Here is a 111,647-nt window from a genome sequence, read left to right as displayed (position 1 = left end):
CCTTGTTTCGGGGAATCTGAAAAAAAAAACTATCTGACTTCATGTTTATAATTTACTGTCATAATTCAAGTCCACAGTACACTTACTTCCTTTTGAGACATGCTCAATAAAAACTGTGACCTTATAAAAATGTGATCAGCATGATTTTCTGTTGGAAAAAATTACCCATATAATTAATTTGCTACCAAGCAGACAGGTTACCTTCCATTTCCTTGTGAAAATCTAAGTACCTTTATCCCCTTTAGTAGTTTTGCCACTGTAAGTATGCTGTAACTTTAGAGCATAGTAAGTGTACATTAAACAACTTTGGAGAACCTTTATCGGATTTATGACTGTCTTTGGATAAGCTTTGAGAAAAATATTTCCTACATTTAAAATAACAAAACAAATGGTAAAAACACACTCTTGACCATAAAATATGTAAGAGTAGGTGTGCATTAATAGTGGAGCTTCTTTTTTGCTTTCTTGTGGGTCAATGAATTTTGATGTTTGAAATGATGTGAAGGGGAAATGAAGCTTGCCATTGCATTCGAAACCTGAGTTGGCTCAGCAATAACAAAAGCAAAAAAAAAGGGAAAGACAGAGAAATGTGAGACATTCCAGAAATGCGAGGGAGCTGTTTGCTTTGAGGACACCGCAAGTTGGACCAGGCCCTCAACTCTGCTCCTAAAGAGCTAAACAATACTCCTTGAGGAGACATCTTGGTTAGAGATTTTGAGGAATCTCCGCATTAGAAATGGGGCTGCACCTGATCTTTATGTAACTTGACTGGAATATTCAATTTAGAGGACAAATAAAATACAGCTAAAAGGGGCTTCACATCTGCACATGGAAACTATGCCAGAACTAGTGAGTTAATGCTTTTGGGTTGCTTAAGACCTAAAACCCTGCAGTTTAATTGCAGTCGGCTTTCACTCTGCCCTGCCCTCTTAATACATGCACCGCACTTTGAACCCTTTTCGGTCAGGAAGTGGAAATCTGGTCTCACTGTGCTCCCCGAATGAAGTAAAGCAAGGAAGTACTGCGTCTGTCTCAGTGGCTGTCACTTTAAGCTTGGCCCTCAGAAAATGACGGCATCAGCAGTTTTTGTTTGTCGGGGAGGTAGGGTGTAAGGAGAGCTCGTAAGACAGATTTAATTTCGCCCTGGCATCGGACCCAAGTATGCTGAGCAAAGAGATTAAGACGTGTGTTCCATTTTCCCTCCTCGGGAGCAGCAGCTCTGTTTCTCTCATTCTTTCTCGTTCTCTCTCTGGAAAGAACTGGGATCAGAGAGGCTGCCACCCGCCGTGTCAAAGTCAGACACTGCAGCAGCAGGCAGGAACTTTTTAATCAACTGAACACCTGCTCCATTTGGAGAGGGCTGCCAGGAAAGAGTCTTCGATGTGTCTGGCTTCTCTGACAAACACCTCTCACACCCTCTTCCCAGTGCGCACACACACACATGCTCTCTGTGGTTAAAGTGTGAGGACACACATTAGAGCACACAGACACCAGCTCAACGCCCTCTCCTTCAGGAAACTCGGCCTCATCCAAAATAAGTATTTTCTGGCAATTCTATCACTGTTATTAATATTTTCAAGACATCTATTCTTTGACTTTAAAAGCCATCGGCAGGACGATTAGAATTCCCTACCCATCCTAAATGGTTCCATTTTCTTTAATCAATAATTATCTTATTATTTAAAAAACAACCAATTATTGTACTTACTAATCTAACCACACAGACATTTTGGAAGTCGGGCTGTTCAGACCACTTTATTTCTTTATACACGTATATCGGGTGATCATCCCAGTTGACTGTATCACAGATGCAATGCATTCTCCATCAACCAATATGTTTCCTGTGAAAAAAAAACATAATGTTTGAAGAAGTTATTCTGGCTAAAATAATATTTACTTCTGCACTCCTATTAATGATAAAATATGAGCATAGTTCCTACTCAAGGAAAGTGATACTGGTGATGCATACTGGTCATGAAGATCCTATAGGATTCCAGAGCTCAGAAAAGTTAGGGCCTAAGAATGCTAGATGTGAATTCAGGCTTTTGGACTCAGACACTCAGAGAAAGCCAGCACAGTCTTGAGTAAAATCTTAACATCTTTGCGATCGTGCTGGACAATGGACAGGAATCCTAAGATCCTCTTTCAACAGTGTTCTCAGCCCACAGCCTGAGAAAACCAATTAGCTGGTCTGTGAACAAGTGCTTGTTTATTGACTGAAGGAACTTTATTATCCAGAGGAGTTCTGAATGGAAGACACCTGCTGTTCTTAAACAACTAGACAACTATTAGACAGCTATTAAGGATGGATAGAAAGACCTGAAAGCCTTTCTGATAGCTTCTGAACTTGGCAGGCCTTGCTTGATTTTTCTTGAGACAATGCAGTACATGGCTTGGTCTTCTTCACCTGTCGACCCACAGACCAACTAGAATGCCACTTCTGTATCAGGGTAAATTCACTGGTCTTAACCTTCACAATTCTTAAGAAAAGAATTTTAAAGAATTGAATTAATGTTATTTTGTTGTACATTAATTAGTCATGTTTTATATTCTGCAGCTTCTTTAGATACCACCTTTTGGCTGATTTACGAATCAGATGCAAGGATACTGTACATACTGATATCCAATACTGGTACACTTGGTCTGGACTAAGACAATCAGTTTCAAATGATGATGGAAGATTATTTGTGGATACACCTGACCTGCCCCCCCAGAATCAAGCTCTTGAGATCAATTTGCAGTATTGAGTTTCAATTTTACTGACAAGCTCTAAAAAAATTCCATTACCATTTTCATAGCCTTAAAGAACCTGGACAAACAGCAAATCACACATGCCTGCCTTTCTAAACTACACTGTTGTTTATGCTGTGGAAAATCCACAAAGCCTCCAGGCCCATTGTTTGTTGTTGCTACAGTATTTATCTAAATTTGTTATTAGGCATAGTTCTGGAGGTACGGTAATCATATAGTTAATAACATGAATAGTAGTGTGCACAGTAAATTCATGTGATGTGTGTTTTCCAGGACTTCTAACTAACTTCTTTATATTTAATGAAGAACTTTGAAAGATTCGTGTTAGCACAATATTTTTCCAAGCTACGTTTGGCAAGGCTGCACACTAGGTGCCCAATGTACATTCTGATAAAGTTGCTGGGAGCATCGAGGCTGAGGGCCAGAAAAGAGCACATATGTCTCAAGAGAAGTCACCTTATGAGTGACACTTCCTGTAAAGTGTTTAGTGTCAATGGTTTTCTTTAGGGAAACAGATAAGTGTTACAGCTCAGCCTCTATCAGCCTCCTCGGAAGTAATGCTCAAGACTATCACCAACAGCAGGAATGGTACTCTGGACTTTTATCTTACCCCAGCATTTTATCCCGACAGCTGAAGTGAGGAAATATCAGCTTTGTGCACAAGCTCCAATTTGCTTTAATTATGGAAACATATATTATCTGTTTAAGCATATACAGTAGTTAAGATTTTAGATCTCGTGAATTTGGTTATTTTTGCCCGTGGCTTTATTCATTTGTGGTATGCTTAATTTGTAAATTAGTCACTTTATGTTCATCTTAAAATGTAAAAAATACAACTTTTACTATTCACTGTTTTATCCTAAGTGCCTGGAATGGAAATTACTAAGGCTTCTGTAACTGAGTCATTATTTTATGGGGTTCACCTAAAGATAATCAGAATTCACAAGGTACACGTTGTTTGTAGGTAATTTTCCTACAAAAGTCCATATACATAAGCCAAGGGTTTCTTTGTAGTTATCTATGGATTTGCGCACAGATAGATTTGGCCATGACACATGTGGGTGGCACACAATAGCCTGTCCATGAGTGTGAGGTGGTTAGAATCTTACTGCAGATGGCAATTATGTGGAGGCATAGGGTTTCAGGACAGTGAAAGAAAGGGGTAGATATTTTTGTGCATTCCTCCAAGACAGGAATAGTTTCAATATAAACAGGAAGTGGGCTGATTTCCCAATCTTCCATTTCCAAATTTTTATTTCACAATTGTACTTGCTATATGCTCCATTTATTTACTGTTTTTCCTCCACTTCGCCTTAAACAACCATTATTTTGGTAATTGTGGTAAAGTGGATTAATTAACAATTTTGAAAAAAAAGTCGTGGCTCTATATCTAGACACAAATTAACCTTCTCCATATTGCACAGCTGTGATGTGAACCATAAACCAATGATAATACCACTGCCAAAAGTCAAATTCTAAGTAGCCAACAACAACAACAGTCTTGGATGAAACACTGCATATTTTTGAACTACTGTTAATTGACATGTCTTTATCTCAACTTTGGGTCTGGAGATCTGAGAAAGACCGATCGCTATCGACTAAGAAACTTTAAGGATTTTGAATACTTGAATCATGTCTCCTTTGAGTCTTAACAAAGAGGCCTACAATAAGTATTTACAAAATTTAGCAGCATCGACAAAAGTTACCTCACTGACTTTTCTAGAATCAACAGAGAAATACAAACCAGGGGTCACTAATGAAAACTAAGGGCAATGATATTTAAAACTGGAAACAGGGGGGTCTTCTTTCCACAGATCACTGTAGAAATCGGAAACATGCTACTCTGCCATTTTGTTCAGAATCTTACAATCAATTCTTTCAAGAAACAGTAGGACGAGAGCTTCAATCAGCTGCTAAAAACCAAACGAGCTGCAGGAGCCAACAGGTTTCCTCTGCTTTGTAAACCTTCTTATGTTTTTATGCAGTGAACTGACAGTGAGGATTTTCAGTGTCTTGGCTGTGTGTTACTGCATGAATTGAGTTCTAGGTTTATGATAGACTCCCTCCCATACTAGACTGGAAATTTCAGCAGTAGTTCTCGTAAGTTAAGAAACAGACTGAAAGAAAGTTATAAAAATAGATATTATATCGCACCCGTGCTGTGCTGTGTTTAATTCCAAAAACTCTCAGTAATGCTTAAAAAACTCCCTTGAGAATTAGCTCCATTGGGATTGGGGACAGGCAGCCTGCCAACCTCCAGCGTAAACATGCAATCATCCCACAACATGTATAATTATAATGGGGATATGAGAGAGAGAAAGAGAGAGAGGGGGAAAGACAGAAGAGGTGGGGGAGCACAAGTAGTTTCATGAAATGTTGTTTGGTGAGTATCTGGTTTATAATTGAGATTGTTTGTGTTAAGAGGGGCTGAATTAACAAGCACTGGCTGTTTTTATGTCAGATGGCCTCTTCCAGGAGGTCTGTTTCAAGCAGTGTCCGATAGCGGCCTAAGACATACAGACACATGCATGCACGCACACGCCTACGCACGCACAACCACACAAAAAACATTGGGTGGTTTAAGGGCTGGAACAGAGAGCTTGCACTAGCCCTGTTCTTTAATCCACCATCACAAGGAGCAAATTTCTCCTGCACTCAGTTAAAGGAGTTCTTTATGCGGTCTGCTAACTTGGAAGGGTTGTGGTTACCTACGATTCCAATTACCCTTACTGATGAGAAATTGATTACAGTTTCAATTAGAAAAAATTGTTTCCAGGGCTTTGGATCTGTAATCAAAATTAATTTGTTGTCATTGTGGGTATATGTAATTGTAATTGACCACAACCATAATACCTGGCTTCCACGTGCCACCTAATCAGTTTGAATCGAATAAACAACAGGTTCTTGTGCTCATGCTGCAAGCTCTCTTCAATTTTTGCTTCCTGTAGTTTTTGTCCTATTTTTCTGATTTTTTTTCCACACTTGAAATATTTCCGATTCACTTTTTTTCGATAAGCAACAGGATAAGCAGACTAAAACTGAATGGGTGGACATATCTGAGGGCAGAAGTGACCCACTAAACAGATTTTAATCTTGATGGAAAGATGTATAGGCAACTAACAGTCATATAACAACAGGATTGATACCATTTTAAACTGAGGTCCTGAATACTTGATCTTTAAATATATCATGGCACTTATTAAGAGTACGGTTAACACTGATGTTCTCATACAGTTTAGCCTTCCTAATGTTACATAAAGACTTCCTAAAGGGGTCCTCCAGAATGTTAAAAGCACTTTTGGATTCTTTGGAATGAATTTAAGATATAATTATTGCTGTAATTTTGTGGGACATTTGTGAGAATACATAGACGAAGGAACGGGACATCTTTCCTCCACAGATACTTTGATAATGTGAACTGTTGTTCCCGTGGTAGCATTTATCTGTTTTATGTCGTGTATGGAGCTGCTGCTTGGCTTAGGCCTAGAGCACAGGAAAAGCACACAGGCAGGCAATTCAGTAAACTGACGGCATGTTAAAGACTACAGTCATGCCAACTACAAAGGCTCTTTCACCACAAAATGCTCAATGTTTTAAAGACAATAAAACCATTGAAGTATGAAAGCTCTGGAAAAATGTCCAAACAATAACACACAAGTAAAGCACAATCTATGTCAACCACATTCCATTTAAGAATTACTAAATTACACCTGTAACAGCCAAGGATTTCAAGACTTTTATGTCTTTCCAAATCCTGAAAACTTAACCATCATTTTTGTGGTAACTGCTTTCATTTTTGAGAATTTCAATTATGCATCAGAAGGCAAAGGTTTTAGGCCAAATATATTAAATCAATCCACACAAAATATAGCTTCATGTTGCTATGCTGTAATTGCTGTATGGTCCATAGCATGCTTTGGGATTGTTCTTTTGCTTGTTTTATTTATGTTAATTTGTTCATTTTCATGTGAAACCAATCAAATTCCTATTGACACATAACAATATTATCACTCTCTGATGACCTTGTTTATTTTGAGATGGAGTGGTAGAGCATATTGACCATGACAAACAATGCCAAGTAAAAAAAAATAGGAAAGCCTTATTTAGGCAGACATAATTAAAAATAATCTAAAACCAGGGGCTTCCTCCTTTGTGTTGTTTGCAGCTTCAGAATCAGAAAAGCACAACTTTCCCAGAGTGACCAGACCATGACCTGGCCTAGGGGTCAGATTACTAGGGGGCAGACATGTTTATATTTTTCCTCAAAAAGAAAAACATCATTAGGACTTCAGCTCCACTTCTTTGCTTTTCCCTCCTGCCCCTGTCTTCCCACCTCTCCCTCCTCCTTACCCACGCCCCCCTGTTTGTTTCTTTATCTTGCCTTGGTGATGGTGGAGTAGCCTCTCAGTGTGTGACCAGAAATATGTTTGCCCAGTCTTTCTTATGTGAAACAAAGCTTTCGCTCTCTCCTTTTTCTTCCTCACTAGACAAGCCAAGCATTAAAGACATTCATATGTCAGCGATATGACATGATGCAGATGGTGGGCTTCCTTTTTAAACAGACATGGCCAGATTTAAATACCTACCCATGACCAAGTACTATACCATTTAAAGTATAGCAGGTCCCATTAACCAAACTGATAATATAGCCGAGCGTTGACACCATTTTTCTGTAGTGGAATCAATAGCTGAAGAAGCTGATATCCCCTAGTCACTCTCAGGCTGAAAATGACACAAACCAAATCATGAATAGAAGTTGTTATAAATATGAGACATTTTTTAAATGTAATTAAGTTCTGACAATTGCCTGTAGCAGCATTTTTAATTCTAAACTGTTTTTGTCCCTGAACATTAATGGTAGGTGCATTATCACCATTGATAAAAACTCTATCTGGTGACCTATGCTGATAGACATGATGGCATAACAGTTAGGGCTGAAGACTTTATTTTTCAACCAATCTGGGAGAAAAGATGTTCATACTTTTGAGTAAGAACGATCTAACAATTTCTAATAGCATTTCAATTATTTTTTACATTTTCTGGTACTACCATATTTCAGGCCAATACATAATTCTCATCTGCATGTTTTATATTTGAATCCAATGGAAATTCAATTCAATAAGGTAAAAGATTTTATGCTCAGCACCACAGAACCATGGTGTTTTTTTTCTTTTCTCTTTTTTTATTTTTTCATCTATTAGGTATTACCCTGCAGCTCATGTGCTAACACAGCTACCCACTCTAACCTCTTTGTAAACAAGGTTAAAAGAAGAGAATCTTTTTTAGTCTTGAACAGAGATGACTGCGAGTGGTATTTGAATCCTGAAAGGCATAGCCAAATTCAGTCCTATGGACCTCTTCCGAACCACCAGTGAAACACTAACCAGAGGACACAAGAGGACTACAGACCGGTACATTTAGACTGAGAGAATGAGACACCTCTTTACATAAAGCAATGTGGAAGTGTGGAACAGCCTATCCAGCCATGTTGTTGAAATTGTTACCTTCACTTTTTTTCAAGAAACAGTTGGATGAGCTCAGTCCTTATTCAGTTACTGTCTAAAAACAAGCAGGCTGGATGGTCCTACTGGCCTTCTTCTCTTTCAAAACGTTCTTCTGAGAATCTGATGCAGTGCTTTAACTAAATATTGTCGGATTGGGGAACAAGCTACTCAGTCATGATGTTCAAGCCAGTAAACTGAATCAATAAGCTACTAGCAAGTAAGCAGACTACACAGGCTAACTGGCTTCCTTTTTTAAAAATTACTCTTATGTTCCTTTTTAAAAGTTGCACTCATTACTATTCTTCTTGTTGAGGAAATTGTCAGCTGCTCATCGCAGGAATGCCTGGGAGAGGAATGGGACAATTTGCTGCCTGCATTACTTTACCTCTTCCATACAGTCTATTTTACATGCCAGGGAGCTCCAAAATCTGTCCATGATATCCAGTAAAGGAAGAAATGAAGCAGAGGGCGTGCTGGCCTGGAGAGCAGATGAAGAGCTCAGGTTAGGATCGCACTCAGCCCAGCCTTGTAAAAGATGTGCAACCAGCTACCCAGAGGACGAAGCACGCAATTAAGACTCACAAATAGCCAGCTCACTGGGCAGCAGCTGACTTTTATCATGTCAGAGAGTAACTAAACACATGAGTAATTAAATAAGAAGAAGAAAAAAGAGATTGTCGCCCAGACCACCGCAGAGAAAAGGGGCAGGCGATCAAGACGGACGACTTCCTATTCCACACTGATTATCACTCCCGGGGTCTGAACAACAGCCCTGTAAAACTCTCCTCATTAAGAAGACCTATTTTATAGGCACTTAATGAGCTTAGCCCCAAAATAAAAAGCCCTCTTTTTCTCCCAAAGGTCTCTGTCCCTCGCATTTCTGAAACCAAAAACGTACCCAACAGTTTTCCAGAAGTGTACCGGACAAGAATACATTTTCCCTGCTTATCCTGGGCAGTTCTGGTTTAGCTGTCTCTGTCCTACTTGCTGTGCTCAGATCTGTCCTTACCCTTTCCCCATTTCCCACCAAAGCAGGTGTTTCTGTTTGTATGTAATAGACCCATTCCCACACAGATGTGCAAGAAAACTGCACAGGGTGATTAAGAGATCCAAAGCAATTTTAGTAAACACTGGAAGCCAAGCCATCACCTGCAAATATGACAAAATGTGTAGGAAACTTGGATAGTGATCTATAATAAATAGGAAATTACAGGATTTGACTTCTCTCTGCAAACAGAACAAAAAAAGATAATGCAACTTTCCCCAACTCAATGCACAATAACAACATCAGGATACACTTATTTGATGAAGGCTGCATTTCCAGAATTAGCACATGCTATTTTCTTGCATTGACTCACATTTTAACAGCTGTCTTTCCCTACCACTGAAAAGCAAACCTCTGTTTTCTTCTATTCCAAATCAAAGTTCCACTGCACCACATACAAGACATTAGAAAGTTAAAATTTGGGGTTATAAATAAAAGTACGAGTCACAGCATTCTCTCATGCAATTCTCTCACAACATTGCATAAATACGGGATGACAAATACCAAGTGTTATGGACAATGGATGCTGTGGGTTAACGTGGGCGTAAATGAAATTAACAGGAAGTTACAAATTTCCCATCAATGGCAAGCATGCTCTATTATCCTTAAAATGTTTCAAACGCTTTTGTTCAAAGTGACTGCACACTAGAATCCCACTATGAAAATGCTCTCTGTGTGACTCTTTGTGGTTCCTGTTTGCTGTGTCTTACCTGCATGCTTAGACCTGCAAGCAACAGCCTTGTCTCAGCTGTATGCAGCTGTACTCAGCTCTGAACTACTAGAGCCTGACCTACTTGCTTTAGTTTCAGTATATACAGAAAAATGGTCTTCACACTCCATCCCATAATAAAAGTGTAAATTTGGGAAGACCTCTATTACAGATGGATCAAAATATTCATGAACAGATTGATGTGTTCTTTAACATGTATTATATCTCCATAATTCTTGTGTGATTCTCTCACTTTTTCAAATATAATTTATCCAACATTTGGAAGGAAGAATGTTCTTTTATTTAAAAAAAATAAATGCATAAATGCACGTTTATCAGCCTGTTTATACAGTATATGCACACAGATATTTTGGTCAAATCTAAGTCCAAAGGATAGACAAAAGGGAAATTAACAAGACATGAGTCTTTTTCTTTGGGCCCTTAGTACAACTGAAGAGCATTTTACAGAAATCACTATAAAGTCTTTCCTCTTGATACCCATTACTGTGGTTATATTCCTTGTTTCCCATGAAGAAGTTGATCGATGCTGAGGCCTGAGTCTGAGACAAAACGTTTTTTTGTTCTGCTTCAGCTCAGAAACCAACAGTTCAACTATATAAACACACCTAAGAGATTTAACAGTCCAAATGCCAATCCCATGGATTTAAGCTTAAGCATGATTTAGGCAGCTTTAACGCAAAGCTCACCTGCGTGTTTGTCATCTCTAACAAAAGAAGTCTTCTCAGCCCAAAGAAGGATAAAACAATGAACAAAGAGTATAAACTAAAACATAGGTTGTCTTGTTTGGAATTTTCAGGACTAGCTATGATGTTATTTAGGTGTAGCTATCTTTTTATTAGATTGATTTTTAAAATAAAGATGGTATTTTTTAGAAAGATACGAACACGAGATGATTTTCATTCAACTTTATTGGTTTTATCTAACAAGAACAGAGCAACCTCTAGCTGCGGACTCTATTCCAGAATGTAGGACCTTTTTTGTGGAGTTTGGATATTCTTATGTGTGTGCATTGGCATTGGGTTGGTGACGTGGACAATCACGGACTCCTAATAATCCCCAACTATGGCTTCATCGCTCTGTTCTCCTCCCCATTGATAGCTGATGTGTGGTGAGCGAACTGGCACATTTTGGCTGCCATCTCATCATCCAGGTGAGGTTCATAATAATGCCATGAGCTCCAGTTTCCTCTCCCCTTCCAAAGGCACATGAGCTACATTAATTGATCTCTCTAAATTCTTCCTCTGTGTGTGTCCTGAAATGGAGTAGTGGCTGGTACAGGGTGCTGTCCAATCTTGTATCCTGTGCTTTCGGGATAGGCTCCGGGTTGCTACGATCCTTTGCAGGAATGAGCAGATTTCATGTAAAGGAAGGATGAGTGGAAGAGAGCTGCTGGCAAGGAAACAACGACTGCACCTCAGTCAATGACTGCCATGTTTCAGTGAACAATATGTGCATAAAATATTCAAGATGGCCCCATGCTATTGGCAGCCTGTTACAGCAGCTCTGTGTCTTTTTGTTGTCTTTCGTTTCTTTCAGTTAGTGTTAGTGAGTCAGTGTTTTTCTTTCTTATCTTTGCCAGCGACCAGATTTGCGATCACAAAACACAATGGATGCTAGGGAGCTGAGATTTCTGCAGTTTCCCTCACGGAACCAATAAAGTATCTATCTAAAGCCGTCATATCATATTTCCTTCCCAAATGCCTATGTTTGATCATTTTATTGTTCATTATTCATAGTCTGATTATGGAAAAGATTTGATGGTGACAAAAAAACAAAGATAAAAACAAAAAAATACTGGAATGCATTACTCTCCTATCCTCAACTCTCCCATATATTTGGTGAATATTGGAGATATTTGGTGAAACACTTATTATTTTTTTGCTTATTATTTTTTTGAATTTCTGTATCCAACTGCTTTTGAATTGTGTATTCCCCTGTTCTTTTTATAAGTGGTTTAATTTCCCAGTACTGATTAAGAGCTTGTCTTTTAACCCATTTGTTTTGCAGGCTGACAGCCCATGACAGTTATTACACACTACTATGCCACTAAAGGCAACACTGTAGCATACTCTGTCAAGCCAGCATCAGGTAAGAAAAGAGGCCAGTTCAGCAAAGTCCTGGCACAGCAAACTGTGCCAGTTCTATACCAACCTGGTCCTACAGTATCAAGGAAATATAGTATCTCTGTCACCAAAAAGTCTAAGGCTTTTAATTTTCAGTACTTACTTGCACGCTATAAATCTTCTCACTGATGTCTTTTAGCGGTCAAATTGCATTTGGGAATAAGGGATTGAAAACATACTTTTCAAAACAGTGGTTGCTGTTTAATCTTCTATTTCTCTTTTCTCACACAAAAATAATAAGCGCACAGAACGACCTAGCCAGTTGATTCACATTTGTCCCTCATTTTTAGTGCCCTGGGATCAGATGAATTTTGAATGAGTTTCGTTTGTCACTGACAACCTAAACAGAAAGACAGACAAATAAATAAAGGCACAGATCAACTAGACACTGGCTGCTCTTCACCTGAGTGGTAGATTAGCATCTGCCATTGTTCCTCCTGGTCAGGAAGGGTTAATCCCAGGGAGTGTGGAGGGGTGGGCTGTGGAGGGGGGCAGCAGGGAGGCTGCACTGAGAATGCCAGGAATGTCCTGCCCTGTTTACAGCCTCTGTGGGCTCACACCTGCAGGTCAAGGGGCTATCACTACCCCCCCCCCCCCCCCCCACCTACCCCATCCCCCCTCATTACAAGGGGGTCAGGCTCGGGGGTGACCTAATTAAAAGCTCATTACATCACAGACAACCTCCATTAGCATGCCCAAGCCTAGCCGTTAATCCATTAGCACCAGTGAAGCCTTCACAAGTTTGGCATTCTGGCCCCTGTGGCCCCCAGGCCGCAGTGTGTGAGTCACCCACTTCACCCCTTGGCAGCTGGGCTACCTGATGAAAAGGCGCTCCGGCCACCGGCATTTCCGAAAACAAGACTGTCGGCCTCTGCCCCCTTTTCTTTTTTCTCAGGCAGCAGGCATCTTTAAAGGAAATAACCCAAGAATCCAGGAATTGCTCCTCTTTATTTAACCCTAGAAAATTACTAACCTGCCCTGTGGTACGGTGATTGTTCTCCTGCTGCCACGCCACATGAGAATTGCTCCTGGGGATGACGCAGCGTGTAACTAGCGTTTAGTCCCAGCGATTGCATTGTTTCACTCTTCAAGAACGTGTCCTGTCAAACGGGCTGTGGAGGGTTGGGACGCATACCCCGCAGGGGCTTGGACCCATCAGATGATTGCGCGCGACAGTCTGAGATGGAGCTGAATCACTCCTTTTATTAGCTGTTATGCACAAGTATTAGTGGAACACAGTGAGAAGCCTTGGGATTTCTGTGCTCATTAGCAGAACATTTTGCTGGCCTTTATCGTAGCAGGGGAAAAAAAATACCAGCATATGAAATGAATAAAATATACCTTTTCAGCAGTTTTCAAAAGCAAAGTTCCATATACGCTGTCCTGGTTTAATATATCTGTCGGACAACACTTTGTTCTCATTCAATTACAGTGCTTGGCCCAGAAAACTCCCCCCACATAGTTCATACCACTCCTCACTGTCACCTCATAGGCCTCTAATTAACTGGTTGGTTTGATCCGAAGTTTCAGAGTTTTCAGAGAATCTCTGGTGTACCATTAAGGCACGTGGTGGCTGAATAAAAGAAAAGTTAAAGCAGCCTTTGTTCGTTCATTTCGGGGTAGAACAGCACCTGTTCAAGAAGTGCTGGTCTCCAAAACAAATTCTTCCTTCCTTAGAGACCAGTAATATACATATATAAAACGAACCTGGAAATAATATTTCTGTGAGCAGTTCTGGCACGTTGTTCTTTGTCTGGCTTACAAAGGATCAGGGATATTTCTGTGGAAAGAAGGAAAATCCCAAACCTTTCTATATCAGAAGATGAAGTGTGGCCTTTTCTTATATTACTGTAATAACTAAATATTATGTCTGTCTTTCTTAGTAGAATCCTACCTGACTCTGTTGCTCATATTTTGCTGAAAGGGATCCTTCGTATTGTTACAGGACTATAGTGGTATTTAGTGTGTTTGAGCTCATTCTGTTGTGTGAAAGAGTTGTGTTGTAACTTCTGATGCAGAGCAGTTCTCCTACAAAAGTGAAGGCACAGCAGTCTGTGCCTTGTGAAGCATCATGGGATTTTTTGTTTCATTCAGAGACTATAGGTGGGATCCATTTATCCTTTCAATGACAAAGTTATTAATTACCAGTCCTTCCCTCTTTAAAAAAGCGTTAATAAATACTTCACAATCTTTTGTTAAAAACGTTTGATATAGATCACAGAGGTTTCTCTCCCATTTAAAGAGATCTATGGAATTACAAGTCAGTTACCTTGGCCTTTATCAATCTTGGTCTCCTAATAATCCCCATCTATGAACTGGCTCTATCACTCTGTTCACCTCCCCACTGAGAGCAGATGTGTGGTGAGAGTACTGTCGCAACATCCAGGTGGGTGCTGCACATTGGTGTTGGTAGAGGGTGAGGTTGCTTTGAGTGGAGCGTCCAGAAGAGCACTATATAGGTGTAAGGATTTAGTTATTAATTCCTTTTCTAGGGGAATGAAAGACTATAAGCCACACTGTTGTAAGCATTAACTCTTCCCAAGGAGTGTCAGGGGGCCTTACAGTGCCCAAGCTCAGTGAGTGATTCTATTGTTGAAGACTGAGAGGAAAAAAAGGGAAAGTGTATCCTGGAATGAAAAGCGGAGTAAAACAAAAGAAAGAAAAAAAAAACTTGCAGGCTTTGTCAATAGACTGGTCCTGCTTTATCAGCCATCACAGGCAACACTGCTCAGCCTGTTGGGATATTGGGCTACAGTAACTGTTTCCCCTGGGAGGTCTCACTGCCCAGGCTGACAACGGTACAGGAGAAAGTGGGTGGAAGGAGCAGCCGATTGTCACAACCTGTTGCAGCAGAGCGCAGAGAGACTTGGGCTGCTGCTTAAACCCCTGGAGCTGCTCTCAAAATGAATTTTACATTTTTTCTTCTGTCTTTGGGTTCCTGAGCAACAACTGTATATATAACAAATGAATATACTTCAAAACTAAAAAGATCATTTAGGCACTTGACTCTTGGCAACTTACAATTAAATGCATTCAAAATTTGCTATAAAAGCTTTTTCCTCTATTCTTTGTGAATCATTTCAATAGTTTCACGATTCCTGGGGTTTATAACTTATATATTTTTTTACTTTAGATTTTTTTTATTCTTGAGCATTACTGCAGCAAAAAAAAAACAACTTTCAAATTAAAATGTGTCTCTTAAGTTGTTAATTTAAAACGTTAATTATCAACTCATCAGAACTCATAAACAAATTAAAAATGTATTTTCTGTGATTAAATCCTTGTGATGAATTAAGACCTGCAAAGAATGTTGGTTTTTTCAGACAATGCAGTGTGTTAAAGTATCTTTCTATATTATTGTGACAAATGTTTTACAAAGACAGCAAAGATACATTTCCCTACCAATAAAGGAAAACACAGTGATACCAGGCCTGGGTACTTTTTGGATTTAAATGATCTAACACAGATGACAGATAGATAATTAATTGAAGGCTAAACAGATAAGCCCCCCTCCTCTTCTGTCCAGAAAGGTGGTGAAGACAATAGACGACATAGCTGTTTTATCACAACAATTAAAATTCAAAACAGGTATTTTGTTATGTAATTTCTGAACAAATGGAACGTTGAGTGAGAGCAAATCAAGCCATCACATTATTCACAGTTTCAGAAAATGGCAATTATTTTAGCAATCATAACTGTATGTGCTGTAGGACTGAGTGACAGGTTTGCTAGCCCCCAAAAACAATAAAAACCCAGGTCAGATCCCAAAATGATGTGGAATTAATTTAATTTTAGTTTTTATTGGACAACCAATCTGGAAAGGTGGCTGCTTTCGTCTGGCACTGTCTGCTGCACGTCTACACCTAGTTTAAATCATTTTAACAAAAAAATAAAAAACAGATTTCCTTCCTTTAACATGTGATGAATGTGATGACTGACATAAATATACTAAACACTCATGAGAAGATGTGGCACTCTGTGAGCAGAGACTTTAATAATCCAACTTTAACTTTAGGGCTGAATTCTGAAAATCTTCGGTCTTTACCATAGAAAGCACAGTCTATTTATTCTTTCATGAGTCAATGTGTGCAGTACCATCTCTTCCAGCAGCAACCTTAGCTTTCCCTGGCGGTCTCCCATCCAGGTACTGGCCAGGCTTACACCTGTTTAGCTTCAGTGGGTTATGGGTTGGGAGATGCAGTTTGGTACTGTGAATAAGTTTGTCCATTTTGGAAAAAAATATCAGTCCAAAGAAGATTAACCATCCTGAGGCTAAAGGGAATTACATATTCTGACAGGCTGAAGGAATCAGATCTTTTTAGTTATAAACAGAGAAGATTTTGAGAGGATTTGAGGATTAGATACAAATATTCAATATCCCCATGGGCACTGATAAAATTAATGCAGTAGACGTCAGAATAGACAGGGAAACAGGAACCAGAGGACACAAGTGGAAACTCAGTGAAAGTGCATTTAAAATTGACAACAGGAGCACATGTGGTTGTGGAAGTATGGAACAAGCTATCCAGCCATATTGCTGAAGCCTATATTACCGTAGATTCTCTCAAGAAATGAATGGAGGGGATCCTTAGAGCAATTAGCAATTAAAATAACTACAAAATTGGCTAGATTGGGGAGAATGTCATCCTCTAGTTTGTAACTATGGCTACTTTTTTATCCCTATTTTATAAGATTATGTAATATACTCTTGTAGTTATATATATATAGTTATTTTGTTAAATACAATCACAAAGATGAATGCAGATTAACTTATTTTCTATTGCCGTAAATACCTTACGTATGATTATTGGACACTCATTATCATAGAGGTTTGGGTGTGAATCTGGGCCACTGTATCAGTAGCCTTTAATTCCATTTAAGCTCTTAACTGCTCTGTTCTACTAATTGTTAGCTTCACTGGAGTGCCTCAATACCTTTTCTCCATTTCAGAGTGCTAAGATATATTGTTTTATCAAAGATATGTTGATAAGACAAGCTAATTAAGTTTCATTTCGTGTACAGAGGTATACCAAAGTAAAAGCAGAGTTACACGTAAATAGGCACAGTGAAGGTGTGATAGAGGTTCATAAGGCATATTTTGGGAACTTTGAGAAACTGTGACAAAGCAAAGTGCAGGCACTTGCACAAGCCTGGCAAATCCAAGGGGAAATTGCACAACTATTGTGCTAATTTACTGTGGGATACTTTGATGAAGGGAAAGCACACAGATGTTTATAATGACAGCAACATTCTGAACATTGCTCCCCTCTGTGTTTTGCTGGAAACTGCAGGGTATACATGGCTTGCTGCTTGTTAGCAGGCCTTCTTTGATAACGCTCCCTGGACTTTGAACATGTTTGCTGTGAATCGAATATTGTTCCCTGGCAGGGAAGAGAAGAGGAGAAAGGGAGCCCAGAAGGACTGGGGTTGGGGGTCTATGTATGTTGAGAAAGAAAGAGCCCAAATTGTCCACCTTTCATTAGTGTGGTGAGTGAAGGCTCTGCCACAACCTGGATTCCCAAGACTCTCAGATAACAAGTGACTTCCCACACTGTGCTTTTCTGTTCACTAATAAAACCAGAGAGAGAGAGCAAAAAACAGGGAGAGGAAGAGAGAGACCCCCTCAGCTCCCTGTTATCTCTCCAGCACTCATTCCTCATGGAAGCTGATGGCTTATTTTCACTGTGCTCAATGAATGACTGCCGACAAGGCATTTCTGATCTCTTTGATAAGGACCCCCACCCCCACAATTCTCTACCTTCACTCCAAAGTGACCAAGTTAAACTTACTCTGCAGCACTTCAGAAAATTGTTAATGAAAGACATAAAACAGAAGGTAAAAGAAAACCTTATCACAACACAAACAAATAAGAAAGGAAGATGAAGGGGTCACTAACCAGCCTCCCACAGATATCACACCCAAGCACAAATTTCCTGTCAACCTTTCCTGAAATGTCTTACAAGGGCAAATAGACACACAGCTTCCCCCTCATTTAGATGTTCATTATTGTGTTCAGAGTTTATAATCATTTTCAGTAACATTAATAATTCAAATATATTGTGTGGAATGTGGAAAGGTGAACCTTATGTTTTGGAGCTTCTAAGCTGTTATATTCCACTATTATAAGTCCACTCTACCGACGACGTGCCCAACCTTATTAGCAAGATGGTTTTATAGGGATCCTTAAATTAAAAATGATTGAATACCATGACCAAATAGTTTATCTTACTAGTCCAGTCCAAAAATTGTTAATTCGTTTAACAAGATCATTAAATAAAACAGGCGGCCTACAGGTCTACTTCATTGCCTAGTGCTGTTATCTAATCCAGTGATAATGATTTATACCATGAGGCGAAATAGTTAAGAACTGAACAGATGAAGATGCTGTGACAGGTATTAGATAGAAGTGAGGGGGGTGATTCAAGTTAGGACAACTGCTGCAAGTAAAACCATGTAAGTGAAGTGTTGGTGTCTCCAGAGGTTTTACTCCTAAATATACAAAACATGAGCCAAACCAGTGGAGTGGAAGACCCCTGTAAATACTGTGGACCAGTGCTCTTGACTTGTCTGCAAATGATTAAAAGGAGCCTTGCATGTTGGGCTAAGAAACAGATTCAGTGTAAAACACTAGTGGTTTACACAGAACTATTTTTAAAGTCAAAGTAGGTGATAGTTTTTCACAAGAAGCTTAAAAGCCTAGAAATGTTCAGATGTGCTAGTGCAATGCCAATCAACCAACTACAGAAATTTTACATCTCTCAGTTCAAGCTTCAAGCATGCCAAAGTACAACAACTAAATAACAATCTAGGTTTGTTCATGAAATGGAACTCAAAACAAAAGTTCAGGGAGAGGTCAAACCCTAATCTCACCCACTTCTAACTACCTACATATCAATATCACGCTTCTTGCTTAATTGCTTGCGCATTTCGTTTTCACATACATTCTCCCTGCCCTATCTTCACCCTTGCAGCTGCTCATCCCTTATTGAATACAGGGGAGGTCCAAAAAGCCCCATTCCTATGGACGAGTCACCCCAACAAAACTCACAATTTGAGTCGTGCCTCTCCTCCATCTTAATTAGAGTTTGAAAAAACTACTGAAGTACAGTGGGGCAAATGCATTCACCACGGTCATCTTAAATATTCTTACAGGTTTCTGTCTTTGCTGGTGTGCCTTAGTTCTCATGTCACAAAGAGGGAGGACAGGTGCTCTCCACTGCCGGTGATTTTCAGGATATCCATTTCTTCTGAGCACAGGAGGACTGTTTAACGCCATATAAAAAAGAAGGCTTGGAATCCAAGGTTGCCTTATTACTTCCTCTTACTACCCCCACAGAGGCAAGCACACTTACTCAAAGCCAGGTCTGGTTGTTGTAACTGGAGCACTGTACATGTTTGACTATGAAATAACCGTGCTAAAAAGAAAGATTTCATGAAAGCTGGTTCTCATTTAGCTTCTATTATAGCACACACACCACAGTTAGTAATATGAGCGCTTGCCCACGTAAAATAAGAGAGTTCATAGCAAAATACATGCAATAAACCTATCTTATTGAATGCTGCCTTTAATTTAACAATTATCCCATTAGTGATTATAAATAGTACTGCAGTTATAAAATGCTTTTTTTTAAAGAAAGTCATTGATGATCACTGGGGAAGGACAAACTGTTTCACAGATAGGTAAACACAAAACAGCCCCCCCTCCAGTGGCAGTGTGGAGCAGTGGTGGGGCTCTGGGTTCAAGTCCTGTGTAGGCTGTTACTCTTGTACTTACTATGAGCAAGGTATTCTGTCAAAGTGTTTCAGTAAACTTACACTTAGAAATGGGTTTCCGGGTCATTGCTGTAAATGTGAATTTGTTCTTAATTTAATCATTTGACAAATGAAAGGCAAAAAATCTCTTTGCAATAAACACTAAGAGGGAACATTTTATCAAACAGGATGTAAAGGATTTCTATTTGCTTTCCTGTAAGTGTTGCATGTCGAAGGCTGTGCAAGGTGTTTGGCTTTTAAATGGGATATTTTTATCTGTGTCTGTTGCCCAGGATCCTCACAATCAGAGTCCTTAGGGTTGGCACGCAGCTTTCAGTACTTAAGGTCCTGATAACTATCCGGTTGGCTTTGATGTGCAAGCTCCCACCTCCTCACTCCCCTCTCAGGAAATTGCATTCTGTTCGCTGCCGCAGCAGATAAATGAAGCAGGGTAGGACTGCACACTGTCACCAACTGACCTGGCCTATCTCACTGAGGCCCAGCAGCATGCCAAGCTGTGTGCACATTAAACTGCCACCATTCCCCCAGCCTTTTCACACACACACACACACACAGAGGAATGCATCACACACACTTGTTCCTTCTGTGCAAACAAGTACATTCAAAAGAAGCTAACAAAACATGTAAGGCGCCAAAAGTACAAAACATTAAGATAACTTTGCTGGGTCATGAGAACTTGTTTATAACCCTTGTTATATATCCATTCATCTATTTTCTAACTGCTTCATCCAATTCAGGGTCGCAGGAGAGCCAGAGCCTATCCCAGCAAGCAACAGGCGCAAGGCGGGATACAGCCTGGTCCGGACGCCAGTCCATCAAAGGTCACACACAGAGACACGCACACACTCACACCAGGGCCAGTTTTCCCAGAAGCCAATTAACCTACCACTATGTCTTTGTACTGTGGGAGGAAACTGGATCACCCAGAGATAACCTATGTGAACATGAGTTGAACATACAAACTCTATGGAGATAGCACCACAGTTATGGAATTGAACCATGACCTACTACTGGGAGATCGTGACAAGTAAAGGCATTAAATATTATATTTACAGGTTTATGTTAATCCCTTAAAGAATCACTCTAATGTATCTGTTTGCAGTGATTTACATGGAGAGATTTGTATTCTTCAGATCTTGAAATATGAAAAAGCGTCTGTAACAAATACAGCCTAAATATTTGTGCTTGCAGACGCAAAGGTTTTTTTTATCTCTAGCTACAGCACTATGCATTAAGTTAGTTTCATGATCATTTTCAATTAAGCAGACCTGAAGTCATCAGGCCGTTGGTTTTCATTGCATTTCAGTCTGTTCATTTCTTATTATTGAATCATGTTTCATTATACTAGAAACATCAAGTCTGAGACATATAGAAAGTGGCCGTCTCAAATGTTTCTTGTTAGTATGTATAGAATTCATACTGCATGTGTGTGCATGGTGTGCCATGATTTTTAGTGCTGTGCCAGCTGCTGCTATTTTTTACCATGATCATTTAGAAAGCATTTGTCTCGCCTGAGCAAGGAGACTCCCAGTCCCTAGCTGGATGCAATGCCCAGTGCTGTGTGAAGTACCACTATAATACTAGTCCCCTCTCCAACCTCCCCAAGAAAAAACACTTGAGCCAGAGTGTTTCAGTGCAGGAAATGTCCTGGCGAGAGCAGGTTTGGTTTCGGGTCAATGTGTACTGCTGGGACTAAGGAATGGAAAGGGGGGAGGTGCTGTAGCTGGTGGTGGGTGGGTGGAGGCGGGGGGGGGGGGGGTTGAGAGGGTGAAATTGTGTGTGTGTTGAGTGTGTGTGGGGGGGTGTTTAGTCCGGAGAGGAAACATTAGCAAAGCGAGGAGGAAAAGCTGCCAAATTAACTTCTCACCCTTTCAATCACACTCCTGAGGATTCCTGCTCCACTTATTCCTCACATTCTGGCTCAGTTTACATCCAGTGTGGAGACATCGCGCTGCCGTACCAGCCTAGAGGTCTGCTGATAGACAGCACTCAAGAATATAGTAACACAAACAGAGCCCTCACAGCCTATTGACATGCAGAGTGCCACACATCTGGAAAACAATGTGGTGGGCAATACAACACAAGCAAACACCATATTCAGCTTTGCAGACAACAACAAGCTCAGAATGACAAGACAACACCCTGAGACTCCATTAATTGGATTTCTAATGGTCTTTCACCTGCACTCCCCTTGTCTGTATGCAGTGGTCAGCAATTCCGTGCTACGTCTCATACGAAATATCTTACTCCCCTAGACAGTGTAGAACATGAAGTGTGCAACCAAGGGGAGGCCATTAGCTCTTTTGCTTTTGGGTAGCTAATCCATCTGAAGGTTTATTCCACTGGTTTTTGAAAGAAGCGATGCAATAGATGGCTGTTGCAGACTCCCCAAGCCCTTGGTGTAAGAAGAGTGCAAAGAAATGCAAACTGTCCATTTTAAATGTACATTTCTGCAACCATTGGGTTGACTTTGAATCCGGTCTCCTTATAGCCTTCTCTGTTCAAGGCTAAAAAAATAATTCTTCTAGCCTGTCAGTGTAGAACATTCCTTTGAGCCTGGGAATGTGTCTGGTTGCTCTTCTCTGGAGGAATTCCAAAGCAGTGATATTGGTAATGTTTTGTGGTGACAAAACCTAAACACAATATTCTAAATGACATCTAACTAGTGTGTTGTACAATTATAACTTAACCTAACATTCTTTATTTAGATTCTGCACTTTTAGCTCTATAGCCTAAGATTCTGTTTGTCATTTATAGTGGTTCCCCATTAGAAACTCTTAACGAACAAACAACGGCTAAGAATTCTGTTGAATGGACACATAGGTTTTTTAATCTAAAAAGATTTATAGGGTTTCTGCTTTATTATTCACGTTAAAAAGAAGCATACATCTGCCGAAGCCAAATGCTACTAAAATCCAAAGGATTATGTGTTAATGGTATATTTTTCAAGGTAGATTCCAAAACATGAAACCCTGCAGCAAAGCAGTCCCACTGGGTTACCTTTTCAATTTGTTTGTATTTGTGCATTTGCCTTTTTCGCCTTATATTAGATTAGGGGTTGTTACTCCTTCTCAGGTTCCTCACTCAAAAATAGATGATTAGAGTCATTCCCCAAGACAAATGTAACTTTTCTGGACGCTCTAAATCTGTTTAGGCACATTTAATAGTGTCAATTATTGTGGGGCCAGACAGGGGCTTTGAGTTTCTTTAGTCATGGCCCTTAATAACATTCAGAGCAATGAGAAGCAGATGCTGACCCGTTTGGTCTCTTTGAAAAAAGACATTTGAGTAGCTCTGCTTCTAATTTACGGGCCCTTTCCACATCTGGAATTCTTTATAATTAAAATGTAAACCCCAACGTTCTACTTCCACCTGTCAAACGTTGAGAAGATGAACACAGTAATAGGTTTCTCAAGCACAGTGGAGAGCTGTGCTTGGATGCAGAAAGGGCCTACGCGCTGATGGGGAGGCTTTGTGACTGTTTTTCCTAATAGCGACCGTGCTTAAGGCCTTTATTAGTACCAACAGAAATATTTAGAAATGGTTACCTGCGAGCAAGAGTGGTCCCACAGCTAGTGGCACATTTCCCATGTCAGGGTTTTAGTAACTGTCTGGTCGATAGTTTCACTGGGTCATCCCCATGTGTTTTCTGAAAGGCAGAAAACGCTGCCGCCAATTTTTTCCATATGGGTTCAAACATTTTAGGTGCCGTAGAAAGCACAGTAAAGGGATCCGCCTTAATTTTACAGGTCATGTCCGTTCTCCTCCCAAAGGGAAACAAAGAGTTCTAGGGATGAGGCTATTGTCCATGTTGCACCTGAAATTACATCACTTCATCTCAGTTCAACCAAAACCTTCTTCTTTCACACGTCTGAGGTTGTCAAAACAGGGACTCCTTGCTCGGATATGCTGCTGATGAGCCAGTCTATAGGTATGGCACAGTTATCATCTTGAAATTTCTGCCCTTTCATATTCTCAAATCCCTTATTTAAAGCCTGAGCTGCCATTTTAAGCCATTGAGGAAAGAAGTGGATTTGCAAGGCAGAATAATAAATGTGTTTCCTATAATGGGTCATCGAGGCAGATCAATGCGTTCTACAGGAGTTAATAGTTCCGTTTTTATTCGAACGCTCTTAAATGCAGCCTTCATTAAACCGCATTAAAATCCATCACCCAGCAGATTAAGTTTTTGGTCTTTTTTTTTTTTTACAATGCTTACGTTGATCACTGCACAAAAGCAGCTGTGAGAAAGCTCTTAAACTCCCCGAGGTTTTCAATGCAGCTCGTGCTGCTAATCCACCTCCAAACATGCCATGTGGACAGCATTCCTGCCATTTTCTGTGCTATTACCAGATCGTCATAATTAAGACTTCAGTATTACAGCATAACTGGAGAAGGGAGAGAGTGTTAATCTGTAGCAGCTTCCTGGAGCTACTGATCCAGCCCTCCCATTGTTGGGCCCTGGGTCCATTCATACTGACAAGAAACAGCATGATGAACGCATGACAAAACTTTGAAGAGCAGGTCAGAATAGCTGAGGAGACAGAGTTCACTGCTACACAGAAATAACAATTACACAGCAAAAAGCCATTATTTTGTGGTAAAGATGAAACACATTTACGAACGTTTTTTTTCTGTAAGTAAACGTTCAGTAAAAAAAAGTTTTACTTGCATAGCACACACATTTGTATGAGAATAATCACACAAACCTACTAATGGTTCCAAAGTAAATAAAACATAGACTAAATGAGTATGTGCCTGTGGACTAGTCTGTTAGGTCCAGTGACTTGGCAATGCCTTGTTTGTGTATCTTATCACTCTTCTCAGCAAGGGAGAATGGTTGCCTCCAGGTTTATTTATTTATTGTTTCTTTATATATGCCTTCTACAGCCAGTGGAACTTGTATCTAAACAGAGCGGCGTGGTGTTAGCTCAACTTGTTTTCATCTGCGTTCACTGTCTTTTGGATTTTCTTTAAATTTCTGAGGTAATAAGAGAGAACTAGGAGATTGTCTGAGGCTTGTGAGTTCTAAAGGATCTGTGTAGAACTAGTGATCCAAACTCAGAGCATTTGTTTTCTCAGAGTTTGTCACTTGGGTGTCTTCATTTGCAAGTCCTTGAGCTGCGTGACACATTGAAAGTGACAGTGACAAACTAAAAATAGGGAAGGCTCAGGAGCCCTGTGATTCCTAGACTGAAATGCCTCTTCCTACAGTCTGAGAAGGAGAACTGGGAAGGCAATTCAGGGTGCGGGAAAGCTCACCAGCAGATCAGACCCTGAGCAGAGTAAGCAGTAGGGGCAGAGCAGTGTTACAGTTAAAGGGGGCTGTGTGGATCACTGGTGGATAATGGTCTCATTAGCTAAAATGGAGCTTAAAAAGCTTGTGTTCTCTAAACAAACAGAGGTCTGCCGAGAAGATGAGCTTAACGGGGCAGAATGGGGAGAGAGATAATGAGACCGGGGGCACTACTCTCACCAGGGAGGTATTTACTTGCAGTCCACCACTCATACTGCCATTTGGAGTGCTTTTTCCATCCGGCTTTTAACTTACACAACAAAGGCAGTCTATTGGAAATCACACTACCATGCAATTATTGCATATGGACTCCAGTGCTGTCATGTGCTTTCTTACTTTACTGTGGTAAAAATTAACATTTGGTTCTCGTGGGAGAACCTTTTCCACAAGTAGTGAGGTGAATGCCTTTAAAACTAAATGTTGGTCAAATACAAAATTGTGAAAGGTGAAACAATATTTGCAACTTGCCTATTTTGTAGAAATGCTGCATTTTTTAGGTATGTTCAAAACCATATGAGCATCCCATTGCCACTTGCGTTTGATACAGAAGAGCAGATCCTCCAGTGTGTGGTGAGTGGAACTGGTTTCTCCAAGGCGCTTAACCTGAGGATGGAGCTCAATAACAAACTTTTGTTTTTAAATCCGTAACATTGAAGATAAAAGACAAAAAGCAATTAGCTGACTATTGAAACATCAGCAAGATTTATAGGAAAAAATTGGAAAGAGGCTGTTTTTCTGAGAAAAGAAGCCCCTTTTTTATTTTCATTGCACAATTCCTTTTTTGTTGTTGTTCTTCTTCTTTATTAATACCAATAGATTATTCAAAATCTGGGAATGCCTGACTGAAACACAAAAAATAAATGGAAACATTTAAAGCAGAGGTATTTTGTTCATCTCCAGCTGTTCCCAACTCATCACGCAGCTAGCTAACATGAAACACTCTCGTACTGTAATGTAGTATTTGCAATCTGTCATCCATTATGTACAAACGCCTCAGCCTTGGAGGGATAAAGGCAGGAACTGGAGTTCACTGGTTTTCTTAAATCTCTTCCCGTCAGACCGGCTTTTTTTAAGGAGGCTAGTGCCAGAAACCATAGAAGGACATTACTTAGGGTTACCATATAGCTGGAAGTTGCCCCAGACACTCTGGGATGGTTCAGGTTTTCTGAATTACATTATAAAGCTCAGAGGTTTCTCTTGTTCTCCAAGCATGGAGGCACTATGTGCGCTTCGCAGTCTCCTGGCAATTCTCCTGGTTAATTCGGCATCATTCTAAGAATGGCAATTATTTTTCACCTTTTAAATCCCTTGAGCTGGAATCATGAATTAATATTCAATCTAACCTACTGTTTAAAATCTTAAACGCCAAGACAACATAAAGAAAACACTTGCAACTATCCTTTGAGACATGCATGAGGAACTCTGCTGTCAGTGATAACCTTCAGTCCTCTGTGCCGCAGGTGCCCAAGGGTCGCTGGTATATGACAAGTGTTCAGACAATTGTGTGCTTTTGGTTGGAAGGTACAGTCAGCAATCCCATAAGGCCAGGCTGGGAATGATAAAGCTTTTGGAGTCCTCTTGATACAGATGTTTGCTGAATGACCACAAAGTTCTGCACTGCACCTCAGGTTTATTTTTTCTCCACACAGTTCACAATACAGTGGAGCCAGTAGGCATACAGGCTTTCGTACACCTGGGAAGACTGCTGTATGCCATGCCTGTGTCTGCAACCTCCTGAAACCAAGCAAGTTCAGGCCAGTGTCTCCCCCTGTCTGTGGAGAGAAAAAAGCCCAAGTTGTTCACCCAGAAGGAATTCTGCGAAGAACCCCAGACCACTTAATGGTATTAAAGCCATAGAGCAAGGTTCTCTAGTTTACCTTGTTTCTGTACTTTAGTATCTCTTCATAACTGAAATTCATTGTCAGAATTGGTTTTACTTGTTTATTTTCTACTTATATTTCTTTGTCTAGAAAACCATCAGCCCACAGGGGCAGCCTGTCATCTTCTTGCCATGTTGATATACTGAGGTATGGAAGAAGAAAAATTGAGGGATAAAGATACATATTTATAATTCCTGGAGTATTCTCAAGCAGCCTTGGAGAAGCAACTAAAAAAATTACATGTCGTTAGAAGGTTGTCTTAGTTCCACTTCTGCATTTCCACTTTTCTGTATTTTATAGCATCATAGCTTTCTACTGGATTGTAATGCCACCCATGCATGTAGTTTTAATGTATGGAACCAGTCCGTCAAACTGTCAGATGTTTAACTGTCACAGAAGCCAGGAACACTGCCAAGCAGCAACTGTGACTGATGTCCAACGCATTGCTGTTATTATATGTTGCTGGCTATTTCAGCCCCCATCCCCCTTACCTGCTGAAGGGGGACAAATACGGAGACAGGCTTCCCCCTCCTCTTCCTAAAGGCACTAGCCCTGGCTCCAGTGGGCTATTGGAAGTGTGAATGAAGAGTCTGCATAACAATAGGTTAGCAGACCTAGAGGGTGTCATTAGGCAGTGTGGCAGGCAATGCTGTGATGCCGTCAGCATCCAACGACTCACCTGGCACCTGCCTCTCAGACAGCCTTATCAAGGGAAATGAGGCCTTTGTATTGGAGAGCGAGAGCCAGTGGCAAGCAGGGTCTATATAGAGGCCACAGCAGTATGTCTCTTCATCATCTCCTTGCTGTCTACAGCCTCCATATTTCTCACAATCTGTCTCCCACTGGCCTCTACCCGCCACTCCTCCCCCAAACTCTTTTGTTTACCCTTTGCCTCCATTTCATTCCCTCACTGGCTCCGTTACAGCATGTTGTACTCTGGACATGGGCAGAAAACTGCAAAACAAACTGCTAAGGCGTTTCCTTAGCAAAACGTCTAAAAAATGAATACATTTCTTGACGTAACGTCTCTGATGTGTGTTCTGTTGAGCATTTGAAGAGTCTGAACTTGTAAATATCTGTAGCCTGGTCGGGCACATAGAAAATAACGTGTCATCTTAGAAAGACCAGCTTCTGGGCACTGGCCTGTGTTCCTTTAGCTGTCATATTGTATTTAAAGATGGAACACCAGCCTTCTCACATTATGGTTTCTCTGAGTCCCCAAGCAGCGCTGCCTGTCTCTTTATGTTTTGGTCACAATGGTTTTGGCCAGGCTGAGACATCAAGCACATTCCAAGGCTGGGTTCCAATTATCAGTAGTTGAAGGGAGAGCTATTTGATTTGGGAACAAAGCAAGAAATAACATAACTGTTCTTAGAAAGAGCTCTGACTGTAACAACGGACCCATTTCATAAGCCCAGCTGGGGGGGGGGGGGGGGGGGTGACCAGCTGGTTAAAAATATCTGTTTGGCCATTTACTGGAAGGGAACTTGCAATGGTTTTGTCTTGCAGTCATCCAGGTGGCAGGTCATTGCTGAAGTCATGAAAAACAGGGCAGTGTTGTGTATGTTCAGTTTTACAAGGAATGTGAATTTGTGGTGAGTTACAAAGAGTCAAAATATAAATAAATAACATAAGTGTTGTGCAAATCTTCTATATGAATACATCTTTTTATCTCTATAAGTGTTTATGAACAGCAGCCTTTTCAAATTTATGATGAGCAATAATAGGAGCATTAATCTAATAACTTCAAAGGGACATTTAAATCGTGATGATATTTGGTTTTACAATCTAATATGGGAAAAGACATTATTAATTGGTTTTAAATGGTCTTCTCTTGAGGTTTAATTGTGTAAGCAAATGTAGTAGTGTAAACAGCAACTTCATGTTAATTTGGTCTTGCCCATGACAAAAAAATCTATTACTGTTAATTTTACAAATCACCTAATTAATCTGCAATTGTGTACATGGGGCGTTAATTTGACATTTTTTAAGAGAGCTCAAATCCTTAAAGATGCAAAATCAAAAACCTTGAAAACAGGATGCATCCCCTCCCCACTACCTCCACCCTATTTTTACTCCACCCTTCTATAGGGATTCACACACAACCAAAAACAACAATTGTAAAATCTCCACACAGAGGAGGGAGATTTTGGAGAAGGGGCACAGCGACTCTTAAGGACTCTTCCACGGTCACACTTTCTTTGGAGACATCTGAGGTTGCTCGTGCTGTGAGCGGCCACCGCAGTTGTTGGTTGCTAATCGCCAGACGTCAGCATGTTTTAATACAGAGGGGTGGGGTGTGTTTAGAATTCTATTCCCACTCGGCAGTAAATTAAAACGCAGCAGGGTAATCTCTGTTTATACAAAATACAGCTGCGTGGGCCTCTCTCCCCACTATAGTCCTGCAGAGACTGTGGATCACCTGTACTGCCAGAGCTGTATACGAGCACAAACACTCTTCACCCATGTACTGTAGCTTCCTCCACCCCCACCTATACATACATACAAGGCTGGATCTCCATGACGGGGGAGGTTGTTGTGAACAAATTCCTTTTGAACTAGAGCAAAAGCATGCAATGTTTTCAACTCGCAAGTCAAAACCCAGGACTGTACTAAACAAACCTCAGTTCTGCCCTACCAGGATTGCTGAGTTGCATAGTTTCAGCAGCAGAGGTGTCCTGTTTCTGCTGTAGAGGTCTGTGCCCTCAGTTCCAGTCATATAAAGACTTTGAAGGCTAGTATAGTGGCTGGGTGAGTTGTGCTGCTATTTTCCAGTTTTGGGGCTCTGGGTCTGATTCTGTCCTTGGATACCTTTGGTGTGGAGTTTGCATGTTCTTTTCTTGTGAGGTTTTTCCCTGGGTACTCGGGTTTCCTCCCACAGTCCACAGTCCAAAGACATACTGGCTAGGTTTGATTGGCAGTACCCTCGGGGTTTCTTCCCAGTTCCATTAGCTGATTGAAAATGGCTTTAACTACTGTATTGTGGTCACACATGGCACACACAGTAGATTGACTATGAAGAACTAACATCTGGGACTGGTATTCATATGCGGTCTATCTATTTTTCAGGTAGGAAAGAAGCAGTAATGATCAGGATATTATATTTCATTGACATTTTGCAGACCCAAGGTAAGATTTCTTTTGAAAAAATAAATGCATTTTTTTTCTTTTGGAATTTAGTTTAGTTAAATTGTTGCAGTTAATGTTCCTGAAAAGCACATAAAACACATTCCAGTCTTCTACATGAGCTGGAAAGTAATGATTTGATGGACAACCCAAACTTTCAACAGGCTCAAATTCTGCAGAGAATAATTCTTTGATGTTTGCTGCATTTAGTTACTCAGCTGGTTCACAATTTGATCAATAGTTCCCTCTAGTGGTAAAATCTTATAGCTGTAACCATGCTGAGATCCTTTACTTGAGACCCCATCAAAATCAAGCAATCTATAGACTGAAATAGTGTTTTTTATCAAACTAAATAGTAAGGAAGAATTTGTCTTCATTCTTAGAAGTGTCCAGTCAGATCACTGTTTGTCATGAAGTTAATATCACAATGAAAGATGTCTGGTTTTTCTTCAACTCCAAATGCTAGGTTTCTTTCATAAGAAAAACTGCAGCAAATTATCAACTTACTTGAAGATAGTCACTAGCTCTGTTGTTGTAAAGCAGATTGCTATTATTTGCTTATTAATTAAATTCCTTAATGTGCGATTAAACACTTTCAAGTCTGCTAGGCATTGAATAAAGCCTACAAAATATAGCACAGTCTCTAGATAGAAAAATATAGCCCCTTCTTCTTGAGTATGTCCCTCTAAACCTCTAAGCCAAACAGGGCATCTATAAGTCCCTGATGTTCTTCATCAGACTTGAGTTCAGAAAAGTGACAGATTCCAGCAAAGAGCCTTCAGATTTAGTGGGGAATCCATGTTGTGGAATGGCACTGCAAAAGTACAGTGAAGTATAGTAAAAAATGAACCCAAGATAAAGCAATGAATTAGTTCTGGTGGGTAGCTGCATCAGCATGCGGAGTCTGTAGAGGAACAAGTAATAGGTTTATTCCATGCTGAAAAGAGAAGAGAGAAAACATTTCGGCTGTGAAGCCTTCTTCAGGTGAAGGCCGCTCAACTGGTCCCAGGCTTTCATCCAGCATCTTCTTGAAAGAAATCAGGGCGTCGACTTCAACAACATGGCTGGGTAGCTTGTTCTCTACTCCCCCAACCCTTTGGGTAAAGAAAGTTTAGACTGAGGAAGCCACATCTCACATTCACATGTTACTTCAACAGCAGAAGACATATTGTACACTATCACCCCCCCTTCCTGACTCCAAATCTGTACCAAACGAGGAGAAAATGGAATAAGCTCTCACCTGACTGACTTTCTCTGGGGATAGTGAACACTTTTCTGCCGGGCAGTCTTCCTGTAGCACAAAACCACAGAGTACAGATGGGTAGACCCACAGATATAGTTTTCATGTTTCATAATCATTCACAAACCCTCACAAGCCACTGTGGTTTTATAGGGCAGACTTGGGAGGTGTACAAAGTAAGGAGTTTGTCTTCTACAGTGCTCATCGTCAGGGGCTTGACCTCAGCCTTGTAAAACCTACTGCTTTTCAGGATGACTTAACCAGTGTTTCAACTGCAAATGTAGATCAACTATTATGGGACAATTTTGTTGTTGCGATCTATAAAAATACATAGATGGATGAATTATTACCTGGGGTTTCTTTAAAATAAATTATACACTTATAACTGGATATTCTCCACCCTTGGCCTGGGAGACTTTTAGTAATTCTTTCATGGTTCATACTGTAGGTATTATCAATATAAACCATTAACAAATAACTAGTTCAATCATGGAAGTGGAAGATGGGTGGATATCTAGATCAGCAGATGCTGGATCTCTGTTCTGACAGGGTTCGAGACCCCTGGCATACATCATGTGTTGTGTTTCTCATGTGCTGTTTTACTGCTACCTGTGCACTGTGACTTTACTGCAAATCTTTCACCTGTTTGCTTTATTTGCATGAAACAATTAGTTTAGACAACAATTGCTTTCCAGCTCTGAAATCTCCAGTGCACAGGCACAACCAGTCTCATGAATGGGCTTAAAATGACGTCTCTTTGTTGAGAAAGAAATGTTTTATAGTGTGACATCATTGGTCAATAAATGGTATGAGCATAAGTTGAGAATCTCGATGCAGAGACACCTTGACAATTCCTTAGCCAGCAGTTATCTGCTTTAATTCAAGACAAAAAGAAGAAATTGTCATGCACACAGCTTAGAGATCCCTTATGCTATAGCTAAAATGTGCTCTAATTAAGAGAGATCTGGTCAATTGTTGTGCCACAATTTCCTGCTTCTATTCCTCTGATTGCATGAACAAAATTCAACACAATAAATCGCACTCTCTAACACAAAAACAATTTCAAAATAAGTATATAGTACAGAAATGGCATCAGGTCTCGATATGAGATGCAATGGTGAAATCAATGAGATAAAGAATCAGGGCTATCACAGGTGACAGAAAGAACAGGAAAAACCTGTAGCATTTCAAGCCTCATATATCTAGAGTCAAATATATTAATAGACTTCAGTTGCAACAAATGGACACTACCGCCAGTGTACACTCATCATGAATCACTTGAGGAGTGAACGTGAGTAAACATAATGTTTTCCTTCACAACACTGATCCAATTAGTAGTTCCCAAAGGTCCATGAATACAGCTCAGCCTAGTGTCTCCTCTCTCCCCATCTTTCTCCTTCCACCCTCTCGCCTCTCTTCTGGTGTCTGTGGCTCATAGCCGCTCTCTGCAGGACAGGAGCACATGCTAGCTGGCCCACCCATTCCACCATTCCTGCCTGACGTGACAGGAAATGAATTCTTTTTCAGATAATTGAATGGGGCCTGCTGAGATCTGACCTGAAACTCATCTCAGAGGTAGAGCCGGGCTATAACTTTACCCTCGGGCACATTAAAATAATTAAAAATAACACCTGAAACGTTTTTGCTGCTTCATTTAGCACCTCCTCTCCTCATGAGCTGTCTGAGAAAGTGTTACACTTTACACCTTTATTTTAGTACATTCCAGTGAGGGAAAATAATTAGCTTTTTTTCCCACAGTAAATAGATCACTGTTAACAGATCAAGAGCCTTTGCTGCTTGGAGCCTCCAGAGTGAAAAACTAGCCACAGAATTCAGCAGAATGAACTCCTGGTCTAGTGCTGCCTGTTTGATTGAGAACAGAGGAAGTCACCTGGCATCAGATTCCCAGCAACCTGCCTGCCTTTCCAGTTCTCTAACAAGTGGGGAAGAAAACATATCACAAGAAAGAAAAAAGCAGAAAAGGTTACTCCACACTCCAAAGCCAAGTGTGCAGAGTCAGGTCCTTTCAAACCAAACCAAACAAATGCTACATATTCAGATGATGTACTACAGTTCAATTAAACAAACGAACAAGGTTCTATGTCTCTAATATATCAGGAAGCAGCTCAGTAAAAAAGTTTTTATACTTTAGAATAGATCACTAGGCCACACTGATGTGTTAGAGTCAGCCTGCTGGGGTTTTTTTCAAACGGTTTTTGTCTCCATCTACTGTACAAAAAAACATAACACTAGCACACCAGTATACAAGCTTTTCGTTTTAGTTTTTAAGGTATTTAGCTGGTAATCAGAAAGCTATGCAGAGAAAAATAGGAGACAATTATGTTAAAAAAGGCATGAGCAATTAATTAAGCAATTTAAAAAAAATATTGCAAAGCTCAAATATTCTTCCAGATTGCTTTTGAGGTAACAGGGCCATCTACTGGCGATTGCACATAAAGTTTGCACACAATACAGTATGTAGGAAAAAGGTAGTTTTACAGAAAACCCATAAAAGACCCATTTTACCTGTATAAAAGTACGTATCTTAAATCCTACAACATATATGTATATCATTGGTCACAGCTCTTTAGAGAGAAGTAGTTTTGCAAATCTGTGTGTTTCCGATCTTACATTGCGGCAGCATAGTTCTAAAAAGCAAAAGGGAAAAATAAAAAAAAAACTGCTTGCGAGATGCAGTGGAAGAAGCAGCGAGTGACCTCCGAGAAGCGAAGCTAACATTAATTACAACAGGCAGGTAACTGTTGAGAACGAAAGGGAGAGAGAGAGCAAGACAGGTATCAACGCTACCAGCACAGTGCTCAGTACAAATGATACATGAAGGGCAGAAAAAGAGCACAAGCGTCTTTCTACATTCCTGGATTTCACCCCCCTACTAATTAAAGCCACATTTCACGATCTATCAGGATACTCAAATAGCAAACCAGCAGGAAGGCACTCAGTACTAGTGGAAAACGGAAAGACAGTATATTACATTAAAGACAAAAAGGAACTTGGAAAGCCTTTCCATAAACTGTGGGTTTTTAGCTGGTTATTAAACTACTACTACGCTCGGTTTCAGTATTATGCTTAAAAATAATACCGGTTACTGTATATTTCTGTGCAGTGGTCCGATCGAGCATTAAATGTTCGATCAGAAGTAATCAACGCAATATGTAATGAATACAATTTTATACCAAAGCCTGTACATATACCTACAATTACTAAATGTAAGTCTAATGTAAAATGTAAAATATGGAGCAAAAACTGTTCCTGATCATTCTGCTCGAGAAAAAAAACGCGTGATATCAGAAAGTATACTCCTGCCTTCCTATTTATCCATAGATAAAGTTTAAAGTAATTTTAGTGCTAATTGTCCTTTGCTGTAATTTATTACGGACGGAAGTACTCAACAACAGTTGAGTCCCCCGACACGTCCTGCAGTGCTAAGCATTGTCCGGTGATGCAAAATGAGTGTATTTAGCATGGCAACCCTATAGCTCAACGTAACTGCAATTCTAGTATAAAAACACAAGTGTATGAAATTCCATTATAAGAATATAAAATTTAACTGCTTTGTTCAAAAACGTGTATTGTATTTATAACAATATACTACATTCTGTTATTAAAGATACAGAGTGTCATAATTTTATAGATTAGTCTATACATTCAACATAACCATAACCTATTCCGATAAAAAATTTAACTAAAAAGGGGTCAGATCTATTGGTGTTTTTTAATGCTAAAAGCAAGCAATTAAAATGAACTTCTTTTGGTAAATAAATGACTTGGTTATATAGATTTTAATCTATTAACAGCGTATGAAATTATGATTAATAATAGAATAGGTCCTCTCTTGCGTCCAGTCCCTCCAGTGGCCTCGACCCAACCACTTTCCAAGTGTAAGCGGTTTATTGATTATGGATGGATGATTACGTAACAAAAGAGACAAGAAGTTAAAATGAGCTACCAGTATTAATTTATTTTCATTTATTTTCTCTGTATGCATTCTCGTTGATTGAATACCAACGTTTTCCTTGGTATTTGGTTCATTTTTGAAGCATCTCAATTGGTTCAGCTTTTCGAGTAGCTTAATCCCTGCTTTGCCTTTCTTGAGACCTCCGGGCCACCGTAGCTATAATGTATGCCGAACGACTGTTGTGATGGTTCAGTACTCCAGTGGAGTCTTTACGGCCTTTGACATGGCAGCTGTATTTCTTGTTATGTTATACGAATATTCTCCGCTTTTTTACATCTCAGTCGTATCTCTGTGTTTTGTAATCACAGCAGCTATGGTGCTGGGCTGGTAAGTCATTCATGTTTTAGTAGGTATCCGGGGTGTACTGTATTTTTCAGCAGTGTTTTAAAATAAGGAAGTTTACTCTCGCATCGATTAAAAAAAACTTACACTTCGATAGTTAGAAATAGTACAGATGCTGCCTCGCGCTTGTGAATTTGGAGGATTTATTGGAGCACGTTATTGAGAATTGTTATCAAGCGTTTTTAATGTTAACCAAAAAAAACAATCAACAAAGTGGATGTCGTAATCACATGTTCTGATTGGCTGTTAGCTAGACAACCCTATTAACATGAAAAATAAAAACATTTAAATTATAGAGTTATCACGTAGAATCCTACAATAGGGAGCATCTAGGGTAAAGTAAATGTTTTGTAGAGTAGTATCGTCCCGAAAAACTGATGCGTCTAATACTTATTGTTGAAGATGAGTTAAGCGCGTCCCGTTGAGATCCTCTTAGTCATGAGGCGTTTGAAAGTATTACATCATCATCTTGATAATTATTGAAATAGTAAACGAGTAATATCTGGTGTATGTGCTGATGAGGGTCCATATTCACTAATTATGAACTTTCAAATTTTTTATTTTCTTTGCTGCTATGCTGTAATGTCCTCTGTGTGAACATTGTTTTTCCGCCCTTAACATTTGTCTTGTTTTTCTTTCGCAATAGGTTTAGTTTTGACGTGCCAGTAATTTTACGCAGTTCCGACGAGACAGACTCCATCCCGAATATCCCTGAAAAGAGAATGGTCGAGGTGAAAAATCCATTTGCCCTAGAGATTGACAGCACAGCCTCTTCAGTGACAGGTAGGGGCATGTTAAAGCACAACCGCTTTAGAGGGGACTTTTTATTGAGCATTTTTAATACTATTTAGTCGCTTAACTGAGTGTAAATGCAGCAGGGGGCACTGGATGAACTGTTTTACAAACAAGGCAGTGGATTTGAGAGGTCATAAGGTGCACAATAAAATTAGACTCAATTTGGTCTGTATTTAGACACCAGACAATACCAAAATGATCATGTCACTTCTATAGAATTATAATGACAAGCTTAACCCTAAGTTCTAAATAACATGCACCATTCATTTCTATGGCTTCACTGCTTAGTGAAGATGTCAAATCAAAGGTAGTGAATTGGCAATTAAATCAAATCATGGCATTAGGTTTTCTTTGGTCAGTTCCAGTGGGTACAGGAAACATTTAAACTCCATACTATAGTGTGTATCATAGTTGGCTTTGCTGTTTATCTTTCTAATTCTGTTTTGTAAGAAATTTTAATTTGATGTTTTTGTCTGAGGTTCAAAAGAAGTCCAACAGATATTCAGTATTTTCTTTAATTTGACTAGTACATGTTAATCCATTCATTGTTTCTCATTACCATGTATCAAATAATGTGCAGTGCCACAGTATCTATTCTATCCTAATGACCACAGCTATTTAGAACTGAATTATCAAAATGAACCCAGTGAGCTTCTTCAGTATCAACAGTGCAACATGAACTAGTGCTCATAAGTGGGAAACTACATGAAAACTACACTGCAACTAAACAAATCATATCGCTAACAGAAACTTTTACTATCGTGATAAAGTTTTACAGGTTTACGAAACCTTTCCTGTTTAATTTTTTCTGTTCCAGGAATGACCGGTATCTTGTCTGTTTTCAGGTGGAGTAAGTCTGAAGCCCAGATGCCTGGAGAACAGTGTTCTTAGTTGTTACTGGGGCTGTACTGTTCAGGGCCTGGAGGCAGCACTACAGACTCATCAGTTCAGCCAGAGGATTAACACACCTCAGAGGTTCGAAGAAGCTCTGCGCTCCGATTACCAGCATTCACAGACCTTCTTGTATCCTACACCTAAACAGGTTTTGTCGTGGAGTACTGGAAGCCACAGGGAGTTCAAAAGTGTTGAATTTGTTCAACTTGTTTATGAAATCCAAACAAAAAAACTGTGGATATATAGAGAGAACTGTGTATGCACAGTATATATAGAGATAAAAATAGAATTATTTCGGGTAACAAAAGTCACACTTCATGTAGTTTGTTTTCTTTTGATCTCTGACATTAAACCATCTCACTATAAATGATGTAAACTAACATGAAGATACACTTTGAAAATATTTCTGTGACGCCATGGATAATAGGAGAATATCTCATGTTTTGTTGTTTTCAAGCTTTTTGTGCTTAACTACAAGCTCAGTATTGACAAGGAAGACACAGAGGAGAGGCACTGTCAGCTGCCTGCGGACTTGGGAATAGCAGATTTTGGGCCACTGCCTCGGTCACGCTACCCCTTGTTGGCTTTGTTGACCCTGGCAGAGCCCGAAACAAGACAGCTGTATGAAATTGTAAGTGAGAAGGGGCTAAGCTGTCTGTTTTTGCTGATCTTGGTATTTTTTATATCGGATGTTTTCCCATTTTATCTGTTTTCTGTTACAATGCAAGTTTGCTTTCTGAAGCCTAAAAACTGTTATCGCAGCATTTATGTTGTTAGTATATTTGTAACCACAGCGAAGAGGATAGTTCATTTTCAGGTCCTCATTTTTGTTTTGCAACAACAGCAGTTGGAGAAACTTGTTTTAGAAGTTACGTAACACCATACCGCTATTTCAAAATCTCGCCTCTCTGTCAGATTGCTTACCTTAAGTTTTGGCGGCCATTGAACAATTTCGTTCAGTTGGTTTTCATGCCATTTTTTATGCCATGTGTTTTGTGCTATAGATCTCAGACGTTCAGGTTTTTTTTGTTTTTTTTTTACTTTCAGGTTGCCAATTTGACTGTGATTCACATTCCTGATGAAAAATACAGACTGTCATCACGGATTTTGTATCAATACATTCTGACAGCACAGGGGCACATGTATGATCTAAAGGTATAGTCAGTTTTCTACTCTGCTAGCTTGGCCCCATTGGGGATAATGTGTTAGGTGGGGTTAAAAAAAGACTCTAAGTCTGTAAGACTGCATAAGCTTTATAAAGCAGCCATATCACCCTGCAACTCACAACTGGCAGCCCATTGAAGCTAAGCAGAGTTGAGCCTGGTCAGAACCTGGATGGGAGACCTGGGTAAAACTAAGGCTTCTGCTGGAAGAGGTGTTAGTGGGGCCAGCATGGGGCGCTCTTCCTGCAGACTGTGTGGGTCCTAATGCCCCAGTATAGTTACGGGGACACTATATTGTAAAAAGGCGCTGTTCTTCGGATGAGACGTAAAACTGAGGTCATTACAAATCTCTGTGGTCCTGACACTCTGTGGTCATTATAAATCCCAGTGCGCTTCTCGAAAAGTGTAGGGGTGTTACCCCGGCGTCCTGGCCAAATTTCCCATTGGCCCTTACCAATCATGGCCTCCTAATAATCCCCATCTATGAATTGGCTTCATTACTCTGCTCTCCTCCCCACTGAGAGATGGTGTGTGGTGAGCGTTCTGGCGCACTATGGCTGCCGTCGCATCATCCAGGTGGGGCTGCACACTGGTGGTGGTGGAGGGGAGTCCCCATTACCTGTAAGTGCTTTGAGTGTCCAGAAAAGCGCTATATAAGTGTAAGCAATTATTAATCATTATTATTTATTTCGTTTCATAGAACTGTATGAGAAAATATGGTTAAAGCAAATCTCAGCCCTGAGAGTTCAAACGTAACTGTGCTGAACGGGACTGTTCTGGGATCTGGGTTTGTCTTTGAGTGGTCTGCTGTTGTCTTCTATCTCAGCAGCTCTTTATGTCTGCGGACGGCAGGGACTGGTCCGGGGACACGGAACCCGGGCCCAGCGGTGAGGAGGGGGAACAGGGGGAGGAAGCTGACCGGGGGGTGGCGCGGGACTGCGTGGTCTGCCAGTGCGCCCCCGTGAACCGCGTGCTGCTGCCCTGCCGACACGCCTGCGTGTGCGACGGCTGTGTGACCCGGTTCCGCCACTGCCCCATGTGTCGCACCTTTGTGCTGGAGTCCTTTGCCCTTTCTCCCCGCCTCGCCGCAGGCCAGCGAGAGGAAGCCGTGGCAGGACCCGGGCTGCTCGCTGAGGGGCACAGCCTCCAGGACAATGGTGGGGCAGCTTCAGCTGTCTCGGCGTAATTGAACTTTATTCTAAGGAAGAATACAGCAAGAGAACGGATTTCTGAGAAAGAAAACACTTCCCCGGTCCATGCAGCCGTTTCTTTGGATTCTGTGTATCCCATTCAATGGGAAAAAGAGCACCCTAAGCTGAAAATGTACTTCTTTTAAAGAACTCTCACAAAGAGGTTGTGCAGTGGAATGGTGGTCGTAGGTCGTTTCTGGACTGGAGCGCCTTCTGTGTGGAAATCCGCATTCTCCACATGCCTGCAAGGGCTTTTTTCCATAGTCCAAAAACATGCCGTCTAGGTCAATAAGCGTCTCTAAATTTCCCCTCCACATGTATGCCTGAGAGCATGTGAGTGTCCTGCAGTGGACTGGTGTCCTGCCCAGGGTGTATCCTGCCTCGTGCCCATTGTCTTCTGGGTACGGCCATCTCTCCACAGCTCTGTATTGAATCAAGCATCTGCTGAAAATGGAGGAATGGAATTCTCACAGAGAAGCTGGAGGACATACAGGGAGACTAATTTATTATGTTTTTACCCATTTGTACAGCTGGCTGTTTTACTGGACCAATTTGAATGAAGTACCATTCTCAAGGGTACGAAAGCACTGTCTCTCCTGGGGTTTGAACCCACCTTCAATTGTTTTTGAACCACCTTCCAGTTACAGATGTGTTCATGTGGCTGCAGGAGTGCTTTTAAACTCTGCCTGTTGTGAATTAGGATCTTTTTTTCTACAGTATGCCAATGGCATAGAAACTGATTTGTTACCAGTGTGTTTCTTAATTGACAAAAGTCCCTTCAGCCACAGAATAGAAAATGTGTATTAATGAGCCCAATTTAGCCTTACTAGATGTATTTAAAAATTTAAGATGTCAAAACAAAATTATAGATAAATGTGTTTTCAAATGACCAGATACATCACTTGAAGAACAAATCTTTCCAACACTGAAGTACCATTTAATACAAAGAAAGATAATCTATGATAAAAATAGAAATAATATCTTTCTATTTGTGTAAATTATTATAAATATAATATTTATATTGCTTTTTCTTTGTTGAATTGTAATTTATTATTTAGCAAATGATTAAGATCTTCACAAAACCTTAATATCTGACTGTATTTCTGAGTTGTCAGTATTAACAAAACCAAAAGAGAAAGCCCTGAACAATCTTTTGCGTCACAGATTGTCAGTGTGACATAGATGAAGATGATCACTGGCATGGGTGCCTGCAATTTTTTATCATAATAGCTGAAAAAATATCCAAACATCATGTTTGTGAGAAAATGTTCCTGTTATCACTTAAGCCACTTTATGTTTTATTTTGGGAAAGTTGTTATGGTTGGAATGTGTTTTTGTAATTGTAAGTAAAAGTAAATTTTGAAAACTACAAATAAAAGTCAAGGAAAGAAAGAAAGCCTTATATCTGTCTGTCGGCAGTGCTTAGTTATAAGAATCTTGAATTCCCACAGCCCCTCACATTCTTGCGAATTATGAGATCCTTATAAAACTGCAAAATCGAAATGCCAAAATAGCTTCCTGGCTTTACAGACTTAATATAATCATATTCATACAGAAAAATATCTCTTACTCTAGTGTATTATTTATTTTAAGCACTTCATACCCACATGTTAAATTTAAATGTTTATATATCTCAAGATTTTTGCCTTGTTTCTCTGTTCACTGTGAAGAAATCTGCTGGGTAGACTTTGGACATTTTGAATTTTTGTATCAGGTCTGCTCATAATCGTCTCTGATCAGGACTAAAAAGGTTTTATTCCTTCGGCCTATCAGCCTAAAAATGGAAAAAAAAACATTTTTATTGAACTGATATGGCTAATTATTATGGGTTATTGTGGATATTTCGTAGAGCTAATTATTATTGTTTTTCTTAATTGAAAATGAGACATAAAATCTGTTTTTGAATCTGTAAGAAGCATGGAGACATAAATGCATTACTTGGGTTTAAAATAATTCACCTTTTGATAATTGTCATGTTCTGCATATAGAGCTTTTGCAGAACACAGCATTCTTTCCTTCCTAACTCAATAAATGGAGAGGTCATTGACATGCCTGACTGCTGGTTCACAGTTACAGACTTCATATCAACACTCCCCATCTCCAACAGTTATTCACTGACTTATTAAATGTAAGAAACAGTGTGTTTTATGTATACATGTAAGGTGGGGTTTTTCCAATGTTTAGGTAAACTTAATAATCCATGGAGTTCTAGAGGTTTTCATAGCCCGCATCTTAATTTAGAAATCTTCACAGCCTCTTGCTAGGATGAAAGAGCATTTCAATAAACGTAAAAGAGATGTCAGTGTAACATGGGTATATTTTAACAAACTATATTTTATAAAGATCTTTAAATGATGGAGGCTGCCTCAGTCTGCCAACCATTAGCCTCATAGTGCTGTTTGTTCTGTTTTTGCAGACATTTCGTTTTGATTCCACTAGGTGGAGAATGGAGTCAACAAAATGTGCAATGTTGTTCTTAAACAGTGCACTTAAGTGAACTAAACTGTCACTAAACAAGGTGCTTTACAATCTGCATGTTAGTAAATGTTATTGGTAATGAACTTAAAAGCATGGTTACCATATTGCATGTGCATATTGCAATCACTGTTGACGATTGCATAACTTATTTTGAAATATCTACTTTTAAAATTGAAAATGTGCAATTTTACTTTTTACAGCATCAGCAATCAAACTTAACTAGGTTGAAATGGAGGTTACTTTGTCAAGCTCTGAGATGTTTGGACTAGGCATTAGAACAGGGTTCACCTGTAAGAGTCCATTCTTTCAATTTCCAATAACTTCGAGAGACTGCAGATTTTATATATTTGGGCTAAACCCTTTATATATATACTGTATATGCATGTTAAATCTTTGGCCTTTCTAGATATGAATGCCAGGTACTTTCTATTGAACAGAGATATTTAATTGTCTAAGTCATGTCTGCAGTCTTTGAGTACGAGAGAAAATAGTGAATCTGTGTTCCCCATTGGAAAACCAAGATTTTGTTTCGTCTTTATTCTTAACTCTTCGAGCAGGAGCAGGGTCTCCCAGAACTGGTGCTTTAATCTGCTGTTTTTCTTACCGGTCGAGATCTCAGTTCTTATGCGAGCTTTAATTATGATAGTTGGCTTAATTGGAACTGTTTTAGCTCCTAAAAGGTTACAGATTATACCTTACTGGCACCTGTGGTTATAAATATGGGTATTAGCTTGAAATCAAACAGTTTGGATCTGAAACAAAGATTTCATCCATCTGTTCATTTTCAGTAACTGCTTGGCGCGATACAGGCCAAGTCGACAGTGGGCACTTGGCAGAATACACTCTGGACATGAGGCTAGTACATCCATCCATTCACTTTCAAACAGGTTCACCCAATTCAGGGTTGCCGGGAGCACCGGAGCCTATCCTGGCAAACAGCAGGTTCGAGAACTGGACACCAGTCCACGGAGGAGGCCAGTATAAAAATTTCTAATTAACTAAATAGTTCAGTTAGTAATACAGCTCAACTGGAACAAAAACCACCTAAGGGTGGCACCAGAATGACTAGGACTGAAAAGCCATGTCTTTCCTGTCCATTAAATGGATGTTTACAATTGATAAATTGATCATTTTACTGCCAGACAGAAGCCAGTAAAAAGCACAAGAAAATAGTTCAACCAGTTGTTCCAACTAACAACTATCTGCTATTTATTTTGGTAATAGAGATAAAGTATTGATGATTGACTCTGTGCTTTTCTTTGGTAAACAGTTTTAAGTGTTTTTAGATTTCTCTCATTTGGCCTATTCTTTTATACCAGTATGGTCTCCACTGGTATGTGGAGAGAGACTGCTTTTATAACTGCCATAAGGGTTAGTTATAATCCCCAGGTCAATTACAAGGTTTTCTCTGAATCTAAACCAAGGGAGGGTTTTCCGGGAAAACCAAGTTTATCTCACCATTTGCTCGTATACTTCAGTCGCATTTTTTTTCTATGGATGGATTCCACTGAAGTTCTGCCTGGGTCTGGCTACACTGGGCTCTTGAAGAAAGATGGGGTAAGATGGGATTTGTATCCAGCGTGGTGTGGCTTTATCTGGCCTGTAGGCGGCCTTTGTGAATCAGCTCTGATAGGAACCCCAGAACATTTCTCCTTTTCCAGTATGAGCTGATACTGAGCGCGCTCAGATTAGGCCTGTAAGAACTCATTGTGTCAGGCACAAGGCCTTCACTGTGAGACAATAGCTAGCTAATTGATCTGTTTCTGGTGCATCTGTACCAGTGTTAGCTTTCACCAGCTATCCCATCACATACTCAAGACTGATGACTGCTGTGTGCTAAGATCATGGAAAAGTTTTTTTTTTCTTGTGCATGCCTTAATCTGCTTCATCCTTAGGCGTTGTGGGTCAAATAGTAACTATCTGTGTAGAAAACTTTACTACTGTGGTATTGGTTTTATACCGAAAACGTGAAGTGTCGATTCATCAAGTTTCTTCTTTTCCTCCAAGACAGTCTGAATGAAACAAGCATGTTTTTATGCTTCATTGCTCTGAATTACTTTATTTATGATCTGCACACAAGATGCAGTTCATTAGTATGTTTTAGATAAAACGTGTCTGATACAGCTCTTACCCTGGAAATCCCATATATCTTTGTATCATTTTTTAATTTTCCTAATGTATCAAAAATTCAGGCATTTGTGATTTGTTTTGTCAAATTTATCATTTAAACAAGATGCATTCAAACGCGAACCGTTTAAAGATTACGGTTTTAAATATATACATAGAAGATTCATCCTTTTACATGGGATTAAGTCTAGGCTACGTTAGTTAATTACATTTATCTGCAGTAAAATTAATTTATTGAGATTACACTGAGCATTTGAGGTGATTTTGGTGTGGAAATGGGAAAATTCATTTCATTATGTTCATTTTATTTTAAGAATCCAAGAGTCGTTTGTAAAACAGTGGGCTGCCCTCTGTTGTGAAGAATGCGGCACTGTGAACTTGAGTTTGCAAAAAAGGCGCAGTATGAAAAAAATAAATACTTGAAGAAAGTTGAATTGGGGTCGCTTTTGTCAAACCATTACAGATGTGTTTCCATACAATTTAAAAATAGATTCAGAAAATACGTTATAAAAAATGCAGAAATACAAGTATTCAAACTATGTAAAATACCTGACAGCACAATAATCAGATAATATACTTTCTGTGTTTAGCGTAGATTCCTTCGCCTTCCGAGTTTAGTGCCCACCCTCCATTCACACATACTCTTGTTTTGATTTTGTACACTTTGCTATGGAAACCCTTTTTTCTGACTTGCTAATCCGCGTCAGTCCTCTCCGTAGGATAGGCAATGTGATCCGTCCCTAACTCCATTCTCTATTTTTGTGCTTCCTACTGCTGCCAAGCCCCTGACGTAATGCTTCGTGTTAATTATTAGCATGTGGGAAGCAATGCTGAGGTCTCTCTCCTCCGGTTAAACTAGAGTAGCAGAGGGGAGGAAAGTTAGTCAAGATGGCAAAACACACAGATCCGGAGTGAAGGGGCACCGTTCCCCAAATCTGTTGCGCCCCGTTTTAATGATCGGCACCACCGATGCAGCTGTGCAGCTAAGTGAGTAAAACTAAAAAAAAACAGGATTTTTTTGGTAGCAAGTTGTATCTACGCTTTTCGCGGTATAATAGATCTCAGTTTCTATTGTTTGAACTTTTTACTTACACTTGGGCTACAGAACAAATTTTGATTTTTTGGTGCTCTACAACCGTTTTTTATGTCGTCGTCTTTGAACACTAGAATTATAACTATTAGTAATTGTGTAATAATGGAAAGTTAGTAATACTTGCTACATGTCAGCTTGTTCGTAGGCACAGGGATATAATGTGTGTGTAGATTTGGTGAACAGCACTGAAGTGAAAACTACGGAATGCCGTAGTGTATTTTTTCATGATTGCAGAATAATTTTAATAGTGTACGCACTGTGGGGAGCAGTATCTGTACTTATCAGCAGAAGTATAATTAATATGACCACTTCCACGTTGAGAGCTAAACCCTCCATTTCTCTGGGATTATGATTATCAGTGTATGAGGAGAAGACAGAAACTCCTTTGCAGTCGTTTGGGGGCGTTTGTGGTTTTGACATGGATCTGTGTGGAAGAGAGACTGGGTTTTACAAATGAAAATGGTCTCGGAAGCGACTTGACGAGGACGCGGAGCTTTCGGATACTTAAAATAATAGCCACTCAAAACGGGGCCGAAACCGGGGGGCGGATTGTACTTTTGGGTGTTGGTTGTGGCGGAGCCCCACCATTAAAATAACAATAACACGGCAAGGGGAGGCAGTTTGGATGGGGGAAGATTCCACCCAGAAATAATGCGCCGGTTACTCCCGATGACTGTATTTTAAGGACTGGGTGGATGTATGTAGTTTATTTTTGCCTCAGTGCAGTACGTCTCAGGCCCGCATCCAAGGTGGGGGGGGTCTCGCTGTCCAGAATGGGGGTTCGCCGGAGTGGAACCCCGTTAAGTGCATGGCTTTCTGCTGCTGGGTCGATGTGGACTTGAGTGTCTTTTCTTTTTTTTAACGTAGCGTGGTTTCTTTTTATAACCAGTCTATTTTTTCCTCCCACGTTAATCAAAGTCTGCAGAGAGTCGGTTTGCTGGCTGAAGCAACAGGGACAATGCCGCATTCCCTTTGCTTTCGGAACGTGCAGCAGGGATTACTGTTTGTGCAGTATGCGTTTTTGGACGTTACAAGGATTGTCTTTCGTGCCCGATTGTGATTCTGTGTGTACGTATTAATTCAATTATCGTGTTTACGTGCAGTATATTTATCTTTCAATCTTGCTGCCAGTCTACTTTTTATAAGCTTATAACACCAGGCTGTCTTGTTAGTTTGTGATATCCTAATCATTTTATTTTCTTTGCAGATATAAACTGTCCCCCTGGGAAATGTGAATAAGAAAAAGCCGGTCCAACAGGCAAAGGAGACAAAAGTTCAGCTTCTCATCACCACAGAATTAGTGGGCCGAAGGTGTATTTAAAAAAAACGCCACATATTTTTGCCATAAAATATTCTTATCCTTTAATGGTTCGACAGAAGAAGCAGAAGGACATGAAAATACTACTTCATCTGGAGATTTTTGTAAGAAATATCTTTCATGCAAAAGCCACCGAGGGTTTGGAAGCGGCGTAGGAAGGGTGAACTCGGAAATTACACGGACGCGAAATACACAACACAGCAGAACGAAGTTGGAATTTGTGAAGCCAAGACGCCGAGCACGCAGTTTCAGAGTCTCATTGGTGTCCCATCTAAACCATGATGTTTCGCGACCAGGTCGGAGTGCTGGCCGGCTGGTTTAAGGGGTGGAATGAATGCGAGCAGACGGTGGCCCTCCTGTCGCTGCTGAAGCGCGTGAGCAGGACTCAGGCGCGATTCCTGCAGCTCTGCCTGGAGCACTCTCTGGCGGAATGCACCGAGCTCCATGTGCTGGAGGGCGAAGCCAACAACCCCGGTGAGTGGCAATGCTGGGCCGGCTTTGGGCTTCTCCTCTGGGCCGGGGGGGGGCTGTTGAGTTTGGGGGTTGCGGGCAATTCATGAACCACCACACTCGGGGGAGGGAGGGGGGGGCATCTGCAAAGACCCCACTCTAATATTGGCCACAGCCTTGGAAAGGAATGTCCAAAAGAGATTGTATCTGTCAAGAGAGGCTAACGGGCCTGTGAGGTTTGTTTTACACTACTAGAGGGTGGTGACCATGGAAAGAGCATGCTGTAACCAGATAGGCTTATTAAAAATAGTAAAGAGCTATTGGTGCCATGATGAGAAGCCCTGCCTGTTTCACTTTATGGGCCCTTAATCGCAGAAAAAAATTGTTAGCCACTTCCTAATCTCCATTCGGCATGCACGCAAGATGGGATTTCCATCAGGATTTCTATCCTCTACTACACCTCCGTGCTTCCATTGGCTGTATTCTGCATGAAGAATGGCAGGCTTGGGAAGCCCTCTTGATAGAAGGTTTCTGAAGAGTAATCTGAGTAGCCAGTAATTAGCAGTGGCTAATCTGAGCCTTGCTCATGTCTCTTGCCTACTGCCGAGGATTCCCCAGGCAGTGGTGGAGCACCGGCAGAGCCCTGCTGGGGTCAGCCAGCCCAGGCACTGTGGCTTGTCGTGGGACCGGGTGGGCGCCTGTCTCACCTGGTGGGCGACCAGGTGGCTCTGCGGCAGGGGGCGTGTCAGTGGAGCACGTGAAGTGTTCTCTTCTGAGAGCAGCATCTGGTAAACGCACCCGATCCATTTGGTCACTCGCGATTCGTGATTCCGAACATGAAGGCCACAAAAAAATCTGGGGCACTTCAGTTTTTCTTCTAGCTGTCAGTGTTTCATAGATTAAAATCATGACATGACTTTATGAGCCTATTCAGAGTTCTGAACGCTGTATTATTGCAGGAGGCCAGAGTCTAGGTAGTCTCGAACAAGTTGTCTTAAATGGGGCCATATGGTTTTTAAACTAGACTTTTTTTATTTCTCATAGAATGGATTTAGTGGTGTATATTCACTTTTCATTGGAAAATAAATCTCTTTGAGCCTGTTCGTATAATCTTTCTTTGGCCACGCTGTGCCTAACACCTGAATTAAACATTGCCTTCTCATTTAATGAGTTTCCATTCAGTTTAGCTTCCATTGAGTCATTCAGCTGAGTCTACTGCTCCTCACAGACCCACCTTGTCTACAGTCTTCTCACTGAAATTAGAGGTATTTTTGTTCTGTAGATCTGTCTGTGTGCTTTACGCTATCCACATGCAGTCTATGGATATGCTTTTACAATACTAAATACTGTGAACAGTATTACTGTTTGTTGGAATGCTGTTTTGTGCTACAGATAAATGTAATTAAGCTGGAAATTAAAGAAAATAAATATGTACTAACTTGTTTACAGAACCTGTTGAGTTTTTTTCTTTTTCATTTGACAGGCATGTTTTGCTACAGATATTTTACTCAGCAGGGTTTTACCAGAATTGAAAACGTCAGCAGGGATCAGTCAGAGAGAGCCCACACATTCTCACAGGGCTTCATATTTTGTGATTGATCAGTGATGGTAAAAGTTAGGAGCTTATACAGGAGGGTGCAGTCCTATCTAACCTTACACTGATTGAGAAGTGGTTACCGTGAACAAAAAGCACAAAGCACTGTAGAGAGACGTTTCTCATGGGCATCGGCATGTACACGTGCTGCTTATGTATTGGGGTTCAGTGCCCAAACAGCTCTTTGGAACAGTATAATAGTTTTCTCATTTTGTCATGGGTTAACGCTTTTTGTTAGATGTCCACGCTTTGGTTTAATTAAAAATGGAAAGAGCTACTGCTCAGTTTTTCCAAATAGGCCAGCACAAACATTTGATCTAAAAGATTCATTGTATGTCTGCATTCTTTATGTGATCCGTGTGAGCTGAAAAGGCAGTGACAGTTTCTTTACCATCCCTGAGTTTTGTGCAGTTTGTACAAACTAACGATCTTCTCTATCAGTAGTCTTCTGACACTGCCAAGAATATAAGGATGCAGTAGTTCCTGGGCTTTAGAAGCCTGAAGACTGTGGTTAGCCCTTTTATGTGGTGAACAGACTCTGAAATGAACATCGGTTATGCTAATGTCGCATCATTTGACTACAAAAGTCATCAGTTCTCATTAATGTCCTGTTCATGGCTAACTGCAAACTAACACCCCTGTCAGGTATGGAACTGTTCCTGCAGAGATGGATCACCTGCTTTTGGTGCTACCAGAGTGACAGTGTGGAGAGCAGTCTTGCGTTCGAGTGAGTCAGAGTGTTTGAGTGAAGTCTCTGCCTCCACTTCTTTAAGCTAAACATTTGTGTTAAAATATTTTGCAGAGAAAGATGAATTGTCCAGGGATGTCCAGAAGAGAGAAAGTTTAAAGAGTTAAGGAGTTAAACTGTGGCTGAATCATGAATGGTATTTGTACAGTACTGATGCAAGGAATCTAGAATGACCTACTTGTGCAGTTCAGAAAATAAACAGTAGTGCTATTCCCTCATTGAAAAGATACCATTTGTGCATCTCGCATCAGCAAGTAAATTCTTTGACTGTTTTTAGTCAGTGGATTGTAGCTGTGTTGTGTTGGATGTTACTCAAATATGTAATGCATAAACTAAATTTTTATTAGGGAAATAGTTTCCATTTTATAGACTAAACATGATCTTATTGTTGGCCTTTGTTCTGCACAGAATTGTTTTGTGTGTTGGTGTAGTATTGTGTAACTTCAACCCAAACTCACATTTCGGTCCAAACATCTCTCACTAATGACTTAATTCCATTGTTTAACGGTAGATTTCCTTTGGACAGAACAGACCTCTTTCTCTTTGACCTGGGCCTTGTGATGCAGAACAGTTGATAAAACATTTAGACACAGTATTGAAGCTACACAGATGTTTGAAAGAATAAAACATAATGCTTTTATTAAGCAATGTAACTCATTTCATTAAGATCTTTTAACTAATGTAGTTTGTTTAGACTGCTTTTTCACAGCACTGACAAACGGTGGCGTACTGTGAGACTGAATTGTAAATACCTAAATGTAAAATGGTTTAGACCAGTGAAGTATCTTATGGTGTGGTGTCCAGTAGTGCTAAAAAGTTCAGGTCAGTGAAATACATTGACATTAGAACAAGACCGACTTCTAATCATTTTGGTAAATAAAAGCAATATAATTTAGACAAAGTCAAACTCTGAGCCGTCTCGACTATTTGTAGTACCAATTTGTATTCCATGCTGAAGGTCATGGGGGGAGGAGACTGGACTGGGAGGTACTGTAGTTATGAATGACTGACTTCATTCTGCAGTTTTGCTCCTGATGACTGAGCTGGCTCACGTCGAGTCTGCTGTGATGCTCTGTGCAAGCCCTTGTTTTTGTGGCAGCGTGGCCTCTCTTAAGTAGCTTTAGCCCTTGACAAAAAATAAATATACACGGAGACACTCCAGAACTGTCTTTTCAGAAAACTGCATTTAGCAGCCTTGTGTAAAATGTGACTTGTTTGATTATTGTAGAAAAAAAACACCCTCTGAAAATGTAAGCCCTAAAATAATCGCCACATGTATGGAGGTGTAGTTGAAGTGCAAACCAGATATTTTTGTAATTTTACTCGTTGTAACAGCCTATTTATTTACCTTGAAATGAATTGCCTTGTGTCTGCATTATTTCTGTTTCTGATTATGGTTTCTTCAGTAACGGGTATTTCTACAAGCTGTTCCAAGGCACACTGTAACGAGAATCAGAATTATGTACATATTTACTGCCACAGAGGTGCACTAAAATTCAGAAAAGTGACAGTGGTGATACTGCATCCTTTATTAACTGTTGAGGCACAATCATTGTGGCATTTATTGAAAACCACCGTCCTTGTTTTTGGGGGAGACTTCCTTGGAAACACTTAGAATCTTGGAGGAACATTCTGGCTATTTTCACTTAGTCATGCTATTTTCCATTATTGCAGGGAGCAAGTTACCGAATCTGTGGAATACTAGCAGAAACTGACTTTGATTAGAGGGATTGCACAATCCTTTGTGTCATAAAAGCTGTGTGTAATTGATATTACACAGTCCTTGGCACTTCTTTTGCTGACTTGGCCTTGCAGTGTTCTAGATACTGTAGCTCAACATTAATCACAAGAGTCCCATCATTGGTATTTGTAGAAGATTAAGAAATGCTACATTGTGTTGGGTATGAAACATTGTGAAAACATCTCTGTACTCCGTCCTTGGTATTAAAAACCCTATTTCAAATTCAGCATGCACAGCTTTATATAATTTCTCCTCAATTGGACTTATTTCTGTCTAGACAGATGCTGCTGTGTGATACGTTTCCAATTGGCCAACTGATGGGAATGACACTCCCACCATGAGATTTTTTTTTTCTTCTGCAGGGTCCAGCTGTATTTCTGCTCATGCACCTGTGCGAGGGAAGCACTGAAATTCAGAAAGTGGCCCAGGGCTGAACCCAGTTACAAGTCCCATTTACCTTTAGTGCTGAAAAGCAAATGTGAAAATAGGGCTCAAACAGAAGATTTGAAATCAATTAGCCTGTGATTAAGAACTCGGCTGGAAGGCATAGTAGTCTGCCAGGATCAGGATTTGGAACCGCTGACCTAGTAAACCTTTAGAAGAGCCTTTAACTTTTTTTATAGCTCACTGCTTGAATACTCCCGATCTCTTCCTTCATTTCTCATTGAAGACCTTGCGTCCAATTAGAAAGCTGAATAGGCTTGTTGACAAACAATGTTTCTAGCAGACATGGTCTTTCCTAGTTTCAGAAATGCAAATTGTCAAGATCCATAGGAAATGATCCTTCCTAATTGCAGGACTTTGTCCGAACATGGTAAATATCCTAAACGTTTGTTTAAAATGAAGAGACATTTACATGTGTGGCACGCGGAGTCGGTTTCTGTGGGAGATCCCTCAAGAGCCTGCAGCTTGTGCCCCGGAGTCTCGGGCTTCTTTTCGTTTCAATTCCAACCAGTTTATAAGTGACTTAATTGAATCGATCACAGGAGCAAAAGAAGGCAAGGGTTATAATAGAGAGGATGCCATTTGTCCCAGTAGTTAATTGATCCAAGGATCTCATCTGGTCAAGGTATCGGCTTCAACAACTTGGCTGGGTCACTTGTTCCATTCTCACAAGACTCTTTGGGTAAGAAGTGCCTCCTGTACTCAGTTTTCTATATACTTTAGAAGTGTGAATGGAAACTAAATGAAGGTTCCATTTGTGTGCTCTGCTTCAAGAAGTTCACTGGGTTGACTTTGCCTGTGCCTTAGAATCACCTATCAGTGTAGGACAGTCCTAGGCCTCAGAATGTAACTGGCTGCTCTTCTCTGAACTGATTCCAGCACTTCAATGCATTTTCTATACCATGGTATGCAAAACAAATGATTTCTAGACCTCTCCTCCGGTTCTGCCTCTTAAAACCTGTAGGACTATGTCTGTCGGGGTCCTGGGTTGTAGACCCTGGCCAGCCTAAGCTCTCCTGTCCACAGGTCCTCAGAGACTGAGTTAGTGCTGAACTGCTGTGCTGCCGGAGGGCTGTATGTTCACATGCGTGGACATTTGTAAATGCCACATGCCCTGTTCAGTACACCCCTTCAACTCATGGCTACGGGTGTCTTTGCCATTTGCTTTTAGATGCTTTTCAGCTGTTTGTATCACTGAAAACATTACTCACTAGCCTAGAAAGAAAGAGATCTTGTCTTTTTTGGGTGTCTAAATATTTCATTTCACCCACACATGAGCAAACAGTTTATTTCTGGCTCATGAATTTGTTGCAAGATGCAGACAGAGCCCCGAGGAATTTGGACAAAAAAACTGCCAAAACTTTTTTTTTTTCCTTCAGAGGGATTCCATTTGCTGAATTCAACCATTTGTACTAAGTATTTGTCGTTTTGCGGTTTGTAAAAATGAGAGCGATATTAATACATATTTTATTAAGAAAGGCAGAAAATATTTTAATAAGAAGGTAACCTGGATAACAGGGCTGATGGAGAAGGCTTCAGAATATAAAGGGAAATTCACAGCAAAATTTTAATATTTAAAAATGCGACAATACTTTTTATGAAGACCTGTTCAGTTGTTTGCCTCTTTCTAGAAAGTCTGATATCCAAATGGACTTTTCCTTTGCACAGAGAAGTTCTTCAGATTTTAGCTTGTCTCTCATTCGTGTCACTTTAAGACACGATTTGCAAAACCACTTCAAATTGTTAACACAATGCAAGTAGAACCTCTTCCAAATATAAGTTTTTTATTTTGTAGTTTTTTAGACCTACTTGAATAAAGTGTTGCTAAATTTGCCTTTTGTCCTCCAAGTTGTTTGAATGGGAAGAATCAATTTTGACTTAATTCAGAGAACCTGCAGTAGTAACTTTGGAAGACAAAATAAGTCATGTATCGAGAAAGTGAAACTACTGTAAGTAAGAACAGAGATAAAGGAGAGTTTGGCTTCTCATCTGATTTAATCAGCAATATTTTGGAATATCCAATCCTATATATAAAACAATATATTTATATTCTGGTGAACAGATTTTTTTATTTCTGAAAAAGAGATAGTTTTATGAAAAATGGCCAATGATAGAGAAGCATCACATGCTTTGCTTCTGTCTTTTGGGTTTATTAGCTATTCAGTTGTTTGCTTTCATTTTCTTCAGAGATGCTGGTCATCCAGTGACTTGTGTGTGTGTATGTACACACACATATATATATATACTGTATTTGTATGTGGCGGGTGGCATGGCAACTATTTCAGTTTGTTTGAATTTCAGTCTGTCTTCCTAAGCCCTCTGGAATCCCACAGCGGATCCGGGGACATGGTGTGAGCAGGAGCAGAGCCGCTGGGCTGCGGGTCGGTCACGAGCAGTTGCTCATGGGAAGTGAACAGGTTTTCTGGGCCTGGTGGCGAGGAGAGGTAGAACAGAAGCCTCTGTGTTTCCTGAAGGGGTGCAGAGAAATCCCACACTCCCAGCTGTTCAGCTGCCCAGCAACAAGCTGGCACTGTTGGACAGATGGTTGGATTTGCTCTCACTCCTTCTAACTAAGGTGCGGGCCTCTCCGTATTCCCTGAGCCTTGAGCGCTCGCATAATTTCAGTGTCACGATGGTTGAGTGTATTGTATGTGGATAAACAAACTTGCTTGTCTGTGGTGGCAGTCTGGAATAAGCATACTACGTAATGAGCCAAGCCGAAACTACGCCAGAGTTAATGCACAATGTTGGACACTGAGAAAGTAAATAATCAGGATAAAATGTGGGTGCTTTGGCTATATGTGTAAGACATAATTAGGCAACTAAGAAAGTAACAAAGTTTGCTGTTGGAAATATAAATTGGAGCTTTAACATCCTTACTTTTTATTTCTTTCATGTATCTTTGCATCACAAGTGGAGGTTTTGTCAGATTCTTTGGTCCTTTATTCCAAACTTTAGTTTTCATGCTATATTTTCTAAAAATGCCTTGCTCTCCAATGAACTCAGGCGAGTCTAAAATACAATTTGTAATACCCTTTAGGAGTGGCAACACAGTCTCATTTTCTCATGAAGCAGTTGAATTGATTGTTTGGAAAAAGGAAATATAGCATGTAATCTCCTGCCCTTGTTTTCAAAAAGTGTCAAGTCCAAATAAAGAGGTCTCTTCTTGAATACGTCAAAATAGTTCAATAGGGTGTGATCAGCAGTTTCAGTGCATTGTCTCTGTTATGATTTTTTTTCAATGAACCACTGTATGCTGTCATGTGGTTGAGGATGAATTTTTCCCTTCGTTGTCATGTCTCAGAGCAGGGTCTTGGGGAGGGTTTGTGAATGATTCAACACTCCAGCACTTTGATTCAACTCCTTTCCCCTCCCTGGCCTCACTCCAAACTCTAATGGACCAGGAATGCCTTCCAGCAGATGTAGTTTCCCTTCGGAATTGACGACATCATGTCTTTCCATTGTCCGATCTGCCTCTAGTTTTCACTCGGCAGCCTTGGCTCATCTTTAGGGAATGAATAATTTGACCCTTTAATCATTTTCATCATTTTTTTTAATGACACATCAGATTTTCTTCTGCTTGTGTTTCTTTTCACTGTGGAATGCACTGTTAAAACACTGGCAGCCCAGTTGTTGGGAAGGAAAATTACACATCTTTGCATTTCCAAACTCCCCATTTTGGACAGATCCATACCGTAGTCAGAAGAACATATGATGATCATTAACCCTTTATGGCTGGAGTTTGATTTTTGTGCAAAAAGTAAGAAGAGCTCATATATTGTAGGACCACCTCAAGGTTAAAGGTTCTACCATGCCAGAAGTTCAGATTCAGAGCTTATAAGCTTTCTCCTGTAGCAGTACCTTCAAGTCCTGACAGGCCATAAAGGGTTATTATAATGTTAAGCTTGCTTTCAATAGAATTGATGTCCCTAATTTACCCAGGTGTTTCCATTTTTTGTCCACTACCTCCTGTCAATCTTCTTGTTTTTGTCCGGGGCTGTTCAGTCCAGTGGAAGTTACAGAGGCCTGTGCTGCTAATTCACCATCAGCAGTATGTACAGTACAGTGGGCACAGGGAATAGAATGTTTTTAGGGAAATTTTTTAATCGATGATTCTTCATGGAGGGTTTTACAAATGTGATCAATAATAAGGCACGCTTCCTTCTTTGAATGTTTGTTGCGTTACAGCAGCGTAATTCTGAAGTTCTTAGCAGTCCCAGTCCCTTGTATCAGTTTCCCTTGTCTTCGGATTGCTGTTTTGTAATGTCTTGTAAAAGCTACTCAACTGACTCGGGGATGACATGGCTGATAACACATTTCTCCTTCATAATTATGATACATATATTAATTTTGAGTTTAATTATTTTAATTAAGAATCTTAATGCACAGCTCTATTTTATGCTGTAAAGAATATGACAATGAAAAGCAAGTTAGGATCAGCCATCAGCTAGCTTGTGAACCTTAATTAAGATCACCTTTTTAAGTGAACTGTGTGCAGAAGCAAACATTTTATAAGTTTGAAACCTGCCAAGGTGAACCATACTTAGGTGCTACCTGAACGCTGACCTGAATCATCCTCAGCCCTCATAGAGAACCTGTGCTGTTTGTATTGAAGTTATATTTTGAAAACCACAGTTGTTTTCCTTTGGTTCTTGTGGATTGAAATGACTTTGTGAAGTGGCTGCAAGTACAAAATTACTAGGGATAAAAATTTGTTATATATGCCTCCCATCCTCTGAAATTGCGTTTCTGTTCAAGTAAATGTGGAAACTTGATATTAATCAATATCTGACTAATATTAACCAAAGCACATGATTGATTTACATGTGACAAGGGCATCTTTTATCTGCTGTACTCAGACAGTTTTTTGTCTCGAAAGAAAGCACTGTTTCATTGACAGTTTTATTCACCCACATTTAGGTGATTTTGCGTTTTAACCTGCATCAAAGTAGACTTTGGGTTAAGGCTACTTGAGATGTACCCCAGAAAGAGTACTTAGAGTAGTTGAATAGGGGGTTCCTAGAATGTATTTTCCCTTGAAGGCAAGGACACATTTTAATGAAATGTACATAGTCAAGTAGAACATTATCTGCTCCTCTCCGTTGTTCTTGTGTTACTCCCTCACTCCGCAGGCAGGGAGTTGAAGTACCCATCCAGATAGGAAAAGAAGTCCTATTCTTCAGCAAAAAGAAAGGCAACAGGTAAAACCAGCCCAGCCATTTCCTTAAATAGAGGTCTGGGGTTTCAGACAGTGTTGGCATTCCTCTCATCAGTTAAGGCTGTGACAATCTAGTCATACACGTAGTTGTAACTTCTGCCTTTCCAACAGGTACCGTAGAGTCAAATTGCTTTCACCGCCACGCTGATATCTTAGCCCTGGTGTTTGTCCATTCACTTTGTTGTTGTGCTCCTCCTCGTAAAGGAGTCTTGTGTCTTAGCAATATAACAGTTAAGTTTCAAATGAAAAACATCCATTTTTCCCCTGTTTTCCTAGTAAACCTCATGAGAGACAGTATTTTTGCAGCGTCAGTTGTTTAGGTGGTTTGGAGTATATTGCCTGTGCTGTGGATTAGGGAATGGCAGCTCTTTGAGGATGGAGATGGGGATAAATGAAGAACATTGATGTTCCTTCCATCTCATGACCATACTCTGGTATGACGAATGTCTTGTTGACATATTGGCGTGCTGTCTTGGCTTTATATTTGAAAACGTCCTGCGGTTTGTTTGAAGCAGTGATACTCCTGAGTCCTAGCACAAACTTTGGAATCATTACCAAGTCATTGCATGTCAAAAGCAAACAGTTTAGGGATACAGTGTGAAAATTATTACCAACTGCTTAGGAAAACGTAAAGAATACGGCTTTATTTATCAAGAAGTAATACAATCAAAATGTCCGTTTCGCCTGCTATAATTCTTTTCTTTTATAATGTGCTAATTAAACTGTAAGGTCTCAGCTCCATTTTGAGCACACTGTTGTTCAGGATTTTAAGGTCAGTGATTGTGCATTTTAAAAAAAATGTAACTAAATTTGTTTTTCACTGAATCCATCTTTGTTTTGTGTGCGACTGTCAAGTGTTTTCCACACTTATTTTGCCGTCATCGAGTCCAGCGTACTTCCCTGCAGTAGTTCAGGGATGTCATAATGGAGAGGCTGACACCACTCAAGAACAATATAAACACGCTGATGACTTCCTGCTGGGGGGGATTGGTGCCATGCTGGCTATACTCTCTACAGACAGCAGCAGGTGTTTCCCAATTTGTTGTCTGTACAACTGAAGTGCGGTATATAGTTAACCCAAGCTACTATTTCAGACTCTGAAAAAAATTGGAGGCTGTGTATAAAAATGTAACTTCAAGACAAACAAGTGCCGAATTGAAGTTAAGGAAGGAAGGACTTTTTTAATTTTCAAATAATGTGTATTAGGTTAGGATCTATCTCTTGAAGATGGTGACATGGGGGGGGTCACCAGTAGTATTTGGTTATCCTCGTGTAGTGCTCATGAAGCATGAGTTGGTGCATGTGTGAGCTGGAGCTTTATTAAGAAAAATAAGCTGGTGATTATTCTGTGAACTAGTTAAGTACAAAGCACGACTGTTCTTTACGTGCTATTATAAGTAGTGTAGAGAGCTGGCAGTTCAGGAGACTGTCAATGCTGCCCTGAGGCTGCAGTACTACAATGGTGCCCCTGCAAAGGATCCAGGTCAGTAATTTGAAGGACTCCATCTGCTTACCTTTCCCCTTGTTGTTGCCTAGTAGCGAAATCCATTATCACTGGGAACCTGCCCTCACTTCACTCTGCGGTCTAGCACTGGGCCACGACAGTTGGACTCGCTGCAAACCCTGACCACAGCAACACAGGCCTGGCTCTCTGTTAGCCGGTTTGTAGGGGATGCCGATCTCTGTCTGTAACTTCCGTAAATCTATCCTCTTTTTTTTCATTTCATTTCAGGAATGGCTGTATCGTCACAGGGTTCTGATCCCACCGAGCTGCTCGGCCTATATGCCCCACACCCCATGATGTAGTTCACTGTCCTCAAGCAAAAAGAACTGTCTTTCCTACCACATTCCTACCCTCCTGAGTATTGGCTTGAACAGCGCACCTTAAATATACAAAGATGGTCTGCAGCTTATTCCCGTACTGTAGAAACCCTTTCTCCCCCCTGCTGCCCCCCTCTCTTTTTCTTTTGGTGAAGCAGGTCAGAAATGGGGAGGCCGTTTAAGGAAGTGTTTGTTATCGTTGGGGCCGGGTGATCTAAAAGAGAAAGTATGTGTCTAACCAGTGCCGTTTCGGATGCTGTGCAGTAAGTCGGAAACTGCGCATTCTTCTGCCGGACTTGTGGTATGCCAGCACATTCCAGAATGCTGAGCTGGAGCTGGGAGTCGGAGGGATGGGTGGGGGAGCTCGCAGCCTCACATTTCCACTGGGCCCTTTTCTTCCCCCTTTTCGTTTCTTTTTTTTTCCCCTGCCTGATTTTCCTCCAGGAAAATCCTCTTTGCCATGATCTCTGTATCTCACGAAGTGCCTGATCCAACGGGATCCTTTGTTGGCGTCACAAACCCTGGTGTGTAGCAGATTGAGATCTCTGATGTCATTTAAGATCCGATAGCCCTGAGGTAGTGCCGGTCTGTGTCAGCAAAACCAGTTTGTCAATAGTAAGCAGGTTAAGCGTGGTGTTTTAGGTCGGAAAATGCACTGTGCATGCCGTGGTGATTTAATAATTAAACAGTTTTGTTGTTTTATCATGTAAGAAAGTGTCTGCATCAGATTCTTCTATCTGAAAATGTGCATCCTGGCGAAGGCTCGCTCTAGACTTTACACTTAATGCAAAGCCGCAGCATGGACACAGTGACCTAAAGAAGAGTGACTCTTGAGGCTCCATCTTGTTCGAGCTGGAAAAGACAAGATAAAAACTCTGGGATGATGGAAACCATGAACTATCAGAGGGAGGATGGACAGTGGGGAAAAAACAAATGGAATTGTTTTAAGGGGGGTCTAGGGGTGGTTATTGTGCTTTTTTTCACCCCTATTTTACTATCTCAAGCTACTAGCGTTTGCTGTCTGCTTGTAGTAGATGTCTTCTCTGATACTCCTTGTAAATGAGGTGTTATCTCCCTGGTTCTATTATTGGGACTATATGATGAGGGAGGTCTAATTTTAGACCAGGAATCATGCGTCTGCTAAATGTAGTTTGTCTCTCCCATGCAGGCATTTCTGTGTATGTGTTGGTGTGTTTTTTCAGCTTGTAGGATACCAGGAGAAGCCGCCTTATTAACCTTCTTATTTTGAAAAGTGATTTCATGGAGGAAGGAGTGGTACCTCCTTTAGAGCTTAACAGAGTCAACAGTACCTCACAAAAGTATTCAGACACTTGCACAGTTTTCAACAGTGTTGCTTTAAAGCTTGCGGACATGACACTTTGATATTTTTTGTTAATATATGCTATATTAATTTGTTCCACGTTGTCAAAAAAACCCCAAAAGAAATGGATAATTACAGTAAAAGAAAAATGGGAAAGCAATGACTGCATAAACATTCAAACTCATTACTGTGGCGAACCAAAATGTAATTAATATGCACAAAATTACCTTAGAGACCTCTCCACTGATAGTGTGGCTCGTTGTCTGCCTGCAGTAATAATGGCTCAGATGATTTCAGAATAAATACACCAATCTCTTGGTCCCTCAGTCAGGTAGTGAATTTCAAGCAAAGATTGTGATGCAAAGTTGCTAAAGACTTGCAGGAGTACTTTTCACCTGTCAGAGGTGCTTCTATCGAATATTGAATTCATGCCTGAATACTTATGCATAAACATATTTCAGTTCTTCTTCTTTAATTTTGAGCTGATATTAACTGTAACTTATCTTACCTTTAGAAGTCTTCAGCTTGACTGTTCAGATTTTGAATAAAATATTAGTTAGGTGTATGCAGCATATATAATTTTGTTATTCTATATATTGTAGAATGTCTATATAAATTATAATACAAATACAAAATATGTACAATATAGGAACACCATAAGAAAGGTCAGAGTTTGTTTGCAGTACCTCATGTGTGACAGTTTTTCACTTGATAAACATTTTGAATGTAATGCAGCTCAAAGGCATAGTCCTGAAAGAACTCAACATAATGTACCAGCGTATCAGAAGATTTGGACATTTATTTTCTCACTGCCTACCATAGTGTAACGAATTGATTGTAACATTGAGTCACTGACCCAGCAGTTAAGCCTTAATTCAGAGATTTTGCCAAGTCTATACACGTATATAGGCATATGTGGCAGAGTTATGTTTCATATTTGGGCCTTTAAGAAGTACCAATATGGAACATTGTGTACTCTGAAATCAGGTGTTGTATAACCTGCATTATACTCCTTTACTCCTCCTTTTTGAAAACTGTTGAAATCATCCCATAGATTCACATCAGGGAGGATTGATCATTGATCTTACACTAAAGAATAATATGACCTATAGAGTATTAATCCCTTAAGATTTCAGGGAAGGCGAGGGCAGCCCTGTGGTCAACCAAGAGATGGCTAAATAATTATGAAAGTTACAAACAATTGTAGATTTAGATGAGAAATGAGTGTGGCTGGATGGCACACATTGTCTTATCATCTCTGCTTTTAGTGATGTTTACTCTTTGGGTAATATTTTTAAACACTAGCCTATTTTCAGCAAAAGAAAGACCAACTAGTGAAAGCTAGAAAGATTTGCGTCTGTGGAAGCAACATGCTTAGTGGTTTGTTTCATGTCTTTCAGAGGTTACTACGTATTGGGCTTTGTACGAGAGGAGTGGAGAATTGTTGTTGCTAAAGTGATTCATGGATTCCCAGCATTCACCTCTTTGAAACACTGCAAGCAGTTCAGACAGGGGTGCTGTTAAATATGGAAAAATGATCATTTTGTGGCAGAGCAGAATTGTAGTGAGTCACAGTCGGCTGTTGTATACGCAGTGCAGTCTGTTGTGTCTGCTGCTTTGCCTTAGACTTGGCTCTCTAATTGTTCAGTACCGAGAGGCTCCGAAAGCAGGCTCACTGTTTCCATTCTCCCTCATCAGCTCTCCAGTGTGTCATAGCTTTTTGAGTAGCATGAGGTTAGCACTTCACAGCAAGTGGGATACATCTCATGAACTTAAATATTTCCCATTACATTCCCATGATTTCATTGGTAGCACATTTACGGTCTCTTTATCTCCCAGCATTTATTCTTGTGTATTATCCACGTGTTATATACTAAATCATTTTTTTTGCTATGTGTGGGACATGTTAACAATGAGAGAAATATCTTGAATTCTTGTTAATGGCTTTTGTCTGTGTCAAAGATGGTATTTATTGTTTCAGAATCGCAAGGATTTACAATACTTGGCCACTAGGCTAATTAGTGTAATATGTTCATTACAATTGTCTTTGTTTCCTGTAGCCTAGACCACCTCCAAGCAAATATGTCTGTTCCTTGATATCCCCCTTCTATACCCTATACAATTCTGACTTTTAAATAACTAGTGCAAGTAATACATATGGAGGACAGTTATTTTTTATAATTACTTTAGTCGTCATTATTTCTCTGTGTGGCTGTGGGCAAGAAGATCAAGGGACCTTTCTACAGGGTGTGATCCCAGACAGCAACATTGAGGAAAAGTTTAAATGCTACTGTTTTATATGTTTTGTGAAAGCCCAGTAATTATATTAAAGCAAGCCCTGATTAATGAAATGCTGAAATCAGCCCAGTACACTCCTGTGACACAGCTGATACTTCACATTGTTGTGTGACTTAGTATGAGTGACTCATATTGAAAGAAATGTTGAGGTGGCAGTAATCAGCATCAGTCTTTCCTGGATATTCCGTAACTTGCATAACTTTTATGATTCTATATAAGTTATGACAATTCTTCCCTCTCATCTTTGTGCTTAACTTCTAGGCCTACAGCTTTGCAGCCTAGAAATATGTTTACAGTAACTGTTGCCTTCAGGCATGACTTATTGCTGGTCTGTATCATGGATCCTCTCACAACTGAAGGCTCTGTCTTTGGTTTTAAGTGTAGCTATGTGATTAAATGGCTATGAAAACTAAGGAACATTTTGCCTGCTTCCTTTTGTGTTGCGTAGTAGGTTCTGCTCATGCTGTAACTGCATGATGATCACAAATTAGTCGAGTGGATTAGACCATTTTCAGTTAAATAGGAGAGCCAAAAGGGACTGTTTAGAAAGTAAGTCACCCACGAAATGCAATCTGGTAATATTTACATTGCTTTTCTGTGGAGTGTTTTTATGGGATTTTTGAAAGAAGCCTCGAGGTGTTGTGAAGATCAGAGAGACCGTGATCTCCTGGCTCAAAGAGATGGAAGATTTTCAGTTCTTTAGTTCTTAGTTCCCTCGTGATGTGTGTGGTGGAGGTGAGGGGAAAGGAAAAGAGTGAATGACTGAAGAGCAGGTCTGAATTGCCCATTTCTTTTCAGGCTCCAGGGAGGAGAGCTGGTGAAGGAAGAAGGGAGGGAGTCAGGGAGAGAAGGGAGGTCAGCAGGGAGGAGCAGAGAGGAAGTGCGTTTGTGTGTCACGGTCACTGTGAGCAGCTCGGAGGAAGGAGAAAAGACGGCAGGCAGACGCAGCATCTCTGCAGCAGTGTACTCTTGTCAGGATCCAGGGAGTTTGGAAGAAACGAGGGGGGATCGTGCCAGCAGCTGGAGAGGGAGGGAGGAAGGGCATGGAGGAAGGCAGTACAGAGGCCAAGTCAAATTGATGGCTCTAATTTTAGGAGGAGGGTGTTACTGGAGGTCATGAGGACTTGATTACCAGCTAAATTCAGCAGAACCCAGTCATGAGCAGAACGGCAGCAGTGGTGAAATGGATATCACATGGTTGGAGTCTTGTGTTGTCCAAGGAGAATTTGTCTTTTGTTTTTCTCCTTCCTTAATTTTTGTATTTCAGTCTTTTTACAATGCAGTTTAAACTCAGTAGGCTGTCTAATTTTTAGTTGTCACAAGACAGAATGTTCGGTTTGTGCTGATTTAGACTGAGGAGGTGTCGGTACATTGCCATGTCTTCTCTTCTGTTGCTGTGTGTGTATTACATAGCTTGATTTTGCACTTTGTTCTACATCTTCCACATGACAGGAAGGACTTGGATTTTACCCTTTCCCATCCGTGCATGTTGTATACAAAATGGGACATTGTTATTTGGTAAATGGCATTCAAACTTCAAAACAGGCTTACATTGCAGAAACCTACTTTGCATTTACAAGCCACTTTTGTTCCCCAAAAACAACCAAAAAGCACCTGATATAATCAAAGATCATATCATCAAATCATGTTGTAATTGGAAATCGAGTCTAATGACTCTGTGATGGTGGAATTACAGATGGTAGTCTTTCTTCCGTCTACTTAGTGCACTCAGTATTTACATACAATAGGTTCTCCACTAGGCGGGAGCCGTTCAGTTCCAGCTAACTTGGAGCGCTTTCACCATGCAGTCTAAAAGGAAGTGCCAGAAAAGGCCAACAGAAGTACACCACCATTATGTGAGAAGTACCCACTCTAATCTGTCCAAGTTAGGTGACATTTGCTCTTTCTGAAGGAGAAAAGAGATGCAGCTCAGGGCCACAACTTTTCCCTGACCTATCTCCGCACGAGAAAGGTACTGTCGCATCTTTTATTTGATAATTAGTTCAACCTGACATGGACCTGTTCTTCTGTGTACTTAATTTCTTTGAATTGTTCTTTAGATGTAATTACTCATGTGCAGCTCAGAGTAAAATCTATAAAACACCACGAAAAAGCTAGTCCTGTAAGTAACCAGCCTAGTGGGATTCAGCTAAGTGGCATATTAGAATGTCAAATGAACATAACTACATGACAGGTTGACATGGCGCACAAAAAAAAATTGTGGTTATGAAAAGTTAAAGTGCATTCCTGCAGACTCCCAGGGCCTGCAGAAGAGACATGGACCACCTTGGTTTCTTACTGTCCCGACTAATACACCTCTGTTCTTGTAATTACTGCACATGGCTTTATTGTTTGTGTTGCATTTTTCTCCACATTATATCTGTCCCTTGTGATGTTCATTACCATCATGAATGAACGCATGTCACCCGGTGCCCCAGAAAATGTATTAGCTTTCATTTAAAGTAGCGTCTCCAAATGGGTATTCAAGGATAATTTGTTAAACATAAAAGGACAGTTTTTCTGCTGGCAACAAACATCCCCAACAATGCATCTCTTTGGTCCCTGAAAACGTTTTTGCTCACAAGTTAGTAATTTCACACAAGAACTTTGTTGGTTTCAAAATTAGGAGGTACAGGACTTTTTTTCTTCTGCCTGCTGGTGAGTTTACAGCAGATCTTGATAGATAATCTTTATTGTAACTTGCAGTACATGGTTCGAAGCGGATATTGAAATCGCTTCTTAATAGAACAAGCCCTAGAGACTTTTGTGAAGCGGCAGGTTTCATTTTGAGATGAAATGACTAGCCAGGATTCTGGAAAAGCTCACGGGTTTGAGTCTGTGGCTTAGACCACATGGCACAAAAGGAGCCTTTAGCTTTGCCTCCTCGCCTTTTGAGTTGTCACGAAGCAGCACTCTGTACCCTGATGAGGTCTGTGCAGCTCTGCTGCCAAGATGAACTGCTAAATATTTAAGAGTTAAGTTAAACCATGGTAATGACTTGTAGTTACACACAAATTAAGCTGACACATTCACTAACCTGTAATGGCTGCTCTGAGATTTCTTGCATATTTCTGATATCCAAGGTTTAGGATGAATGGATCTATGTCAGCTGTGGAAATAAAGGATTTTTTTGTACTTTTATACATTTAGTTTATGGTAATCCTTGCCCATTACAAATTCTCTATTTTAGTGAGGGCCATCCAGAGACAATTCAGATGCCATGACCTGTTGTATCTATAGCCCTTGCAGAACCTAACTGGAATGAGTGTTCCTGTGGCATGCATCTCTGTCAAATGGGCAACAATAGACGACATGACCCTGGATATCTATAGACTTTCTGCTTTGCTAGGCTGCTATTTTAACTAAAGTAGAAATATGACAATGACTCGTCCCTTCCTTTTCGTCTTTGCCTTGTGTGGCTGTAAGCTTTTATTGATGGTTTTATATTCAAGGAGTATCTAGTTTGAGCAACCGGGCTTAGGTCATGGGTTTTTTCAATTATTAGCATCACCAAGAATATGTTTCACAGCTCAGCTTAATAGGGTCGGAGAACATTTCAGAGAAGCAGTTGTGATGTTTACTGCCAGCACTGAAGAGCTGACAGGGGGTCTCCTCCTCTCGTAACCAATTAAGAGGAGACACTATGATGATAATCTTTTTAGCTATTTATCCAGAACAACAGGTCATTCACGACAGAATCATTGTTTTCTCTGAAGAACAGAACACCAGGAGGTTATAACTCGCTAAACCTAGCCCATAGTGAGTTGGAGACCTCGGTCGACAATGGGTCTTGAAACTTAACAACCGGACCACCTAGACTTTAATGAGGACCTCTGGGACCTCCTCCTGCTTGACTGACTCTTTCTCTTGGTGTTGCAGCCGCGATCAGCCAGTGGCAAGGCGAGCCCAAGGACCGGGTCATTTCCCTGGTGCTGACCCACTTGCCCCTGCTGAAGCCCGGGAACGCTGAAGCCAAGGGCGAGTACATGCGCCTGCTGCCCAAGATCCTGGCCCACACCATCGAGCACGGCCGTCACCTGGAGGAGAGCCGGCAGCTGCTGTCCTACGCGCTGATCCACCCCGCCACCTCCCTGGAGGACCGGGCCGCCCTGGCTCTGTGGCTCAATCACCTGGAGGAGCGGGCGGCGGCCCGGGGCAGCGACTCGCTGGAGCGCGCCCCCACGCCCCACCACCAGCACCCTCACCTCTACCCCCACCACCAGCGCTACGGCTCGGACGACCGCCTGAACGGCTGGCAGAGCCCCCGGGACTCCAGCCTGGGCAGCGGCGGCAGCGGGGGCTGGCACCACCAGCAGGGCTGTGAGAACGGGCATCTCATGCTCTACTCCTCCTCCTCCGTCCCCTCGACCATCAACACCGTCGGCACCAGCAGCGGGACCAACACCAGTGAGTACAGACTGGCGCTCCGGGCTTTCCTCTCCGACAAAACGCCTGCGATTTGCGTTTCGTGATCGCGCAACTCTTCCAGCATGCTTTTCGAAAAGGAGTGGTCAGTAGTTCGTGACCGTGTCGTTTTTAAAAGAGAATTCCTGAAATAAAGTTCAGACGAGCTGCAAAATGAAAATTCACCAGAAGCAATTACTTAAGTACCATTGGTAATACGATGCTGTAAGTGCCTAAGGAGAAGCTACAAAAATATTCGGCATTTGAACATATCTGTGGTTAGGGATGGATATTTTCAGCAAAGAATGCAAAGGGCTTTATTCCACTGAAGAAGACAGCTGAAGTTATAAATAATGCCACCTTGAAAGCTGTCACCCTTTCCACTGCACAAGCTCATGCTTCGGTTTGTCTTTAATTTTTTTAGTTATCTTACAAAGGGTGGGAGTTAAATATCCTGTAATTCCCCCCCCCATCCTTGTCTCAGAAAGGAAAGAAAAAACACATTTCATTGTAACTCCACAAAGAGCATTTTCTTTCTTTCATCGTTTCCCAGAATGACATCTTCAGGACTTCCTCTGAGATGTACCAACTCAAAGGAAGTCTGGTAACAGAATGAACCCTTTATACTGCAGCCTGCCCACATCTCTCCTGCTTCACTTAGAACTCTGAACCCTTTGTTTTCTGTTTTCCCATTTCCAGACAGTTCATCTGTCTTGCGTCCCTGGGACACAATGCTGTGGGCTGAAAAGCATTACTTTTAAGATTTACAAAGATTTATTAATACTGGGTAGCACAGTAATGTTGCTCTACACTACCGCTTTTGGGGTCCTGGGCTCAGTTCTGAATGAGGAGCCTTCTGAATCTGCATGTTCCCTGTGTCCATGCAAGATTTTTCTGGGTGCTCCAGTAACCTCTCAACTTACCTGCTGACTGAATTTAGCTTGTGTGTGTACCCTGTGATGGATGGGTGTCCCATCCACGTTGTAGTTGATTTGAAGCTACCCTTAACAGGAAAAATAAATTTCTGCTAATAGATTAGTATTAACATATTGGTAGTGTTTGAATTCCGTTGTCATTGATCCTGATCTCCGTTACATGTTTTTCATTAAGAAGCCATTTATTTCACAACTGTAAAAACCATGAGGGACTGTAAGAATGCAACAGGTCTTGTAAAGGCCTCTTCCTGAAGAATTTCAGACCTTAGGATCCACACTATAGGATAAAATGATAAAAGGTACTTGATCCTCTAACAGCTCTATCCTATATTCTGTTGTTGGAAAGACTGTTTAAGATTGTGACCATCTCTTGATCAGACATTAGTCACATGAAAATCAAGGGAAGGAAAAAAATATCAGGATCAAAGACCATGTCTTTCAAGTGACTGTGGAGCAACTTGGATTTTCATATTTCATTGTATTATTAATCGGTGTGGAAGAAAGCCGGTTCTGATCCAGCATTGAGCTGCAGCTGAACTGTTTTGCACAGCTGTTAATTTTGTCTTTCACAACCATTTTTTTTTTGTTTTGCCTTTTTTTTTGCGGTGTTCTGTCGCGGTGAAAGGAAGGTGATTGTTCAGTGTGATTGAGTGCTGCCCACAGGTGGAACTCAGGTCTCCGTGGCTCGGGCCGAAGTCAAGCCTGCAGGGCTACACATGCCAACCACACTCTTCCCATGTAAGGTATCCTTTGTGGAGGAGTCTGTATTTAGGGAAAATGGCTAATATTTAGGGACTGGAACTTGTAATGTTAGCTGGGCCCCTTTTTTAGACTAGCAGTGAAGAACTATACATAGCCCCAGGAGTTACTGCCTCATATAGGAGGATGAGGAACACCAGGGTGAGAAAATGCTGGCACATGATAGAACCATCCCTTATTTTTGTTTGGGTCGTTGTTCCGTTTTTTTCTCCTTTTTTTTTTTTAACGTTTCGCGACCAGACAGGGAAACATAACCTGCACGTGTGGGCGAAATAGCAAAAGCACAAATCGAATCATCTCACGCCTTTTCTTTCCTGTTTTGCAGCTGTAATGTAAAAGGCCCAGCAAGAGGTTGCTAAAACCCCCTTCTCTTTTGTTTCTTTGCCTGCGCATCGTGCCACCCGACGGTTCGACTAGCGCGTTGAATACATCTCGGGATATGGTCCGGTTCCAAGTCCCCCGGCTCACGGTTCTCGCGGCTGTGCGGTATTTTTGTGTGTCTTGCAGTCCTGTCTGCCGGGCAGCACAGCCCCCTGAAGCGCTCGGTGTCCCTCACGCCCCCGATGAGCGTCCCCGCGAGCCAGCCCCTCGGCCACGGCTGGCTGTCCCAGGAGGACCTGCGCACGCGGGCCCCGGCCCCCGATCACGCGCCCCTCTCCCCCCAGAGTAGCGTGGCCTCCTCGGGCAGCGGGGGCAGCGAGCACCTCGAGGAGGGACCGGCCCTCAGCGCCACGCCGCACCGCAGCACATTCCACGAGGAGGGCAGCGGCATGAGGGGTGAGTCTAGCTCCCAGGTGCCCCGGCTGGCACGGCGGGGCCAGGCTCCCTGCAGACAGGGTAGCGAGGGAGACCGCGGTCTGGCTCCACGCCTCTCCACTGCGCAGAGGCAGGGAGACGGAAAGCCGGTTTTCTCAGCAGAAAACCGCAGACCTAGCTGGAGGATTGGAGGTGTATGGGGAAATGAAAATGATCTTCTGTCGGTACAAAAAAAAAAGTCTGTCCCTGCTGGTTGAAGAAACAATAATTCTGTCTAAAATAATGGCACATGGTTCTAAAGAAGCAATGTTCAAAATGATTCTCACCACAGCAATCGGTATTTTGTTGACCCTTCATCGTCTTGGATAGCTGACAGTTTTGGATAGGTAGTGATTGTTGGTCACCTCCGGTCTGCTTGTGAACCGCTTTCTTTAGTTCGTACCGCAAACCTTTTATTAGATTAAGGTCTGGATATAGGGGATGGCCGATCAAGAATATTGATATTTGCGCTCCCTTAAGCGTTTAGAAGTAGATTTGGAGGTGTGCTTTTGGTCATTGTTCTGCTGTAAACTCCATTTGCGAACAAGCCTGTGTTTCTTAGCAAAGGATCCAGGCTTTTAGATACTGTATCCTGATATACTTGATTTCCTGATATGAGAGACATAATAGAATCAGTTAATTCGTTAATTATTAGATTAAGAATCTAATCTGATTACAGGAGTCTACGAGGACCAGAGGATACAAAACAGTCATAAATGAGATTTCGGTTTTTAATCTTCAAAAACTGATGACATTCTTTATCAACAAAAGCTTCACCTTTCTAGAATTGGTACTAGAAAATGGTTGAGACCATCCAAAAACTCAGTTTCTGTTTCATCTGACTATATAGTGTGATCCCATTTGACTTTTGGTAGTAGTCTGGCAAAATTGTCTTTGTTCTCTTTGTCATTATGGACCTCTGCCACAGACCCCAGTTTTTGTGTGATCAACCTGGAAGGTAGTCATGGAGACATTAAATCCATTGAATGTCAGCATGTATTTGAACATTCTCAGTTGTTATCTTGGGTGTGTGTTAGGCTCCCAAGTCCTTTCTGGCCACACATTGGGTTACAATGTCCTTATTTCCTCATCCTGCTGGGGTATCAACCACCCCATTACCCCTGAAGCTCTTGGAGATGGACACCACAACCAAAAGTAGGATTGGTGTGTGTCTTTCAGCTGTCACCAGAGTTATCTATATTGCTAATCGGAGATCTTCAGACAGTGATGATGTGGTAGTGAGTGTTGTGCTTTTATTTTAAAGCTAGTGGTAATCCAGTGGACTTTCAGACATTTCTGAGGCTTTGTGAAACTACCTGACAATCAAAAATCATGAGAGGATTTCACGTTACAGCATTTATTTTGCAGAGTGTGGGAAAAAATCCATACTTCATGCGTGAAGCAATATATGGAATTATTCTGGGTAGTTTTTGTTTCATCCAATACTGAAAGTCTTTAAATTCTTTGCATTTTAATTTATGCAACATATACCAGAAGTATGCTTTCATTTTTTATAATGAAACAAATAAAAGTTCAGTTTAGCTTACCAAGGGTATATATTGATTTGGTGGTGCTACATATTATCTTAGGTAATCATGCTTATATTAATTTCTTTTGATAAATTTCTTTCTTTTGCATTATGGATAATTCAACTTCATTATCTAATGTATCACACAGACTATTTTCTCTCTCAATATTGATGTTTTTCCCTTTTTATGACACCCAATGTGTACCCTCTCTGCTGGTGTAGTCACAATCGCAGTATCAGTTATTTCATCTCCCTGATCTCTGTTGGAATAATAGTGGTTGCAGTGTTGTTTTCATGTATTTTTGCATTTTACAGACAGTGTCTACTTCGTTAAATGTCACATCTTACTATTGCAGGAAAGTACCTTAGTGTAATGAGATGACAGCCTTGAGTATTTTAAATACAAAAGTGGAAATAATATGAGACCGTATATTTAGTTGTCATATATTACATCACTTGGCACCCACATTTTAGCAAAGAAAATTTAACAGTGCATTTTTTTCTCCTTCACTGTCTGAATGAAACAGTTCAAAAGTGTGTGCTCAATAAAATGTAGCATAAAAATTCCGGTTTGAACTATTCCTTCGGGGGCTACAAATGAAAACAAATGTTTCTGCATTATTTAGTAAGTAGCAGGCACCCACTGGAAAGTCTTAATTGTTCAGGTTCTCTATTACAAAATAGATTCTTTCCAGGATACTAAGAATCAGAGTAATTAGGTTAACAGGTTAGCCTGAAAAACGCTGGTATCGTCATTCAAATGGAATCTTCAGAGGTTTTCATTACTGAGCTGGAAAAGAAATGTTACACAGAGACCAGTAATTAATGACAAGGTCTTTGCCGATGTTTAACCAGCACCTGTCTAGCCAAGTATTTGTAGAGCAGTCTCAATTCCGTGCAAATACACTCAGCTGCTGGTTAAATAACACTTGCATATTGGTTAAATGAAGGCCAAACACACGCAGCATATTCATCTGCAGTGTTTTACAAGGAGCAGGATTTGCATAATTACTCTTCTCCCCAAGTTTCAAGATAAAAAACATATGTGATTATAAATATTCAAGTTTTATTTTCTTTCCTCACTTTCATTTTTCATTTTGGATTTCAACCCCAAACCAAGTATAAAGCACTATAAATAAGTTTTTGTTCTTTTTCATAAGGAAGGTTTTGTGTGGAAAGCATTGTTACAAAGACCAATACAAAACTAAGCAGAAACGGTGCAAAATATTGTGTAGGTATAGATTTCCAGTAAGGTACGAAACGGGACATAATGAATGGATTGGGCCGGTCTTTCTACAGATGTACCAGCCTGGTTGAAGAGTCTTCGTCTTCACAAGTACGCAGCTCTCTTCTCCACAATGACCTACGAAGAGATGATGTCCCTCACTGAGCAGCAGCTGGAGTCCCAGGTGAGACGTGCCTAGTAGTGGAGTCCCTAGCTGAGTAGTGTCTCTCTGGTTCAAAAAGTGCCAGTCTCCCCTTCATTGCAGATGCATGAGTAATGGAGAGAACAGGGACTGCCTGGCTCTGGTGGTTTGATCATGGCATTGATGCTGCCAGAAGTTAGGATTAGTTTGCCCTCTGGTCCCAAGGAGGAAGAGATGGGCACTGAATTTCAATTTTATTGTGGTGCACGCAGGATGGGAAAGGAACTCTGCCCTAAAGAACTAAAAGGTGGTTGTGGGACTACACTTCTGCTAGCTTACCTCTGTGAAAAACATGTTCATTGCATTAAAGTAAATTCCCTAGATTTCCATAAATTATCCATATTGCATGAGTTGTATGCATTTTTCTCTTTATATTCTTTAAGAAATTAAGCATCTAGTAATGGCGGAGAAAAGACTTAACTGTGCTGTAAGAAAATTTCCTTCCTGTTTCTGTGAGCTGAAATATTCTAAAAAACACATTCTGGCACCTGTCCTGTCACAACCAACACTGACACCGAGAGGATTTAACCACACTGAAGCCTGGGATGGGAGGGGAAAGCAGTCGAGAAGCCATTTGACTTGTTCGTAATTTGGCGTTATTGGGAAAACGTGCATTTTAGCAGCTGTGTACGTACTTATGTATGGAGGCTGGATCTTCCAGGTTCTCTTTCGTTCCCTATTCTTCTCTATCTGTATGAAACCTAATTTCTCATGATCTCCTCTGCCCTGCAGAACGTCACAAAAGGAGCGAGGCACAAAATTGTCATCAGTATCCAGAAGCTGAAGGAGAGGCAGAATATGCTGCGGTCTCTGGAGAAGGTCAGTGCACAGAGCTTACTCTGACTGTCATTGACCATCTTGCCTCCACTCATATCATCACTTCCCTTCCAATGCCAATGTTTCTACACACTGTCACATCTTGGTTTAACATATTACAGTCCTAGACAGGACAGCACACAGAGTCGTTTGTGAAATCACAAAGCTTTCTTTGAATATGTGAATTATAGGCTTCTTACTGATGCAGCATAGTCAGGATAGCCAGTGTTGTTGAACTCTTTTAAGCCGGGCCATGATTTGACATAGCTATTCATGCCAATCATATTGGGCAGATCGGTCCTCCTTGCTTTCTCGTGTGTGTAGTGCATGCTGGGGCTCGTCCTTGACTGTGCTCTGTCTTTCTCTGTGCCAGGATGTCCTGGAGGGGGGCAATCTGCGCATGCCCCTGCAGGAGCTGCACCAGATGATCCTCACGCCCATCAAGGCCTGCAGCAGTGAGGAGCAGGGACAGCGCCCCCTTCTGGGCTCTGACGGGAAGGGGAGCTGCCCGTCCTCTCAGCTGGCTGGGGGGGAGGCCGAATCGGGGGGCGCTGTCATCGCCGAGGGTGATCTCCCTGCACAGTTCACTCGAGTAATGGGCAAAGGTACTTTACTGCGACCTTGCGTCTTCACGGGATGAATCTGTCTGTGCTGGCGCTGTTCTTATTCGCTCAAGATGGACACTGACGGTGCCTGCTTTTCCTTTTTTTATCTCGTCAGTTTGCACACAGCTTCTCGTCTCCAGACCAGACGAAGAGAACATCAGCTCCTACCTGCAGCTCATTGACAAATGTTTGATCCATGAGGTGAAAACACTTTTTGCATCTGACGTCTGGTTCTCGTGCTTTAGAGTGTACCTAGTCATTATTCTTCTAAACACTCAAATTTAATCTTTGCCTATTTTGTGCGACCATCATTGGTATTGTAGAGATCACGTACATATTTAGCTCATTGACCTTTAAATGTATGGCCTGTTACATTTGTTATAGGCTTGAAAATAGACTTCTCTTTAATTAAATATTTATAGCCATACTTACTACAACCTAATCATTTAATATGATCATTTTGTAAATTTTTATTTTTACTTCAGCTGCCTGCCTCTGCTGTGGTGAGGAATTTGCAGCTTTCCCACGTAGAAGTCCCCCTCTCTTAGATGTGTTTTGACTCCTCTGTAAAATTTGATATGAGCCTATAATAAGAGTAAAGTCTCATGTCATTTTCAGTATATCTGATGCAACTTGCATTCTCCCTATCTGACAGACCTGTAGAACAAAACTGAAATGCAAATGCCGACCTGCCCGTCTCTCCCTCTCTCCCCCCTCCTCAGGCTTTCACAGAGACGCAGAAGAAGCGCCTGTTGTCATGGAAACAGCAGGTGCAGAAGCTGTTCCGTTCGTTCCCAAGGAAATCCCTCTTGGACATGGCAGGATATCGGCAGCAGAGAGGGTAAATGTGGCCAATCACACCTTTTTTAAACAAGCTGTTCTTTGCTCTGTTTATCCATTACTTCCAAACTGCAAGCTACTGATGCAAGTCTCTACTACGCAACTATTAGTTGCGAAGGACTCAGATGTCCAGTTCTTTTTAAGTCTTCCATTGATCATCTTTTAGAGTAATTCTGCCCTTATGCAGTGCTCGTTTTGCTCTGCTGCCTTTCACTTTGCATGTTCATTCCCCTCACTGCTAGTAGGTACGCTGCTGTTATCCACAACACCCTGTGCCTTATGAGCAGACGTCAGCTTTAGTTTGATGTTATTTTTTTTAACGTCCTTCATGCTAAAAGCAGTGAGTAAATTTCTCTGCGATTCCCTCAGGTGTAGCACCACTGTTCATAGGAATATTACAATGTGAATAAGCTCTTGAAGATTTTTAATTTAATCGTCTGTGGGCTTTAAAATGCTGCATTGTTTTGTGCTGCTGCATCTGGCCACCACAGACCTTGCGTGTTCTGACCCTGGTGGCATGTGACGGTCCCGTCTCTTGTTTTCAGTCGTGGTTTTGGCCAGTCCAACTCTCTACCGACCGCGGGCTGTGTCGGGGGAGGGGTGTCGTCTCGGAGGAACCCGCGCCAGTTCCAGATGCCATCCCGGAGTCTGCCTGGAGCAAGACTCGGGTTGCTGGGCACCACGGGCATCCTGGGAGCCGCTCAGCGCAGCGCCAGCAGCACGCCCACCAGCCTGAAGCAGGGCCGACAGGTGAGCTCAAGCCTCCAGACTCCCCCTGTCACACGATAGTTAACCTGCAGCTCCCAACTGGCAGCCCACTGAAGCTCAGCAGGTGTGGTCAGTACCTGGATGGGAGACCTCTTGGGAAAAACTAAGGTTGCTGCTGGAAGAGGTGTTAGTGGGGCCAGCAGGGGGCGCTCACCCTGCGGTCCATGTGGGTCCTAATGCCCCAGTATAGCGATGGGGACACTATACTGTAAACAGGCGCCATCCTTCGGATAAGACGTAAAACCGAGGTCCTGACTCTCTGTGGTCATTAAAAATCCCAGGGCATTTCTCGTAAAGAGTAGGGGTGTAACCCCGGCGTCCTGGCCAAATTTCCCATTGGCCCTTCCCAATCATGGCCTCCTAATAATCCCCATCTATGAATTGGCTTCATTACTCTGCTCTCCTCCCCACTGAGAGCTGATGTGTGGTGAGCGTTCTAAGTGGATGCTGCACATTGGTGGTGGTGGAGGGGATCCCCATTACCTGTAAAGCACTTTGAGTGTAGTGTCCAGAAAAGCCCTATATAAGTTTAAGCAATTATTATTGTTATTATTATTATTATTATTTATTATTATTAGATAGTTTTATAAAAACCAACGGCAATTGGTCAGTAACAAGGCGTGATACTTCTTCCATCTGTCAGTGAATTTGTTACTTCTGAGCTCTTTCTGTGATAAACTTTGTTAAATGGGAATCATTTTAGATTAGGACCAGTTGCTCATTGTTACCGAGCCATTAAAAAAATAAAACTGGAACCTACTTCAGACATTTTTTAAAGGCTTTTGTATTTTTTTTTGTTAAAACATTCCATTCAAATTTTGAAAGCCCTGTCTGCTTGTTAAGGCATTGTTTTATTCCACATTCCAGCACATCTGCATCACAGTGAGTTGGCAGAAGAGCTTCTTAAGATATCCAGGCAGCGCACATGTTTGATAAACAGTTTAATATTAATAAGAATGTGCAAGGGGGGTAAAAAATAGCCACACTGCAGGAGAAATGAAGGAAATAGTGGTGGATGAAAGAGGGGAATGGGAGAGGGAGGTGAGAGAGCAGGACAGGGAGGGGAATGCGTGAGTAAGGGAGGGGAGGAGAGGGGGAGAGCGAGCCAGTCAAAAGTCGGTGAGAACAGTGCACAGGCATTTCCTGTTTTTCCTCACCCAATGTACAGAAGGGCCGGGAAAAGGGGAGAGAGGGACAGGGAGGGATCAGGAGAGGAGGAGTGAGAGGTATGTGTACAGTGGGCAGTTTTCAGTGCAGTGCATCATTGATTAAAGTGTGAAGGGTCTGTAATTTGTTTCCATTACACAGTGTCACTAGTGATGTCCTTTGAAAATCCTGTGCTACATAAACTGTCACTCATTCTCATATTTTAGTGTCCTTCAGATAGCTTAATTTGGGGGTTCCACAATTCCTAGGACTTTTTAAAAGCTGCCAATGGAAATCAGTGACTCATTAAAAAAGATTTTGATTTACATCAGGTTTTTGTCAGCGGTGGTGGGATTGTTTCCCGTATTGTCGCGGAACAGCCCACCAGCTGTGTAAACCTGTATAGAGAAGCGTCACTTAAAAGTTCGTATTGTTGAAGGGGAAACTGCCCCTGACCAGGAGTTTGTTTGATCCTTCTAGGGCCTGTGGTTTGCCAACCCTGGGGGCAGTAATAGTATGCCCAGCAGGACTCACAGCTCCGTCCAGAGAACGCGCTCACTGCCTGTCCACACCACGCCACATACCATGGTCATGTTCCAGCAGGCAGGTAAGAGCCGATGCAGGTGCAGTCTGCAGTGGTGCCATAGAGGAGTCATGGACAGAGGCAGCTGATAACGCGTTGGCCATTACATACCAGTCCGGTTCGTCCTTGCTGCTCAATTTGGTCTGCATATTGGGAAGGTGTTGCCAAAAATGCTTTGGGTAATGAGGTGCTGTCGTGCCCGTCCTGTGCCATCCTTAGTGCTTTCTCCGTGCTCAGCAAAGATGAATTCTTCCGAGTTGACGGGGCTTCCTCTGCTATAACCTAAACCCCAACATCAGCAAGGAGTGAGGAAAACCACTAAAAGAAAGGAAGGGAGCCCAGCAGGGTGAGGGCGCGCAGGAGAGCACAAGCTGGTCACAATAAGCATCTTTGTGCTGGGCACTGTGGCTGTGGTGCTCTTGCTTTCTCTCCCTCTATGGACAGTGCTGGATAGGCACACACAGCTCGCGCAGTCAGGGGGCTGTCCTGGCCCCCAGCCAGAAAATGCAATTCCAAAGCCAAGCCCAGACTTCTTTCCCTCTCCTCCCCTCTGACGCTAGTCAGATTAATGGATTGATTAAAGCACAGACATCACTGGAAGGATTTGGTGCCTAAAAATAGCAGGTTGACTGTTCTGTCCAGCTAGCGAGTGCCTAACTCAGCTCTCCCTCCCCACAAGGGATTTTCAAAGCCCAGTCTGTGTTGACTCAGCTAAAGTCAAGACCGCTTATGGCCATCCTAGTGAAGTGATGAGGGTGGGTTTCAAGGGGCAAATAACTGCCTTAGAAAGACAATCTCTTGTTTTTAATGAGGTATTGTTTGTATACCCAACCAGTCTTTTGTACTTTGATAGTGGCTCACATGGACTAAAGTGTTTGTACCACCCTGGAGCTGTCCATCTTTGGAGTGTTTGAAATGCTGTGAAGGTGCTGGCATTGAGATTATTTGTTAACTCTGCACGTTTGTAACAGCTTAAGCTCAGTCCCTCCCAGCTGGTTGAATTGCCTTAAATGTAAGAGTCGAGTTGACGTTGTTCATTTGTTCTTTCGACAGCTGTTTCTCTCCATCTTCTTGACCTTAACCCAGGTTTGCGATTAGAAAAAATGGAGAATAAGTAGGAAATAAAAATAGAACGGCACATGAATATATATATATCAGTAAAAGTGCAATTAAACATCAATTGTATATTTTAAAAGTATTAACACAGGTTGGATTTATGTCTGTCAAGGCCCTTTCTAATGAACCTCAGTATTACAGAGACTACACGGTTATTTTAGATGTGAAGAGAGGTGTGCGTTCTTTTTGATATTCATTTTACTTACTGACCTTTCTGGAGAGCTGGCATCTGCAAATGTCAGAATGTGTAAATTGCCTGTTGCTTTGTTTCTTCTGGCAACTGTTTGAGTGTACAGCACTTTAATAGTGTTACTCATGTAACGGTGACTTGGTTTGGATTTGCAGAGTTCCAGGTGCCAGTGACAGAGCCAGATATCAACAACCGTCTAGAATCCCTGTGCCTGAGTATGACGGAGCATGCCCTGGGAGGTGAGGAGTTGTTTCTATTGCATTCATTCTTACATCACACATCTTGCTTTGTTTGCTTAACAGCTCATGGGAAGAGATGTCTTGAAGTCAATGATACATTGGTCCTTTCTGCTTTTTATGGAGAGGGGGGGAAAAAACTGACAGTTGTTCAACTTGTGCATTTTTCATATACTTCTATTTATTCCTGGGTTTCTGATAATAGAAGCAGTCGTTGACTTCTGTTATTGCCTGTGCACTGCCTTGGAGCATTTAATATGCACAAAGAAACCTCAAGAACATTATCGAATGGACTAAAATCAAATCTGAAGTGAGATTTAGCTGTTCACCACATTTTGGATTTCTATAGCAAACTGCAAGTAGTCGGATGTAGGGACAGGTCCCATGTTCAGAAATCTGAATGAGGTTTTAATGCATACGGCAGACAGGATTTTGGTTACAAATCAGATTCAGTTAGCATGATTCACAGTTTCAGTTGTGTGATATACTTGTGGTCTTTAATTGACAGTTTTGTTTTTCAGTTTTGCCCCCTCATGTCTGAATTTGGAATTTAAAATTGGTAATGAGCTTGGCTGCTTCTTACACTAGAGAAATTGGGTGTGCTTTCATTTAAGACACCCACTGATGAGTTATGTGCACATTCCCCTGCAGTATATCCATCACTAATTGAGGAGTGATGTTTCTCTCCGGTAACGCTTAGAAATGCACATTTTATAATCAGATGGTGATTTCATCCAGCAATTCTGGAACTATATAGTCTGACCTGCATTCAGATTAAGTGTTTTTACTGGACAAGTCACTTAGAATTCCTTGCAAGAATATGTTTAATGCAAAAATAGTCGTCATGGCTAAGATGGACATTTTTATGTAAAAAGAAAAGGTGTTTTAATTAATTACATCTTCATTATCAAAATCAACTGCAACTGCAATAACACATATTGCCACATGGGGGCAATGTTTGAATGGTAAACTGAAATAATGCTAATGGTTCTTAATGCTAATAGATTTTTTTCTGTGGTTTTTGGAAATGGTGCCATTCAGAACAATAAAAACCTATGGGCAGTAGAAAAAAAAGTAGAAAGGCATGCCCTTGTCTGTTTGTGGAGAATATAGGCATTATTCTTCTGATCATATCTGTCTATAATCCATTGCCTTTGCTCTTTGCAACATTGGATTTGCAAATGTGCTTTGCTAGGTATGATAGGCGGTTTTTGCACTGCAACTTGACTGTGGTATCCCTCTTTCTGAAGCTCTTAGCAGTCATAGCTACTTGCCGAATAAATGCACAGATATCACCATCCTGGAGTGTGCATTTCTGCCTGCTGTTGCCCTTTGCTACTGATGTCTTTCCCTCATAGTTCCATACTGACACTATTGCTTGTCAAACATTAGCAAATTGAACTGTCTTGGTCACTGAGTTTCCTGTCAAACACACCCTAACAATCTAGCAGCCTTGCTAGCCTTATTTCTAGGCCTGTGCAGGCACGAAGGGGTGTTATTTTCTTAATACATGAGTCATACCTCTGTGGATGCCCTTGCTTTTGGTATACTTGGCTTCCCTCATTTAACCAGGTGTCTCCATTTTTTGTCCAATACTTATAGGTTAGTACAATATACCACAGTTTTAGAATACTTTGGATTCCATCCTTATTAATCCTAAGTCACACCACAGCTGCTAAAAGTAATATTCCTTATTTTCAAAATTGTCAAGGAAAGAAAAATTCTATTATTTTTAGCACATTTGTTTACTCTTGTGTTGTCATTAAACTATATTTTTAAACAAAAAAAAAAGGCAGCAGGCAACAGCTTCACTGTTCATTTTCCGGTTTCGTTCAATAAAGGCCCGTTTCTGGCCTGGAGTGGAGCAGACAGTGATCCTTAGTTCTGTGCCCAGCGGCCTGACAAGCAGGGCTTTGTGAGAGCAGCGAGTGAGCAGGCAGAACAGGGCGGCTGTGGGCAGGCCAGGCTGCGGCGCGCTCAGGAATGCGGCTCGGCAGCCCATGTGTCTTGCCGCTGGCTGATTCAAACAAACTGGGCAGTGTTTGTGTGCCACGGGTGTACAAGCTGCCATCCCCAGATACTCCCCCCAGGCCAGCTCCACACAGGAAGTGTGGCCTGCTCTCTCTGACTTTTCCATTGCAGCCTTTAAAAAATATTCACCCTTTTATTTTTTTTTGAAGGGGGGGGGGTAGCATGGGGGACTGAAAGGGTCTGATTATTGGTAAATGTCTGCAGGTTCCCCTAAGGTTGATTTTTAGAACATTCCTTTTTGTTTTACATTCTATATAAGACAATAGATTTTTTTAAATCTATAGGAGTTACATATTTTACTTAAATTTCTTCACTATGGAATATCTGCCTCCTGTCCCTTTGACAAAATCGCTTGTAAAGTAACTGTTGACCATTTTTCTGCTTGAATTACATGCTGGTGAACGTTTGGCAAATGTGTGTGAGAAATAAATTGTGCATTCTTTATCAATTTAGCATGTGCTGTACTGTGGTCTTTTTCTGTCTTGGCATATGGTAATATTTATTGTGTTAGCCACCCTGTTCTTACTTGGTTTTGTTTGTTTCTGTGATCAATCCAAGATGGCATGGATGTAGCAAAAGAATTCTGCTGCTGCTCTGTACTTAACTAAGAAACTGAAGGAGTTTGATACTCCTGACCTGGAGAAGATGAGCATTCTGCTGGAACATTCGATGGTTCAGCAGTAGCAGCTTGTAAAAACCAGTGATGGTGGGAGAGAGCTCACAGATTGCTGTAAAAGCAGAAGACTTAAGCACCCAGATGATCCAGCAGTTGGTCTTGAAACTGGTCTTTATCTCAACGGGATAAAAACACTGAATCCTCACTCACTGCCTTGTACTCCAGACTTTACAAGTTTAGTCGAACAGGAAGATTGCTCACAACATAGTGATGTGATTGTCAGAGGGACCTGAACATGATGAACCATTCAGATTCATGAAGACCAAGGTATTTACATGGTTTACAGGTCCAGCACAGACTTAAGTGTGGAATAAGCACGCAGGATATTTGAATATTGCTCTTCCTGCGGCTGCAACAAGCTCCAGAGTTATTTTCAGATTTCTTCAGTACCCTGATACGCACCTTCTTTTGAAAGAAAGCAGGCAAACTGACTCGGTTTACTCAGCTAAGACATCTGTTACTTTATCTGGTTTACAGGTCTGGTTTTTCCTGAGCCTCCTCTGTTTGGTCAGAGAAATTTGCACACCCAGGACAGCCATCTGTTAAGGCAAAAAACGGAATGAACAGATTAGAGAAACCTCGATTCACTTTGCAAAATTTATATTGAATATCTTAATTATTTAATTTATCTGAACTAATGTAATTGTAGAAGTTAGAATAGAAAAGCTGAAAAGTTAAGTGTAAGTGCATGGGGTCTGCCAGGAGTACACCCCTGTGCTGATCAAATGGCAGGAAGACCAGCAAAACATTAAGTTTTCTTCCTGGAGCTGTCTTAACACTTTTTTAATTCTTTTCTAACAAAGTAGATTTACCATCGAATAGCATCAGAAAAAGTGAGCTTTAGCACATTCAAAATTTCAAGATCTTAACAAAAGGATTTCAGATTTTAGGTAGAAAACGCATTTCTCCTCAACTAAAAAACACAAAGTATGTGAGAAATAATGGCTTTTTAATGGGAACATCCTTTAAAATTCAGAAATGGGCTTTGATATCATTTTTGTTTATATTTGTTGGCAGATGGTATGGATCGGACATCAACCATCTGAGGCTACAGCTATGAGACCCAGGGAGACAGAGCTGGCCAGAGGTCACAGGAGAGGTCACCCTGAGGTCAAGAGGGGTCACCCACCTGCTCACCTGCCTACCCGGCTGCCACCAGGGGCACTGGGTTATCCAAAAACCGCCATCCGCCATTTCACAGAAGGCTTTCCATTAGTATATTTTCCATTGCTGTTAACAGTTGGCAACTTTTTGTGAACAAAAATGGCATGTTTACAAGTACTTGGCTTTTTGGAAAAATGGTCCTTGCAGTAAAACAAAGAAAAAAAAGTCTCTTCTGACGAGAGCAACTTCGAGGTCTCTGTGGATGCTACCGATGAAATCAGACGATCTGAATTTGGTAGACCTACGACAGTTACCACAAAGCAGGTGTGACTGTAGTTGAGGCAGCAGTGAATCCATCCAACCAACAAAAAGGCCTACACTGGGAGACAGCGATCCTTACGATCATATCACAAGGATCATCGCCTTGTCCAAACAAATGAGAGAGAAAAACTGGGAGAAACTTTGCTTTGTATAGAAGATGGGGAAAAAAGCAGATGTATACACATATAAGTATTGTTTACATAAAATGCTACTATTAAGGGTACCGAAACATATATAAAAGTTCAGGTATGAATGTTATTCCTTTTTTTAAAGCAATGTTATTGTAAATGCTCATAGTTTTATTTTTCATATAGTAGTTATCATCCTATCTTTTTTTTTTTTGATCCAACCAGCAGAAAAGCTGAGCTAAAAAAAGACTAGGAAATACTGTTTGTTTTGCTCTTGGTCTCGGGATGTAAGGATTCAGGAATACGGTGTCCTCTGGAAAGGGCAGAGTGTTGTAGGATGAGGGACGGAGCAGGTGATTTGAAGGAAGTGGATTTTTGTCAAGTGGGAGAGAGAATGACGGAAGGAGGCAAGATAACAGTATACTTTTATAAAAAGCAGAGGGTACTCTAGCTCTGTAGGATTCATCAGGAATTTTGTGTTGGGTTTGATGCGGTTGGGGTGATAGAGTGTGCTACAAGAAGGTGCGTTTCCAAGTGTCAGCCCAGTTACACTTTGTTGGCAGTTGGCAGAACACACCATTGTTGTGGTTAGTTAACATCACAGTCTTTAGTTTTCACACAGTATTTTCAATGAAGTGAAATGTTCTGCACTTACCAGTGTATAATCCAGATTGGCACTGCTGTGGAGTAATAGCTTTCATCCTTTATTTCATCTTTGTGTTAACCATCTCCAGCTTGACAGGGAAGCTGTCTCTCTATCTCTCTACTGAACGCTGCAGACTGAGCGAAACTGGGCAGGTGCAGCTACCTTTTCTTCTATGAAGAAAAGCAAGTACAACCGGGACAGAGTTAGAGACTGGTATCTTTATGAAGCATGGAGTCTTGGTCTGAGCCATTGAAGATGATATCTGATTTGAGGGGAGATTGGAACTAAAGCGCAGACTTGTTTAGAAGAAGGCAACAGAGCCACGAAAGAAAGTCATTGCATTATTTCTAATTATTTCGGGTGTTGTTTTAATTGAGCCTGGCACTAAGGAGTCATGAACATTTAAAACAATACAGGGATTGTTGAGGAGAAGAAGGTGCTGTACGTCTAGTGACAATATATTGGGGTCATGTGATGCTTGTGAGGCGATAGAACGCATAGTTTGAAGTGCAGGCTTGTAGAATCTGAAGAGACATGACTGGCAGGAGGCTGGAAGTAGGGATGAGAGGGCAGTGATGAAACAGTGTTTGGCTTTGGAAGCAGAGATACTGAGTTAATGAAAAGTCAGAGTAGGTCTGAAATATTGTTTAGTAAGGATTTTACTTTTCAGCTTTTTACTGTTGAATAGTGAAAGCTGGCCTGTAGCAGACATTAAAAATGAGTAAATCTACGCTGAGAACTGGGAATATATGATACTGAGGAAGAAAACTGGAAAATGTACAGGAAAGATATTAAAGGCACCTATCCTGAGAAGGAATTTCAAAACCATTTGCATAGTTTAGCTAAACTCCCAGACCTTAAAGGTTTTTATTTTTTCTATTTATTCTTTTGTTTAGTTTTTAGTTCCACCTGGTGGCCAAATACAGTACAGTGCAGTTGCACATTTTTTTTAAATTCTTTATTCATGTTCCTTGTAAACAAACCTGATTGTTAGTCTTAGATCTGTTCTGCTTTTTTTTATATTTTCAATTGTTGTCTTAATTGATGGAGTTGGCAGTTTAATGAAATATAGCGGTCTTTGATCTTGTAAAAGCCTTTTCAGTTGCGTACCTTTAATACAAAGCTGAATTAAGGAGTAACTTACAGTAGATGTCTAGAGAGGCAGTTTTTTTCAGGCTATGCGCATTTCTATGCTGAAGGTCACTTCTTTCATTTAAAAGCTCAATTTAAATGGGTTTTGGCAAATCCTATTCATTATCAAGATCTACTAATAGAACGTGAGTTCAAAGTAAGGGTATGAAAACCCCATCTAAGAGTGCAGCCTTCGATGAACAAATATTTATTTTTTAAATGATTGAATTAGTTGCACCTTGCTGTTGTGAAACCGCTTCAGAAAGCACTTTTATATGGTAGGTTTTTCTTTCAAAGTGCAGACCTGTGGTTTTCATTTTCTTTCTGATGCAAAGTGCTCAGTCACTCAGTGTAGTGCATGAATGTCATTCTTTTGAAACAGAGGTTTTCATCACATATCTACATCAGTCACTGTTGAGCAGAGGCAGGGAGACTCAGCCTTTTAATGTCATGTTCATGATATGTGCTGTGCACCTCTGTTCACATTATGTTGGTCTAACTAGCAATGTGCTCATTCTGTCCCCTGTGCAGCGTGGACCTTTACTTACCTGCCAAAGTGGTTCCATAAGTGATCCTTTTTACAGTCTGTTACCGTCGCACACAGAACAAGCAAATTAAACTCCTAAGGGAGATAGAACACTTGTATTGTTTTCAAGCAGCTATGCTGTACCCCTGGTGTTCTAGCACGAGTTAGAACATTCTGTCTTTGGTGAGACCTGAGAAGTCTTTGGAAAGAAGCAGCTTTAGCCAGTGGGCTTCAGTGCCAGCCAAGTCACAGTGCCAGATGTACTGTACAGCAGTTATTGATGGGTCTCAGTGACAGCAGTAGCAGGAGGAGCTGAGGTGAAGTGTGTGAAAGGGGTAATATACATGCCATATAATGTGGTCTTTAACAGTTACATTTGTATGCAAGGATATTTCAGCAGAGTAACTGCTCTGTTTTTTCATGCCTTAAGAATGATCAAATGTGGCAAAAATGTTAGAAGTGTAACACTACATGGGCTTTGTACATGAAAGCCATACAGGTTTAGAAAGAAAGCTGTGTTTTTTGCATGGTCGGATCTTATGGATTCTTTGAGAAATCGCAGCAGTTCAGCCCTCATATACAATTTTGAGAAGCTTTTTCTACAAAATAGTGTTTAGTGTCTGAGAATGCATGGTGATGCAAATTTTATAGAGCATGTTGCCTTGTCAGCAGTTCTGTTGGAGTAGCTGGTAAACATTAAGTGGCATTAATTGCACAGTAGTTACATGTCCTCTTTAGACAAAGTAAGATTGTAATTACAGCTACTTAATGTTGTTACCATATTAATAAATTAGAAAGAAAAATATTTGCAGATTCAAATTATTTATTCTTTTTTTCCAATTACTGTTGCAGAGGTGATTATTATATTCATTAAATGTATTATTTAAGATACCGTATGTATTATCTTGCTATGGCTGGTGACCATAAGTACATCTCAAATATTAACATAGTTAATTTTTTTAATGTAATCGCTTATGTCAATTTATAGTATGGAAGAGACTTTGGTTTTTCCTGTAGGTTTTTGTGTTACCTTTTGATATCTAAATGTTAATGTCCTGGCAATACAAAGCCCAGAATGCTTCTTTCTGTAAATGGTTTCACCTCCAAACTCATCAGTACTGTAAAGGGTGATTGGATTCACAACTATGGACAATAGACGCATCACATTTATATTTTCTGTAGCAAGTTAAGTTTAAGGTAGTCGGATGGGTTCATCTCCCTCCTAAGGCCACATAATAAAATAATGTACATTAAAATAGAGGGATATATATATAAAATAAAGAAAACCATGCACTGGAGTTCTGTTAAAAACATGCTTAAACGTGGTATTAAAAAAAGATTTGACCCATCTGTTAGACCCATGAACCAGACATCTTTGTTCTCTTGCTGTGTAACGAACAGCAGTTTATAGAGAAGCAGAACTGACTGTGATTGCTTTATAAGAGGGAATCTTGATGAAAGGGCAAATAAAGGAGATTAGGACCTCGTGTCTCATACACTATTTGTTATTGTCAGATTAAACCATAATTTACATCCTTTAAACCTAAAAATAATTATCGCCCCATAGTGGACATGGGAAAGCCATGGGGATATGAGCATAGACTCTATACACTATCAGTACCCTGCCGGAAGACTGGAAGGGAGAGGGGGGTGTGTATTATGTATTGACAGTCCCCTAAGCCAAACCACCCACCCCTTCAACTGATGCCAAAGCAAATGCAGAGGACGAATACAGCTGAAACCAGCCTGCCCACCCCCCCACCCCCCCCAGGGTCCACAGTGCGTGACAGAGACTCGCAGTTGGGTGTGTGTTTTGCCTTTGAAGACTGTATTCACTTTGCAGCTGTCTTGTACGTTCATTATGGTTTGCTTATTTTACACACAGAGGGCTCCCAGGAATAAGAGGCTCTGTAAAACTGTGGTATTTACAGCAATCTTTACAGTGATATTCCAGACTTTTATTTAGCATAAATGAAAAGAAGGGTGATTTTGTTGTTGTTGTTTTTTTTACTGATCATTACAGTGTAGACCATAGATCTTACTGGAATGATGATGCTTATGTTGTAAATTGAGCATCCAGACTGTAAAATACCGCTTTACTGTGTGCGTTTTCTTCCTAAGAGCCCATGTCCTGTATTGACTGCAGGCTTACATCTATATTTGAAGAGAGTATCCTATGTTTAAAGAAAAAAAAGAAAAACAAAAAAATAATTTATATTAAACGAATGCATGCACGAGGCTGCGAAGTCATATATTTAGAATAACAAATGGCAGTGCCTTTTCTTTTGTATTCATACATCTACCCAAAATATAAGTGATTTTATAAGGACTTTAAAAAAAGAGCAAGCATACAGCTATGATGGGGATGATGATATAAGAATGTTGATAACAGCAAAATAGTATATCGCAAGTACAAGCTAAAAAAACATTTATAACGATGGTGTTGATTGATGAGCTGCGTTCAGCCAGGCAACATTGGAGCACTTCCTCCAACGGACTCGTCGTGTCAGCTCATCATGTTAGTCTGTAGGTACTTCTGATGCCGATATGAAGTTATAAATATACCTGTCTGTAAAACAAATGGATGTACATATGTGTGTGTGTGCAAACAACAAGGCCTGTATGTGTGTCTGCGTTTCTCTGTATATATGTGTACGCTAAAAGTGTAACAGTATGATACACATTGCATGGCATACATCAGTGCATTTGTGAAGCTTCTGAAGATCACTGTGACATGTAATTCAAGGGAATGAAATTCTCTGCCACCCTTCTGCAAGAAAGCAATTAGTCACTTTCTCTTGGGAAGCGGCGGAGAACCGAAACGTCTCCAGCAGGAGTTCATGGTTAGGAGTTCCAATGTCCGCATTCTGTATGTATGCAGTTTTGCAGCGTCGCACTTCATTGATGCAGATTACTTTCCACTTCTAGCGTGACAGTGTGTGTATTTTGTGTGTGTTTATTTGGACAGAAGCATACGTGTTCACTTTGCAGCAAGGTGAGCGTGCGTCCATTGGCGTGTTACTGTGTCTTGAGTGCTTGACGTCTATGTGACCACCACAGACAAAAAAAAAAGCATTAAAAATAACTTTGTTCTAAAGTATTGCTTCCCTTGTTATTTTGTCTCCATGGACATAGTTTGCTGTGGTTGAGAAAACTTCCAAAGGTTGAAGTGAAATGTGTAAATATTTTAATTATTTTAGGACAATCAGGTATTTACAAATAATCTATTCATGATCAGAAAGCAGGTTTTTCCTTGTAAATCCTGTCTTAGAATTAACCCTATCCCAGAAACAATGTGTACAAGTTAAGAACTACACACTAGACAAGACCAGTCCATCAGTGGGTTTTCCGTCCAGCTCGAAAGAATGAGCTAAACCAGCTGGTTACTGGCTGAATTAAATTGAGCAGCTTCCCCCAGCTGTTCACGTGCTGGTGCTTTAAAGAGACCTTCAAAACCTTCAGACACACTATACCTTCAAGTACAGGATTGGACACCCCTGATACAGACATTTCAATTAACTGAGTGACCATGCCTTTGGAGGAAACCATAGCACCTTGTGAAAACCTGCACAAAATACACAAGGTGCCCCAAGTAGGAATAATAATAATAATAAATTTTATTTTATATAGCGGCTTTAAAGGTGGCTTCTCAAAGCGCTGTACAGGATGACAATAACAATAAATTAAGAAGAATACACAAGATAAGACACAATTACAATTACAATTACAACAATACAACAATAACAATAGAAGAGACCGTGGAAGGTGGTACTAAAAAGAGCAGAGGGGTGTAGAATGGAACCAGTTAAGTAAAGGCTTTTCTGAAGAAGAAGGTTTTGAGTCTGGATTTGAAGGAGTTTAGAGAAGGCGACTCTCTGATTATCTTGTGCAGAGAGTTCCAGAGCTTGGGGGCATAACAGGAGAAGGCCCTGTCACCCATACAATGTAGACGGGCTTGGGGGACAGTAAGGAGGGCAGAATTTGAAGAGCGGAGGTTGCGAGGTGGGGAGTAGGGCGATAATAGGTCAGACAGGTATTGAGGTGCCAAGCCAGGCAGAGCCTTATAGGTGAGCATGAGGATTTTAAAGTCTACGCGGAATTGGACTGGAAGCCAGTGCAAGGACTCCAGGATAGGAGTAATGTGAACACTTGCACTAGACCTGGTCAGGATTCTGGCTGCTGAATTGTGGACATACTGCAGTTTGTTCAGAGTAGATTTAGATACCCCAGCGAGTAGAGCATTGCAGTAGTCAATTCGAGAGAATACAAATATGTTGATCAGCTTTTCAGCTACAGTTAATGATAGCATAGGGCGTAGTCTTGCGATATTTCTAAGATGGAAAAAAAAAGATGTTTTGACAGTATGCTGCACGTGGGTCGAATGTTAAGCCAGAATCGAATATAACCCCAAGGTTTTTCAATTTTGATTGAAGCTCAAGTACAGAGCCATCTACAGATAGGGTTACAGGACTGGCTTGACGAAGTTGATGGGGGGTACCAATAAGCATGACTTCAGTCTTGTCGCAGTTAAGATGAAGGAAGTTTTGAGTCATCCAAATTTTTATGTCAGAGATGCAATTAGAATAGAGACAGCCACATCAGTGTCAGGAATCCAACCCAGGACTCAAGAGCACTGTGGCAGCAGTGTTAACGGGCTTTTGAATCTTTTACTACACCATGTACAGTTAAATAAATCCCTCCTGCACAAGTCTGTCTCTACCACTTCACAGGTTCATGCTTAATGGAGTAGCACAGCTACATCTGAAGCACTTTTTTAAAAACCATTCACGATTATTTCTGCTATACGAATATGGGAATGTGTTCTTAGGCTACCATACAGTAATTACTAAAATGCACCGGCTATATCTCTTCAATACCCTGTGCCACACATTTTTCTACTATAAGAAAATATGTATGTCACAGGGTATTGTAGGCTTGCACAGAACACATCACCACTCTTTCTGGGGAATTTATCCAAACATTGTATGTGATAGTTAAAGGAAATCGGGTTATCTTGGCAAGGAAATGAAAACCTCAAAAGTCTGAACAATTGCCATTTATCACTGAAATACAATGAACTACATTTCAGGAAAACCCCATTGCTGGTAAATCCAAAGTAGGTTGTTTCCTGCTTCTTTCTTATCCAGGGTGTACGACCATTGTAAAACTGAAATTAAACAAGGAAAGTCCGTTACCGTAAATGATACAACCTCATTGTTCCTTTTTTTCTGATTGGAACACATAGGTTGGGTTAACCCCTAAGGGCATTGGCATGAGCTGAGCTGCTATGTGCTTATTAAACTGTACTGACGAAGAATCAAAAGCATGACAGCCAGCAGCATGTACAATGCCACTAAGCAACATGGAGCAATTCTAAATAAGTATGTTTCCAATAAATGATGGGTGTGTATTGTACAACCCTGGAATGTAGCAAATCAAGGATCTTGGAGACATGATAGTGTAGGTGTATAGAATGTAGAAATAAGAGTTCTCAATGACAAAGTATCAGACTAATGTTAAACTTTCTATGGAACAAGCAAAGGCTAATTCCTCACTGAAAAATAGAAAGAAGAAATGTTTCAGCCCTTGAGCCTTCTTCAAGTGTAACGGAGAGAGAGGAAGATGGCAGGGATGTAAACTCGCAAGACAACAAGGGACGTAACGAAAGAGCATGGACATAAAACAGGTAAGAAAGTGTGTCCAAATGAAGGCAGAGCTGTGAAAGAATTAAATATGTAATTGCACGAAAAGACATGATTCATTGAGAGAAGGCAGAAGGTGTGATTCATCTTTAAGGATAATGTTGTCTTCCGATGGTTTTCTGAAATAGGACTCATGCAAACAGGCCTTTTTTTCCCCTCACACCTGAAGCAGGCTGAACAGCCTTCATTCCACTTTTCACATTCACTTGTCGCTTTGAAACCAGTGCCTGATGATAAAGCTCACCAGTCAAACATGCCCTTTCAATTTTTGAGATACAGGATGACAGGCAAACGCAGCCACTGAAGTGTACAAATCTACAATAATGCAAGTAACAACTGGAGGCTGGAGAAAAAAATCATTTCTTCAGAGTAAATGGTTCACATGCTGTTTTAATCATACCTGGGATTGATGCATCATATTTAGGTACCTTTTGATCCTGAAACAAGTGGTTACATTTGCTGGGCTTACATCTGTGCAACCTGAAGCATAATGTTTTTTTTCATATTCAAAGAAATTTTCTTCCGACGATAACATGCAGGCATAGCTCATCCTGTATTAATGTCAGGTATTTAATATCAGCTTGATGATAAACACTGGCCTCAAGAACTGAATTCAAGCATCGTGTTTGAAATCTCTCTCTACATCCTTGACACATTAATGCAGCAATCATTCATCTGCCTTTCTGTTTTGAAACGTGCAGATTTGCTTTTAGTTATAAAATTGTAGGGCTTTAAAAACGGCATCACTTCGTGAGTAATTTTGGTGAGCTTCTTGCCATATTGATTGCATGTAACTGAAAAGCCAATAATTAATAATGCCAAATTCAGTCATCAAAAACTCATCTAGTACCAGAAATCAACATGCAAAAGAAAAATAGTGACTGAGCTTGCCATATGCAATAATACTATGCAAATATATGACACACATTTGACAGATATTACTTTATTGTTGTTCAGACATCAGAAAATGAACAGACAGAAATTAAAGAGATGTGACAATTAGGATTTGAACTCCACAATATACAGTGAGAGTAGAGGGAGAATCAGACCTCAGGCGTTCAGTGCCCAAATGTAAGGCAAGGCCACAAGACCACTGTGGGACCCCTCCATCTAAACCAAGGGTATCCGATGCTGGTCTTGGAGAGCCTCAGGTTTTTCTAGGTGGCTAAGGGTCACTTTAGTATCAATCACATAAGCCAATAACTAGTTCAACTAAGTCATTAACATCTTGATAGTAAGGAAAATATGAAGACATTGCAACTCTGCTGGAGCAAGTTTGGAGAAGTCAGCCCTAGACAATTCATTGCTTTCCTTTTCCACACTGAAGAAATTCTTCTCCCTTTACACACACCAACAACTACCTTCTGTTTGAAAAACTCGTTAGAACTAGATACCATTGCAGTGTATTATTTGCAGCGCTAAACTGTATTTTTACCTGCACATCAGATTTGTATTAAACCAGGAATGTCTTGAGAATGAAATTTTAAGCATTTTGTCAGATTTAAAATGTTTAAAGACCTACTGCTAAAAATAATTGAAATAGTTATCCTATAAAATTTAAATTCAAGTATGTGCTTTTGTATTTACATGTAAATTAGGGAAAGAGGTGAGTTAAATAATTTATTTTATCAGTCAATAGATGTTTTTTTTTTACCCAAAGTACACAAAAATATTAAAAATTATAAATTGGTGTGTAAGAGGGATATCATCAGTGGGTTAGTTGCACACTTAAACAAACACACAGACACACAGTGGCACACCAAGAAAAATATTTAACAGGGAGAATAACATTCATTGAGTAACTAGCAGGTACAGTCCAGTGCTGGAAAATATTAAACTTTGGTCATTTTAAACCAGTCCTTTAGGTGTCTTGAGAGATTATGCCAACTATTATTACAAAAGTTCAGTGTGCTACATAGTTTTCTGCAATCAGACAATGAAAAGAAAAGCACACACTATTCAATAGTTTGTACATTTCTATGCATTCTGCAACAAAAAACTATTTCTTTCACTGTGTCTGCTTATTATAGGCAGTTCAAATTAGTTTTCATGGTAGCTACATAAATACAAACTATGCAAGTGTTCAGGACAACTGGTAACAAATACATTCTTTCTGTATTATTTTTTGAATGTTAATACAGTATTTTACTTTACACTGTCATTTGTAATCACATTACTACCACAACACTGTTGGACAAACATAAAACAAGTGGACGTACATTGATAAAATATTACTGTGTATTTACCTTCACTTTAACACAAAAGGACACTTCAACATCATAATAAAGTCATCTGATTTAATACAGGGGTGGAGCCCCAACATTATTAAATGACACTCACAAAAAATACTCAATCTTGAGCTTTGACAACACTTAAAAGAATACATCATTATATTGCATACAACTGTAAGAGGCAAAACAATTGAGCACACATCACCTCAGAACATGAAGTGCACGTCAGTACTAACTACATTGCAGAACACACTGCCAACCACAAGGAAACAGCTGATGAAAAGGTTTTCATTTTTTACCAAGGTGCATGCCTTACCCCTTATGAGAGGGGTTCACAACAAATTGTTACTGTGTTTAGTTTGCAAACTTGTCAGCTTTTTAAAGACCACATCATTTGCAATTCCTCATTCCTCAATTCAAAAGGATTTAATTGAAACAATTAGAACGGCTGCAGATATTTTCATTTGGTCTTCCATAACTTAAAATAGAGGTAAATACTTACCCACCTATGAAATCATTTTCTTCACCAGAAAGCAGTATTGGTACTGTACGTTTGGTACTTAAAGATGCCATTTCAGGTAACATCGTAAAGCTGTAGCTCAAATGGATAGCACAGGCAAGTATAAGGCTTCCCTAAAATCCCTATTCGGTGGCTGAGAACTTTTAAGTGTATGGTGTTCTGCTGTTTCAGTGTTCTGCTGTTTCACTGCATCTTAGGCAATAAAATATTAGCCCTATATATTGCAGTACAGATAACGGCACAACAAAACAATCACTTACAAAACTATTCATTTGTAAAAGATGTTTTAATCAGGTAGTAGATCACTACACTGTTAGAATGTGCTGGTAGAAAATCAACCAGGCTTAAAATATTATTTCTAACAACCACCAAAAAAACTACCAAGGTTCTTGTGGGATACACTGTATTTTGCAAAAAAAAACATAATATACAATTCTGATAACATCAATAGCACAATAGTTTATTATCATTAATATTTTAGTTAATAAATTTAATCAATAGTTAATTTTAACTTTCTCTTTCAAATGTAAACGACTACAATAAAAAATAATTACAAAAATACATTGCTTATGTCTAGCAATAGTGTTGAAGACTTTCATCGACATTTCATCTTGTTAGTAATAACTTAACAGGTAATAAGTAAAATGTCATGTGCAGAAAAACTGCTCTTGAATCAAAGCTTCACTAACTCTCATGGGAAAAAGTGCACGCAGTCTTGCTTCCAACTACCCCTGGCAGTTAACAGAAATTTGCTTACTGGCAGATACTAATAATAACAGTACCGACCAAATGGAAACCCACCATGTGCAATTACCAAAAGAAATAGCTTGTAACACTGACACACCGACAACAACTGCAAATGGAATAATCCATACACAGAGGAATTCTGACACCTGCCTCATCACTCTTACCCACACCAAAATTCCTTCAAATATGATTGTGTTTATAGTGAAATGCACCTACAGTATGTGTGGGCTGAGCACACTTTGCACTAGATCTATTTTGCAGCTTGAAAACAAGGGCATTTGAGGAGGATATTGAAGTTTGTGATACAGGCTGAGAAAATATTCTGTTAAAAGGTCACTGATAACTCAATATTTTTATTCTATAATTATTAGAATATCACTCTGATGCTTTGAAACACCCTAAACATGTTTACTAAATGTATTGGTCTCAACTGCATCTCAAAGAAAATACGGTACAATGTTATACGTCTTACGTCTGATGAAGGCATTTTTTAGCTTTTTGGCATTACTTCATAACTGTTAATTAGTTATTACTTGAGCTTTAATTTGAAGAAAATATTTTCCATAGCAGGGAATTATTTGTTTAAATCTAATGTTAGAGATTAAAGGATATATTTTAAAATATATAAAATAATTATATTAAATATTAAATATCCATTGTTATTTTTTTCTTACACCCATATACTGAACACTTCAAACAGAACTGAAAGTGACAGCCAAAGAATTTCTTGCAGGTTTTCTAGACCCAAACTCTTCACAGTTGATAAACTCTGAAGATTTAAGACAGAGACACACTTCACATAAGAAAACCTCAGATCGCTTTAGATGCACAATGTGGATTTGAAGAAAGAATGAGCTGGGCAGTGAGATGATGATGATTCATGATGACGATGGTTCAGAGAGAAATGTTTTGGTCAAAGAATGCTATCGTCCAGATTGGCCTCAGGAACTCTGCCTTGTTTTGGGTCTGTCCCGGAGAGGCGGTCTGGCAGGGGTGCTGTGTTCTGAGAGGTGGTATTTGGCAAAAGTACCGGGATGACTCAGCTTTTGATGAGGGTGAGAAACTCCTCCCTGGTCTTGGGGTCTTCACGGAAGACCCCCAGCATGGTGCTGGTCACTGTCTTACTGTTCATCTTCTGGACGCCTCTCATCACCATGCACATGTGACTGAAGACAGAGACACGACGTCTTTAAACAGGAAAATTAATGGCTGAATATACTGTTCTCCTATACTCATTATTGTATTTTAAAATATACGTTACTGGCATCATGTAAATCATATAATTCTAATGTTCAAAATGTTGTACACAGTAGCTGGATAATAAATATGCTGCACACAGATGGAGCACCTTTACATGTAAATATGTGTAAAATGACTGTTTGAAAATCTGAAATACAGCAATAGGCACTGTCAAACATACGTGGCTTCAATGACAACTCCCACTCCTGCAGGCTGCAGTGCTTCAGTGATGGCAACAGCAATCTGTTTGGTCAGCCGCTCCTGAACTTGAAACGGAGAAAGACAGAAATAAACACTGTCATTCTTATGTCTTTGAACTCCTGAACGTGTGCCCCTCTGATATCTTTAATGATCTGTCGTTGTATACCAGCCGTGGAAGTGATGACAATGCACAGCGATGGGATACAGAATGTGTAAAAGGTGCTAAAGCTACCCATCACCTCCACAGCATTTCTAATTTTAACAAAAGAAGTCCAGTCAAAATTATGAATCTGGTGCAGATACCATTGTTGTTTTCTCTGTTTTCATTCAATAAGTTCTGTGGGAGCTGTCGTCTGTAGGTGTTTTGCGATACATTACTTCAAAAGAATTCATGAAGCCTTTTTCTTAGCTGACCTTAACTTTTTTGCTGCATGGATATTACTTAAAATAAACACTTGAAGGTCACTGTTCTGTTTCACTTGTGAATTAATACTGATAATCATCTACAATAGAAATGGAAAATTCACATCTAATGGATTAAATATTTTAAATGTACTGTAGAGATCCAAACAATCACAGACAATCTGAACAAAACTACAGATGAAAGAATCATGATATCATAAGGTGTTCCTCAGTATTGGTGCAGTCTTGCATTAATAAGTGTTGATAGACCTGACAGGCCTCTGGATAGACTGCTGTATGATGTCCCGCCACTCTTCACCAGCTGGTGAAGGTTGGGCAGTTGTGTTTGACTCCCTTTGTTGCCAGTTCCAAAGATGTTCTATAAGCCTCACATAAGGAAAAAAGCCACCCAAAACTAATCAAATCCTCCACATGTTTTCTTAAAGTTGTGCCACTGTAATCCTAGTACTTTGTGGTCTTACATTGTTATTCTGGAAGAATCGACACATCTGGATTGGCTTTCAGGAATGAAACCGGTTTTGGCAGAACCACATTGTTAATTTATGACTAAGCAGTTCATCGCAAATTCACACCAAAGGTGTTCTTGTGTTAAAAGAAGAATCTTCCTCATGTCATCAGACTTCCTCTGCCTCTTCAGTTGGCCTGAACAACTCAAAGTCAACGTAACACTTTGGCCTCCGAGTATGCAGATCATTTTCAAGTAGAAAATGATTTGAGCTACAGTCATTCTGCTGATTATTTTATTTTATGCAGTTACTTCAAAATTTGTCTGAAAATAGATCTGCATAGATCAGACTTAAATCTAATCTGTATACATGAGACAGTCATGAGAGTTCTGGGGCAGAGTTCTGACCCTTTGCCTTCTGGGACATTGTCTGTCCATCACAGAGCCAGTTTCATCATTTGTCTGGACTAGTCTTCTGATTTTTGAAGCAAATCTCAGGCATGCTTCAAATTCAAACCTTGTAAAATCAGGATTCAAGCAGGACATAGTCTTACATTTTGTTGTTCTTCTGTTAATTATAATCATTTTGAAGTTCATTTTTGAATTGCTGTTCTGTTTACACAGATTCTTAATCAGCTCATTTTGGCTATTTTAATTAAACTCAAACAACAACCACTGAGTGCCTGGTATTTTTACAAAATCATAAACAGGCCAGTATTTTATGACAGTAACACACAATAAGAATACAGAAGCATAAAACAGACAAGCCCAAATAATGTTCCAAAGAAAAAAATACCTTGTAATCGTCTGCTATAAATTTCAACAATCCTGGAAGAAGAAAAAAAGTTTAATTGCTTATTCTACAGCAAAACAAGTGGATTTTAAACACACAGACACAAACAGGATTACAAGAACAAACAAGGACTAGAAGACTTGCACTGCCTAATTCTGATCCTTGGAAACACAGAAGCTTGTCTAATCAGATTTAAAATACAAGTGAACCTTACGCATACTGTAGGTACAGCTGGGAGTGTATGAAAAGACATTAAAAACTATTGTTCCCTACTACCTTTAAAACATTCAGTTATAAGACAGCCTTTCTGTAAAATTAAAGATGGTCATTTGTGACAGGTATTTGAGAGCACATTCTTCAGACTAGAACTGGTCAAACCCACTGCCTGCTCGGTTATCTCCTGACCCTTACTCTTTCCACAGCAGATTGGCTCATATTTGGCTCCACCACGTTTGTAGTCTAATGACAATGTAAGAGGACAGCTTTCCTGATACAGCAGTAAATGTCAGAGGAGGATTAGGAACTCTTTGAAACACGAAGCAGTAGATAAAATATTGTCGAATTTAATTTGAAAATGGTGTGACTTTGTCACTTGTAGAGAAGTATTTAGCATTTCGCTTTAATGCGCCATGCAATTTAATTGTAATTTAAGTGTTTCTAAGTTCTGTCAGGCTCTTGTGTATAATTGTGTTCTTTGCAATTATCCATTTTGTAATCTCTTTCTTCTCAAGCTCTGGAACTCTCTCCCCAAGGATATCAGAGAGTCACCTTCTCTAAACTCCTTCAAATCCAGACTCAAAACCCTCTTCAGAAAAGACTTTACTTAGCTGGTTCCACTCTTCACCCCTCTGCTTTTCCTAGTACCACCATCCACGGTCTCCTCTATATATTGTAATTGTGTTTTATCTTGTGTATTCTTCTTATTTATTGTTATTGTCATCCTGTAAAGCGCTTTGAGAAGCCACCTTTAAAGGCGCTATATAAAATAAAGTTTATTCTTCTTCTTCTTCGTAATCATGAAAGATCAAGTCACAGGCTGCCACAGGATAAAAAGAGGTACTGCTGTTTACTTTGTAAGTATAATTCAGAAGACCAGACAAAGACAGTTTTGCATTTAAACATTGCATTGCACTTATATATTTGTGTCCCCTCACATCCAATTGTGCAGGTAGCCCAGGTAGTTCCAGCCACACAAATACATCCTGGCAGCAAGTTGTACAAGTGGGACTGTGTCTGAGGCGAAGGAGTGGGTGATACTATTCACCAAGTCACAGAGAAAGGGGTAAGCCTTGTATTGAGGTCAGACTGGATCAGTCACCCCAGTCAGTGGCACATCACACTTAATCATCTTACAGACACTTAGCTCTCTTTTCAGACAACATCAGCAAGGGCCAGAGAAGACTCACTGCTCACAAGCCCTTCATGTCTTAATCATCTGCTTTCAAGGATGGTCCTGATAGATATTGTACTGTTTATACCACTCACCACTGAATTCTTCATCTGCAGTTTTCTGGGTTAACATATTAATTTCATAATATAATTGGAAAGTGATACCTCATTCTTCATTTTCTTATTCTTTCTTCTTTATACCATTAATTGCATGTAATTTTTATTTACATATAAATATAAACTATTCGGATACACCCTGTGCAAAGGATGCAGAAAGCAAAAGGTCTTTTAAAGCAAAAGGTCTTTGTAGACTAGGGGTGTGTGAAGAATAAAGCATGCCATCTGTGTCAAAGGACAAATTATCAAGCTGTCAATGGTTGTAAATCAATCTGACAAAGTGCATTCATTGAGCCAGACAGAATCAGATGGGATGATAGCGATGATAGTGATAGGGAGAGTGGTCTGGGTGTAGCAGACATACAGTAGTACGACGTACCTGGCCAGCTTGCTGAGGCCCAGCACCCTCTTGTTGGGGAGGTAGCCTATGTGCACCTGTAGGAGACAGGGAAAGATACAGGGCCAGCTAAACGGAGGCACCAGGGGGAAGAATGAGAGACACTTACAGCAGCTCTTCAGGGAAGGGCTAACAATATATTTGAACACAAAGCTTTCAGAGAGACTGGATGAAAATGCTGCCAACACCGCATCTCAGAAGAGAAGCAGGAGAAAGAACTGGGGAAATGTTTTCTCAAATCGCTTCAGTCTATATTCTTGTTCCATGGTCTTAAAGGTGTTCGGTTCTCAAAAATCTGCATTGGATTAATGTTTTAGCTTACCTGGTGCTGCCTCAGCTGTCATTTCAAGCCTAAAGTCAGAGCAGCCATTTCTAACAATATCCCTCCTTTTAAATGGTAACTTTATATGATACACAATCACTTGTTTTCTTTAATTTCTACTGCAGTGTTCAGGGAACGTTTTTTTTAATGGGAACAAGTTACTGGCTTGTCTTCAGCGCTCACTAGCAATTAGAAGGATTTATCGGGGTGCTAATAATCATGGTGCAGTCTGATCCTACAAAAAAACAGAATTTACCATGTCTGGGAAACCACCAACTCTGGAAAAATACTATCTTCAAGCTTAAATGAACCGCGTGGTTATATTAAATCCTTGTCACCTATTTACTGTATATACTGTACATATCTAGACAACACAAATCCTTCCACTTTGTCCTACAAGGTTGGCACAATTCAGGGATATACTGTATAGCAGTTGCACAGCTTGAGGAGCCAACCAGAAAATAAAAGTTGAAGGGGTGACCAGATCTTAAGATAAGCACTGAACTACCTTCTATTTACATCATGCAGTCCAAGCTGTTTAAATGCACAGTTTGAATCATAAGCTCGTTCGCAGCTGTCAAAGACACCCTGAAAGTTCCTAGATACCCATGTCTCACATCCCATAAGGCACCTGTGATCAGTAACAAGTCCGATTTCTAAAAGCAGAAGTTACCGCACTGAAAAGGGTGGACCTCTTACTTGGAGTTTATTAATTTACTAATGGCACATGTGCTTGTGTACAGGGTAAGGAAAATGCACAGTAGGTTCCATGGGAACACCTGCAGATCAAGACTGGAAGGGAGAGCACCTACTGCCTATTTGGTGGGGGTGGGGAGGGAGTTAGTTGAGGTCAGAAGGCCTGTATGTGATTAAGCACGTACAGGCCACAGCCACATCTCGTTACCTGGCCAGCTTGCTGACACCTACTGTATCACCTTTCTGTTGGGCAAATATCCAATCGACACCTGGAAAACACGAAAACACGTTCAAGGGGAAACCTTCCCTATTAATGGGATATGAGATGCACGGGAAGAACGTAACTGAACCTGTCTGCTTATTGAGAATTAGAGAGCTTAGAAAGTCGGGCAGTCTCTTTTTTACAGTTAAGCTCAGAAAGCCTGTGTAACATGTATCATCTGGAATCTACTTCACAAACAGTTCATCAGTTCTCTAAGCAGAATTACAATACTAATACTAGTAATTACAATACAGTTCTAACTCTCCACTATGTTTCTATGGATGTCACTGTAATGAAGAGCTTTTTAAATGTTAATTTCCTATTCCCTTTTTATGTGTTCTCCCGTTTTATGTTAAAATATGAAGCAATAAAGTTGAGGGAAAGAAAAATTAAAAATTCACCTTTGTTACATCAACATAAACCAATTGTACCGATAGAAAAAAAAAACTGGCACATTACTCTTTTTCACTTGTTCAGAAAAAAAAACCTGTATAAAAAATAATTAAGCATATTGGGCCAGTTGTGTAATAAACAGTTTTACATCACATTTAATTATAAAATCTTGTATCTCTGCACAGTCCTATTAATGCCGTAGAACACAAAAGGCCTCCCTCAGAGTATTTTCACCTCAGTTTATTATTAGGTATTTTTTGCGTGTGTTACAGCTGTGCATTTGCTCTGTTTACTCAGGCCTTATAAAATAAGAGTATCTTGTGAGTTAGAGAAGCTGCCTCTTCTAGGGCTCATGTGCAGTAGGGGTATCAAGCCTTGTGATCAACAGTCTGTGAAGAAGATACAGTGAATCTGGGCAGTGCTGGAGGGATGAATACAGTATTATCACCTGCTCAAGCCTGAGGATGGCCTAGACAACTCTCACAAAGCAAAAAGGTGTCTGCTGCACTAGCTGCCATGAGCTCCTCAACAGTTAAATACTTGAGGTCTGCCTCCTAGGGATTCTCCCCCTCTCTGCGTCTCCATTCAAATGTCAACAGCAATTTGATTAGACAGTCCACAAAAAAGGGCAGTATGCAGGGCAGTTATCTTTTTTCCCCTGCTCTTTTCTAGTTAAAGCTGCCTGGTTGTGATAACTCACAGGAAAGCACAAAACTTAACTGTTGCCATGACTAATTGCATTCATTAATGTTCTCCAATTATTTTTTCTTAAAGTGTTATTGCTGTCCATTGTCTTTTATCGAGTAGGGACTGTCTTGAATATTTCTAGCGATGCAGTTGGCCAAGTCCACTGTTTTTGGCTCTCAAAGGCTACAGCAGGGTGACAACAAAATCAAAGATATAGGAAATCAGTCCATTTACAGCAAATAGTCAAAGAAAGGCCTCTTTCCCTAAATGTGCATATTTAGCATGGCCACAAATTCGTTTCTTAAAACCAGTCTTAAAACTACTAGCTTCTGAAAAATAATGAATTATCTAAATACGAAGGCTATTCCAGCTGATCTCTTTATTTTTAAATGTTCGTGTTTGTAAGCACACAGATATGTTTTTAGACACAGTTTTTGTAGGACAATACAGAATCCAATAGAGTGGTGGGCTAACTCGTTGCTCAAGTGGTTATTCCTGAAAAACGACCACTTTTCAAATTCCAGTACCTTGAAGGGCAGCATTTCAGAAAATGTCATGACTAGCCCTAATGCAGAAACCACAGACTTACAAGTATGTAGACTAACTGCTTTCACTAGCAGAATGCGTTATAAATTAAAAATTGTCCATTGTCTATGAAAACCAGTATTATGATTGACGTTTACATTAAGATAGCTAATAGAGTATTCCGCATTTATAAAACACTTTTTTTCCTTAAATAGATAAGCCATTTTGCTGAAAATCTTTGTTCAGAATGAAATTTTTGCTTGAATAACAATGGTGATGTGCAATTATGATGTTAAACTCTGTCTAAATTTAAAATATAATATATATATTTTCAAATATGTTAAATATAATAGCAAATATTATATCACTATATAATATACAGCATATACTTATTATATTACTAGCAATGACAGGCACTAATGGGTTAACACAATATTGCAGGCTAAATGAGACACCAACCCTCTGCTAGACATGAATGAAAAATGAAAAAATGAGACTCTTGGAGAAATTGGTGAGTCATTATCTTGTTCCTGGAGCTGCGAGGTAAACAGATGTGGAGATAAGGCCACGCTGGTGACGACAGGGAGCTATCAGCAGGAGGGAGAGGAGGCAGGAGTTGTCAGACAGGAATCGCCTGACGGTAGCTGACAAACAGAATTGCAGAAAAACCTTTTCCTCTGGTGTTTTGATCAATGGCTCCTGCTATCATCAAGGCTATTTACATGCTGAAATTGATCGATTGCTTCTCTTTTGTCTTAAATGGCAAGATGAGGAGGATTGGGGGTATTAAAATGTCAAAAACTGAGAATGAAATCAGTCACCGCTTGAGTCAAAGTGAGTGAATTTTGAAAGAACCTTTTGGTGGAGATATTTCAACTGACGTAATCTTTCCTTGCTATATTTTACTTCCGTGAAGTAAAGTGTTCCTTGGCTGGCAGCATTACATTGCTGACCAAGTTAATATCGGATATTTAGAGATGGAATCTAGAGTCTTTCCATCACCTGTGTAGCAATGTGATTTCGATAATACAAACCTTAAGACCTTATAGCACTACCCTGCTCTGTTAGCAAACACAAATATCTGCTGCTGGTAAGAAAATGAAAGCAAAACAATGATTTAACAGTCAAGATACAGTGTGATATGCCTCATAACAGTTCTCCATGAAATTCCATGTTAAATTCAGTACATCAACGTCATGAAAACTGCAGCACAAATTAAGGAATCTGCTGAAAAGCTTCTGCTGAAGCTTCATAAAAGTCTATTATTTCTCAAAGGTCTATCTTTGGGACAGGTTTGCTTGCATAATGTATCTATGACACAATTTCATAATGAAACAGTTTACATGGAAGCTTCCTATATTTAAGATAAGAGATAAGATCACTTTATTGGCCATATACAGATTCTTAGCCACAGAGCCACCATTTCTGCTGTAGCTACAGGAGTTGATGTTGAAGGGTAACTTCTATAATTGCTGTAGCACTGAGATTTAGCAGCAGGGGCCATAGTATCTCTTTTTGGACATTCTTTTCAAAATATATCTGTCATCGATTTGAGATTTCCTATGAAACGAAATAATTTGTTCAAATACTCATGTAGCAGACATTTCCTGCACTATGCAGAGAGGCTCAGATAATACAATGCAGGAATACTGTCTATGAATGCATATCATTCGTTAACATACTAATATGTTGTACAGTATGCAGTGGGGAGACTTCAATCATATAAGCAATTCAACTGGTTCAGCTGTTTTGGCTTGTTGGTCAGTACCTCACAATTACAGGTACCTATATTCCTTTAACTAAGGCATCGTTTTCCTAACAAAAGATTTTCGTTTTTCCATTCTCAGAGACACAGAGAGAACTAGAACAGGAGGAGTGATCATGCTTACCTTGCCATTGAAGGGCACAAGGTGGTGCTCACACATGGAGAACATGTCAATGTCCTTCACTATTACCATCTCATCGTGATCTTCATCAAAAATGGCATCGTTCAGCACATCTGTGAGGAAGAGAGGGTTAGTTAAGAGAAGAAACATCACTGATGGGACAAACTTTTGTTGCATCCAGTGGGTGCTTCACATTTCAGGTGGACCCGTGTCATTACAGAATTTGAATGAATAAGCTGGGTAGTGCAACAATGAATTTTAAAACTCATAGTTACACTCTCTGTCAATGAGTGCATTTTGCTCTTTGAACATATTGGCTGATTTCATAAAGGAAATTAACCAGGCTTCAAACAGAGACAGTAATTCCACTGGTGAAGATTAAAATATCAACATTCACATGAACCATGTAGCGATATCTCCATGTAGCCATCTGAACATGTTTCACTTTAGAATTCCAATGTGATAACCTAGCTCCTGAATTCCCAGTTGTTTTCATTTGTAGATTATACAGATTTATCTGCATTTGTTTGCAAGAGTCCTGGATTAAACTCTTGCAGTTACTGCAATACAGGTCAGTGATGTGGTGAGACTGCATTTTTTTTCTCACTTCCTTTTCCAGCCTTATTTAAGTGCAAACAGTCTGGGTAATTATATTTTGCCCTTTCCATACATACTCTTGTTTTATTTTCTTATTGTTGTTGCCTTTTCCAGCCCCTATCATCGTATAAATAAAACCTATCTGTTTACTCCACCTCTGCAGCCTGCCATCAGTGTTTTAATTTCCTGACCAATGCTATCTCTCTTTATAGAAAGTTGCCATGGAAACAAAGCAAGCTGACAGTCTCCCCTCAGTCTTTTAGTAATAACGGCACTATCTCCAATCCGTATATGAATGGGATGTTAGTGGGCTGGAGTTTGTAAAGCTTAATTCTGTACAATAACATCTGATTTATTCCCATTCTTCTGTAAGCCTGTATTTGTTTTCTGAAAAAAAACATTTATACAGAATGACAAAGCTAACAAAGCTAGTTAATTTGGGCTTTGGGTACAAATATTTTCCAAAATTAAACCCATTAGTTAGAAGAATAAACAAGCAAATAAAAATGAATATAAATTAAATATCGTCCCAATACTGATCCTACATTCCACATAATATAGATAAGGGGGGTGAGAAATACTGTGCTATTGAAGAGTATAGTGACTCAGCACATGTTCAACTGTACTGTACGTTCACATTTTCCTGGGTATTCGCTATCGATATATTGTATCTTAGCTTATACTTCAATTAAATCAAACTACAGTACTTGCATTGTTCAAAGAAATACAAAAAAGAATGAAGGTTAACTGCAGATTTTGAAGCACACCTGTGGAACTCTTTATGATCAAATGGAGGGAAATACACACATTTCTAACAGAATCAAGACAACAGCTTACTACAAAAATGTCTAAATCTCTAAACTACTGAAAATATCTCCTCATGCTACATCAAAGATGACTGTCATAATTTATTAAAAAACTACCCTACTATTAACTAAAACTACTACTTAATTTAGTTGCTTAAAATCATTAACAGAGATGCAGAAATATAACCCTGCTCCAGTTGAAGAATTATGGAAAAGGACCATTTCTCTTCATCAGGGTGTTTGTGAGGATTTCTAGAACACTAAACCATTGCTGATGAAACATTTCCACTTTAATTAAAAACAAAAGGCAATTTATTTAAGAAAACTTTCACAATTCAAGCACACTAGAAACTAGAAGCTGGTGTAATACTAAAAGAAGCTATTTTACATATACTGTACATATATTCTTAATATGCAATATCATAAAAACCCTCTCCAGCATTATTAATATAGCAAAAATGTTCCATATGCCTCTCATATGAATACATGAGCATATGGGATGTTCCAAATGAGTTACAGCAATGAATGCAGACACTGCTCAGCATCCTGTATAGACCCAGGGCAGCAGCTGTTCAAAGAGGAAATTGTCGCGACCTGGCTTTTTACAAGCTATTCAAACAGGCCCTCAGTCCTCACCTGACAGGCACCGAAATAAAAAGAACAAGAAATCAAATCAGCACCGCCCCGAGTCACGAAACAACGTCAACCTCTCTCACACACACACACACACAATGAGTCGCTATGGAAACTGTTAAAATTGCCCAAATGTCAGAATTAAAGCCAGGGTTTGTTGTCACTGCTGATGATGCTCTGCGGTTAACAACAGCAGGAGTGTTAAATGGGACTAAGGAGAGAATGTTCTGTACTTCAGGAAAGAGTAGTGCAGCTCATAACAGGGTGTATAAAAAGATATACAATGGCTGTGATCATGAGATAATCAGCCAGCAGATACCAACTTAGACATCGACCTCTCATTACATCTACAATGAGCTGCCGCATCCTGGATTCTTCGAGGTGATCACTACAAAATAACCAGTGTAAATGCCAAAGGAAATGAATAAGGTTTTTCTGTAGCCTCTTAGGCAATGACATGGCTTGGTTTATTTCTTTGTAGAAGCGCTTGTTTTTAACTGTTACGCACTGCTTAGGAGAAGTGACAGAACTGGGCGTAAACCACTAAATCAATTGATTGCATGATTGATGATTCCATACACCTTCATGGACAGAGCTTATTACTGGGTTGTGGCAACATGCGGTCAGAATAGGGAGTAGGGCTGGACTACACCCTGGATAGGATGCCAGTCCACCACAAGGCACACCATACACAACGCAGTGTGGCACAGTGGTTAGGGATTTTTGACCTGCAACTGCAAGGCTGTGGGTTCAATTTCCAGGTGAGACAGTGTTGTTACACCCTTGAGTAAGGTACTCCACCCTATTTGTTCCAGTTAAATATCTAGTTGTGCAATTGGGTGCAAATAATGTAAATGTGATATGCACGGAGGGACAATTTATATGCATCAGTTCTGTGCCATCGAGTCTGCGGAGGGTGGGAGGAAACCAGACCACCAGGCAGAAACACATACAACCACAGGGGCAACATGCAAACTGTATGCAGAAGGTGCCTCAGTCCAGAACAGCGCCCAGAACCCAAGATCTGCAAGGCGGCAGTGCTAACTGTCACACCACAGTGCTGCCCTTTTTCTAAATGGAACGTTAGAAGCCCCTCTTCTGTATAAAGACCTGACACTAGGAACAGTGGGACTCATTTCCATCTTTTTAACCCATTCAGAACCCATTCAGGTCTGCACCTCATATCTACAATAACCCGCAAATAACAAAGAGAACCAAAGGATTTTACTCCAAGCAAGTACACATATTTACCATTCTGGAAATGTGCTGCTGTATCAGGGCTAAGTAAGAGAAAGGGAGCTTGCATACGATATACGATATATGTATGGCACTTTCCTTTCTTGAACAGCAGTCCAGAAAAGTGGAAACTCCATATATTACTCCCAGGGTAAAGAGCAAATCCCATTCTGTTTCACTGATAGCTATCTTAAATGGTCTTCCCCACAGGGACATGCTGTACCTGGAAGGTAAACAGACTTACACTATCTCTTCACTTGCTGGTGTGTTCTGGAAGCAACTGACTGACAGGCTGTGCCGGCCGGTGGTGCGAAGAGACAAAAAGAGATGGCGGGGGGGAGTTGCCAGCTCAGTGATCTCCACACACACGCCATTGCGCAATCGGTACCCCCCAGCCCGGAGCTCCATCCCCCTCTGCCCCACAGTTATCAATGAATCACCATGGCGTGCTCACAGGCAGACAAGAGGAAAGCAGGGCTCAGAACGCTCACACTTCACCTCCTAAACAGCCTCTCTTTTACCATTTTGTTTTCAAGTATTCGGTCCCACTACATTTGTAGCATTTGTAGAGGACACCTTCAGAATTCAGATGTGCAGCAGTCTGAACTTGAATTGCCTTGGTTCTGAATCGTGCAAAGGATGATTACAAAAAACTGTTTGTTTCTTGTTTTTTTTAATGAAATTAGAAGCATTTATAGACTGTTTGGCATCTCATGACATTTTTTCCCCCACCACATTTTGTAGGAAACAGCCTACACAATAGTTTTGGCACCTCTGAACAAAATACAATCCTGTGATCTTTTAAAATTTTATTTCTGTGTTGGAGATTTATTTATTATAGAGAGTGAGTCTAGTTTTTCCTCGGCCACCATATCACAATCAAGGAGAGTCTTGTACTCCTAGGATGCTTAACACTACAAAATATGGGATAAATTGGAGCCTTATGGGACACTTAGGCTTATGAAGGACTTAAACCTAACTATTAGAGTTCTTTAAAACTCTAAAGAGTTCTAAATTAACTCTAAAGAGTTCTTTAATGACAGTTAACATGAATAACTAACTGTGCTCTCCTCTTAAGAGAGCACAATAGGGTCTCTTAAATCCTATTTGAGCAACACCTGAGTCTGGTCTGCCAGAGAATTTATAATTCCCATCAGTGAGATGTGAAAGAACTCATCCTAAATTTGCTGCAACTATTGACCAAACAGAGTATTTTATTCTGTCCTCCTTTGATAAAACACTGCAGATGCAAAGATGAAAGAAAGCTAAAATGCATTTTCACAAAACTGCTAGTGATTCCAGATGTACCTTCTAAAGGGATAATAACTAATAGCATTCTTTTGGGGCCATAAATTGAGGCCCCTAGTGAAATTCATACAAACCAGCTCCAGATGTGATGATGAAGGAAGATGGCAGAGCTTATGCAATAGCTGTGAACAGGCTGCAGTGTATTTAACCTATAGCAGGAACCTTGTAAAACTAAAGACAGATGTTATTAGCTAAAGGTATTTGAGGTATTCTTGAAGTTTATCATGTAGAATTTGTACTGGGGAACTGTAGTACCCTTCAACTGGAAGGTTGCAGGTTCAAATCCAGGATGAGGTACTACAGTTGGAGCCTGAGCAATGTAAAATACCCAGCTGTACATGTGTAAGCTGCTTTGGATAAAAACATCAACCATACATTTACCATATAAATTTGGTAAAAATATTTCTATATTACTGTATTCCCAGAAGGAGATCAGCACAAAAATAATAAGACATAAAACAAAACTGCGCTCACATTAATTAAATTAAAGTTTATTTAATTAACATTTTTGAAAATTCAATGGTTTTAACAATACTTAAAATAGAAATGGTCAAAAACCACCTTTTCTAAAGCACTTTTACAATCGTTGCATGTTTGATCTTGTACTGTGCATCTTCTGTATTCTCTTTGATGTTTTACATGTGTAAGTTATAATATTTACAGTTTAAATTAGTCTTGTCCTTGGTCCGCTAGAAAAGTGGTTTGACACGGCTGGCTGTACCAGAATAAACACAAACAGGGTTGTAGTCCTGAGGTCTGTAAGGAGCCATATGGAAACCCTAAAAAAATCGGTTGTATAACCAAGTCATTACAGAAATATCCTATCAGTCTACCAACTTAAGCCGTTCATTCCTACAATAATTAAACTTAGTATTGTAGCGTAGTTATTATAAAGAATCCTTCAGGAAATCCTACTACATTTTTAATAAAAGCATGAAGATTATAATTGGAGAAAAATGAGAGACGTCTACAGAAGAGAACTAATACTTTAAAAATTATACGAGGCAAAACAAGCTACATCAAGGTTCTTTCGTCTTGCTCGTACTTTGAAGGTTAAATGAATGATTAATTAAAGGCAGCGATTTTTAACACGAAGCTTCCTCGGTCGAAGATTTGTGTTAAAAAGGGATGGCTGTGTTGCATGAACAAAGCATTTGCAAAGTCATTTGTAAAAAGTCATTTGAACAACCATGAAGTGAAATGTCACAGCATAATTAAATTCCAAATGGGTAACAGATTTCTACTTCTTCTAAAAGTAATTAGGGTAAAATCACCAGCAGTTTCCTTGTGCAAGCGATTGTGCAATGCATTACTGTAAACGTCTTCCTCAAAACCCGGTTAATTCTTCCGCATCTTCCGTGTAAATTCTAAGCGCTTAGAAAAAATGTGAATGAAGTTTTACGACAAAAGTAAGCTAGACGCCTAGCTAAACACCTACAGTAGGTACGCAGCGCAGCTTGCTGGTAAACCATCCGTCATTCAGAAATGTTTTTACATGGAGACAGACACATGGCTAGCTAGGTGTACTGCTTTATTCACGTTAAAATAACCTGCTCGGTAAACACCACCATCGCAAACGCCTCAGCCTCACCTGCAGCAAAAAAAAAAGGTAATGCCTTTATTGCAATCGTATTCTCTGCTACCTTTACATACACAGGTGAGAGGTAATTTTTGTAATCGGTTTTTGGATTGATGTCATTAAACTGGACTGAGAAATGGCTGTTTTCATTTACCTCATAGATGAAACATAACGCGTGAATGCGGTGTATTAGTAGTACTGCTATTGAGTTTTGCAACTCTGGAAACAAGTGCGGAAAAAAAAACAAGCAGCGCCTTACGTCTCACTCTGGGGAACTACTGTATTTCTCAACAGTAGAGCAGAATATTGCTCAAAAACGAACGAGAATGCAACCGACCAGGATACAGCAAACTCGTAACTCAGTGTCGTTAGATTTCAGCCCGAAATCAAATAGTATGCCACCATAAGCAGCGACTTACATGACTATATACAGCAGTTCAACTCGGCTCACCTGTGATTTTCTCCTGGTAGCCCTTGGTGAAGTACTGCATGGCCGTGGCGGCCCTCCAAGGTGTTTTGAGAAGCCCCTGTCTTTGAGGATCTTCTCCTAGACCCCGGAGGATAGTAGTGTAGGCAGCGGCCAGACTGGGCAAGCTCATCTCGTTGTCTTCCACACTTCGGGTGCGCTCCTCTTTCCAGCTCTCCATAATTGATGCCGAATGTGAACTAGCCTCTCCAGGTGCTACCTGGGGTCCCCGGCTGTGGTCCGGGGACCTGGTAATGAACGTCCTATCTTCCAAGTGGCCGTTCACAGCGCTGGTTGCTGTACTAGCCGCTGGCTTTTCATTTTGCCTGAGTTGATGCTGTTTTGAAAGCTCCATGGCTTGAAGTTGACGAGATGCCTTTTTTTTTCCCTCCGTCACTTTTCTCTGAAACTTCAAAGGTTTTCACGGTATGCCGTGAAACGAGTTTTACGCACTTTGGTTTTCCTAAGTGTTACCTATCTTAATAGACCCCCTCTCTACCCAAAGACCTCTCTATCCCCGGATAGCTGGTTTAAGCTGAAAGCACATTGTTTCTCTGTGGTTTTATAAACACGAGCTAATCCTCAAGGGTGGCCATTGGACACTCTCACGGAGTGCGTCATCGCCTGTCAATGCAATCTAAGCGGATGAAGACAGCCTCTTCGGCTAAAATTTAATAAAATCGAGGAACCACCTCTTTATCCACCTCATCTAAATACATGTAGTGCAATAGTGCATTTACAAAATAATATACGAAAAATCAGTTTATTCGGACTTGAGTATATTCTACTCCTTTAGTCCATTCATTCCGTGGTTAAGAAACTCGTCTTTAATGCAGTCAAATCGCAAAAAATACAGA

At 40.4% G+C, this 111,647-nt stretch overlaps 3 protein-coding genes across 9 annotated transcripts; 2 read left to right on the top strand and 1 right to left on the bottom strand.

Moving 5' to 3' along the window:
• The first annotated feature begins 35,626 nt into the window (after window positions 1-35,626).
• cgrrf1 (cell growth regulator with ring finger domain 1) lies at window positions 35,627-41,224 on the top strand. 2 transcript variants are annotated; one of them, XM_088925873.1, is made up of 6 exons: window positions 35,627-35,771; window positions 36,433-36,569; window positions 37,427-37,604; window positions 37,959-38,106; window positions 38,523-38,630; window positions 39,468-41,224. In XM_088925873.1, the coding sequence occupies exons 1-6, from the start codon at window positions 35,629-35,631 to the stop codon at window positions 39,822-39,824; spliced, it is 1,071 nt and encodes a 356-aa protein (XP_088781999.1). In that variant the 5' UTR covers window positions 35,627-35,628; the 3' UTR covers window positions 39,825-41,224. The 2 variants fall into 2 exon arrangements, with proteins under 2 accessions (XP_088781999.1, XP_088781998.1); XM_088925872.1 differs by having other exon boundaries at window positions 39,465-41,224.
• Window positions 41,225-45,282: 4,058 nt separating this feature from the next.
• On the top strand, window positions 45,283-88,287 carry samd4a (sterile alpha motif domain containing 4A). Of its 6 annotated transcripts, none has more exons than XR_016091655.1 (13): window positions 45,283-45,420; window positions 46,734-47,318; window positions 66,359-66,886; window positions 69,085-69,354; window positions 72,200-72,309; window positions 73,060-73,146; window positions 73,517-73,748; window positions 73,864-73,949; window positions 74,471-74,589; window positions 75,134-75,338; window positions 76,983-77,109; window positions 78,547-81,601; window positions 82,352-88,287. XR_016091655.1 is itself a non-coding variant. In XM_088925727.1 (13 exons), the coding sequence occupies exons 2-13, from the start codon at window positions 47,123-47,125 to the stop codon at window positions 82,378-82,380; spliced, it is 2,073 nt and encodes a 690-aa protein (XP_088781853.1). In that variant the 5' UTR covers window positions 45,283-45,420; window positions 46,734-47,122; the 3' UTR covers window positions 82,381-88,287. The 6 variants fall into 6 exon arrangements, 5 of the variants coding, with proteins under 5 accessions (XP_088781853.1, XP_088781852.1, XP_088781855.1 ...); XM_088925727.1 differs by having other exon boundaries at window positions 78,547-78,630; XM_088925726.1 differs by having other exon boundaries at window positions 78,547-78,630; window positions 81,217-88,287.
• A 5,885-nt stretch (window positions 88,288-94,172) lies between these two features.
• gch1 (GTP cyclohydrolase 1) lies at window positions 94,173-111,306 on the bottom strand. Its single transcript, XM_088925479.1, has 6 exons — window positions 110,776-111,306; window positions 104,169-104,278; window positions 99,377-99,432; window positions 97,495-97,526; window positions 95,811-95,895; window positions 94,173-95,556 (listed from the first exon to the last, which is right to left on the bottom strand). The coding sequence occupies exons 1-6, from the start codon at window positions 111,143-111,145 to the stop codon at window positions 95,430-95,432; spliced, it is 780 nt and encodes a 259-aa protein (XP_088781605.1). The 5' UTR covers window positions 111,146-111,306; the 3' UTR covers window positions 94,173-95,429.
• Between the last annotated feature and the right edge of the window lie 341 nt (window positions 111,307-111,647).

The sequence above is a fragment of the Atractosteus spatula genome, chromosome 9 (assembly GCF_055471065.1).
Source record: "Atractosteus spatula isolate fAtrSpa1 chromosome 9, fAtrSpa1.hap1, whole genome shotgun sequence".
Lineage (NCBI taxonomy): Eukaryota > Metazoa > Chordata > Actinopteri > Semionotiformes > Lepisosteidae > Atractosteus > Atractosteus spatula.
Note: the sequence above shows the minus strand (reverse complement) of the source record. Positions and strands in the feature narration are given on the sequence as shown.

What these genes read in the sequence shown, in the direction of transcription:
- samd4a (XM_088925725.1), top strand. Translation starts at nt 47,123, where the DNA reads ATGATGTTTCGCGACCAGGTCGGAGTGCTGGCCGGCTGGTTTAAGGGG. An exon ending in GGGCGAAGCCAACAACCCCG is followed by an intron (nt 47,319 to 66,358) that starts GTGAGTGGCAAT and finishes TTGGTGTTGCAG; the next exon opens with CCGCGATCAGCCAGTGGCAA. An exon ending in GGATATCGGCAGCAGAGAGG is followed by an intron (nt 74,590 to 75,133) that starts GTAAATGTGGCC and finishes TCTTGTTTTCAG; the next exon opens with TCGTGGTTTTGGCCAGTCCA.
- gch1 (XM_088925479.1), bottom strand. Translation starts at nt 111,145, where the DNA reads ATGGAGCTTTCAAAACAGCATCAACTCAGGCAAAATGAAAAGCCAGCG. An exon ending in TTGTGCCCTTCAATGGCAAG is followed by an intron (nt 99,433 to 104,168) that starts GTAAGCATGATC and finishes TGTCTCCTACAG; the next exon opens with GTGCACATAGGCTACCTCCC. An exon ending in GGCCTCAGCAAGCTGGCCAG is followed by an intron (nt 97,527 to 99,376) that starts GTACGTCGTACT and finishes TTCTTCTTCCAG; the next exon opens with GATTGTTGAAATTTATAGCA.
- cgrrf1 (XM_088925872.1), top strand. Translation starts at nt 35,629, where the DNA reads ATGGTTCAGTACTCCAGTGGAGTCTTTACGGCCTTTGACATGGCAGCT. An exon ending in CAAGACAGCTGTATGAAATT is followed by an intron (nt 38,107 to 38,522) that starts GTAAGTGAGAAG and finishes TTTTACTTTCAG; the next exon opens with GTTGCCAATTTGACTGTGAT. An exon ending in GGCACATGTATGATCTAAAG is followed by an intron (nt 38,631 to 39,464) that starts GTATAGTCAGTT and finishes CTTCTATCTCAG; the next exon opens with CAGCTCTTTATGTCTGCGGA.